This window comes from Anas acuta, chromosome 2 (assembly GCF_963932015.1).
Source record: "Anas acuta chromosome 2, bAnaAcu1.1, whole genome shotgun sequence".
Lineage (NCBI taxonomy): Eukaryota > Metazoa > Chordata > Aves > Anseriformes > Anatidae > Anas > Anas acuta.
Window position 1 is genome coordinate 134,750 of NC_088980.1, and position 121,896 is coordinate 256,645.

Consider the following 121,896-nt stretch of genomic DNA (forward strand, 5'->3'; position numbering starts at 1 on the left):
CGTCACCGGGCATGAGCTCCCCTCGGCCGCCTGCAGTACCCCTTTTCCACCAGCAGGTGGCGGCAGAGGGGCGCCCTCGGGCATCACCGGGCATGAGCTCCCCTCGGCCGCCTGCAGTACCCCTTTTCCACCAGCAGGTGGTGACAGAGGCGCGCCCTCGGGCGGCACCGGGCATGAGCTCCCCTCGGCCGCCTGCAGTACCCCTTTTCCACCAGCAGGTGGCGGCAGAGGGGCGCCCTCGGGTGTCACCGGGCATGAGCTCCCCCCGGCCGCCTGCAGTACCCCTTTTCCACCAGCAGGAGGCGGCCTAACCCTAACCCTAACCTAACCCGGACCCCAACTCCAACCCCAACCCTAACCCTAATGGCGTCCCCACGGCAACCGCACCCCGCACACTTGGTTCCCCCCTCATTTTAGTTCCCCCCGGTGCGCCCCGCAAAAGTGTCCCCCCAGAACCCGCACCCCGCACACTTGGTTCCCCCCTCCTTTTGGTTCCCCCTGGTGCGCCCCGCAAATTTGTCCCCCCGGAACCCGAACCCCGCACACTTGGTTCCCCCCTCATTTTGGTTCCCCCCCCGCTGCGCCCCGCAAATGTGTCCCCCCGGAACCCGAACCCCGCACACTTGGTTCCCCCCTCACTTTGGTTCCCCCCCCCGGTACGCCTGGCAAGTGTGTCCCCCCGGAACCCGCACCCCGCACACTTGGTTCCCCCCTCATTTTGGTTCCCCCCCCCCTTGGGTCCCCCCAAGCCCCATGGACCCCCCCCCCTTGGTGCCCCACCCCCCGTCCTACCCGTGCCCTCAGCAGCCGCTCGCGCTCCGCCAGCGCCTCCCGCACCCGACGCTGCATCTCGGCCAGGTGGAGGCAGGCGCTGGGGGGGGGGAATAAATTGGGGGGGGTCTGGGGGCGCATATAGGGGGCGGAGGGGACTGGTTCTCACCTGTAGAACTCGGCGTCGAGCCCCCCCGGGGGCAGCTGCAGGGCCAGGATGCCTGGGGGGGTGCGGGGTGGACATGTTAGCACCGGGCATGAGCTCCCCTCGGCCGCCTGCAGTACCCCTTTTCCACCAGCAGGTGGCGGCAGAGGGGCGCCCTCGGGCGTCACCGGGCATGAGCTCTTCTCTGCCGCCTGCAGTACCGCTTTTCCACCAGCAGGTGGCGGCAGAGGGGCGCCCTCGGGCGTCACCGGGCATGAGCTCCCCTCGGCCGCCTACAGTACTCGTTTTCCACCAGCAGGTGGCGGCAGAGGGGCGCCCTCGGGCGGCAACAGGCATGAGCTCCCCTCGGCCGCCTGCAGTACCCCTTTTCCACCAGCAGGTGGCGGCAGAGGGGCGCCCTCGGGCGTCACCGGGCATGAGCTCCCCTCGGCCGCCTGCAGTACCCCTTTTCCACCAGCAGGTGGTGGCAGAGGGGCGCCCTCGGGCGGCACTGGGCATGAGCTCCCCTCGGCCGCCTGCAGTACTCGTTTTCCACCAGCAGGTGGCGGCAGAGGGGCGCCCTCGGGCGTCACCGGGCATGAGCTCCCCTCGGCCGCCTGCAGTACCCCTTTTCCACCAGCAGGTGGCGGCAGAGGGGCGCCCTCGGGCATCACCGGGCATGAGCTCCCCTCGGCCGCCTGCAGTACTTCTTTTCCACCAGCAGGTGGTGACAGAGGGGCGCCCTCGGGCGGCACCGGGCATGAGCTCCCCTCGGCCGCCTGCAGTACCCCTTTTCCACCAGCAGGTGGCGGCAGAGGGGCGCCCTCGGGCGTCACCGGGCATGAGCTCCCCTCGGCCGCCTGCAGTACCCCTTTTCCACCAGCAGGTGGCGGCAGAGGGGCGCCCTCGGGTGTCACCGGGCATGAGCTCCCCCCGGCCGCCTGCAGTACCCCTTTTCCACCAGCAGGAGGCGGCCTAACCCTAACCCTAACCTAACCCGGACCCCAACTCCAACCCCAACCCTAACCCTAATGGCGTCCCCACGGCAACCGCACCCCGCACACTTGGTTCCCCCCTCATTTTAGTTCCCCCCGGTGCGCCCCGCAAAAGTGTCCCCCCAGAACCCGCACCCCGCACACTTGGTTCCCCCCTCCTTTTGGTTCCCCCTGGTGCGCCCCGCAAATTTGTCCCCCCGGAACCCGAACCCCGCACACTTGGTTCCCCCCTCATTTTGGTTCCCCCCCCGCTGCGCCCCGCAAATGTGTCCCCCCGGAACCCGAACCCCGCACACTTGGTTCCCCCCTCACTTTGGTTCCCCCCCCCCGGTACGCCTGGCAAGTGTGTCCCCCCGGAACCCGCACCCCGCACACTTGGTTCCCCCCTCATTTTGGTTCCCCCCCCCCTTGGGTCCCCCCAAGCCCCATGGACCCCCCCCCCTTGGTGCCCCACCCCCCGTCCTACCCGTGCCCGCAGCAGCCGCTCGCGCTCCGCCAGCGCCTCCCGCACCCGACGCTGCATCTCGGCCAGGTGGAGGCAGGCGCTGGGGGGGGGGAATAAATTGGGGGGGGTCTGGGGGCGCATATAGGGGGCGGAGGGGACTGGTTCTCACCTGTAGAACTCGGCGTCGAGCCCCCCCGGGGGCAGCTGCAGGGCCAGGATGCCTGGGGGGGTGCGGGGTGGACATGTTAGCACCGGGCATGAGCTCCCCTCGGCCGCCTGCAATACCCCTTTTCCACCAGCAGCTGGCGGCAGAGGGGCGCCCTCGGGCGTCACCGGGCATGAGCTCCCCTCGGCCGCCTGCAGTACCCCTTTTCCACCAGCAGGTGGCGGCAGAGGGGCGCCCTCGGGCGTCACCGGGCATGAGCTCCCCTCGGCCGCCTGCAGTACCCCTTTTCCACCAGCAGGTGGCGGCAGAGGGGCGCCCTCGGGCGTCACCGGGCATGAGCTCCCCTCGGCCGCCTGCAGTACCCCTTTTCCACCAGCAGGTGGCGGCAGAGGGGCTCCCTCGGGCGTCACCGGGCATGAGCTCTTCCCTGCCGCCTGCAGTACCGCTTTTCCACCAGCAGGTGGCGGCAGAGGGGCGCCCTCGGGCGTCACCGGGCATGAGCTCCCCTCGGCCGCCTGCAGTACCCCTTTTCCACCAGCAGGTGGCGGCAGAGGGGCGCCCTCGGGCGTCACCGGGCATGAGCTCCCCTCGGCCGCCTACAGTACTCGTTTTCCACCAGCAGGTGGCGGCAGAGGGGCGCCCTCGGGCGGCAACAGGCATGAGCTCCCCTCGGCCGCCTGCAGTACTCGTTTTCCACCAGCAGGTGGCGGCAGAGGGGCGCCCTCGGGCGTCACCGGGCATGAGCTCCCCTCGGCCGCCTGCAGTACCCCTTTTCCACCAGCAGGTGGCGGCAGAGGGGCGCCCTCGGGCGTCACCGGGCATGAGCTCCCCTCGGCCGCCTGCAGTACCCCTTTTCCACCAGCAGGTGGCGGCAGAGGGGCGCCCTCGGGCGTCACCGGGCATGAGCTCCCCTCGGCCGCCTGCAGTACCCCTTTTCCACCAGCAGGTGGCGGCAGAGTAGCGCCCTCGGGCGTCACCGGGCATGAGCTCCCCTCGGCCGCCTGCAGTACTCGTTTTCCACCAGCAGGTGGCGGCAGAGGGGCGCCCTCGGGCGGCACCGGGCATGAGCTCCCCTCGGCCGCCTGCAGTACCGCTTTTCCACCAGCAGGTGGCGGCAGAGGGGCGCCCTCGGGCGTCACCGGGCATGAGCTCCCCTCGGCCGCCTGCAGTACCCCTTTTCCACCAGCAGGTGGCGGCAGAGGGGCGCCCTCGGGCGGCACCGGGCATGAGCTCCCCTCGGCCGCCTGCAGTACTCGTTTTCCACCAGCAGGTGGCGGCAGAGGGGCGCCCTCGGGCGGCACCAGGCATGAGCTCCCCTCGGCCGCCTGCAGTACCCCTTTTCCACCAGCAGCTGGCGGCAGAGGGGCGCCCTCGGGCGTCACCGGGCATGAGCTCCCCTCGGCCGCCTGCAGTACCCCTTTTCCACCAGCAGGTGGCGGCAGAGTGGCGCCCTCGGGCGTCACCGGGCATGAGCTCCCCTCGGCCGCCTGCAGTACCCCTTTTCCACCAGCAGGTGGCGGCAGAGTAGCGCCCTCGGGCGTCACCGGGCATGAGCTCCCCTCGGCCGCCTGCAGTACCCCTTTTCCACCAGCAGGTGGCGGCAGAGGGGCGCCCTCGGGCATCACCGGGCATGAGCTCCCCTCGGCCGCCTGCAGTACCCCTTTTCCACCAGCAGGTGGTGACAGAGGCGCGCCCTCGGGCGGCACCGGGCATGAGCTCCCCTCGGCCGCCTGCAGTACCCCTTTTCCACCAGCAGGTGGCGGCAGAGGGGCGCCCTCGGGCGTCACCGGGCATGAGCTCCCCTCGGCCGCCTGCAGTACCCCTTTTCCACCAGCAGGTGGCGGCAGAGGGGCGCCCTCGGGCGTCACCGGGAATGAGCTCCCCTCGGCCGCCTGCAGTACCCCTTTTCCACCAGCAGCTGGCGGCAGAGGGGCGCCCTCGGGCGTCACCGGGCATGCGCTCCCCTCGGCCGCCTGCAGTACCCCTTTTCCACCAGCAGCTGGCGGCAGAGGGGCGCCCTCGGGCGGCACCGGGCATGAGCTCCCCCCGGCCGCCTGCAGTACCCCTTTTCCACCAGCAGGAGGCGGCCTAACCCTAACCCTAACCTAACCCGGACCCCAACTCCAACCCCAACCCTAACCCTAATGGCGTCCCCACGGCAACCGCACCCCGCACACTTGGTTCCCCCCTCATTTTAGTTCCCCCCGGTGCGCCCCGCAAAAGTGTCCCCCCAGAACCCGCACCCCGCACACTTGGTTCCCCCCTCCTTTTGGTTCCCCCTGGTGCGCCCCGCAAATTTGTCCCCCCGGAACCCGAACCCCGCACACTTGGTTCCCCCCTCATTTTGGTTCCCCCCCCCGCTGCGCCCCGCAAATGTGTCCCCCCGGAACCCGAACCCCGCACACTTGGTTCCCCCCTCACTTTGGTTCCCCCCCCGGTACGCCTGGCAAGTGTGTCCCCCCGGAACCCGCACCCCGCACACTTGGTTCCCCCCTCATTTTGGTTCCCCCCCCCCCTTGGGTCCCCCCAAGCCCCATGGACCCCCCCCCCTTGGTGCCCCACCCCCCGTCCTACCCGTGCCCGCAGCAGCCGCTCGCGCTCCGCCAGCGCCTCCCGCACCCGACGCTGCATCTCGGCCAGGTGGAGGCAGGCGCTGGGGGGGGGGGGAATAAATTGGGGGGGGTCTGGGGGCGCATATAGGGGGCGGAGGGGACTGGTTCTCACCTGTAGAACTCGGCGTCGAGCCCCCCCGGGGGCAGCTGCAGGGCCAGGATGCCTGGGGGGGTGCGGGGTGGACATGTTAGCACCGGGCATGAGCTCCCCTCGGCCGCCTGCAGTACCCCTTTTCCACCAGCAGGTGGCGGCAGAGGGGCGCCCTCGGGCGGCACCGGGCATGAGCTCCCCTCGGCCGCCTGCAGTACCCCTTTTCCACCAGCAGGTGGCGGCAGAGGGGCGCCCTCGGGCGTCACCGGGCATGAGCTCCCGTCGGCCGCCTGCAGTACCCCTTTTCCACCAGCAGGTGGCGGCAGAGGGGCTCCCTCGGGCGTCACCGGGCATGAGCTCTTCCCTGCCGCCTGCAGTACCGCTTTTCCACCAGCAGGTGGCGGCAGAGGGGCGCCCTCGGGCGTCACCGGGCATGAGCTCCCCTCGGCCGCCTGCAGTACCCCTTTTCCACCAGCAGGTGGCGGCAGAGGGGCGCCCTCGGGCGTCACCGGGCATGAGCTCCCCTCGGCCGCCTACAGTACTCGTTTTCCACCAGCAGGTGGCGGCAGAGGGGCGCCCTCGGGCGGCAACAGGCATGAGCTCCCCTCGGCCGCCTGCAGTACTCGTTTTCCACCAGCAGGTGGCGGCAGAGGGGCGCCCTCGGGCGTCACCGGGCATGAGCTCCCCTCGGCCGCCTGCAGTACCCCTTTTCCACCAGCAGGTGGCGGCAGAGGGGCGCCCTCGGGCGTCACCGGGCATGAGCTCCCCTCGGCCGCCTGCAGTACCCCTTTTCCACCAGCAGGTGGCGGCAGAGGGGCGCCCTCGGGCGTCACCGGGCATGAGCTCCCCTCGGCCGCCTGCAGTACCCCTTTTCCACCAGCAGGTGGCGGCAGAGTAGCGCCCTCGGGCGTCACCGGGCATGAGCTCCCCTCGGCCGCCTGCAGTACTCGTTTTCCACCAGCAGGTGGCGGCAGAGGGGCGCCCTCGGGCGGCACCGGGCATGAGCTCCCCTCGGCCGCCTGCAGTACCGCTTTTCCACCAGCAGGTGGCGGCAGAGGGGCGCCCTCGGGCGTCACCGGGCATGAGCTCCCCTCGGCCGCCTGCAGTACCCCTTTTCCACCAGCAGGTGGCGGCAGAGGGGCGCCCTCGGGCGGCACCGGGCATGAGCTCCCCTCGGCCGCCTGCAGTACTCGTTTTCCACCAGCAGGTGGCGGCAGAGGGGCGCCCTCGGGCGGCACCAGGCATGAGCTCCCCTCGGCCGCCTGCAGTACCCCTTTTCCACCAGCAGCTGGCGGCAGAGGGGCGCCCTCGGGCGTCACCGGGCATGAGCTCCCCTCGGCCGCCTGCAGTACCCCTTTTCCACCAGCAGGTGGCGGCAGAGGGGCGCCCTCGGGCGTCACCGGGCATGAGCTCCCCTCGGCCGCCTGCAGTACCCCTTTTCCACCAGCAGGTGGCGGCAGAGTAGCGCCCTCGGGCGTCACCGGGCATGAGCTCCCCTCGGCCGCCTGCAGTACTCGTTTTCCACCAGCAGGTGGCGGCAGAGGGGCGCCCTCGGGCGGCACCGGGCATGAGCTCCCCTCGGCCGCCTGCAGTACCGCTTTTCCACCAGCAGGTGGCGGCAGAGGGGCGCCCTCGGGCGTCACCGGGCATGAGCTCCCCTCGGCCGCCTGCAGTACCCCTTTTCCACCAGCAGGTGGCGGCAGAGGGGCGCCCTCGGGCATCACCGGGCATGAGCTCCCCTCGGCCGCCTGCAGTACCCCTTTTCCACCAGCAGGTGGTGACAGAGGCGCGCCCTCGGGCGGCACCGGGCATGAGCTCCCCTCGGCCGCCTGCAGTACCCCTTTTCCACCAGCAGGTGGCGGCAGAGGGGCGCCCTCGGGCGTCACCGGGCATGAGCTCCCCTCGGCCGCCTGCAGTACCCCTTTTCCACCAGCAGGTGGCGGCAGAGGGGCGCCCTCGGGCGTCACCGGGAATGAGCTCCCCTCGGCCGCCTGCAGTACCCCTTTTCCACCAGCAGCTGGCGGCAGAGGGGCGCCCTCGGGCGTCACCGGGCATGCGCTCCCCTCGGCCGCCTGCAGTACCCCTTTTCCACCAGCAGCTGGCGGCAGAGGGGCGCCCTCGGGCGGCACCGGGCATGAGCTCCCCTCGGCCGCCTGCAGTACCCCTTTTCCACCAGCAGGTGGCGGCAGAGGGGTGCCCTCGGGCGTCACCGGGCATGAGCTCCCCTCGGCCGCCTGCAGTACCCCTTTTCCACCAGCAGGTGGCGGCAGAGGGGCGCCCTTGGGCGTCACCGGGCATGAGCTCCCCTCGGCCGCCTGCAGTACTCGTTTTCCACCAGCAGGTTGCGGCAGAGGGGCGCCCTCGGGTGTCACCGGGCATGAGCTCCCCCCGGCCGCCTGCAGTACCCCTTTTCCACCAGCAGGAGGCGGCCTAACCCTAACCCTAACCTAACCCGGACCCCAACTCCAACCCCAACCCTAACCCTAATGGCGTCCCCACGGCAACCGCACCCCGCACACTTGGTTCCCCCCTCATTTTAGTTCCCCCCGGTGCGCCCCGCAAAAGTGTCCCCCCAGAACCCGCACCCCGCACACTTGGTTCCCCCCTCCTTTTGGTTCCCCCTGGTGCGCCCCGCAAATTTGTCCCCCCGGAACCCGAACCCCGCACACTTGGTTCCCCCCTCATTTTGGTTCCCCCCCCCGCTGTGCCCCGCAAATGTGTCCCCCCGGAACCCGAACCCCGCACACTTGGTTCCCCCCTCACTTTGGTTCCCCCCCGGTACGCCTGGCAAGTGTGTCCCCCCGGAACCCGCACCCCGCACACTTGGTTCCCCCCTCATTTTGGTTCCCCCCCGCCTTGGGTCCCCCCAAGCCCCATGGACCCCCCCCCCTTGGTGCCCCACCCCCCGTCCTACCCGTGCCCGCAGCAGCCGCTCGCGCTCCGCCAGCGCCTCCCGCACCCGACGCTGCATCTCGGCCAGGTGGAGGCAGGCGCTGGGGGGGGGGGAATAAATTGGGGGGGGTCTGGGGGCGCATATAGGGGGCGGAGGGGACTGGTTCTCACCTGTAGAACTCGGCGTCGAGCCCCCCCGGGGGCAGCTGCAGGGCCAGGATGCCTGGGGGGGTGCGGGGTGGACATGTTAGCACCGGGCATGAGCTCCCCTCGTCCGCCTCCAGTACCCCTTTTCCACCAGCAGGTGGCGGCAGAGGGGCGCCCTCGGGCGTCACCGGGCATGAGCTCCCCTCGGCCGCCTGCAGTACCCCTTTTCCACCAGCAGGTGGCGGCAGAGGGGCGCCCTCGGGCGTCACCGGGCATGAGCTCCCGTCGGCCGCCTGCAGTACCCCTTTTCCACCAGCAGGTGGCGGCAGAGGGGCTCCCTCGGGCGTCACCGGGCATGAGCTCTTCCCTGCCGCCTGCAGTACCGCTTTTCCACCAGCAGGTGGCGGCAGAGGGGCGCCCTCGGGCGTCACCGGGCATGAGCTCCCCTCGGCCGCCTGCAGTACCCCTTTTCCACCAGCAGGTGGCGGCAGAGGGGCGCCCTCGGGCGTCACCGGGCATGAGCTCCCCTCGGCCGCCTACAGTACTCGTTTTCCACCAGCAGGTGGCGGCAGAGGGGCGCCCTCGGGCGGCAACAGGCATGAGCTCCCCTCGGCCGCCTGCAGTACTCGTTTTCCACCAGCAGGTGGCGGCAGAGGGGCGCCCTCGGGCGTCACCGGGCATGAGCTCCCCTCGGCCGCCTGCAGTACCCCTTTTCCACCAGCAGGTGGCGGCAGAGTAGCGCCCTCGGGCGTCACCGGGCATGAGCTCCCCTCGGCCGCCTGCAGTACTCGTTTTCCACCAGCAGGTGGCGGCAGAGGGGCGCCCTCGGGCGGCACCGGGCATGAGCTCCCCTCGGCCGCCTGCAGTACCGCTTTTCCACCAGCAGGTGGCGGCAGAGGGGCGCCCTCGGGCGTCACCGGGCATGAGCTCCCCTCGGCCGCCTGCAGTACCCCTTTTCCACCAGCAGGTGGCGGCAGAGGGGCGCCCTCGGGCGGCACCGGGCATGAGCTCCCCTCGGCCGCCTGCAGTACTCGTTTTCCACCAGCAGGTGGCGGCAGAGGGGCGCCCTCGGGCGGCACCGGGCATGAGCTCCCCTCGGCCGCCTGCAGTACCCCTTTTCCACCAGCAGCTGGCGGCAGAGGGGCGCCCTCGGGCGTCACCGGGCATGAGCTCCCCTCGGCCGCCTGCAGTACCCCTTTTCCACCAGCAGGTGGCGGCAGAGTGGCGCCCTCGGGCGTCACCGGGCATGAGCTCCCCTCGGCCGCCTGCAGTACCCCTTTTCCACCAGCAGGTGGCGGCAGAGGGGCGCCCTCGGGCGTCACCGGGCATGAGCTCCCCTCGGCCGCCTGCAGTACCCCTTTTCCACCAGCAGGTGGCGGCAGAGGGGCGCCCTCGGGCATCACCGGGCATGAGCTCCCCTCGGCCGCCTGCAGTACCCCTTTTCCACCAGCAGGTGGTGACAGAGGCGCGCCCTCGGGCGGCACCGGGCATGAGCTCCCCTCGGCCGCCTGCAGTACCCCTTTTCCACCAGCAGGTGGCGGCAGAGGGGCGCCCTCGGGCGTCACCGGGCATGAGCTCCCCTCGGCCGCCTGCAGTACCCCTTTTCCACCAGCAGGTGGCGGCAGAGGGGCGCCCTCGGGCGTCACCGGGCATGAGCTCCCCTCGGCCGCCTGCAGTACCCCTTTTCCACCAGCAGCTGGCGGCAGAGGGGCGCCCTCGGGCGTCACCGGGCATGCGCTCCCCTCGGCCGCCTGCAGTACCCCTTTTCCACCAGCAGCTGGCGGCAGAGGGGCGCCCTCGGGCGTCACCGGGCATGAGCTCCCCTCGGCCGCCTGCAGTACCCCTTTTCCACCAGCAGGTGGCGGCAGAGGGGTGCCCTCGGGCGTCACCGGGCATGAGCTCCCCTCGGCCGATTGCAGTACCCCTTTTCCACCAGCAGGTGGCGGCAGAGGGGCGCCCTCGGGCGGCACCGGGCATGAGCTCCCCTCGGCCGCCTGCAGTACTCGTTTTCCACCAGCAGGTGGCGGCAGAGGGGCGCCCTCGGGTGTCACCGGGCATGAGCTCCCCCCGGCCGCCTGCAGTACCCCTTTTCCACCAGCAGGAGGCGGCCTAACCCTAACCCTAACCTAACCCGGACCCCAACTCCAACCCCAACCCTAACCCTAATGGCGTCCCCACGGCAACCGCACCCCACACACTTGGTTCCCCCCTCATTTTAGTTCCCCCCGGTGCGCCCCGCAAAAGTGTCCCCCCAGAACCCGCACCCCGCACACTTGGTTCCCCCCTCCTTTTGGTTCCCCCTGGTGCGCCCCGCAAATTTGTCCCCCCGGAACCCGAACCCCGCACACTTGGTTCCCCCCTCATTTTGGTTCCCCCCCCCGCTGCGCCCCGCAAATGTGTCCCCCCGGAACCCGAACCCCGCACACTTGGTTCCCCCCTCACTTTGGTTCCCCCCCCGGTACGCCTGGCAAGTGTGTCCCCCCGGAACCCGCACCCCGCACACTTGGTTCCCCCCTCATTTTGGTTCCCCCCCCCCTTGGGTCCCCCCAAGCCCCATGGACCCCCCCCCCTTGGTGCCCCACCCCCCGTCCTACCCGTGCCCGCAGCAGCCGCTCGCGCTCCGCCAGCGCCTCCCGCACCCGACGCTGCATCTCGGCCAGGTGGAGGCAGGCGCTGGGGGGGGGGGAATAAATTGGGGGGGGTCTGGGGGCGCATATAGGGGGCGGAGGGGACTGGTTCTCACCTGTAGAACTCGGCGTCGAGCCCCCCCGGGGGCAGCTGCAGGGCCAGGATGCCTGGGGGGGTGCGGGGTGGACATGTTAGCACCGGGCAAGAGCTCCCCTCGGCCGCCTGCAGTACCCCTTTTCCACCAGCAGGTGGCGGCAGAGGGGCGCCCTCGGGCGTCACCGGGCATGAGCTCCCCTCGGCCGCCTGCAGTACCCCTTTTCCACCAGCAGGTGGCGGCAGAGGGGCGCCCTCGGGCGTCACCGGGCATGAGCTCCCCTCGGCCGCCTGCAGTACCCCTTTTCCACCAGCAGGTGGCGGCAGAGGGGCGCCCTCGGGCGTCACCGGGCATGAGCTCCCCTCGGCCGCCTGCAATACCCCTTTTCCACCAGCAGCTGGCGGCAGAGGGGCGCCCTCGGGCGTCACCGGGCATGAGCTCCACTCGGCCGCCTGCAGTACCCCTTTTCCACCAGCAGGTGGCGGCAGAGGGGCGCCCTCGGGCGTCACCGGGCATGAGCTCCCCTCGGCCGCCTGCAGTACTCGTTTTCCACCAGCAGGTGGCGGCAGAGGGGCGCCCTCGGGCGTCACCGGGCATGAGCTCTTCTCTGCCGCCTGCAGTACCGCTTTTCCACCAGCAGGTGGCGGCAGAGGGGCGCCCTCGGGCGTCACCGGGCATGAGCTCCCCTCGGCCGCCTGCAGTACTTCTTTTCCACCAGCAGGTGGTGACAGAGGGGCGCCCTCGGGCGGCACCGGGCATGAGCTCCCCTCGGCCGCCTGCAGTACCCCTTTTCCACCAGCAGCTGGCGGCAGAGGGGCGCCCTCGGGCGTCACCGGGCATGAGCTCCCCTCGGCCGCCTGCAGTACCCCTTTTCCACCAGCAGGTGGCGGCAGAGGGGCGCCCTCGGGCGTCACCGGGCATGAGCTCCCCTCGGCCGCCTGCAGTACTCGTTTTCCACCAGCAGGTGGCGGCAGAGGGGCGCCCTCGGGTGTCACCGGGCATGAGCTCCCCCCGGCCGCCTGCAGTACCCCTTTTCCACCAGCAGGAGGCGGCCTAACCCTAACCCTAACCTAACCCGGACCCCAACTCCAACCCCAACCCTAACCCTAATGGCGTCCCCACGGCAACCGCACCCCGCACACTTGGTTCCCCCCTCATTTTAGTTCCCCCCGGTGCGCCCCGCAAAAGTGTCCCCCCAGAACCCGCACCCCGCACACTTGGTTCCCCCCTCCTTTTGGTTCCCCCTGGTGCGCCCCGCAAATTTGTCCCCCCGGAACCCGAACCCCGCACACTTGGTTCCCCCCTCATTTTGGTTCCCCCCCCGCTGCGCCCCGCAAATGTGTCCCCCCGGAACCCGAACCCCGCACACTTGGTTCCCCCCTCACTTTGGTTCCCCCCCCCCGGTACGCCTGGCAAGTGTGTCCCCCCGGAACCCGCACCCCGCACACTTGGTTCCCCCCTCATTTTGGTTCCCCCCCCCCTTGGGTCCCCCCAAGCCCCATGGACCCCCCCCCCTTGGTGCCCCACCCCCCGTCCTACCCATGCCCGCAGCAGACGCTCGCGCTCCGCCAGCGCCTCCCGCACCCGACGCTGCATCTCGGCCAGGTGGAGGCAGGCGCTGGGGGGGGGGAATAAATTGGGGGGGTTCTGGGGGCGCATATAGGGGGCGGAGGGGACTGGTTCTCACCTGTAGAACTCGGCGTCGAGCCCCCCCGGGGGCAGCTGCAGGGCCAGGATGCCTGGGGGGGTGCGGGGTGGACATATTAGCACCGGGCATGAGCTCCCCTCGGCCGCCTGCAATACCCCTTTTCCACCAGCAGCTGGCGGCAGAGGGGCGCCCTCGGGCGTCACCGGGCATGAGCTCCCCTCGGCCGCCTGCAGTACCCCTTTTCCACCAGCAGGTGGCGGCAGAGGGGCGCCCTCGGGCGTCACCGGGCATGAGCTCCCCTCGGCCGCCTGCAGTACCCCTTTTCCACCAGCAGGTGGCGGCAGAGGGGCGCCCTCGGGCGTCACCGGGCATGAGCTCCCGTCGGCCGCCTGCAGTACTCGTTTTCCACCAGCAGGTGGCGGCAGAAGGGCTCCCTCGGGCGTCACCGGGCATGAGCTCTTCCCTGCCGCCTGCAGTACCGCTTTTCCACCAGCAGGTGGCAACAGAGGGGCGCCCTCGGGCGTCACCGGGCATGAGCTCCCCTCGGCCGCCTGCAGTACCCCTTTTCCACCAGCAGGTGGCGGCAGAGGGGCGCCCTCGGGCGTCACCGGGCATGAGCTCCCCTCGGCCGCCTACAGTACTCGTTTTCCACCAGCAGGTGGCGGCAGAGGGGCGCCCTCGGGCGGCAACAGGCATGAGCTCCCCTCGGCCGCCTGCAGTACTCGTTTTCCACCAGCAGGTGGCGGCAGAGGGGCGCCCTCGGGCGTCACCGGGCATGAGCTCCCCTCGGCCGCCTGCAGTACCCCTTTTCCACCAGCAGGTGGCGGCAGAGGGGCGCCCTCGGGCGTCACCGGGCATGAGCTCCCCTCGGCCGCCTGCAGTACTCGTTTTCCACCAGCAGGTGGCGGCAGAGGGGCGCCCTCGGGCGGCAACAGGCATGAGCTCCCCTCGGCCGCCTGCAGTACCCCTTTTCCACCAGCAGCTGGCGGCAGAGGGGCGCCCTCGGGCGTCACCGGGCATGAGCTCCCCTCGGCCGCCTGCAGTACCCCTTTTCCACCAGCAGGTGGCGGCAGAGTGGCGCCCTCGGGCGTCACCGGGCATGAGCTCCCCTCGGCCGCCTGCAGTACCCCTTTTCCACCAGCAGGTGGCGGCAGAGTAGCGCCCTCGGGCGTCACCGAGCATGAGCTCCCCTCGGCCGCCTGCAGTACCCCTTTTCCACCAGCAGGTGGCGGCAGAGGGGCGCCCTCGGGCATCACCGGGCATGAGCTCCCCTCGGCCGCCTGCAGTACCCCTTTTCCACCAGCAGGTGGTGACAGAGGCGCGCCCTCGGGCGGCACCGGGCATGAGCTCCCCTCGGCCGCCTGCAGTACCCCTTTTCCACCAGCAGGTGGCGGCAGAGGGGCGCCCTCGGGCGTCACCGGGCATGAGCTCCCCTCGGCCGCCTGCAGTACCCCTTTTCCACCAGCAGGTGGCGGCAGAGGGGCGCCCTCGGGCGTCACCGGGAATGAGCTCCCCTCGGCCGCCTGCAGTACCCCTTTTCCACCAGCAGCTGGCGGCAGAGGGGCGCCCTCGGGCGTCACCGGGCATGCGCTCCCCTCGGCCGCCTGCAGTACCCCTTTTCCACCAGCAGCTGGCGGCAGAGGGGCGCCCTCGGGCGGCACCGGGCATGAGCTCCCCTCGGCCGCCTGCAGTACCCCTTTTCCACCAGCAGGTGGCGGCAGAGGGGTGCCCTCGGGCGTCACCGGGCATGAGCTCCCCTCGGCCGCCTGCAGTACCCCTTTTCCACCAGCAGGTGGCGGCAGAGGGGCGCCCTCGGGCGGCACCGGGCATGAGCTCCCCTCGGCCGCCTGCAGTACTCGTTTTCCACCAGCAGGTGGCGGCAGAGGGGCGCCCTCGGGTGTCACCGGGCATGAGCTCCCCCCGGCCGCCTGCAGTACCCCTTTTCCACCAGCAGGAGGCGGCCTAACCCTAACCCTAACCTAACCCGGACCCCAACTCCAACCCCAACCCTAACCCTAATGGCGTCCCCACGGCAACCGCACCCCGCACACTTGGTTCCCCCCTCATTTTAGTTCCCCCCGGTGCGCCCCGCAAAAGTGTCCCCCCAGAACCCGCACCCCGCACACTTGGTTCCCCCCTCCTTTTGGTTCCCCCTGGTGCGCCCCGCAAATTTGTCCCCCGGAACCCGAACCCCGCACACTTGGTTCCCCCCTCATTTTGGTTCCCCCCCCCGCTGCGCCCCGCAAATGTGTCCCCCCGGAACCCGAACCCTGCACACTTGGTTCCCCCCTCACTTTGGTTCCCCCCCCGGTACGCCTGGCAAGTGTGTCCCCCCGGAACCCGCACCCCGCACACTTGGTTCCCCCCTCATTTTGGTTCCCCCCCCCCTTGGGTCCCCCCAAGCCCCATGGACCCCCCCCCCTTGGTGCCCCACCCCCCGTCCTACCCGTGCCCGCAGCAGCCGCTCGCGCTCCGCCAGCGCCTCCCGCACCCGACGCTGCATCTCGGCCAGGTGGAGGCAGGCGCTGGGGGGGGGGAATAAATTGGGGGGGGTCTGGGGGCGCATATAGGGGGCGGAGGGGACTGGTTCTCACCTGTAGAACTCGGCGTCGAGCCCCCCCGGGGGCAGCTGCAGGGCCAGGATGCCTGGGGGGGTGCGGGGTGGACATGTTAGCACCGGGCATGAGCTCCCCTCGGCCGCCTGCAGTACCCCTTTTCCACCAGCAGGTGGCGGCAGAGGGGCGCCCTCGGGCGTCACCGGGCATGAGCTCCCCTCGGCCGCCTGCAGTACCCCTTTTCCACCAGCAGGTGGCGGCAGAGGGGCGCCCTCGGGCGTCACCGGGCATGAGCTCTTCTCTGCCGCCTGCAGTACCGCTTTTCCACCAGCAGGTGGCGGCAGAGGGGCGCCCTCGGGCGTCACCGGGCATGAGCTCCCCTCGGCCGCCTGCAGTACTTCTTTTCCACCAGCAGGTGGTGACAGAGGGGCGCCCTCGGGCGGCACCGGGCATGAGCTCCCCTCGGCCGCCTGCAGTACCCCTTTTCCACCAGCAGCTGGCGGCAGAGGGGCGCCCTCGGGCGTCACCGGGCATGAGCTCCCCTCGGCCGCCTGCAGTACCCCTTTTCCACCAGCAGGTGGCGGCAGAGGGGCGCCCTCGGGCGTCACCGGGCATGAGCTCCCCTCGGCCGCCTGCAGTACTCGTTTTCCACCAGCAGGTGGCGGCAGAGGGGCGCCCTCGGGTGTCACCGGGCATGAGCTCCCCCCGGCCGCCTGCAGTACCCCTTTTCCACCAGCAGGAGGCGGCCTAACCCTAACCCTAACCTAACCCGGACCCCAACTCCAACCCCAACCCTAACCCTAATGGCGTCCCCACGGCAACCGCACCCCGCACACTTGGTTCCCCCCTCATTTTAGTTCCCCCCGGTGCGCCCCGCAAAAGTGTCCCCCCAGAACCCGCACCCCGCACACTTGGTTCCCCCCTCCTTTTGGTTCCCCCTGGTGCGCCCCCGCAAATTTGTCCCCCCGGAACCCGAACCCCGCACACTTGGTTCCCCCCTCATTTTGGTTCCCCCCCCGCTGCGCCCCGCAAATGTGTCCCCCCGGAACCCGAACCCCGCACACTTGGTTCCCCCCTCACTTTGGTTCCCCCCCCCCGGTACGCCTGGCAAGTGTGTCCCCCCGGAACCCGCACCCCGCACACTTGGTTCCCCCCTCATTTTGGTTCCCCCCCCCCTTGGGTCCCCCCAAGCCCCATGGACCCCCCCCCCTTGGTGCCCCACCCCCCGTCCTACCCATGCCCGCAGCAGACGCTCGCGCTCCGCCAGCGCCTCCCGCACCCGACGCTGCATCTCGGCCAGGTGGAGGCAGGCGCTGGGGGGGGGGAATAAATTGGGGGGGGTCTGGGGGCGCATATAGGGGGCGGAGGGGACTGGTTCTCACCTGTAGAACTCGGCGTCGAGCCCCCCCGGGGGCAGCTGCAGGGCCAGGATGCCTGGGGGGGTGCGGGGTGGACATATTAGCACCGGGCATGAGCTCCCCTCGGCCGCCTGCAATACCCCTTTTCCACCAGCAGCTGGCGGCAGAGGGGCGCCCTCGGGCGTCACCGGGCATGAGCTCCCCTCGGCCGCCTGCAGTACCCCTTTTCCACCAGCAGGTGGCGGCAGAGGGGCGCCCTCGGGCGTCACCGGGCATGAGCTCCCCTCGGCCGCCTGCAGTACCCCTTTTCCACCAGCAGGTGGCGGCAGAGGGGCGCCCTCGGGCGTCACCGGGCATGAGCTCCCGTCGGCCGCCTGCAGTACCCCTTTTCCACCAGCAGGTGGCGGCAGAGGGGCTCCCTCGGGCGTCACCGGGCATGAGCTCTTCCCTGCCGCCTGCAGTACCGCTTTTCCACCAGCAGGTGGCAACAGAGGGGCGCCCTCGGGCGTCACCGGGCATGAGCTCCCCTCGGCCGCCTGCAGTACCCCTTTTCCACCAGCAGGTGGCGGCAGAGGGGCGCCCTCGGGCGTCACCGGGCATGAGCTCCCCTCGGCCGCCTACAGTACTCGTTTTCCACCAGCAGGTGGCGGCAGAGGGGCGCCCTCGGGCGGCAACAGGCATGAGCTCCCCTCGGCCGCCTGCAGTACTCGTTTTCCACCAGCAGGTGGCGGCAGAGGGGCGCCCTCGGGCGTCACCGGGCATGAGCTCCCCTCGGCCGCCTGCAGTACCCCTTTTCCACCAGCAGGTGGCGGCAGAGGGGCGCCCTCGGGCGTCACCGGGCATGAGCTCCCCTCGGCCGCCTGCAGTACCCCTTTTCCACCAGCAGGTGGCGGCAGAGGGGCGCCCTCGGGCGTCACCGGGCATGAGCTCCCCTCGGCCGCCTGCAGTACCCCTTTTCCACCAGCAGGTGGCGGCAGAGTAGCGCCCTCGGGCGTCACCGGGCATGAGCTCCCCTCGGCCGCCTGCAGTACTCGTTTTCCACCAGCAGGTGGCGGCAGAGGGGCGCCCTCGGGCGGCACCGGGCATGAGCTCCCCTCGGCCGCCTGCAGTACCCCTTTTCCACCAGCAGGTGGCGGCAGAGGGGCGCCCTCGGGCGGCACCGGGCATGAGCTCCCCTCGGCCGCCTGCAGTACTCGTTTTCCACCAGCAGGTGGCGGCAGAGGGGCGCCCTCGGGCGGCAACAGGCATGAGCTCCCCTCGGCCGCCTGCAGTACCCCTTTTCCACCAGCAGCTGGCGGCAGAGGGGCGCCCTCGGGCGTCACCGGGCATGAGCTCCCCTCGGCCGCCTGCAGTACCCCTTTTCCACCAGCAGGTGGCGGCAGAGTGGCGCCCTCGGGCGTCACCGGGCATGAGCTCCCCTCGGCCGCCTGCAGTACCCCTTTTCCACCAGCAGGTGGCGGCAGAGTAGCGCCCTCGGGCGTCACCGGGCATGAGCTCCCCTCGGCCGCCTGCAGTACCCCTTTTCCACCAGCAGGTGGCGGCAGAGGGGCGCCCTCGGGCATCACCGGGCATGAGCTCCCCTCGGCCGCCTGCAGTACCCCTTTTCCACCAGCAGGTGGTGACAGAGGCGCGCCCTCGGGAGGCACCGGGCATGAGCTCCCCTCGGCCGCCTGCAGTACCCCTTTTCCACCAGCAGGTGGCGGCAGAGGGGCGCCCTCGGGCGTCACCGGGAATGAGCTCCCCTCGGCCGCCTGCAGTACCCCTTTTCCACCAGCAGGTTGTTACAGAGGGGCGCCCTCGGGCGTCACCGGGCATGAGCTCCCCTCGGCCGCCTGCAGTACCCCTTTTCCACCAGCAGGTGGCGGCAGAGGGGCGCCCTCGGGCGTCACCGGGAATGAGCTCCCCTCGGCCGCCTGCAGTACCCCTTTTCCACCAGCAGCTGGCGGCAGAGGGGCGCCCTCGGGCGTCACCGGGCATGCGCTCCCCTCGGCCGCCTGCAGTACCCCTTTTCCACCAGCAGCTGGCGGCAGAGGGGCGCCCTCGGGCGGCACCGGGCATGAGCTCCCCTCGGCCGCCTGCAGTACCCCTTTTCCACCAGCAGGTGGCGGCAGAGGGGTGCCCTCGGGCGTCACCGGGCATGAGCTCCCCTCGGCCGCCTGCAGTACCCCTTTTCCACCAGCAGGTGGCGGCAGAGGGGCGCCCTCGGGCGGCACCGGGCATGAGCTCCCCTCGGCCGCCTGCAGTACTCGTTTTCCACCAGCAGGTGGCGGCAGAGGGGCGCCCTCGGGTGTCACCGGGCATGAGCTCCCCCCGGCCGCCTGCAGTACCCCTTTTCCACCAGCAGGAGGCGGCCTAACCCTAACCCTAACCTAACCCGGACCCCAACTCCAACCCCAACCCTAACCCTAATGGCGTCCCCACGGCAACCGCACCCCGCACACTTGGTTCCCCCCTCATTTTAGTTCCCCCCGGTGCGCCCCGCAAAAGTGTCCCCCCAGAACCCGCACCCCGCACACTTGGTTCCCCCCTCCTTTTGGTTCCCCCTGGTGCGCCCCGCAAATTTGTCCCCCCGGAACCCGAACCCCGCACACTTGGTTCCCCCCTCATTTTGGTTCCCCCCCCCGCTGCGCCCCGCAAATGTGTCCCCCCGGAACCCGAACCCCGCACACTTGGTTCCCCCCTCACTTTGGTTCCCCCCCCCGGTACGCCTGGCAAGTGTGTCCCCCCGGAACCCGCACCCCGCACACTTGGTTCCCCCCTCATTTTGGTCCCCCCCCCCCTTGGGTCCCCCCAAGCCCCATGGACCCCCCCCCCTTGGTGCCCCACCCCCCGTCCTACCCGTGCCCGCAGCAGCCGCTCGCGCTCCGCCAGCGCCTCCCGCACCCGACGCTGCATCTCGGCCAGGTGGAGGCAGGCGCTGGGGGGGGGGAATAAATTGGGGGGGGTCTGGGGGCGCATATAGGGGGCGGAGGGGACTGGTTCTCACCTGTAGAACTCGGCGTCGAGCCCCCCCGGGGGCAGCTGCAGGGCCAGGATGCCTGGGGGGGTGCGGGGTGGACATGTTAGCACCGGGCATGAGCTCCCCTCGGCCGCCTGCAGTACCCCTTTTCCACCAGCAGGTGGCGGCAGAGGGGCGCCCTCGGGCGTCACCGGGCATGAGCTCCCCCCGGCCGCCTGCAGTACCCCTTTTCCACCAGCAGGTGGCGGCAGAGGGGCGCCCTCGGGCGGCACCGGGCATGAGCTCCCCTCGGCCGCCTGCAGTACTCGTTTTCCACCAGCAGGTGGCGGCAGAGGGGCGCCCTCGGGTGTCACCGGGCATGAGCTCCCCCCGGCCGCCTGCAGTACCCCTTTTCCACCAGCAGGAGGCGGCCTAACCCTAACCCTAACCTAACCCGGACCCCAACTCCAACCCCAACCCTAACCCTAATGGCGTCCCCACGGCAACCGCACCCCGCACACTTGGTTCCCCCCTCATTTTAGTTCCCCCCGGTGCGCCCCGCAAAAGTGTCCCCCCAGAACCCGCACCCCGCACACTTGGTTCCCCCCTCCTTTTGGTTCCCCCTGGTGCGCCCCGCAAATTTGTCCCCCCGGAACCCGAACCCCGCACACTTGGTTCCCCCCTCATTTTGGTTCCCCCCCCCCGCTGCGCCCCGCAAATGTGTCCCCCCGGAACCCGAACCCCGCACACTTGGTTCCCCCCTCACTTTGGTTCCCCCCCCGGTACGCCTGGCAAGTGTGTCCCCCCGGAACCCGCACCCCGCACACTTGGTTCCCCCCTCATTTTGGTTCCCCCCCCCCTTGGGTCCCCCCAAGCCCCATGGACCCCCCCCCCTTGGTGCCCCACCCCCCGTCCTACCCGTGCCCGCAGCAGCCGCTCGCGCTCCGCCAGCGCCTCCCGCACCCGACGCTGCATCTCGGCCAGGTGGAGGCAGGCGCTGGGGGGGGGGAATAAATTGGGGGGGGTCTGGGGGCGCATATAGGGGGCGGAGGGGACTGGTTCTCACCTGTAGAACTCGGCGTCGAGCCCCCCCGGGGGCAGCTGCAGGGCCAGGATGCCTGGGGGGGTGCGGGGTGGACATGTTAGCACCGGGCATGAGCTCCCCTCGGCCGCCTGCAGTACCCCTTTTCCACCAGCAGGTGGCGGCAGAGGGGCGCCCTCGGGCGTCACCGGGCATGAGCTCCCCTCGGCCGCCTGCAGTACCCCTTTTCCACCAGCAGGTGGCGGCAGAGGGGCGCCCTCGGGCGTCACCGGGCATGAGCTCCCCTCGGCCGCCTGCAATACCCCTTTTCCACCAGCAGCTGGCGGCAGAGGGGCGCCCTCGGGCGTCACCGGGCATGAGCTCCACTCGGCCGCCTGCAGTACCCCTTTTCCACCAGCAGGTGGCGGCAGAGGGGCGCCCTCGGGCGTCACCGGGCATGAGCTCCCCTCGGCCGCCTGCAGAACCCCTTTTCCACCAGCAGGTGGCGGCAGAGGGGCGCCCTCGGGCGTCACCGGGCATGAGCTCCCCTCGGCCGCCTGCAGTACTCGTTTTCCACCAGCAGGTGGCGGCAGAGGGGCGCCCTCGGGCGTCACCGGGCATGAGCTCTTCTCTGCCGCCTGCAGTACCGCTTTTCCACCAGCAGGTGGCGGCAGAGGGGCGCCCTCGGGCGTCACCGGGCATGAGCTCCCCTCGGCCGCCTGCAGTACTTCTTTTCCACCAGCAGGTGGTGACAGAGGGGCGCCCTCGGGCGGCACCGGGCATGAGCTCCCCTCGGCCGCCTGCAGTACCCCTTTTCCACCAGCAGCTGGCGGCAGAGGGGCGCCCTCGGGCATCACCGGGCATGAGCTCCCCTCGGCCGCCTGCAGTACCCCTTTTCCACCAGCAGGTGGCGGCAGAGGGGCGCCCTCGGGCGGCACCGGGCATGAGCTCCCCTCGGCCGCCTGCAGTACTCGTTTTCCACCAGCAGGTGGCGGCAGAGGGGCGCCCTCGGGTGTCACCGGGCATGAGCTCCCCCCGGCCGCCTGCAGTACCCCTTTTCCACCAGCAGGAGGCGGCCTAACCCTAACCCTAACCTAACCCGGACCCCAACTCCAACCCCAACCCTAACCCTAATGGCGTCCCCACGGCAACCGCACCCCGCACACTTGGTTCCCCCCTCATTTTAGTTCCCCCCGGTGCGCCCCGCAAAAGTGTCCCCCCAGAACCCGCACCCCGCACACTTGGTTCCCCCCTCCTTTTGGTTCCCCCTGGTGCGCCCCGCAAATTTGTCCCCCCGGAACCCGAACCCCGCACACTTGGTTCCCCCCTCATTTTGGTTCCCCCCCCGCTGCGCCCCGCAAATGTGTCCCCCCGGAACCCGAACCCCGCACACTTGGTTCCCCCCTCACTTTGGTTCCCCCCCCCCGGTACGCCTGGCAAGTGTGTCCCCCCGGAACCCGCACCCCGCACACTTGGTTCCCCCCTCATTTTGGTTCCCCCCCCCCTTGGGTCCCCCCAAGCCCCATGGACCCCCCCCCCTTGGTGCCCCACCCCCCGTCCTACCCATGCCCGCAGCAGACGCTCGCGCTCCGCCAGCGCCTCCCGCACCCGACGCTGCATCTCGGCCAGGTGGAGGCAGGCGCTGGGGGGGGGGAATAAATTGGGGGGGGTCTGGGGGCGCATATAGGGGGCGGAGGGGACTGGTTCTCACCTGTAGAACTCGGCGTCGAGCCCCCCCGGGGGCAGCTGCAGGGCCAGGATGCCTGGGGGGGTGCGGGGTGGACATATTAGCACCGGGCATGAGCTCCCCTCGGCCGCCTGCAATACCCCTTTTCCACCAGCAGCTGGCGGCAGAGGGGCGCCCTCGGGCGTCACCGGGCATGAGCTCCCCTCGGCCGCCTGCAGTACCCCTTTTCCACCAGCAGGTGGCGGCAGAGGGGCGCCCTCGGGCGTCACCGGGCATGAGCTCCCCTCGGCCGCCTGCAGTACCCCTTTTCCACCAGCAGGTGGCGGCAGAGGGGCGCCCTCGGGCGTCACCGGGCATGAGCTCCCGTCGGCCGCCTGCAGTACTCGTTTTCCACCAGCAGGTGGCGGCAGAGGGGCTCCCTCGGGCGTCACCGGGCATGAGCTCTTCCCTGCCGCCTGCAGTACCGCTTTTCCACCAGCAGGTGGCAACAGAGGGGCGCCCTCGGGCGTCACCGGGCATGAGCTCCCCTCGGCCGCCTGCAGTACCCCTTTTCCACCAGCAGGTGGCGGCAGAGGGGCGCCCTCGGGCGTCACCGGGCATGAGCTCCCCTCGGCCGCCTGCAGTACTCGTTTTCCACCAGCAGGTGGCGGCAGAGGGGCGCCCTCGGGCGTCACCGGGCATGAGCTCCCCTCGGCCGCCTGCAGTACCCCTTTTCCACCAGCAGGTGGCGGCAGAGGGGCGCCCTCGGGCGGCAACAGGCATGAGCTCCCCTCGGCCGCCTGCAGTACCCCTTTTCCACCAGCAGCTGGCGGCAGAGGGGCGCCCTCGGGCGTCACCGGGCATGAGCTCCCCTCGGCCGCCTGCAGTACCCCTTTTCCACCAGCAGGTGGCGGCAGAGTGGCGCCCTCGGGCGTCACCGGGCATGAGCTCCCCTCGGCCGCCTGCAGTACCCCTTTTCCACCAGCAGGTGGCGGCAGAGTAGCGCCCTCGGGCGTCACCGGGCATGAGCTCCCCTCGGCCGCCTGCAGTACCCCCTTTTCCACCAGCAGGTGGCGGCAGAGGGGCGCCCTCGGGCATCACCGGGCATGAGCTCCCCTCGGCCGCCTGCAGTACCCCTTTTCCACCAGCAGGTGGTGACAGAGGCGCGCCCTCGGGCGGCACCGGGCATGAGCTCCCCTCGGCCGCCTGCAGTACCCCTTTTCCACCAGCAGGTGGCGGCAGAGGGGCGCCCTCGGGCGTCACCGGGCATGAGCTCCCCTCGGCCGCCTGCAGTACCCCTTTTCCACCAGCAGGTGGCGGCAGAGGGGCGCCCTCGGGCGTCACCGGGAATGAGCTCCCCTCGGCCGCCTGCAGTACCCCTTTTCCACCAGCAGCTGGCGGCAGAGGGGCGCCCTCGGGCGTCACCGGGCATGCGCTCCCCTCGGCCGCCTGCAGTACCCCTTTTCCACCAGCAGGTGGCGGCAGAGGGGTGCCCTCGGGCGTCACCGGGCATGAGCTCCCCTCGGCCGCCTGCAGTACCCCTTTTCCACCAGCAGGTGGCGGCAGAGGGGCGCCCTCGGGCGTCACCGGGCATGAGCTCCCCTCGGCCGCCTGCAGTACTCGTTTTCCACCAGCAGGTGGCGGCAGAGGGGCGCCCTCGGGTGTCACCGGGCATGAGCTCCCCCCGGCCGCCTGCAGTACCCCTTTTCCACCAGCAGGAGGCGGCCTAACCCTAACCCTAACCTAACCCGGACCCCAACTCCAACCCCAACCCTAACCCTAATGGCGTCCCCACGGCAACCGCACCCCGCACACTTGGTTCCCCCCTCATTTTAGTTCCCCCCGGTGCGCCCCGCAAAAGTGTCCCCCCAGAACCCGCACCCCGCACACTTGGTTCCCCCCTCCTTTTGGTTCCCCCTGGTGCGCCCCGCAAATTTGTCCCCCCGGAACCCGAACCCCGCACACTTGGTTCCCCCCTCATTTTGGTTCCCCCCCCCGCTGCGCCCCGCAAATGTGTCCCCCCGGAACCCGAACCCCGCACACTTGGTTCCCCCCTCACTTTGGTTCCCCCCCCGGTACGCCTGGCAAGTGTGTCCCCCCGGAACCCGTACCCCGCACACTTGGTTCCCCCCTCATTTTGGTTCCCCCCCCCCTTGGGTCCCCCCAAGCCCCATGGACCCCCCCCCCTTGGTGCCCCACCCCCCGTCCTACCCGTGCCCGCAGCAGCCGCTCGCGCTCCGCCAGCGCCTCCCGCACCCGACGCTGCATCTCGGCCAGGTGGAGGCAGGCGCTGGGGGGGGGGAATAAATTGGGGGGGGTCTGGGGGCGCATATAGGGGGCGGAGGGGACTGGTTCTCACCTGTAGAACTCGGCGTCGAGCCCCCCCGGGGGCAGCTGCAGGGCCAGGATGCCTGGGGGGGTGCGGGGTGGACATGTTAGCACCAGGCATGAGCTCCCCTCGGCCGCCTGCAGTACCCCTTTTCCACCAGCAGGTGGCGGCAGAGGGGCGCCCTCGGGCGGCACCGGGCATGAGCTCCCCTCGGCCGCCTGCAGTACCCCTTTTCCACCAGCAGGTGGCGGCAGAGGGGCGCCCTCGGGCGGCACCGGGCATGAGCTCCCCTCGGCCGCCTGCAGTACCCGTTTTCCAACAGCAGGTGGCGGCAGAGGGGCGCCCTCGGGCGTCACCGGGCATGAGCTCCCCTCGGCCGCCTGCAGTACCCGTTTTTCCACCAGCAGGTTGCGGCAGAGGGGCGCCCTCGGGCGGCACCGGACATGAGCTCCCCTCGGCCGCCTGCAGTACTCGTTTTCCACCAGCAGGAGGCGGCCTAACCCTAACCCTAACCTAACCCGGACCCCAACTCCAACCCCAACCCTAACCCTAATGGCGTCCCCACGGCAACCGCACCCCGCACACTTGGTTCCCCCCTCATTTTAGTTCCCCCCGGTGCGCCCCGCAAAAGTGTCCCCCCAGAACCCGCACCCCGCACACTTGGTTCCCCCCTCCTTTTGGTTCCCCCTGGTGCGCCCCGCAAATTTGTCCCCCCGGAACCCGAACCCCGCACACTTGGTTCCCCCCTCATTTTGGTTCCCCCCCCGCTGCGCCCCGCAAATGTGTCCCCCCGGAACCCGAACCCCGCACACTTGGTTCCCCCCTCACTTTGGTTCCCCCCCCCCGGTACGCCTGGCAAGTGTGTCCCCCCGGAACCCGCACCCCGCACACTTGGTTCCCCCCTCATTTTGGTTCCCCCCCCCCTTGGGTCCCCCCAAGCCCCATGGACCCCCCCCCCTTGGTGCCCCACCCCCCGTCCTACCCATGCCCGCAGCAGACGCTCGCGCTCCGCCAGCGCCTCCCGCACCCGACGCTGCATCTCGGCCAGGTGGAGGCAGGCGCTGGGGGGGGGGAATAAATTGGGGGGGGTCTGGGGGCGCATATAGGGGGCGGAGGGGACTGGTTCTCACCTGTAGAACTCGGCGTCGAGCCCCCCCGGGGGCAGCTGCAGGGCCAGGATGCCTGGGGGGGTGCGGGGTGGACATATTAGCACCGGGCATGAGCTCCCCTCGGCCGCCTGCAATACCCCTTTTCCACCAGCAGCTGGCGGCAGAGGGGCGCCCTCGGGCGTCACCGGGCATGAGCTCCCCTCGGCCGCCTGCAGTACCCCTTTTCCACCAGCAGGTGGCGGCAGAGGGGCGCCCTCGGGCGTCACCGGGCATGAGCTCCCCTCGGCCGCCTGCAGTACCCCTTTTCCACCAGCAGGTGGCGGCAGAGGGGCGCCCTCGGGCGTCACCGGGCATGAGCTCCCGTCGGCCGCCTGCAGTACTCGTTTTCCACCAGCAGGTGGCGGCAGAGGGGCTCCCTCGGGCGTCACCGGGCATGAGCTCTTCCCTGCCGCCTGCAGTACCGCTTTTCCACCAGCAGGTGGCAACAGAGGGGCGCCCTCGGGCGTCACCGGGCATGAGCTCCCCTCGGCCGCCTGCAGTACCCCTTTTCCACCAGCAGGTGGCGGCAGAGGGGCGCCCTCGGGCGTCACCGGGCATGAGCTCCCCTCGGCCGCCTGCAGTACTCGTTTTCCACCAGCAGGTGGCGGCAGAGGGGCGCCCTCGGGCGTCACCGGGCATGAGCTCCCCTCGGCCGCCTGCAGTACCCCTTTTCCACCAGCAGGTGGCGGCAGAGGGGCGCCCTCGGGCGGCAACAGGCATGAGCTCCCCTCGGCCGCCTGCAGTACCCCTTTTCCACCAGCAGCTGGCGGCAGAGGGGCGCCCTCGGGCGTCACCGGGCATGAGCTCCCCTCGGCCGCCTGCAGTACCCCTTTTCCACCAGCAGGTGGCGGCAGAGTGGCGCCCTCGGGCGTCACCGGGCATGAGCTCCCCTCGGCCGCCTGCAGTACCCCTTTTCCACCAGCAGGTGGCGGCAGAGTAGCGCCCTCGGGCGTCACCGGGCATGAGCTCCCCTCGGCCGCCTGCAGTACCCCTTTTCCACCAGCAGGTGGCGGCAGAGGGGCGCCCTCGGGCATCACCGGGCATGAGCTCCCCTCGGCCGCCTGCAGTACCCCTTTTCCACCAGCAGGTGGTGACAGAGGGGCGCCCTCGGGCGGCACCGGGCATGAGCTCCCCTCGGCCGCCTGCAGTACCCCTTTTCCACCAGCAGGTGGCGGCAGAGGGGCGCCCTCGGGCGTCACCGGGCATGAGCTCCCCTCGGCCGCCTGCAGTACCCCTTTTCCACCAGCAGGTGGCGGCAGAGGGGCGCCCTCGGGCGTCACCGGGAATGAGCTCCCCTCGGCCGCCTGCAGTACCCCTTTTCCACCAGCAGCTGGCGGCAGAGGGGCGCCCTCGGGCGTCACCGGGCATGCGCTCCCCTCGGCCGCCTGCAGTACCCCTTTTCCACCAGCAGCTGGCGGCAGAGGGGCGCCCTCGGGCGGCACCGGGCATGAGCTCCCCTCGGCCGCCTGCAGTACCCCTTTTCCACCAGCAGGTGGCGGCAGAGGGGTGCCCTCGGGCGTCACCGGGCATGAGCTCCCCTCGGCCGCCTGCAGTACCCCTTTTCCACCAGCAGGTGGCGGCAGAGGGGCGCCCTCGGGCGGCACCGGGCATGAGCTCCCCTCGGCCGCCTGCAGTACTCGTTTTCCACCAGCAGGTGGCGGCAGAGGGGCGCCCTCGAGTGTCACCGGGCATGAGCTCCCCCCGGCCGCCTGCAGTACCCCTTTTCCACCAGCAGGAGGCGGCCTAACCCTAACCCTAACCTAACCCGGACCCCAACTCCAACCCCAACCCTAACCCTAATGGCGTCCCCACGGCAACCGCACCCCGCACACTTGGTTCCCCCCTCATTTTAGTTCCCCCCGGTGCGCCCCGCAAAAGTGTCCCCCCAGAACCCGCACCCCGCACACTTGGTTCCCCCCTCCTTTTGGTTCCCCCTGGTGCGCCCCGCAAATTTGTCCCCCCGGAACCCGAACCCCGCACACTTGGTTCCCCCCTCATTTTGGTTCCCCCCCCCGCTGCGCCCCGCAAATGTGTCCCCCCGGAACCCGAACCCCGCACACTTGGTTCCCCCCTCACTTTGGTTCCCCCCCCGGTACGCCTGGCAAGTGTGTCCCCCCGGAACCCGCACCCCGCACACTTGGTTCCCCCCTCATTTTGGTTCCCCCCCCCCTTGGGTCCCCCCAAGCCCCATGGACCCCCCCCCCTTGGTGCCCCACCCCCCGTCCTACCCGTGCCCGCAGCAGCCGCTCGCGCTCCGCCAGCGCCTCCCGCACCCGACGCTGCATCTCGGCCAGGTGGAGGCAGGCGCTGGGGGGGGGGAATAAATTGGGGGGGGTCTGGGGGCGCATATAGGGGGCGGAGGGGACTGGTTCTCACCTGTAGAACTCGGCGTCGAGCCCCCCCGGGGGCAGCTGCAGGGCCAGGATGCCTGGGGGGGTGCGGGGTGGACATGTTAGCACCGGGCATGAGCTCCCCTCGGCCGCCTGCAGTACCCCTTTTCCACCAGCAGGTGGCGGCAGAGGGGCGCCCTCGGGCGGCACCGGGCATGAGCTCCCCTCGGCCGCCTGCAGTACCCCTTTTCCACCAGCAGGTGGCGGCAGAGGGGCGCCCTCGGGCGGCACCGGGCATGAGCTCCCCTCGGCCGCCTGCAGTACCCGTTTTCCAACAGCAGGTGGCGGCAGAGGGGCGCCCTCGGGCGTCACCGGGCATGAGCTCCCCTCGGCCGCCTGCAGTACCCGTTTTTCCACCAGCAGGTTGCGGCAGAGGGGCGCCCTCGGGCGGCACCGGACATGAGCTCCCCTCGGCCGCCTGCAGTACTCGTTTTCCACCAGCAGGTGGCGGCAGAGGGGCGCCCTCGGGCGTCACCGGGCATGAGCTCCCCTCGGCCGCCTGCAGTACTCGTTTTCCACCAGCAGGTGGCGGCAGAGGGGCGCCCTCGGGCGTCACCGGGCATGAGCTCCCCTCGGCCGCCTGCAGTATCCCTTTTCCACCAGCAGGTGGCGGCAGAGGGGCGCCCTCGGGCGTCACCGGGCATGAGCTCCCCTCGGCCGCCTGCAGTACTCGTTTTCCACCAGCAGGTGGCGGCAGAGGGGCGCCCTCGGGCGTCACCGGGCATGAGCTCCCCTCGGCCGCCTGCAGTACCCCTTTTCCACCAGCAGGTGGCGGCAGAGGGGCGCCCTCGGGCGTCACCGGGCATGAGCTCCACACGGCCGCCTGCAGTACTCGTTTTCCACCAGCAGGTGGCGGCAGAGGGGCGCCCTCGGGCGGCACCGGGCATGAGCTCCCCTCGGCCGCCTGCAGTACCCCTTTTCCACCAGCAGGTGGCGGCAGAGGGGCGCCCTCGGGCGTCACCGGGCATGAGCTCCCCTCGGCCGCCTGCAGTACCCCTTTTCCACCAGCAGCTGGCGGCAGAGGGGCGCCCTCGGGCGGCACCGGGCATGAGCTCCCCTCGGCCGCCTGCAGTACCCCTTTTCCACCAGCAGGTGGCGGCAGAGGGGCGCCCTCGGGCGGCACCGGGCATGAGCTCCCCTCGGCCGCCTGCAGTACCCCTTTTCCACCAGCAGGTGGCGGCAGAGGGGCGCCCTCGGGCGGCACCGGGCATGAGCTCCCCTCGGCCGCCTGCAGTACCCCTTTTCCACCAGCAGGTGGCGGCAGAGGGGCGCCCTCGGGCGTCACCGGGCATGAGCCCCCCTCGGCCGCCTGCAGTACCCCTTTTCCACCAGCAGGTGACGGCAGAGGGGCGCCCTCGGGCGTCACCGGGCATGAGCTCCCCTCGGCCGCCTGCAGTACCCCTTTTCCACCAGCAGGTGGAGGCAGAGGGGCGCCCTCGGGCGTCACCGGGCATGAGCTCCCCTCGGCCGCCTGCAGTACTCGTTTTCCACCAGCAGGTGGCGGCAGAGGGGCGCCCTCGGGCGTCACCGGGCATGAGCTCCCCTCGGCCGCCTGCAGTACTCGTTTTCCACCAGCAGGTGGCGGCAGAGGGGCGCCCTCGGGCGTCACCGGGCATGAGCTCCCCTCGGCCGCCTGCAGTACCCCTTTTCCACCAGCAGGTGGCGGCAGAGGGGCGCCCTCGGGCGTCACCGGGCATGAGCTCCCCTCGGCCGCCTGCAGTACCCCTTTTCCACCAGCAGGTGGCGGCAGAGGGGCGCCCTCGGGCGTCACCGGGCATGAGCTCCCCTCGGCCGCCTGCAGTACCCCTTTTCCACCAGCAGGTGGCGGCAGAGGGGCGCCCTCGGGCGTCACCGGGCATGAGCTCCCCCCGGCCGCCTGCAGTACCCCTTTTCCACCAGCAGGGGGCGGCCTAATACTAACCCTAACCTAACCCGAACCCCAACTCCAACCCCAACCTTAACCCTAATGGCGTCCCCCCGGCAACCGCACCCCGCACACTTGGTTCCCCCCTCATTTTGGTTCCCTCCCCGGTGCGCCCCGCAAATGTGTCCCCCCGGAACCCGAACCCCGCACACTTGGTTCCTCCCTCATTTTGGTTCCCCCCCCCCTTGGGGTCCCCCCAAGCCCCATGGACCCCCCCCCCTTGGTGCCCCACCCCCCGTCCTACCCGTGCCCGCAGCAGCCGCTCGCGCTCCGCCAGCGCCTCCCGCACCCGACGCTGCATCTCGGCCAGGTGGAGGCAGGCGCTGGGGGGGGGGAATAAATTGGGGGGGGGCTGGGGGCGCATATAGGGGGCGGAGGGGACTGGTTCTCACCTGTAGAACTCGGCGTCGAGCCCCCCCGGGAGCACCAGCAGGGCCAGGATGCCTGGGGGGGTGCGGGGGGGACATGTTAGCACCGGGCATGAGCTCCCCTCGGCCGCCTGCAGTACCCCTTTTCCACCAGCAGGTGGCGGCAGAGGGGCGCCCTCGGGCGTCGCCGGGCATGAGCTCCCCTCGGCCATCTACAATACTCGTTTTACACCAGCAGGTGGCGGCAGAGGGGCGCCCTCGGGCGTCACCGGGCATGAGCTCCCCTCGGCCATCTGCAATACTCGTTTTCCACCAGCAGGTGGCGGCAGAGGGGCGCCCTCGGGCGTCACCGGGCATGAGCTCCCCTCGGCCGCCTGCAGTACCCCTTTTCCACCAGCAGGTGGCGGCAGAGGGGCGCCCTCGGGCGTCACCGGGCATGAGCTCCCCTCGGCCGCCTGCAGTACCCCTTTTCCACCAGCAGGTGGCGGCAGAGGGGCGCCCTCGGGCGTCACCGGGCATGAGCTCCCCTCGGCCGCCTGCAGTACCCCTTTTCCACCAGCAGGTGGCGGCAGAGGGGCGCCCTCGGGCGTCACCGGGCATGAGCTCCCCTCGGCCGCCTGCAGTACCCCTTTTCCACCAGCAGGTGGCGGCAGAGGGGCACCCTCGGGCGTCACCGGGCATGAGCTCCCCTCGGCCGCCTGCAGTACCCCTTTTCCACCAGCAGGTGGCGGCAGAGGGGCGCTCTCGGGCGTCACCGGGCATGAGCTTTCCTCGGCCGCCTGCAGTACCCCTTTTCCACCAGCAGGTGGCGGCAGAGGGGCGCCCTCGTGCGTCTCCGGGCATGAGCTCCCCTCGGCCGCCTGCAGTACCCCTTTTCCACCAGCAGGTGGCGGCAGAGGGGCGCCCTCGGGCGTCACCGGGCATGAGCTCCCCTCGGCCGCCTGCAGTACCACTTTTCCACCAGCTGGTGGAGGCAGAGGGGCGCCCTCGGGCGTCACCGGGCATGAGCTCCTCTCGGCCGCCTGCAGTACCCCTTTTCCACCAGCAGGTGGCGGCAGAGGGGCGACCTCGGGCGTCACCGGGCATGAGCTCCCCTCGGCCGCCTGCAGTATCCCTTTTCCACCAGCAGGTGGCGGCAGAGGGGCGCCCTCGGGCGGCACCGGGCATGAGCTCCCCTCGGCCGCCTGCAGGACCCCTTTTCCACAAGCAGGTGGCGGCAGAGGGGCGCCCTCGGGCGTCACCGGGCATAAGCCCCCCTCGGCCGCCTGCAGTACCCCTTTTCCACCAGCAGGTGGCGGCAGAGGGGCGCCCTCGGGCGTCACCGGGCATGAGCTCCCCTCGGCCGCCTGCAGTACCCCTTTTCCACCAGCAGGTGGCGGCAGAGGGGCGCTCTCGGGCGTCACCGGGCATGAGCTCCCCTCGGCCGCCTGCAGTACCCCTTTTCCACGAGCAGATGGCGGCAGAGGGGCGCCCTCGGGCGTCACCGGGCATGAGCTCCCCTCGGCCGCCTGCAGTACCCCTTTTCCACCAGCAGGTGGCGGCAGAGGGGCGCCCTCGGGCGTCAGCGGGCATGAGCTCCCCTCGGCCGCCTGCAGTATCCCTTTTCCACCAGCAGGTGGCGGCAGAGGGGCGCCCTCGGGCGTCACCGGGCATGAGCTCCCCTCGGCCGCCTGCAGTACTCGTTTTCCACCAGCAGGTGGCGGCAGAGGGGCGCCCTCGGGCGTCACCGGGCATGAGCTCCCCTCGGCCGCCTGCAGTACCCCTTTTCCACCAGCAGGTGGCGGCAGAGGGGCGCCCTCGGGCGTCACCGGGCATGAGCTCCCCTCGGCCGCCTGCAGTACTCGTTTTCCACCAGCAGGTGGCGGCAGAGGGGCGCCCTCGGGCGTCACCGGGCATGAGCTCCCCTCGGCCGCCTGCAGTACCCCTTTTCCACCAGCAGGTGGCGGCAGAGGGGCGCCCTCGGGCATCAGCGGGCATGAGCTCCCCTCGGCCGCCTGCAGTATCCCTTTTCCACCAGCAGGTGGCGGCAGAGGGGCGCCCTCGGGCGTCACCGGGCATGAGCTCCCCTCGGCCGCCTGCAGTACTCGTTTTCCACCAGCAGGTGGCGGCAGAGGGGCGCCCTCGGGCGTCACCGGGCATGAGCTCCCCTCGGCCGCCTGCAGTACCCCTTTTCCACCAGCAGGTGGCGGCAGAGGGGCGCCCTCGGGCGTCACCGGGCATGAGCTCCCCTCGGCCGCCTGCAGTACCCCTTTTCCACCAGCAGGTGGCGGCAGAGGGGCGCCCTCGGGCGTCACCGGGCATGAGCTCCCCTCGGCCGCCTGCAGTACTCGTTTTCCACCAGCAGGTGGCGGCAGAGGGGCGCCCTCGGGCGTCACCGGGCATGAGCTCCCCTCGGCCGCCTGCAGTACCACTTTTCCACCAGCAGGTGGAGGCAGAGGGGCGCCCTCGGGCGTCACCGGGCATGAGCTCCCCTCGGCCGCCTGCAGTACCCCTTTTCCACCAGCAGGTGGCGGCAGAGGGGCGACCTCGGGCGTCACCGGGCATGAGCTCCCCTCGGCCGCCTGCAGTACCCCTTTTCCACCAGCAGGTGGCGGCAGAGGGGCGCCCTCGGGCGGCACCGGGCATGAGCTCCCCTCGGCCGCCTGCAGTACCCCTTTTCCACCAGCAGGTGGCGGCAGAGGGGCGCCCTCGGGCGTCACCGGGCATGAGCTCCCCTTGGCCGCCTGCAGTACCCCTTTTCCACCAGCAGGGGGCGGCCTAACCCTAACCCTAACCTAACCCGAACCCCAACTCCAACCCCAACCCTAACCCTAATGGCGTCCCCCCGGCAACCGCACCCCGCACACTTGGTTCCCCCCTCATTTTGGTTCCCCCCCCGGTGCGCCCCGCAAATTTGTCCCCCCGGAACACGAACCCCGCACACTTGGTTCCCCCCTCATTTTGGTTCCCCTGGTGCGCCCCGCAAATTTGTCCCCCCGGAACACGAACCCCGCACACTTGGTTCCCCCCTCATTTTGGTTCCCCCCCGGTGCGCCCCGCAAATGTGTCCCACCGGAACCCGAACCCCGCACACTTGGTTCCCCCCTCACTTTGGTTCCCCCCCCCGGTGCGCCTGGCAAGTGTGTCCCCCCGGAACCCGCACCCCGCACACTTGGTTCCCCCCTCATTTTGGTTCCCCCCCCGCTTGGGGTCCCCCCAAGCCCCATGGACCCCCCCCCCTTGGTGCCCCACCCCCCGTCCTACCCGTGCCCGCAGCAGCCGCTCGCGCTCCGCCAGCGCCTCCCGCACCCGACGCTGCATCTCGGCCAGGTGGAGGCAGGCGCTGGGGGGGGGGAATAAATTGGGGGGGGGCTGGGGGCGCATTTAGGGGGCGGAGGGGACTGGTTCTCACCTGTAGAACTCGGCGTCGAGCCCCCCCGGGAGCACCAGCAGGGCCAGGATGCCTGGGGGGGTGCGGGGGGGACATGTTAGCACCGGGCATGAGCTCCCCTCGGCCGCCTGCAGTACCCCTTTTCCACCAGCAGGTGGCGGCAGAGGGGCGCCCTCGGGCGTCACCGGGCATGAGCTCCCCTCGGCCGCCTGCAGTACCCCTTTTCCACCAGCAGGTGGCGGCAGAGGGGCGCCCTCGGGCGTCACCTGGCATGAGCTCCCCTCGGCCGCCTGCAGTACCCCTTTTCCACCAGCAGGTGGCGGCAGAGGGGCGCCCTCGGGCGTCACCGGGCATGAGCTCCCCTCGGCCGCCTGCAGTACCCCTTTTCCACCAGCAGGTGGCGGCAGAGGGGCGCCCTCGGGCGTCACCGGGCATGAGCTCCCCTCGGCCGCCTGCAGTACCCCTTTTCCACCAGCAGGTGGCGGCAGAGGGGCGCCCTCGGGCGTCACCGTGCCTGAGCTCCCCTCGGCCGCCTGCAGTACCCCTTTTCCACCAGCAGGTGGCGGCAGAGGGGCACCCTCGGGCGTCACCGGGCATGAGCTCCCCTCGGCCGCCTGCAGTACCCCTTTTCCACCAGCAGGTGGCGGCAGAGGGGCGCTCTCGGGCGTCACCGGGCATGAGCTTTCCTCGGCCGCCTGCAGTACCCCTTTTCCACCAGCAGGTGGCGGCAGAGGGGCGCCCTCGGGCGTCACCGGGCATGAGCTCCCCTCGGCCGCCTGCAGTACCCCTTTTCCACCAGCAGGTGGCGGCAGAGGGGCGCCCTCGGGCGTCACCGGGCATGAGCTCCCCTCGGCCGCCTGCAGTACCCCTTTTCCACCAGCAGGTGGCGGCAGAGGGTCGACCTCGGGCGTCACCGGGCATGAGCTCCCCTCGGCCGTCTGCAGTACCCCTTTTCCACCAGGAGGTGGCGGCAGAGGGGCGCCTTCGTGCGTCACCGGGCATGAGCTGCCCTCGGCCGCCTGCAGTACCCCTTGTCCACCAGCAGGTGGCGGCAGAGGGGCGCCCTCGGGTGTCAGCGGGCATGAGCTCCCCTCGGCCGCCTGCAGTACGCGTTTTCCACCAGCAGGTGGCGGCAGAGGGGCGCCCTCGGGCGTCACCGGGCATGAGCTCCCCTCGGCCGCCTGCAGTACTCGTTTTCCACCATCAGGTGGCGGCAGAGGGGCGCCCTCGGGCGTCACCGGGCATGAGCTCCCCTCGGCCGCCTGCAGTACTCGTTTTCCACCAGCAGGTGGCGGCAGAGGGGCGCCCTCGGGCGTCACCGGGCATGAGCTCCCCTCGGCCGCCTGCAGTACTCGTTTTCCACCATCAGGTGGCGGCAGAGGGGCGCCCTCGGGCGTCACCGGGCATGAGCTCCCCTCGGCCGCCTGCAGTACGCGTTTTCCACCAGCAGGTGGCGGCAGAGGGGCGCCCTCGGGCGTCGCCGGGCATGAGCTCCCCTCGGCCGCCTGCAGTACTCGTTTTCCACCAGCAGGTGGCGGCAGAGGGGCGCCCTCGGGCGTCACCGGGCATGAGCTCCCCTCGGCCGCCTGCAGTACTCGTTTTCCACCAGCAGGTGGCGGCAGAGGGGCGCCCTCGGGCGTCACCGGGCATGAGCTCCCCTCGGCCGCCTGCAGTACCCCTTTTCCACCAGCAGGTGGCGGCAGAGGGGCGCCCTCGGGCGTCACCGGGCATGAGCTCCCCTCGGCCGCCTGCAGTACTCGTTTTCCACCAGCAGGTGGCGGCAGAGGGGCGCCCTCGGGCGGCACCGGGCATGAGCTCCCCTCGGCCGCCTGCAGTACCCCTTTTCCACCAGCAGGGGGCGGCCTAACGCTAACCCTAACCCCCCTAAGTCCCTGCCCTAACCCTAACCCTAATGACCCTAACCCTAACGACCCTAACCCTAACCCTAACGCCCTAGCCCTAACCCTAACCCTAGCCCCCCAACCCCCCTAGCTCCCCAACCCCTCACCCTCCAACCCCCCTAACCCCTGTCCACCCAACACCAAAAAAAAAAAAACTTACGCCCAACAGATCTAACGGCAGATTTAACCCTAACGACCCCAACCCCGATCTAACCCCAACCCCCAACCTCTAACCCTAACCACTAACAGTAACCCTAACCCTAGTTCCCAAGAACTACATTTCCCGGTATGCTCTGGGCACCAAACATGGCCTCCCGGAAGCCCAGTGCCGGAAAACTACGCCTACCAGCATTCCCCAGGCAGCTGGCTTGACCAATCACAGGCCGAGTGTTCCAGAAATACATTTACCAGCACTCACTGGAACCCAAGCACTTACTGCCCTTTCAAAATAGACTCAAGCCCTAACACTAAAAAACTTCAAAACCCCTACAGGCCTAATCCAAACTGTTTACCACACTAAACCCCTGAAGTCCTATGCCTAAAAGCCCTTAGGACACTTAGGACGCTCAAAATCCAAACCCAAAACAATAGGATTCTCAAAGCCCTAAACAACAAGATTAGGACGCTTAAAGCCGTAACCCCAAAATTAAGATGCTCAAAACACAAAGCCAACCCAAAACACTAGGATGCTCAAAACCCTTACTCAAAACATCAGGATGCGCAAAACTCTAACCCAAAAATTCAGATGCTTAACACCCAAAGCCCTAACACAAAACATTAGGACGCCCAACACCGTAACCCAAAAAATTAGGACGCTCGAAACTCTAACCCTGGAGAACCTAACCTGAAAAAAAAAAAAAAAAGGATCTTAACACACTAACCCTAAATAACTGACCAAAAATAAAACCCTAGGACCCTAACCCTAAAAAACATAGCGACACTCCATCCCAAAAAGAACTCTAAAACCCTAACACGCTAACCCTGAAACCCTTAAAACCCTGTTAAAACTCCAACCCAGTTATACACCAGTTACCTCCCTTAAAGGATATAGAGGAGCTCTCTCAGATACGGCAGTCCTACTTCTCATGAATGCATCCTTTAGGTGAGGAGGGGGAGAAGTAAAGCAAAGAACAACTCACGGGTTGAGATAAGGATAATTTAATTAAATGGAAATAATTATAATAATTAAATAAAGACTACCATGAACTAAACAATTTAACTAAGGGGAAATAAAAAGGGAAAGGGGAAAAGGGAAAATAAAAAGAAGGGACGAAAACAAACAAACAAAATAAATGACAGCTATATGGAAGTGCAGAGGAAAGAAATTGCTCTCTACTTCCCACAAATGAGCGATGATTGACCACGTCCTTGATGCAAGGCCTCAACGCACGCAGCCGGTGTTCGAGAGGAGGACCGACGTCTTCTCAACGAGAGCCCACCCCTCCCCTCTTCTTCCTGTTTCCACCTTTTATTGCTGAGTGTGACATCCCATGGTATGGAATATCCCTTGGATTGGTTTAGGTCAGCTGCCCTAGTGATGTTTCTCTCCTCGCTTTTTGCCCATCCCCTAGGAGGGTTAGAGAAAGGCCCAATGCTGTGCCACTGCTGCTCAGCAGTAGACGCAACACTGGTGTGATAACACTGCTGCTCCAGCTACAACTGCAGAGTACGGCACTGTATGGGCTGCTGCTGGGAAAGTTAACATTCCAGCCAGACCCAGCACACCACCAGAGGTGGATTGTTACGATATGGAGATGGTAGGTTATCCAACGGCTCCCGTTTATTATCTTTTTATTTTTCCTGTTCTTCTTCTTCTTCAAAATTTCTTACCTGCTTTTAGTGTAAATATTAAGGCTGTAAAAGGACATGAAGTCCTCCTGATCCATAATCCTGCATCATCACTTTCTTCCCGGCAGAAAGGTTCCTTCGAATTAACATGTGTATTTAAGGCCTGACAAATACCGGTCTTAAAAGCTCCTTTGGCCATTCTATCACACAATACTGGACCCTTTTTTTATTTACTTTTTACGTTTCTGGGGCCTCTCTCGTTCCAGTTTCTAATCGTTATTCCTAATGGACTTTCTGGTGGTATGTCTGGTAATTTGCTCCCTTTCTTCTGGTCCCTGGTCTTCGGTTTTGTCTCACCCATCTAGGAATGTTACTCTGGCAATTCCCACAGCCCTTGGTTACCTTAATAAGAGTGTCTTAAAGAGGATTTAAGATCTATCACCCACCCACAAATCCTTTGGGAATCCCTTCGGTCCTTCACCGGCCAAGTCCCTCGCGGGAGATTGGAACCGTGGTACAGAAGACCTCCACAATCGCTTCGGAACTAAATTCCGTCTCAGTCACACTCTTACACACACAGGCAACCAAAACCCATCCAACAGAACAGTATACGCTTTAAACACTTACGACTCCGTTGTCTTCATTCAGATCTTCACACGCAGAATTACGGGCAAAATATACTGCTGCAGCCAGCAAGGGAGCTGAAAAAAAATCAAAACCTTAGCTTACCTGTATTCAGGTTCGAGATGCCATTAGTCCCGACCAGACTCGAACAGCAACCACCAAATGCTGGGGCACCTCTCCTACATCAAATAAGATTCCAAGAACCAAAGCCCTCCTGGACAAGCCCCCTGGTGTCATACATGACTGGGTCCCAAACTGGATTGCAATTAAATTTTACAGTTAAATAAATAGAGGTAAACGAGAAGTTGCTCGCAAACAGATATACTGTGCCAGATGTCCTTCAGCAAGTGCCCAGAGGCAGACCGGATGTCTTTGCCAACACAGTCCCATCAATGTATTAGTACACCCATGCACTGCCACGTTACCTGTCATCACTAACTGCCAGGCAGGACAGCTCCAGACCAAACACATACACACACAGGCACGCCACAAACACTACAAACAAAACACACAACACAAGGCACAAGAAAAAGTGACCCCCAGGGGAAAGCCCTACGGCAACAGCAAGTCAGAACAGGTGCTCTGCACCAGACCCCAGGAGAGACTCAAATGTCACGACACGCGACTGGAAGCAACTGCCAGAACTGGGATGATGGAGGCCTAAAAAGCCTGCCTTCAAGACAAGAGACCAGAAGGATGGGGACTGAAAACCCCCTAAGAAGACACTTAGGAAATCAATTCCCAAGCAAGAGCTCCTGATGCGGCCCAGACGACTTCTGCAAGAGTGAGGATGGAAACAGACGTGATCTCAAACCGAATACGATGCACAAGACCTGAAACAGATCTGCACTTCAAGCAGCGACTGCAAGACAAGAAGTTCTCGGATCAGAGCCATGATGACAAAACAAGCATTGAGGCCCTTCAGCACAGCTACCAAGTCGCCTGTCTGGTCAGTCCAGAGTCAAAAGTCATGAGGATATCAAGACCCAAGAAGCACAGAACAGACGCTGCAGAAGCAACACTACAGGACAGACCAACAGAAGGAAACTGTCCTGCCTGGCGCACGCACTCACACTACAAAATAATCCCGCTGCTCCTATTAGCCTGGTGACCCAGCCACAAGCACCCTGAACCACCCTCACAGTGGCACCAAGTCTATTCAGCCAGCACGCTCCATGCTGCTCTGGCTCCCAGCTCCCATTAGCCACCCCAGATATGCAAATACCAGGTGCCCTCCAACTTAGCTCTCAGGTTGCTGCATGGTAAAGTCCCTCCGCCTCAAGAAATGCACAGGCACCAATTGTCATCTTGGTCAATTGCCAGGCTCATCATCAGCTGCAAAAACAGAGTACCAGCATTCACTAGGACGCCAGCCCCATTGCTCACCTTCTCCACAATGCTGACTACTGCTGATGCAACATACGATTGTGCTCACGTGTTCCTCTCCGAGTCCAAGGTCCAACAGTGAAACCAGTATCATCCACACCACCTGGGAAAACAAAGGGATTAAATGTTCGTTGCATTCACAAGTCAGCCAATGGTGTTGGTTTTTTTTTCTTATTGTTTTTTTTTTTGTCTGTGTGTGTTTCCTGTTTTTTTGTTTTTTTTTTAAATGTTTTAGCTAAACAACATGCAGAGAGCAGACAAGAGACCTGGGGTGTTTCTAGAAGCAACAATCCCCATGCTTTTGCTGCAGCTTTTAATATTGAAAGGACAGCACAACCATTCAAGTAACTGGAACTTTTTCAAATGGAATTAAGTCAAACAGGTTCATCATCACTTGCAAAAACAGAGAACCAGCATTCACTAGCATGCCAGCCCTGATACCCACCTCTTGGGCAACGCTCACTACTACTGATGCAACATACAGTTGTGCAATACCTCTCTGTTCAAAACTCCTTTACCTAACCTGCTCAGTAGCTCCACATGACAAATGGGCCCGGGGGGCGCCGCGCCGAAATGGGGCCGGGCAGCCTTATTCTGCAGAGAAGAAGGAGGTGACCCTGCTCACTCTCTAGGCACTACTGCACTTATGTGGTCAAGGAACCCTACCCCACGGTTTCCCCAAAACAACGTACCTTTTCTTTTTCTTAGTATCTTTTATTTACGTAGAAAGAAAAATCTAGGAGCAGAAGTGATTACATGCCAAAAAAAAAAAAAAACAATTCCATTCCACTCACAGGAAAAATCACTTACTTCAGTAGGATATCTGAGAACCAAGTGGCTATGCTGGTGGGTCAAAACACACTACAGGACACTGGGGCCAGGCCCTCCGCTGCACCCACTTAAAACCCATCCCTGCACTCACCAAGGTGTAACCCCAACACAAAACAAACAGACGCAGCATTTCAGCTTCAACAGCTTTGGGAACTGCTGGAAAGCAAGCTTCATCCTCAGAGAGGCGTGCTCAGGCTACACAGGACAGGGCTTTGGGCACCACTTTGCTTACCAAAGAAGACCGCAATCAGCACCTGCTTCGTTCCAATTCTCAAGAACTAACATCACAGCCCACGTTGCCTGGGACACCTGATAAACAGAAGAGAAAGCAGCCATACCCTTTTCAAGCCATCCCTGCACGTGTCGCTCCTTGATCATCTGCAACCTCTTCTCCAATCCTCAACCGCTTCTGTGGAGAGCCTGCCATGGCACCTGCAAAGCAAGACCCTTCGCACTCACCTCGTGCTACTCGGCAGTTCTGCTCCAATCCAGCTCACAACCAGCCCGCCCTTCTCGTGCTGCTCTTCAGAGTGCAGCTTGGCCCCACTCAGCCTGTGCGAGACACCTGCAAAACAGAAAGAAAAGCACAGGCTGAAGCAGCATCCAAAGCCACAGCACAGCTGGGACAGTTACTCTCATCTGCTCCCTTACCTCGGCCCCCTCACCTGCCCTCGAGGAAGATGCTTCCATCTGCTCTCTTAGGCCAGCTACAACACCTCGGAAATATAAAATAAACAGGATTTTTACTGTATTTTGTGCAGTTAACTAACTGCAGTGACAACTGCACCCCTAAAGTACCTTCTACATCTGCTCATCGCTCACCTTGCCAAAAGCAGCTCCAGTCGTCAAGTCCCGTGTTGTACACTGTGTTTCACCTTAAACAAATGAAAACAGCCACAAGAGAATCAATCATTCAGCTGCCACCATTAGCACCCATCCCTCCACAACACAAAGGGACCCAATTAACGATATTATCGTTTCAAAACAGCAGCCCCCTTGCCTCAGCACCTCAGAAGTAGATCAAGACAGGCACCGAGCTGCCTACCGACTGATGAACAGTTCCAGAAGGAGCTCTTTCCTGTGGGCAGTTCCTACTACGGTATACACTCTACTGGGGACAGGAAAGAAATAAAAATAAAAAATTCAAAACCCCAAATCTGTAAGCTTTCAAGATTCAACAGTACACCATTCAAGCACTATGCAAACAGCTGCTCGCAAGCAGCTCAACTCTGCCAAATCCACATCTGCCAACATCCAGAGATGACTGTGCCAGCTGTCCTTCAGTATGCGCCCAGAGGCAGATGTCTACGCCAAAACAGTCCCATCAATGTATTAGTACACCCATGCAATGCCACGTTAGCTATTATCACTAACTGCCAGGCAGGACAGCTCCAGACCAAACACATACACACACAGGCACGCCACAAACACTACAAACAAAACACACAACACTAGGCGCAAGAAAAAGTGACCCCCAAAAGGAAAGCCCTATGGCAACAGCAAGTCAGAACAGGTGCTCTGCACCAGACCCTACCAGAGACTCCAATGTCACGACACGCGACTGGAAGCAGCTTCCAGAACTGGGATGATGGAGGCCTAAAAAGCCTGCCTTCAAGACAAGAGACCAGAAGGATGGGGACTGAAAACCCCCTAAGACAACTCTCAGGAAATCAATTCCCAAGCAAGAGCTCCTGATGCGGCCCAGACGACTTCTGCAACGGTGAGGATGGAAACAGACGTGATCTCAAACCGAATACGATGCACAAGACCTGAAACAGATCTGCACTTCAAGCAGCGACTGCAAGACAAGAAGTGCTCGGATCAGAGCCATGATGACAAAACAAGCATTGAGGCCCATCAGCACAGCTACCAAGTCGCCTGTCTGGTCAGTCCAGAGTCAAAAGTCATGAGGATATCAAGACCCAAGAAGCACAGAACAGACGCTGCAGAAGCAACACTACAGGACAGACCAACAGAAGGAAACTGTCCTGCCTGGCGCACGCACTCACGCTACAAAATAATCCCGCTGCTTCTATTAGCCTGGTGACCCAGCCACAAGCAGCCTGAACCACCCTCACAGGGGCACCAAGTCTATTCAGCCAGCACGCTCCATGCTGCTCTGGCTCCCAGCTCCCATTAGCCACCCCAGATATGCAAATACCAGGTGCCCCACAACTTAGCTCTCAGGTTGCTGCATGGTAAAGTCCCTCCGCCTCAAGAAATGCACAGGCACCGATTGTCATCTTAGTCAATTGCCAGGCTCATCATCAGCTGCAAAAACAGAGTACCAGCATTCACTAGCACGCCGGCCATGATGCCCACCTGCTCCACAATGCTGACTACCGCTGATGCAACATACGGTTCTGCTCACCTCTTCCTCTCCGAATCCAAGCTCCAACAGTGCAGCCATTATCATCCACACCACCTGGGAAAACAAAGGGATTAAATGATCATTGCGTTCAGAAGTGACCCAATGGTGTTTTTTTTTTCTTATTGTTTTTTGTGTGTTTCCTGTTTCTTTTTTTTTTTTTCAAATCTGCTTTTGCTCAACAGCATGCAGACTGCAGACAAGAAAACTGGGGTGTTTCTAGAAGCAATAATCCCCATGCTTTTGCTGCAGCTTTTAACATTGAAAGGACAACACGACCCAGCAAGTAACTGGAACTTCTTCAAATGGAATTAGCACAAACTTTTATTTGCATTGAAAGAAAAATCTAGGAGCAGAACAGATTATATGCCAACAAAATCAATTCCATTCCACCCCCGGGAAAAAAATCACATACTCTCATCCCCTCCTGTCCCTCAGCCGCTTGCCTGCCCCACGTGGCAGATGCTTCCATTTGTTCTCTTCACCCACTTACAGCACCTCTAAAAGGCAAACTGGAATTTTACTCTACTGGATGTAGGAAAATAACTGCAGTGACAACCGCACCCCAAAAACAACAGTTACCTCTGCTCATCACGTACCAGAGTCACTGCAGAGGCAGCTGGTTGACACATCCTGCACTGCACACTGCATTGCAGCCTGAACAAAGGAGAAAGGCAGGAAGAAGATAAACATTCAGCTGCCAGCAGTAGCACCCATCCCTCAAAAACATAAGCGACCCCAGCTTTACTTTTATCCTTGCAAAACAGCAGGCCACTTGCCTCTGGACCTGCAAATTAGGTCCAAGCTTGAAAGGAGCGGCCAGCATCACCCACGCCACCTGGGAACATAAAAGGACAAAATGACCACTGTGCTTGCAAGCACCCACCTGCTACACTGCTCCTCTATCCCAAACAGTCTCACCCCGGACCCTCTGAGGGAAACACCTGAGCGTCTTCCCTTCGCTTCAGATAAGGGATGACCAGGCTGACACCACTCACCTTCCCTCAGAGCTTCCTGACATGATGATTTCCCTTCCCTCTCCACAACTGAACCAAGCACCTGCAGAGACAAGGGAAACGCACACTCTGAGGCACCTCACAGCCACAGCGTACCTGCTGCAAGACCTCTCTCTTCCCAGCTCCGGTACTTCAGCTGCTCACCAGCTCTGAGATTCTTCACTCACAGCACCACAGCAAACTCTGCCCAGGCCACACAACACACACTACACAAGCTACATTGCTTAAGACATATGAGCTGGAATGTTCCTACCCAACAATCAGTCGCATCACACAGGAAGGATGCCGCACACTCCTAGAAACCAAACCTACCAGTCCTGAGCAGCTCCCCGCTTCCTCCTGCCAACCACGCTCAGCACACACACTATTCACCCCTCAAAAAAAACAAGAAGTTAGAACATACACATACACACACAAAAAAAAGAAACAACCGAGCTCCACAAATGCCAAAAAGACATGCGCACACAGCAGCCCCGGCAGGGGTAATCACAGACTTACCCCTTGCAGATAAAAAAGGTGACTCTGATACAACCCTGCTCAGTCTCTTGGTAATGCTGCATCTACGCTGTCAAGCCACATGTAGCCGGTAATCAAGCTGGTTTTAGTCCTCTGCAGAATAAAACGAGTGGGTTTATACATCTAGAGATTAAAGTGCAGCTCAAAAACAGCGGAGTACCCCACCATCCTAGAAAACAATAAGCCACAAACCTCTACTAAACATCCCTCTATTAAGCGAATTCCAAGCACTTAAAAATTCTAGAAATCTATAAACTCCAGCCTGCCTAGAGAACCCTGCAACTGACTAAAGGAAAAACAAAGCACTTACCCCAAGGAGCAGCCCAGGCAGAAGGAGCTCTCTGATAGCATGCCTGGGGCTCATATACCATTCGGCCCCGCCCAGCACCCAAACCCAATCACCTGGAAAAGGGGAGGGGCAAAGCACAAGGAAGTAGAAAGAAAGGAGCAGCAGCTGTTTTTTATTTTTTTATTATTATTATTTTATTTTATTTTAAGATCTGCTTTACCTGAAAACCATGCAGAGAGCAGACAGGTGACCTGTGGTGTTTCTAGAAGCAACAATCCCCATGCTTTTGCTGCAGTTTTTAACATTGAAAGGACGACACGACCAGGCCAGTAACTGGAACTTTTTCAAATGGAATTACGTCAAACAGGTTCATCATCACTTGCAAAAACAGAGAACCAGAACTCACAAGCATGCCAGCCCTGACACCCACCTCCTCCACAACGCTTACTACTACTGATGCAACATGCTACTGTGCAATACCTCTCTGTTCCCAGCTTCTTTACCTCATCTGCTCACTACATTTACCTGAGAAATGGGCCCGGGCAGCGCCGCGCCGAAAGGGGCCCGGGCGGACTTATTCTGCAGAGAAGAAGAACGTGAGCCTGCTCACTCTCTAGGCACTGCTGCACTTATGTGGTCAAGGAACCATACCCCACGGTTTCCCAAAAACAATGTACCTCGCAACCCCTCATAAACGTACTTCTACTATGTAAATTCAAGGACAAAGTCTAAAAGGCTGCAAGGTCTACCACTCGACAGACAGAAAACACACAGGCAAAAGCACCACAAATATAACAAGCTGTCCCTAAACTTGAAACAGACTACCCCTTACATGCCCACTGCTGCCATTTTCAGACACATGCTCACACAGGGAGCTTCCATGATACACTTCTCCTAAACCCTGCTCCATCACTTTGCCACCAAGGTTTTGACTATGATAATATTTGACATACAGGCAAAGAATCACAGAAAGCCCCGTAATTCTGCAAAAATCAGAAGGGAACCAGAACCACAAAGCAAACACACAAAGTAACATCACCATACTATCCGTAAAAATGCCATAACAACTACTCACCTGAGGAAGAGCTACGTGCAATACAAGCACCTACTAATAGATTGCTTTACAATGACAGATCCTACCAGTTGCCACCTCAAAAAGACATGCGTACCGGTTTCTACTAGGAAACGCATCAGTCCATAGACTCTGACCCACCTAAAGAACCCTGCAACCAACTGAAATACAACCAAACGCTTACCCAAAAGTGCGGCCCAGGCAGAAGGAGCTCTCTGATGGCACACCTGCAACTCAGTTACCACTAGGTCCCACCTGGACCCTGAAGCCAATCACCTGGGAAAGTGCAGGGGGAAAGCACATGAAAGTAGAAAGAGGAGGAGCAGCAGCTGTGGTTTATTTGCTTTTATAAGGCTTAGCTCAACAGCATGCAGAGTGCAGACAGGAGAACTGGGGTGTTTCTAGAAACAAAAATCCCCATGCTTTTGCTGCAGCTTTGAATATTGAAAGGACAATACATCCAAGTAAGCAACCGATTTCTTTTTCCATCTGGAATTACCTCGATCTTTCATTTACACAGAAAGAACAATCTAGGAGCAGAACTGATTACACGCCAAAAAATAATTCAATTTCATTCCACTCACAAGAAAAAATCACTTCAGTAGGATATCTGAGAACCAAAAGGCTATGCTGGTGGGTCAAAACACACTACAGAACACTGGGGCCAGGCCCTCCTCTGCACCCACTTAAAACCCATCCCTGCACTCACCAAGGTGCAACCCCAACACAAAAAAACAGACGCAGCATTTCAGCTTCAACACAGTTTTGGGAACTACTGGAAAGCAAGCTTCATACTCAGAGAGGCATGCTCACGTTACACAGGACGGGGCTTCGGGCAGCTCTTTGCCTACCAAAGAAGACCATTATCAGCACCTGCTTTGTTCCAGTTCTCAGAAACTAACATCACAGCCCACGTTGCCTGGGACACCTGATAAACAGAAGAGAAAGCAGCCATACCCTTTTCAAGCCATCCCTGCACGTGTCGCTCCTTGATGAGCTGCAACCTCTTCTCAAATCCTCAGCCTCTTCTGTGGAGAGCCTGCCATGGCACCTGCAAAGCAAGATGGATACCCTTCGCACTCACCTCATGCTACTCGGCAGTTCTGCTCCAATCCAGCTCACAACCAGCCCGCCCTTCTCGTGCTGCTCTTCAGAGTGCAGCTTGGCCCCACTCAGCCTGTGTGAGACAAAAGTGAAACAAAAAGAAAAGCACAGGCTGAAGCAGCATCCAAAGCCACAGCACAGCTGGGACAGTTACTCTCATCTGCTCCCTTACATCTGCCCCCTCACCTCCCCTCGAGGCGTATGCTTCCATCTGCTCTCTTAGGCCAGCTACAATACCCCTGAAATATAAACAGGATTTTTACTGTATTTTGTGCAGTTAACTAACTGCAGTGACAACTGCACCCCTAAAGTACCTGCTACATCTGTTCATCGCTCACCTTGCGAAAAGCAGCTCCGGTCAAGTCCCGTGTTGTACACTGTGTTTCACCTTAAACAAATGAAAACAGTCACAAGATAGTCATTCACCTGCCAGCATTAGCACCCATCCCTCAACAACACAAAGGGACCCCATTTACAATATTATCATTTCAAAACAGAAGCCCCCATACCTCAGCACCTCAGAAGTAGATCAAGCCAGTCACCGAGCTGCCTACCGAGTGCTGAACAGTTCCAGAAGGAGCTCTTTCCGTGAAAGGTTCCTCCAAAGGTTTACACTCTACTGGGGACAGAATAGTAATAAAAAATAAAAGTTTCAAAACCCCATATCTGTAAGCTTTCAAGATTCAACAGACCTCCTCAAGCACACTGTTCAAGCACTATACAAACAGCTGCTCACAAGCAGATATACTCTCCCAAATCCACATCTGCCAACTACCAGAGATGACTGTGCCAGCTGCCCCTCAGTACGTGCCCAGAGGCAGACCGGATGTCTTTGCCAACACAGTCCCATCAATGTATTAGTACACCCATGCACTGCCACATTAATCACTAACTGCCAGGCAGGACAGCTCCAGACCAAACACATACACACACAGGCACGCCACAAACACTACAAACAAAACACACAACGCAAGGCACAAGAAAAAGTGACCCCCAAAAGGAAAGCCCTATGGCAACAGCAAGTCAGAACAGGTGCTCTGCACCAGACCCCAGGAGAGACTCAAATGTCACGACACGCGACTGGAAGCAACTGCCAGAACTGGGATGATGGAGGCCTAAAAAGCCTGCCTTCAAGACAAGAGACCGGAAGGATGGGGAGTGAAAACCCCCTAAGAAGACACTTAGGAAATCAATTCCCAAGCAAGAGCTCCTGATGCGGCCCAGACGACTTCTGCAAGAGTGAGGATGGAAACAGACGTGATCTCAAACCGAATACGATGCACAAGACCTGAAACAGATCTGCACTTTAAGCAGCAACTGCAAGACAAAAAGTGCTCGGATCAGAGCCATGATGACAAAACAAGCATTGAGGCCCTTCAGCACAGCTACCAAGTCGCCTGTCTAGTCAGTCCTGTGTAAAAAGTTAGGAGAATATCAAGACCCAAGGAGACCATAATTCACAACACGCAATGGAGAAGCAACACTACAGGACAGACAAACTGAAGGAAACTGTCCTGCCTGGCACACGCACTCATGCTACAAAATAATCCCGCTGCTTCTATTAGCCTGGTGACCCAGCCACAAGCACCCAGAATGTGACCCAGCCTGAACCACCCTCACAGTGGCACCAAGTCTATTCAGCCAGCTGCCTCCATGCTGCTCTGGCTCCCAGCTCCCATTAGCCACCCCAGATATGCAAATACCAGGTGCCCCACAACTTAGCTCTCAGGTTGTTGGATGGTAAAGTCCCTCCGCCTCAAGAAATGCACAGGCACCGATTGCCATCTTAGTCAATTGCCAGGCTCATCATCAGCTGCAAAAACAGAGTAACAGCATTCACTAGCACGCCGGCCATGATGCCCACCTGCTCCACAATGCTGACTACTGCTGATGCAACATACGGTTCTGCTCACCTCTTCCTCTCCAAATCCAAGCTCCAACAGTGCAGCCAGTATCATCCACACCACCTGGGAAAACAAAGGGATCAAATGATCGTTGCGTTCAGAAGTGACCCAATGGTGGTTTGTTTTTTTTATTATTGTTTTTTTGTGTGTGTTTCATGTTTTTTTTTTCGTTTTTTTTTGAAATCTGCTTTTGCTCAACTGCACGCAGACTGCAGACAAGAAAATTGGGGGTTTATCTAGAAGCAACAATCCCCATGCTTTTGCTGCAGCTTTTAACATTGAAAGGACAACACAACCCAGCAAGTAACTGGAACTTTTTCAAATGGAATTAACTTAAAATTTTATTTACACTGAAAGAAAAATCTAGGAGCAGAACAGATTACACACCAACAAAATCAATTCCATTCCACCCCCGGGAAAAAAATCACATACTCTCATCCCCTCCTGTACCTCAGCCGCTTCCCTGCCCCCCATGGCAGATGCTTCCATCTGTTCTCTTCACCCACTTTTAGAACCTCTAAAAGGCAAACTGGAATTTTACTCTATTGGATGTAGGAAAATAACTGCAGTGACAATCGCGCCCGAAAAACAACAGTTACCTCTGCTCATCACGCACCAGAGTCACTGCAGAGGCAGCTTGGGTCGAGAGGTCCTGCACTGCACACTGCATTTCACCCTGAACAAAAGAAAAACACAGGCAGAAGATAAACAATCAGCTGCCAGCAATAGCACCCAACCCTCAAAAACATAAGCGACCCCAGCTTTACTTTTATCCTTTCAAAACAGCAGGCCACTTTCCTCTGTACTTGCAAATTAGGTCCAAGCTTGAAAGGAGCGGCCAGCATCATCCACAACACCTGGGAACACAAAAGGATACAATGACAACTGTGCTTGCAAGAACCCGCCTGCCACACTGCTCCTCTATCCCAATCAGCCTCACCTCGGAACCTCACAGGGAAACACCTGAGCGTCTTCGCTTCAGATAAGGGATGACCAGGCTGACACCACTCACCTTCCCTCAGAGCTTCCTGACATGACGATTTCCCTTCCCTCTCCACAACTGAACCAAGCACCTGCAGAGACAAGGGAAAAGCACACTCTGAGGCACCTCACAGCCACAGCGTACCTGCTGCAAGACCTCTCTCTTCCCAGCTCCGGTACTTCAGCTGCTCACCAGCTCTAACTCAGATTCTACACTCACAGCGCCACAGCAAACTCTGCGCAGGCCACACAACACACCACTACACAAGCTACATTGCTTAAGACATATGAGCTGGAACGTTCCCACCCAACAATCAGTCGCATCGCACAGGAAGGATGCTGCACACTCCTAGAAACCAAACCTACCAGTCCTGAGCAGCTCCCCACATCCACCTGGCAACCACGCTCAGCACACACACTATTCACCCCTCAAAAAAAAAAATAAACTTAGAACATGCACATACACACAAAAAAAACAACTGAGCTCCACAAATGCCAAAAAGACATGCACACACAGCAGCCCCGGCAGGGGTAATCACAGACTTACCCCTTGCAGATGAAAAGGTGACTCTGATACAACCCTGCTCAGTCTCTTGGCAATGCTGCATCTACGCTGTCAAGCCACATGTAGCATGTAATCAAGCTGCTGAAACTCTCCAGGAGACTAAAACAAGTGTTTTTATACGTGTAGAGATTAAAATATGGTGCAAAAACAGGAGCATATGTGACCATCCCAAAAAACAGTGAGACAGCAGCCTCTACTAAATATCCCTCTATTTCAAGCACTTAGAAATCTAGAATTCCAAGCACTTAGAAATACAGAACTCCACAAACTGCAGCCTGCCTAGAGAACCTTGCAACTGACTGAAGGAAACACAAAGCACTGACCCCAAAGAGCAGCCCAGGCAGAAGGAGCTCTGATGTCGCGCCTGGGGCTCATATACCTTTTGTCCCCGCCCAGCACCCAAACCAAATCACCTGGGGAAGATGAGGGACAAAGCACAAGAGAGCAGGAAGGGAGCAAGAGAAGCAAGTGTTTTTTTTTTTTCTTTCTTTTTTAAAATCAGCTTTATCTCAAAAGCATGCAAAGAGCAGGCAAGATATCTGCAGTGATTCTAGAAGCAAAAATCCCCTTTTACTTTCTCTGCAGATATCAATATTGAACTGAAAATATCACCAAGCTAGTAACTGAAACTTTTTGAACTGGAATTAGTTTAAACAGACTCACCCCCATCTGTAAACACAGAGAGCCAGCATTCATCAGAATGCCAGCCCTAATAACCACCTCCTGCACAACGTTCACTACTACTAAGGCAACATATCATTGTGCAATACCTCTCTGTTCCCAGCTCCTTTACCTCACCTGCTCTGTAGCTCCACAGGACAAATGGGCCCGGGCGGCGCCGCGCCGAAAGGGGCCCGGGCGGCGCCGCGCCGAAAGGGGCCCGGGCGGACTTATTCTGCAGAGAGGAAGAAGGTGAGCCTGCTCACTCTCCAGGCACTACTGCACTTATGCGGTCAAGAGACATTACCCCACTGTTTCCCAAAAACAACTACCTGGAAACACCTAATAAACATACTTCTAATATGTCAATTCAAGGACATCAAGACTAAAAGGCTGCAAGGTCTAAACACTCGACAGACAGAAAACACACAGGCAAAAGCTCCAGAAATATAACAAACTGTCCCTAAACTTGAAACAGACTACCCCTTACGTGCCCACTGCTGCCATTTTCAGATACACGCTCACACAGGCAGCCTCCATCATACATTTCTCCTAAACCCTGCTGCATCACTTTGACAGCGAGGTTATGACTTTGATAAGATTTGACATAGATTTAAAGGCTCACAGAAAGCCCCGTAATTCTGCAAAAATCAGAAGGGACCCAGAACCACAGAGCAAACACACAAAGTAACATCACCATACTATCCGTAAAACTGCCATAACAACTACTCACCTGAGGAAGAGCTGCGTGCAATACAGGCGCCTACTACTAGATTCCTTTACTATGACAGATCCTACCAGTTTTCACCTCAAAAAGATAGGAGTACCGGTTTCGACTTCAAAATGCATCAGTCCATAGAATCTGACCCACCTAAAGAACCCTCCAAAAGACTGAAGGAAAAACAAAGCACTTATCCAAAAGTGCAGCCCAGGCAGAAGGAGCTCTCTGATGGCATACCTGCAACTCAGTTACCATTAGGTCCCACCTGGAACCTGAAGCCGATCACCTGGGAAAGTGCAGGGGGAAAGCATAAAAAAGCAGAAAGAGGAGCAGCAGCAGCTGTGGTTTTATTAACTTCCTTATAAGGCTTAGCTCAACAGCATGCAGAGTGCAGACAGGAGAACTGGGGTGTTTCTAGAAACAAAAATCCCCATGCTTTTGCTGCAGCTTTGAATACTGAAAGGACAATACTACCACGCAAGTAAATGAAGCTTTTTCAGCCGGATTTAGCGCAGACTTGTATTTACGCAGGAAGAAAACTCTAGGAGCAGAACAGATTATGCGCCAAAGAAGAATTCAATTCCATTCCACTCACAGGAAAAATCACTTACTTCAGTAGGCTATCTGAAAACCAAAAGGCTATGCTCACGGGTCAAAACACACTACAGGACACTGGGGCCAGGCCCTCCACTGCACCAAATTAAAACCCATCCCTACACTCACCAAGGTACGAGCCCAACCCAAACACAGAAACAGCATTTCAGCCTCAACACAGTTTTCAGAACTGCTGGAAATCAAGCTTCATACTCAGCGAGGCGTGCTCAGGCTACACAAGACAGGGCTTTGGGCACCTCCTTGCCTACCAAAGAAGACAGCCATCAGCACCCGCTTTGTTCCGATTCTGAAGACTAACATCACAGCCCACGTTGCCTGGGACACCTGATAAACAGAAGAGAAAGCGGCCATACCGTTTTCAAGCCATCCCTGCACGTGTCGCTCCTTGATCATCTGCAACCTCTTCTCAAATCCTCAACCGCTTCTGTGGAGAGCCTGCCATGGCACCTGCAAAGCAAGACCCTTCGCACTCACCTCATGCTACTTGGCAGTTCTGCTCCAATCCAGCTCACAACCAGCCCGCCCTTCTCGTGCTGCTCTTCAGAGTGCAGCTTGGCCCCACTCAGCCTGTGCGAGACACCTGCAAAAGACAAACAAAAGCATAGGCTGAAGCAGCATCCAAAGCCACAGCACAGCTGGGACAGTTACTCTCATCTGCTCCCTTACCTCGGCGCCCTCACCTGCCCTCGAGGAAGATGCTTCCATCTGCTCTCTTAGGCCAGCTACAACACCCCTGAAATATAAACAGGATTTTTACTGTATTTTGTGCAGTTAACTAACTGCAATAACAGCTGCACCCCTGAAGTACCTGCTGCATCTGTCCATCGCTCACCTTGCCAAAAGCAGCTCCGGTCAAGTCCCGTGTTGTACACTGTGTTTCACCTTAAACAAATGAAAACAGTCACAAGATAATCATTCAGCTGCCAGCATTAGCACCCATCGCTCAACAACACAAAGGGACCCCATTTACAATATTATCATTTCAAAACAGAAGCCCCCATACCTCAGCACCTCAGAAGTAGATCAAGCCAGTCACCGAGCTGCCTACCGAGTGCTGAACAGTTCCAGAAGGAGCTCTTTCCTGTGACAGGTTCCTCCAAAGGTTTACACTCTACTGGGGACAGCATAGAAATAAAAATAAAAGTTTCAAAACCCCATATCTGTAAGCTTTCAAGATTCGACAGACCTCCTCAAGCACACCGTTCCAGTGCTATGCGAGCAGCTGCTCGCAAGCAGCTCAAATCTCCCACGCCCAACATCTGCCAAACACCACAGAGATGACTGTGCCAGCTGCCCTTCAGTACGTGCCCAGAGGCAGACCGGATGTCTTCGCCAAAACAGTCCAGACAATGTATTAGTACACCCATGCAATGCCATGTTAGCTGTCATCACTAACTGCCAGGCAGCACAGCTCCAGACCAAACACATACACACACAGGCACACCACAAACACTACAAACAAAACACACAACACATGGCGCAAGAAAAAGCGACCCCCAAAAGGAAAGCCCTATGGCAACAGCAAGTCAGATACAGGTGCTCTGCACCAGACCCTACCAGAGACTCAAATGTCACGACACGCGACTGGAAGCAGCTTCCAGAACTGGGATGATGGAGGCCTAAAAAGCCTGCCTTCAAGACAAGAGACCGGAAGGATGGGGAGTGAAAACCCCCTAAGAACACACTTAGGAATTCGATTCCCAAGCAAGAGCTCCTGATGCGGCCCAGATGACTTCTGCAAGAGTGAGGATGGAAACAGACGCGATCTCAAACCGAATATGATGCACAAGACCTGAAACAGATCTGCAGTTCAAGCAGCGACTGCAAGACAAGAAGTGCTCGAATCAGAATCACGATGACAAAACAAGCATGGAGGCCCTTCAGCACCGCTACCAAGTCCCCTGTCTAGTCAGTCCGGTGTAAAAAGTTAGGAGGATATCAAGACCTGAGAAGCACAGAACAGACGTTGTAGAAGCAACACTACAAGACAGACGAACAGAAGGAAACTGTCCTGCCTGGCGCACGCACTCACGCTACAAAATAATCCTGCCTCTTCTATTAGCCTGGTGACCCAGCCACAAGCACCCTGAACGTGACCCAGCCTCAACCACCCTCACAGTGGCACCAAGTATATTCAGCCAGCAGGCACCACGCTGCTCTGGCTCCCAGCTCCCATTAGCCACCCCAGATATGCAAATACCAGGCGCCCCCCAACTTAGCTCTCAGGCTGCTGCATGGTAAAGTTCCTCCGCCTCAAGAAATGCACAGGCACCGTTTGTCATCTTAGTCAACTGAAGGCTCATCATCAGCTGCAAAAACAGAGAAAGAGCATTCACTAGCACGCCAGCCCCATTGCTCACCTTCTCCACAATGCTGACTACTGCTGATGCAACGTACGATTGTGCTCACGTGTTCCTCTCCGAGTCCAAGCTCCAACAGTGCAGCCAGTATCATCCACACCACCTGGGACAACAAAGGGATTAAATGATAGTTGCATTCAGAACAAATAACCCAATCATGGTTTCTTGTTGTTGTTGTTTGTGTGTGTGTTTCTTGTATTTTTTTTTTTTTTTTTTTAAATCTGCTTTAGCTCAACAGCATGCAGAATGCAAACGAGAACTGGGGAGTACCTAGAAGAAACAATCCCCATGCTTTTGCGGCAGCTTTGAATATTAAAAGGACAATACGACCCAGCAAGTAACTGGAACTTTCTTAACTGGAATTAGCTCATACTTTTATTTGCACTGAAAGAAAAATCTAGGAGCAGAACAGATTATACACCAACAAAATTAATTCCATTCCATCCCCAGAAAAAAATCACATACTCTCATCCCCTCCTGTACCTCAGCCGCTTGCCTGCCCCACGTGGCACATGCTTCCATCTCTTCTCCTTACCCACTTATAGCACCTCTAAAAGGCAAACTGGAGTTTTACTCTATTGGACATAGGAAAATAACTGCAGTGACAACCACACCCCAAAAACAACAGTTACCTCTGCTCATCACGCACCAGAGTCACTGCAGAGGCAGCTCGGGTCGAGACGTCCTGCACTGCGCACTGCATTTCAACCTGAACAAAGGAAAGACACGGGCAGAAGATAAACATTCAGCTGCCAGTAGTAGTAGCACCCATCCCTCAACAACATAAGCGACCCCAGCTTTACTTTTACCCTTTCAAAACAGCACTCCACTTGCCTCTGGACCTGCAAATTAGGTCCAAGCTTGAAAGGAGCGGCCACCATCATCCACAACACCTGGGAACACAAAAGGACAAAACGACACTGTGCTTGCAAGCACCCACCTGCCACGCTGCTCCTCTATCCCAAACAGTCTCACCTCAGACCCTCACAGGGAAACACCTGAGCGTCTTCACTTCGCTTCGGATAAGGCATGACCAGGCTGGCAACACTCACCTTCCCTCAGAGCTCCATCACACGAGGATATCCCTTCCCTGTCCACGACTGCACACAAAGCACCTGCAGAGACAAGGGAAAAGCACACTCTGAGGCACCTCACAGCCACAGCGTACCTGCTGCAAGACCTCTCTCTTCCCAGCTCCGGTACTTCAGCTGCTCACCACCTCTAACTCAGATTCTTCACTCACAGCACCACAGCAAAATCTGCCCAGGCCACACAACACACACTACACAGGCTACATTGCCTAAGACACACAAGCTGGAACGTTCCCACCCAACAATCAGTCGCATCACACAGGAAGGCTGCCGTACTCTCCGAGAAACCAAACCTACCAGCCCTGAGGAGCTCCCCACCTCCTCCTGCCAACCACACTCAGCAAACACACTATTTACTGCTCAGAAAAACAGAAAGTTAAAACATACACACACAAAAAACAACTGAGCTCCACAAATGCCAAAAAGACATGCACACACAGCAGCCTCGGCAGGGGTAATCAAACTTACCCTTTGCAGATGAAAGAGGTGACTCTGATACAACCCTGCTCAGTCTCTTGGCAATGCTGCATCTACCCTGCCAAGCCACATGTAGCATGAAATGCAGCTGGTTTTAGTCCTCTGGAAAATTACAGAAGTAGGTCTATGCATCTAGAGAATAAATTTAGCTCAAAAACAGAAGAGCAACCCACCATCCCAAAAAACAGTGAGCCAGAAACCTCTATTAAACATCCCTCTCCTAAGTGAATTCCAAGCACTTAAAAATTCTAGAAATCTATAAACTCCAGCCTGCCTAGAGAACCCTGCAACTGACTGAAGGAAAAACAAAGCACTTACCCCAAGGAGCAGCCCAGGCAGAAGGAGCTCTCTGATAGCATGCCTGGGGCTCATATACCATTCGGCCCCGCCCAGCACCCAAACCCAATCACCTGGAAAAGGGGAGGGGCAAAGCACAAGGAAGTAGAAAGAAAGGAGCAGCAGCAGCAGCTGGTTTTTATTTTTTTTTCATTACTATTTTATTTTATTTTAAGATCTGCTTTACTTGAAAAACATGCAGAGAGCAGACAGGTGACCTGTGGTGTTTCTAGAAGCAACAATCCCCATGCTTTTGCTGCAGTTTTTAACATTGAAAGGACGACACGACCAGGCCAGTAACTGGAACTTTTTCAAATAGAATTAGCTCAAACAGGTTCATCATCACTTGCAAAAACAGAGAACTAGCATTCACTAGCACGCCAGCCCTGACACCCACCTCTTAGGCAACGCTCACTACTACTCATGCAACATACAGTTGTGCAATACCTCTCTGTTCAAAACTCCTTTACCTCAGCTGCTCAGTAGCTCCACAGGACAAATGGGCCCGGGCGGCGCCGCGCCGAAAGGGGCCCGGGCGGCGCCGCGCCGAAAGGGGCCCGGGCGGCGCCGCGCCGAAAGGGGCCCGGGCGGCGCCGCGCCGAAAGGGGCCCGGGCGGCGCCGCGCCGAAAGGGGCCCGGGCGGACTTATTCTGCAGAGAGGAAGAAGGTGAGCCTGCTCACTCTCCAGGCACTACTGCACTTATGCGGTCAAGAGACATTACCCCACTGTTTCCCAAAAACAACTACCTGGAAACACCTAATAAACATACTTCTAATATGTCAATTCAAGGACATCAAGACTAAAAGGCTGCAAGGTCTAAACACTCGACAGACAGAAAACACACAGGCAAAAGCTCCAGAAATATAACAAACTGTCCCTAAACTTGAAACAGACTACCCCTTACGTGCCCACTGCTGCCATTTTCAGATACACGCTCACACAGGCAGCCTCCATCATACATTTCTCCTAAACCCTGCTGCATCACTTTGACAGCGAGGTTATGACTTTGATAAGATTTGACATAGATTTAAAGGCTCACAGAAAGCCCCGTAATTCTGCAAAAATCAGAAGGGACCCAGAACCACAGAGCAAACACACAAAGTAACATCACCATACTATCCGTAAAACTGCCATAACAACTACTCACCTGAGGAAGAGCTGCGTGCAATACAGGCGCCTACTACTAGATTCCTTTACTATGACAGATCCTACCAGTTTTCACCTCAAAAAGATAGGAGTACCGGTTTCGACTTCAAAATGCATCAGTCCATAGAATCTGACCCACCTAAAGAACCCTCCAAAAGACTGAAGGAAAAACAAAGCACTTATCCAAAAGTGCAGCCCAGGCAGAAGGAGCTCTCTGATGGCATACCTTCAACTCAGTTACCATTAGGTCCCACCTGGAACCTGAAGCCGATCACCTGGGAAAGTGCAGGGGGAAAGCATAAAAAAGCAGAAAGAGGAGCAGCAGCAGCTGTGGTTTTATTAACTTCCTTATAAGGCTTAGCTCAACAGCATGCAGAGTGCAGACAGGAGAACTGGGGTGTTTCTAGAAACAAAAATCCCCGTGCTTTTGCTGCAGCTTTGAATACTGAAAGGACAATACTACCACGCAAGTAAATGAAGCTTTTTCAGCCGGATTTAGCGCAGACTTGTATTTACGCAGGAAGAAAACTCTAGGAGCAGAACAGATTATGCGCCAAAGAAGAATTCAATTCCATTCCACTCACAGGAAAAATCACTTACTTCAGTAGGCTATCTGAAAACCAAAAGGCTATGCTCACGGGTCAAAACACACTACAGGACACTGGGGCCAGGCCCTCCACTGCACCAAATTAAAACCCATCCCTACACTCACCAAGGTACGAGCCCAACCCAAACACAGAAACAGCATTTCAGCCTCAACACAGTTTTCAGAACTGCTGGAAATCAAGCTTCATACTCAGCGAGGCGTGCTCAGGCTACACAAGACAGGGCTTTGGGCACCTCCTTGCCTACCAAAGAAGACAGCCATCAGCACCCGCTTTGTTCCGATTCTGAAGACTAACATCACAGCCCACGTTGCCTGGGACACCTGATAAACAGAAGAGAAAGCGGCCATACCGTTTTCAAGCCATCCCTGCACGTGTCGCTCCTTGATCATCCGCAACCTCTTCTCAAATCCTCAACCGCTTCTGTGGAGAGCCTGCCATGGCACCTGCAAAGCAAGACCCTTCGCACTCACCTCATGCTACTTGGCAGTTCTGCTCCAATCCAGCTCACAACCAGCCCGCCCTTCTCGTGCTGCTCTTCAGAGTGCAGCTTGGCCCCACTCAGCCTGTGCGAGACACCTGCAAAAGACAAACAAAAGCATAGGCTGAAGCAGCATCCAAAGCCACAGCACAGCTGGGACAGTTACTCTCATCTGCTCCCTTACCTCGGCGCCCTCACCTGCCCTCGAGGAAGATGCTTCCATCTGCTCTCTTAGGCCAGCTACAACACCCCTGAAATATAAACAGGATTTTTACTGTATTTTGTGCAGTTAACTAACTGCAATAACAGCTGCACCCCTGAAGTACCTGCTGCATCTGTCCATCGCTCACCTTGCCAAAAGCAGCTCCGGTCAAGTCCCGTGTTGTACACTGTGTTTCACCTTAAACAAATGAAAACAGTCACAAGATAATCATTCAGCTGCCAGCATTAGCACCCATCGCTCAACAACACAAAGGGACCCCATTTACAATATTATCATTTCAAAACAGAAGCCCCCATACCTCAGCACCTCAGAAGTAGATCAAGCCAGTCACCGAGCTGCCTACCGAGTGCTGAACAGTTCCAGAAGGAGCTCTTTCCTGTGACAGGTTCCTCCAAAGGTTTACACTCTACTGGGGACAGCATAGAAATAAAAATAAAAGTTTCAAAACCCCATATCTGTAAGCTTTCAAGATTCGACAGACCTCCTCAAGCACACCGTTCCAGTGCTATGCGAGCAGCTGCTCGCAAGCAGCTCAAATCTCCCACGCCCAACATCTGCCAAACACCACAGAGATGACTGTGCCAGCTGCCCTTCAGTACGTGCCCAGAGGCAGACCGGATGTCTTCGCCAAAACAGTCCAGACAATGTATTAGTACACCCATGCAATGCCATGTTAGCTGTCATCACTAACTGCCAGGCAGCACAGCTCCAGACCAAACACATACACACACAGGCACACCACAAACACTACAAACAAAACACACAACACATGGCGCAAGAAAAGGTGACCCCCAAAAGGAAAGCCCTATGGCAACAGCAAGTCAGATACAGGTGCTCTGCACCAGACCCTACCAGAGACTCAAATGTCACGACACGCGACTGGAAGCAGCTTCCAGAACTGGGATGATGGAGGCCTAAAAAGCCTGCCTTCAAGACAAGAGACCGGAAGGATGGGGAGTGAAAACCCCCTAAGAACACACTTAGGAATTCGATTCCCAAGCAAGAGCTCCTGATGCGGCCCAGATGACTTCTGCAAGAGTGAGGATGGAAACAGACGCGATCTCAAACCGAATATGATGCACAAGACCTGAAACAGATCTGCAGTTCAAGCAGCGACTGCAAGACAAGAAGTGCTCGAATCAGAATCACGATGACAAAACAAGCATGGAGGCCCTTCAGCACCGCTACCAAGTCCCCTGTCTAGTCAGTCCGGTGTAAAAAGTTAGGAGGATATCAAGACCTGAGAAGCACAGAACAGACGTTGTAGAAGCAACACTACAAGACAGACGAACAGAAGGAAACTGTCCTGCCTGGCGCACGCACTCACGCTACAAAATAATCCCGCTGCTCCTATTAGCCTGGTGACCCAGCCACAAGCAGCCTGAACGTGACTCAGCCTCAACCACCCTCACAGTGGCACCAAGTATATTCAGCCAGCAGGCACCACGCTGCTCTGGCTCACAGCTCCCATTAGCCACCCCAGATATGCAAATACCAGGTGCCCCCCAACTTAGCTCTCAGGTTGCTGCATGGTAAAGTCCCTCTGCCTCAAGAAATACACAGGCACCGATTGTCATCTTAGTCAACTGAAGGCTCATCATCAGCTGCAAAAACAGAGTACCAGCATTCACTAGCACGCCGGCCACGATGCCCACCTTCTCCACGATGCTGACTACTGCTGATGCAACATACGATTGTGCTCACGTGTTCCTCTCCGAATCCAAGCTCCAACAGTGCAGCCAGTATCATCCACACCACCTGGGAAAACAAAGGGATTAAATGTTCGTTGCATTCACAACAAGTCTACCAATGGTGTTTTATTTTGTTCTTCATTTGTGTGTGTGTGTGTTTGTTTTTTTTTGTTTACCTGTTTGTTTTTTTTGGGGGGATCTGCTTTAGCTCAACAGAATGCAGAGTGCAGATGAGACCTGAGGTGTTTCTAAAAGCAACAATCCCCATGCTTTCGCTGAAGCTTTGAATATTAAAAGGACAATACAACCCAGCAAGTAACTGAAACTTTCTTAACTGGAATTAGCTCAAATTTTATTATTTTTTTTAAACTTAGAAAGAAAAATCCAAGAGCAGAACAGATTATACACCAACAAAATCAATTCCATTCCATCCCCAGAAAAAAATCACATACTCTCATCCCCTCCTGTACCTCAGCCGCTTGCCTGCCCCACGTGGCACATGCTTCCATCTCTTCTCCTTACCCACTTATAGCACCTCTAAAAGGCAAACTGGAGTTTTACTCTATTGGATGTAGGAAAATAACTGCAGTGACAACCACACCCCAAAAACAACAGTTACCTCTGCTCATCACACACCAGAGTCACTGCAGAGGCAGCTTGGGTCGAGACGTCCTGCACTGCGCACTGCACGCTGCATTTCAGCCTGAACAAGGGAAAGACACAGGCAGAAGATAAACATTCAGCTGCCAGCAGTAGTAGCACCCATCCCTCAACAACATAAGCAACCCCAGCTTTACTTTTATCCTTTCAAAACAGCACTCCACTTGCCTCTGGACCTGCAAATTAGGTCCAAGCTTGAAAGGAGCGGCCAGCATCACCCACGCCACCTGGGAACACAAAAGGATACAATGACCGCGGTGCTTGCAAGCACCCACCTGCCACACTGCTCCTCTATCCCAATCAGCCTCACCTCGGACCCTCACAGGGAAACACCTGAGCGTCTTCCCTTTGCTTCGGATAAGGCATGACCAGGCTGACACCACTCACCTTCCCTCAGAGCTTCCTGACATGAAGATTTCCCTTCCCTCTCCACAACTGCACAAAGCACCTGCAGAGACAAGAGAAATGCACACTCTGAGGCACCTCACAGCCACAGCGTACCTGCTGCAAGACCTCTCTCTTCCCAGCTCCGGTACTTCAGCTGCTCACCAGCTCTGAGATTGTTCACTCACAACACCACAGCAAGCTGCACCCGGGCCACACAACACACACTACACAAGCTACATTGCTTAAGACATATGAGCTGGAACGTTCCCACCCAACAATCAGTCGCATCACACAGGAAGGATGCCGCACACTCCTAGAAACCAAACCTACCAGTCCTGAGCAGCTCCCCACCTCCTCCTGCCAACCACGCTCAGCACACACACTATTTACTGCTCAGAAAAACAGAAAGTTAAAACATACACACAAAAAAAAACAACCGAGCTCCACAAATGCCAAAAAGACATGCACACACAGCAGCCTCGGCAGGGGTAGTCGCAGACTTACCCTTTGCAGATGAAAGAGGTGACTCTGATACAACCCTGCTCAGCGTCTTGGTAACGCCGCATCTACGCTGCCAAGCCATATGTAGCATTCAATCAAGCTGGTTTTAGTCCTCTGGAGAGTTACACAAGTGGGTTTATACATCTAGAGATTAAAACATAGCTCAAAAACAGAAGAGTATCCCACCATCCCAAAAAAAACAGTGAGCCAGCAGCCCCTACTAAACATCCCGCTACTGAGTGAATTCCAAGCACTTAAAATCCAGAAATCCATAGGCTCCAGTCTGCCTAGAGAACCCTGCAACTGACTGAAGGAAAACCAAAGCACTTACCCCAAAGAGCAGCCCAAGCACAAGGAGCTCTCTGATAGCATGCCTGGGGCTCATATAGCATTCAGCCCCGCCCAGCACCCAAACCCAATCACCTGGGAAAGGGGAGGGGCAAAGCACAAGAAAGTAGGAAGAGAGCAAAAGAAGCAGCTGTGTTTTTTTTTTTTCCTTTGTTTTTTAAAATCTGGTTTATCTCAAAAACATTCCAAGAGCAGACAAGAGACCTGTGGTGTTTCTAGAAGCAAAACTCCCCTTTTGCTTTTGCTGCAGCTTTTAATGTTGAACTGATAATGTCACCAAGCAAGTAACTGAAACTTCTTCAACTGGAATTAGTTTACACACGCTCACCGTCATCTGCAAACACAGAGAACCAGCATTCACTAGCCCTAACCCTAACCCCAACCCTCACCCTAAGCTCTAACCCTAGCCCCAGCCCTAGTCCCCGAGAACTGCATTTCCCGGTGTGCTCTGGGCACCCAACATGGCCTCCCGGAAGTCCGGAGTCCCAGAACTACATTTCCCGGTATGCTCTGGGCACCCAACATGGCCTCCCGGAAGTTCGGAGTCCCAGAACTACATTTCCCGGTATGCTCTGGGCACCCAACATGGCCTCCCGGAAGTCCGGAGTCCCAGAACTACAGTTCCCGGCATGCTCTGGGCACTCAACGCAGCCTACCGGAAAGCCTTGTGCCGGAAAACTACACCTACCAGCATTCCCTGGGCAGCCGGCACGGCCAATCAGAGGCCGAGTTGTCGAGAACTCCATTTAACAGCACTCCCTGTAACCCTAGCCCTTACCGCCCTTACACAAAAAAGCCGCAAGCCCTAACCCTAAAAATCCTCGAAACCCCTACAGACCTAACCCAAACTATCCACCACACTAAACCCCTGAAGTCCTATGCCTAAAAGCCCTAACCCAAACACTTAAGACGCTCAAATCCCACACCCACAAAATTAAGATGCTCAAATCCCAAACCCCAAAAAAATAGGACGCTCAAATCCCAAACCCCCTTCCGAAAAAGAAAATAAGAAAAATAAATCAAACAAAACAAAAACAACAAAAGGGGTAGACCTGGTGGCATCTGCCCTATAACCCTGCAAAAATCATGAGGGACATAGAACAACAAAGCAAACACACAAAATAACATTGACATCCTATCCATAAAAGTGCTATAACAATTAATCACCTCCAAAGAGCTTCATGCAATAAATGCACGCACTACTAGATTGGTTTCCTCGAAAATATCGTACAAGACTCTGACCCACGAAAAGAACCCTGCATGTAGCTAACAGAAGAATAAACAAAGCACCGACCCCAAAGAGCAGCCCACGCAGAAGGAGCTCTCTGATAGAACGCCTAGGGATCGTATAACATTTGGCCCCGCCCAGCACCCAAACCCAATCACCTGGGAAAGAGGAGGGGGCAAAGCACAAGAAAGAGAGCAGGAGCAGCAGCTGTGTTCTTTTATTTATTTTTTTATTTATTTGTCACCTATCCCTAGTTTACAGCATGCGGAGTGCAGACAAAAGAACTGCGGTGTTTCTAGAAGCAAAATTTACCCTATTTTTGCCTCAGCTTTGAACATAGAAAGGACAATACAACCAAGAAAGTAAATGAAATATTTTCAACGGGAATTAGCACGAACCTTTCATTTACATATGAAGAAAAATCTAGGAGCGTAGGAAATTACACATCAAAAAAAAAAAAGACGTAATAAGCACCGCGCGTGCACGGCCCCTGGCCGCCTGCAGTACTCGTTTTCCACCAGCAGGTGGCGGCAGAGGGGCGCCCTCGGGCGTCACCGGGCATGAGCTCCCCTCGGCCGCCTGCAGTACCCGTTTTTCCACCAGCAGGGGGCGGCCTAACCCTAACCTAACCCAACCCGAACCCCAACTCCAACTCCAACCCTAACCCTAATGGCGTCCCCCCAGAACCCGCACCCCGCACACTTGGTTCCCCCCTCCTTTTGGTTCCCCCCCTGGTGCGCCCCGCAAATTTGTCCCCCCGGAACCTGAACCCCGCACACTTGGTTCCCCCCTCATTTTGGTTCCCCCCCGGTGCGCCCCGCAAATGTGTCCCCCCGGAACCCGCACCCCGCACACTTGGTTCCCCCCTCACTTTGGTTCCCCCCCCCGCCTTGGGTTCCCCCCAAGCCCCATGGACCCCCCCCCCCCTTGGTGTCCCACCCCCCGTCCTACCCGTGCCCGCAGCAGCCGCTCGCGCTCCGCCAGTGCCTCCCGCACCCGACGCTGCATGTCGGCCAGGTGGAGGCAGGCGCTGGGGGGGGGAATAAATTGGGGGGGGGAATAAATTGGGGGGGGTCTGGGGGCGCATTTAGGGGGCGGAGGGGACTGGTTCTCACCTGTAGAACTCGGCGTCGAGCACCCCCGGGGGCAGCTGCAGGGCCAGGATGCCTGGGGGGGTGCGGGGGGGGACATGTCAGCACCCCCCAGACCGAAACCCCAAAACCGCTGCCGTTGACCCAAAATCGCCGCCGGTGACACCGGTAGGGCCACCGGGCGCCCCGCGGGCCACTGGGAGCGGAAGACGGGCATGAAGCTGCTGGTGGACGGCGGCCACGCTAAAATGCTAGGTCAGCCGCGGGTTGGGGCTCTGGGGGGGGCACCCCATAGGGTCACAACCCCTCCAAAACCCCCCGGCCCCATAGAGACCCCCCCCCAGCCACACAGATCCCACCCCAAACCCTGTAGGTGCTCCCCCAAACCCTACAGGCACCTTCTCCAGATGTTCCCCACAACCTCCCAGCCCCACAAGTACCCCCCCCTTGGCCCCATACAGCCCCCCCACGGCCCCATATGGCCCCCCCACCTTGCAGGCCGCCCGCCCGTGGTCGTAGTACACCTCCTCTATGGCCTGGAAGTAGATGACGCCCTTCAGCTTCGTCTCCTCCTTGTCTGGGGGGGGGGGGGGGCAGAGATAGGGGGGTCACCCCATGGAACCACCTAACCCCCGACCACCCAACCCTGACCCCCCAACCCCCCAACCCTAACGGATCTAACCCTAACCCCCCAACCCCTGACCCCCCAACCCTATCCCCCTAACCCTAACAGATATAACCCCCACCTTAACCCCCGACCCCCTTACCCCCCAACCCCCACCCGGCATGCTCTGGGCACCAAACATGGCCTCCCGGAAGCCCAGTGCCAGAAAACTACGCCTACCAGCATTCCCCAGGCAGCTGGCTTGACCAATCACAGGCCGAGTGTTCCAGAAATACATTTACCAGCACTCACTGGAACCCAAGCACTTACTGCCCTTTCAAAATAGACTCAAGCCCTAACACTAAAAAACTTCGAAACCCCTACAGGCCTAATCCAAACTGTTTACCACACTAAACCCCTGAAGTCCTATGCCTAAAAGCCCTTAGGACACTTAGGACGCTCAAAACCCAAACCCAAAACAATAGGATTCTCAAAGCCCTAAACAACAAGATTAGGACGCTTAAAGCCGTAACCCCAAAATTAAGATGCTCAAAACACAAAGCCAACCCAAAACACTAGGATGCTCAAAACCCTTACTCAAAACATCAGGACGCGCAAAACTCTAACCCAAAAATTCAGATGCTTAACACCCAAAGCCCTAACACAAAACATTAGGACGCTCAACACCGTAACCCAAAAAATTAGGACGCTCGAAACTCTAACCCTGGAGAACCTAACCTGAAAAAAAAAAAAAAAAGGATCTTAACACACTAACCCTAAATAACTGACCAAAAATAAAACCCTAGGACCCTAACCCTAAAAAACATAGCGACACTCCATCCCAAAAAGAACTCTAAAACCCTAACACGCTAACCCTGAAACCCTTAAAACCCTGTTAAAACTCCAACCCAGTTATACACCAGTTACCTCCCTTAAAGGATATAGAGGAGCTCTCTCAGATACGGCAGTCCTACTTCTCATGAATGCATCCTTTAGGTGAGGAGGGGGAGAAGTAAAGCAAAGAACAACTCACGGGTTGAGATAAGGATAATTTAATTAAATGGAAATAATTATAATAATTAAATAAAGACTACCATGAACTAAACAATTTAACTAAGGGGAAATAAAAAGGGAAAGGGGAAAAGGGAAAATAAAAAGAAGGGACGAAAACAAACAAACAAAATAAATGACAGCTATATGGAAGTGCAGAGGAAAGAAATTGCTCTCTACTTCCCACAAATGAGCGATGATTGACCACGTCCTTGATGCAAGGCCTCAACGCACGCAGCCGGTGTTCGAGAGGAGGACCGACGTCTTCTCAACGAGAGCCCACCCCTCCCCTCTTCTTCCTGTTTCCACCTTTTATTGCTGAGTGTGACATCCCATGGTATGGAATATCCCTTGGATTGGTTTAGGTCAGCTGCCCTAGTGATGTTTCTCTCCTCGCTTTTTGCCCATCCCCTAGGAGGGTTAGAGAAAGGCCCAATGCTGTGCCACTGCTGCTCAGCAGTAGACGCAACACTGGTGTGATAACACTGGTGTGATAACACTGCTGTTCCAGCTACAACTGCAGAGTACGGCACTGTATGGGCTGCTGCTGGGAAAGTTAACATTCCAGCCAGACCCAGCACACCACCAGAGGTGGATTGTTACGATATGGAGATGGTAGGTTATCCAACGGCTCCCGTTTATTATCTTTTTATTTTTCCTGTTCTTCTTCTTCTTCAAAATTTCTTACCTGCTTTTAGTGTAAATATTAAGGCTGTAAAAGGACATGAAGTCCTCCTGATCCATAATCCTGCATCATCACTTTCTTCCCGGCAGAAAGGTTCCTTCGAATTAACATGTGTATTTAAGGCCTGACAAATACAGTCTTCAAAGGATCCAAAAACGGGCCGAAAGACATGCGGTCTTAAAGGCTCCTTTGGCCATTCTATCACACAAGACTGAACCATTTTTTATTTACTTTTTACGTTACTGGGGCCTCTCTCGTTCCAGTTTCTAATCGTTATTCCTAATGGACTTTCTGGTGGTATGTCTGGTAATTCGCTCCCTTTCTTCTGGTCCCTGGTCTTCGGTTTTGTCTCACCCATCTAGGAATGTTACTCTGGCAATTCCCACAGCCCTTGGTTACCTTAATAAGAGTGTCTTAAAGAGGATTTAAGATCTATCACCCACCCACAAATCCTTTGGGAATCCCTTCGGTCCTTCACCGGCCAAGTCCCTCGCGGGAGATTGGAACCGTGGTACAGAAGACCTCCACAATCGCTTCGGAACTAAATTCCGTCTCAGTCACACTCTTACACACACAGGCAACCAAAACCCATCCAACAGAACAGTATACGCTTTAAACACTTACGACTCCGTTGTCTTCATTCAGATCTTCACACGCAGAATTACGGGCAAAATATACTGCTGCAGCCAGCAAGGGAGCTGAAAAAAAATCAAAACCTTAGCTTACCTGTATTCAGGTTCGAGATGCCATTAGTCCCGACCAGACTCGAACAGCAACCACCAAATGCTGGGGCACCTCTCCTACATCAAATAAGATTCCAAGAACCAAAGCCCTCCTGGACAAGCCCCCTGGTGTCATACATGACTGGGTCCCAAACTGGATTGCAATTAAATTTTACAGTTTTTTAAATAAATAGAGGTAAACGAGAAGTTGCTCGCAAACAGATATACTGTGCCAGATGTCCTTCAGCAAGTGCCCAGAGGCAGACCGGATGTCTTTGCCAACACAGTCCCATCAATGTATTAGTACACCCATGCACTGCCACGTTAACTGCCATCACTAACTGCCAGGCAGGACAGCTCCGGACCAAACACGTACACACACAGGCACGCCACAAACACTACAAACAAAACACACAACACAAGGCACAAGAAAAAGTGACCCCCAAAAAGAAAGCCCTACAGCAACAGCAAGTCAGAACAGGTGCTCTGCACCAGACCCTACGAGAGACTAAAATGTCACGACACGTGACTGGAAGCAACTGCCAGAACTGGGATGATGGAGGCCTAAAAAGCCTGCCTTCAAGACAAGAGACCAGAAGGATGGGGACTGAAAACCCCCTAAGACAACTCTCAGGAAATCAATTCCCAAGCAAGAACTCCTGATGCGGCCCAGATGACTTCTGCAAGAGTGAGGATGGAAACAGACGCGATCTCAAACCGAGTATGATACACAAGACCTGAAACAGATCTGTATTTCAAGCAGCGACTGCAAGACAAGAAGTGCTCGGATCAGAGTCATGATGACAAAACAAGCATTGAGGCCCTTCAGCACAGCTACCGAGTCGCCTGCCTGGTCAGTCCAGTGTCAAAAGCCAGGAGGATATCAAGACCCGAGAAGCACAGAACAGACACTGCAGAAGCAACACTACAGGACAGACAAACTGAAGGAAACCGTCCTGCCTGGCACACGCACTCACGCTACAAAATAATCCCGCTGCTCCTATTAGCCTGGTGACCCAGCCACAAGCAGCCTGAACGTGACTCAGCCTCAACCACCCTCACAGTGGCACCAAGTATATTCAGCCAGCAGGCACCACGCTGCTCTGGCTCACAGCTCCCATTAGCCACCCCAGATATGCAAATACCAGGTGCCCCCCAACTTAGCTCTCAGGTTGCTGCATGGTAAAGTCCCTCTGCCTCAAGAAATACACAGGCACCGATTGTCATCTTAGTCAACTGAAGGCTCATCATCAGCTGCAAAAACAGAGTACCAGCATTCACTAGCACGCCGGCCACGATGCCCACCTTCTCCACGATGCTGACTACTGCTGATGCAACATACGATTGTGCTCACGTGTTCCTCTCCGAATCCAAGCTCCAACAGTGCAGCCAGTATCATCCACACCACCTGGGAAAACAAAGGGATTAAATGTTCATTGCATTCACAACAAGTCTACCAATGGTGTTTTATTTTGTTCTTCATTTGTGTGTGTGTGTGTTTGTTTTTTTTTGTTTACCTGTTTGTTTTTTTTGGGGGGATCTGCTTTAGCTCAACAGAATGCAGAGTGCAGATGAGACCTGAGGTGTTTCTAAAAGCAACAATCCCCATGCTTTCGCTGAAGCTTTGAATATTAAAAGGACAATACAACCCAGCAAGTAACTGAAACTTTCTTAACTGGAATTAGCTCAAATTTTATTATTTTTTTTAAACTTAGAAAGAAAAATCCAAGAGCAGAACAGATTATACACCAACAAAATCAATTCCATTCCATCCCCAGAAAAAAATCACATACTCTCATCCCCTCCTGTACCTCAGCCGCTTGCCTGCCCCACGTGGCACATGCTTCCATCTCTTCTCCTTACCCACTTATAGCACCTCTAAAAGGCAAACTGGAGTTTTACTCTATTGGATGTAGGAAAATAACTGCAGTGACAACCACACCCCAAAAACAACAGTTACCTCTGCTCATCACACACCAGAGTCACTGCAGAGGCAGCTTGGGTCGAGACGTCCTGCACTGCGCACTGCACGCTGCATTTCAGCCTGAACAAGGGAAAGACACAGGCAGAAGATAAACATTCAGCTGCCAGCAGTAGTAGCACCCATCCCTCAACAACATAAGCAACCCCATCTTTACTTTTATCCTTTCAAAACAGCACTCCACTTGCCTCTGGACCTGCAAATTAGGTCCAAGCTTGAAAGGAGCGGCCAGCATCACCCACGCCACCTGGGAACACAAAAGGATACAATGACCGCGGTGCTTGCAAGCACCCACCTGCCACACTGCTCCTCTATCCCAATCAGCCTCACCTCGGACCCTCACAGGGAAACACCTGAGCGTCTTCCCTTTGCTTCGGATAAGGCATGACCAGGCTGACACCACTCACCTTCCCTCAGAGCTTCCTGACATGAAGATTTCCCTTCCCTCTCCACAACTGCACAAAGCACCTGCAGAGACAAGAGAAATGCACACTCTGAGGCACCTCACAGCCACAGCGTACCTGCTGCAAGACCTCTCTCTTCCCAGCTCCGGTACTTCAGCTGCTCACCAGCTCTGAGATTGTTCACTCACAACACCACAGCAAGCTGCACCCGGGCCACACAACACACACTACACAAGCTACATTGCTTAAGACATATGAGCTGGAACGTTCCCACCCAACAATCAGTCGCATCACACAGGAAGGATGCCGCACACTCCTAGAAACCAAACCTACCAGTCCTGAGCAGCTCCCCACCTCCTCCTGCCAACCACGCTCAGCACACACACTATTTACTGCTCAGAAAAACAGAAAGTTAAAACATACACACAAAAAAAAACAACCGAGCTCCACAAATGCCAAAAAGACATGCACACACAGCAGCCTCGGCAGGGGTAGTCGCAGACTTACCCTTTGCAGATGAAAGAGGTGACTCTGATACAACCCTGCTCAGCGTCTTGGTAACGCCGCATCTACGCTGCCAAGCCATATGTAGCATTCAATCAAGCTGGTTTTAGTCCTCTGGAGAGTTACACAAGTGGGTTTATACATCTAGAGATTAAAACATAGCTCAAAAACAGAAGAGTATCCCACCATCCCAAAAAAAACAGTGAGCCAGCAGCCCCTACTAAACATCCCGCTACTGAGTGAATTCCAAGCACTTAAAATCCAGAAATCCATAGGCTCCAGTCTGCCTAGAGAACCCTGCAACTGACTGAAGGAAAACCAAAGCACTTACCCCAAAGAGCAGCCCAAGCACAAGGAGCTCTCTGATAGCATGCCTGGGGCTCATATAGCATTCAGCCCCGCCCAGCACCCAAACCCAATCACCTGGGAAAGGGGAGGGGCAAAGCACAAGAAAGTAGGAAGAGAGCAAAAGAAGCAGCTGTGTTTTTTTTTTTTCCTTTGTTTTTTAAAATCTGGTTTATCTCAAAAACATTCCAAGAGCAGACAAGAGACCTGTGGTGTTTCTAGAAGCAAAACTCCCCTTTTGCTTTTGCTGCAGCTTTTAATGTTGAACTGATAATGTCACCAAGCAAGTAACTGAAACTTCTTCAACTGGAATTAGTTTACACACGCTCACCGTCATCTGCAAACACAGAGAACCAGCATTCACTAGCCCTAACCCTAACCCCAACCCTCACCCTAAGCTCTAACCCTAGCCCCAGCCCTAGTCCCCGAGAACTGCATTTCCCGGTGTGCTCTGGGCACCCAACATGGCCTCCCGGAAGTCCGGAGTCCCAGAACTACATTTCCCGGTATGCTCTGGGCACCCAACATGGCCTCCCGGAAGTTCGGAGTCCCAGAACTACATTTCCCGGTATGCTCTGGGCACCCAACATGGCCTCCCGGAAGTCCGGAGTCCCAGAACTACATTTCCCGGCATGCTCTGGGCACTCAACGCAGCCTACCGGAAGCCTTGTGCCGGAAAACTACACCTACCAGCATTCCCTGGGCAGCCGGCACGGCCGATCAGAGGCCGAGTTGTCGAGAACTCCATTTAACAGCACTCCCTGGAACCCTAGCCCTTACCGCCCTTACACAAAAAAGCCGCAAGCCCTAACCCTAAAAATCCTCGAAACCCCTACAGACCTAACCCAAACTATCCACCACACTAAACCCCTGAAGTCCTATGCCTAAAAGCCCTAACCCAAACACTTAAGACGCTCAAATCCCACACCCACAAAATTAAGATGCTCAAATCCCAAACCCCAAAAAATAGGACGCTCAAATCCCAAACCCCCTTCCGAAAAAGAAAATAAGAAAAATAAATCAAACAAAACAAAAACAACAAAAGGGGTAGACCTGGTGGCATCTGCCCTATAACCCTGCAAAAATCATGAGGGACATAGAACAACAAAGCAAACACACAAAATAACATTGACATCCTATCCATAAAAGTGCTATAACAATTAATCACCTCCAAAGAGCTTCATGCAATAAATGCACGTACTACTAGATTGGTTTCCTCTAAAATATCGTACAAGACTCTGACCCACGAAAAGAACCCTGCATGTAGCTAACAGAAGAATAAACAAAGCACCGACCCCAAAGAGCAGCCCACGCAGAAGGAGCTCTCTGATAGAACGCCTAGGGCTCGTATAACATTTGGCCCCGCCCAGCACCCAAACCCAATCACCTGGGAAAGAGGAGGGGGCAAAGCACAAGAAAGAGAGCAGGAGCAGCAGCTGTGTTCATTTATTTATTTTTTTATTTATTTGTCACCTATCCCTAGTTTACAGCATGCGGAGTGCAGACAAAAGAACTGCGGTGTTTCTAGAAGCAAAATTTACCCTATTTTCGCCTCAGCTTTAAACACAGAAAGGACAATACAACAAAGAAAGTAAATGAAATATTTTCAACGGGAATTGGCTCAAACCTTTAATTTACATATGAAGAAAAATCAAGGAGCATAGGAAATCACACATCAAAAAAAGAGACGTAATAAGCAACGCGCATGCGCGGCTGCCGGCTGCCTGCAGTACCCCTTTCTGAACAGCAGGTGGCGGCAGAGGGCGCCCGCGGGCGACACCGCGCATGCGCAGCCACCGGCCGCCTGCAGTACCCGTTTCCCACCAGCAGTTGGCGGCAGAGAACGTCCGCGGGCGCCACCGCGCATGGGCGGCCGCCGGCCGCCTGCAGTACTCTTTTTCCACCAACAGGTGGCGGCAGAGTGCGCCCGCGGGCGCCACCGCGCGTGCGCGGCCCCCGGCCGCCTGCAGTAGCCGTTTCCGAACAGCAGGTGGCGGCAGAGGGCGCCGGCGGGCGACACCGCGCATGCGCGGCCACCGGCCGCCTGCAGTACCCCTTTTCCACCAGTAGGGGGCGGCAGAGGGCGCCGGCGGGCGACACCGCGCATGCGCGGCCCCCGGCCGCCTGCAGTAGCCGTTTCCGAACAGCAGGTGGCGGCAGAGGGCGCCGGCGGGCGACACCGCGCATGCGCGGCCACCGGCCGCCTGCAGTACCCCTTTTCCACCAGTAGGGGGCGGCAGAGGGCGCCCGCGGGCGCCACCGCGCATGCGCGGCCGCCGGCTGCCTGCAGTACCCCTTCCCGAACAGCAGGTGGCGGCAAAGGGCGCCCGCGGGGAACACTGCGTATACGCGCCCCCCGGCCGCCTGCAGTACTCGTTTCCCACCAGCAGGTGGCGGCAGTGGGCGCATGCTCATGCGTGGTGTTCGGCCGCCTGCAGTATTTACTTCTCACCAGCAGGTGGCGTTCCACCCTGAGGTTAAATACCTGCAGTATCGGCTGAGAACACAAGAAACCCTTTACTGTGGCTTATTTCAGTGGATGCAGCATTCCATGTTTATGTATGGTACCAAGAACTGGTCTTGAATCAGGTCCTCCGTAGATGGGCATCCTTGAGTTCTTTATTTGCCTGGATTTTCCCCATTGAGCGTGGACCAAATTGAGTTCAGCCCCTCCTTGTGCCACAGAACTTGAAAAAAATGTCCAAATTGTCTATAACAGGTGTATTTTCTATGAAAGTATTAATACACTACCTCCCCTTGTCCCTCTTCCTTGGTATTGTACAATAATATTTTCACTGGTCATGAATAATGGCATCTTTAGGAGTTTTACTATTACTGGACAGTTATTTTTGATTTGAGAAAAATAAAAAACACACACCGTGCACCATGTCACCAGGTAATTCCATTTAATAGTCTCTGCATTACCAATATTTAAAAAGAAAATTCACTAGGGGAAGTTCACAAGTCTGCAGCTATTACCAATAAAGACGGTGTAAGTAAACTTCTCAATATTGCTTTTGGTATTTCACGAGAAAAAAAACCATTGCGGCTATGTTTTCTCATCTGTAAGGTTTTGTGGGGGGTAGACAGAAAAGCAATCCAAAATTCTGAGCATGATGCCTGAGAATCACGGTTTACAGTTACTCAATGTCTTCCGGTCTCACAGGATGAGGAAGAGGTATAATAGATTTCTTCTCCGTATCTCTGGAAAGAGCTTTTCTCATATCTGTAGCAAGAGGAAAAAGATGTTGTTGTAACAAGAGTTGTTGCACAAAGCCATACTAAGCGAATTCCCTATTACAGTTTGACTGAAAGTTATCTCTTTCAATCAAGCTGATTTTGGCAGCAATGTTAACAATTCAAATCATTAGTGCGGCACAAAATTCAGCTGAATGTCAAGAAAATGGCAGGCTAAAAGGGCAAACATGACTTAAGTCATCTGCAACAACTGTAGTTGTCTGTCCACAGCCTTTGTATTTTGTATGTTACTTTAATCTGAAAAGATGAATGGATGAACAGAAAAGATACACAGCAAGCCCAAAGAAGCTTTTGTGGAGGACGCTTACAGGAAAAAATACCTTGCAATAACAAGCACCTAGTACTCCTGTTTTGTTAACACAGTACTTGAAATTTCCATGTCCTTTATCCTTTAAATTGAAAAGGCCACCCAATTCTCTGTCACTGTGGACCATTAGCCTCTGTAAGATTTTAATTGGCTGAGAAAAACAATTCCTCAAGTCCGTATAATCAAGGGACAACAAAACAAAAGCGGGGGGGGAGGGGGGGAAAAGGAGGGAAGAGAAAGGAAGAAGGAAAGCACAGCCATTCCTCTTCCCAGTTGCATCAGGAAGAAGTCCAGGCACCTGCCAGGAGCATTCTTTCCATTAGATAAGTAACCGAATGTTATTTATCCTTACTCACAGAATAACATGTCTTTGTACTGGATAGCTTACTATTTTATTTTACCGTGGATACAATGCAACGTGCAAACCACAAGGTTGATTTTTTTAACAGATATTAATCCTCAGCAGGAAAAGCTATCTAAAGGAAGAAGTAAAATCCCATTAAACAACAACCACCTTAACTTTTTCCCTATACACAAAACACAGGGACAACCCTGGGACACACAAGAGGATCTTTCCATTCAACGTGGGGGTAGAACAAGTACTTACCATAAGCATCCTCGTCAGGCTCTCCATTGCTAGCAGAATAGTACTCTAACACTGTCCGGTACACACTGTAGCCCAGTTGCTTATACATGTTTACCGCAACCTGATTTGATACTCTCACAAAGAGATCAACAAAAAATCCACCCTTTCTTTTAAAAAATAAACAAAACACAGTAAGAACGAGCAGGTGAATATATTTCCAATTAAAAACCCACAACATGTAACCAAGAACAGGTCTGATGAGGCAATACACTAATCAGGTATGTTTCACGCTGTAATAACAGATGCATTCCTTTTAGCACAGGACAAGCCCAGTACTGGCAGAAGTTATTTTTTTTGGTCACATGAACAATCTTCTACACCATCCAGTACACTCAGAATTATTAACAAAAAAAACAGGGCCAGCCAAATACCCACAGAAGCCTCATTTTCATAAATAAATAAATAAATATATACATAAAATATTATATGAATATAAATATATATGTGTGTGTGTATATATATATGTGTGTGTATATATATATATATAAATAATTATTTTAATTATAATCAGTATTTTAGATGCATTTACATTGCACTAGCTTAGGGACTGCCCCCTTCAAAATGAACAGGGGAAGAAAAATCAGTCTCACAATTCAGTTGCCTAACAGGAGACAGCCCTCAGTATGCTAGTTCTTCAAAGAATCAAGCAATTTGGGGATTCAACCAACCACAACAGGGTTGCTCTACTGGCACGAGCTAGGGACATTTCCCTAATGTGTTTATTTTCTGCAGGTACAAGTAAGCTTATTTTCCATCTCATGCTGGCTCAGTTACTGTCTGCAGCACTACATTTGCGTAATATTGCGTCCAAGGGAACCCGCACAAAGCCCACAGCTGCTAAACAAGCATGTTGGGGGCACTGTGGAAAACACTGTTGGTAGGAAAAGAACTTCACAAAATTTCAAGAAAAGGATACTTTATACTGTGTCTTTGCTGAAATTTAGACTACTTCTCATTCATCATGGCAAGTGAGCTTTCACAGAAAGACATCAAGACATTTTAAAATGCCGAGCAAAGTTTTTAGCTCTTGTTCTCTAATTACAGGGAATTTCAGTCAGTTGGGGGCGCTATTTAATAGAGAAGTCCGGGAGTCTGGGTATGTTTCATGTAAAACAAATACCTAAACCAGGGACAAAAGTCTACAGAAAGAACACTTTACAAGATCAGCTTAAAGAGAAGGGTAATACTCACTTTTCTGAGATTTCTTCCAATAGTTCCATCAACTTGGCAGCCAAACCCAGCCGTCGAAATTCTGGTGCAACCGAGAGAGCAGTAACATGTCCGTGCCATTCTTCCCTGGCCACAGAGCCTTCTGCTTTACCCATTACTGCGGACAGACAGAGTATCAGCACAGCAGCACCTCTGGGACAACGCACCCCAGGTGTACATCGTTACAGAGGAGTATATGAACACATGCTGCAACAACTGTGGCAAAAAGCTGAACAAGGCATGTCTGTATTATCGCTCTATGACTTAGCAACTCTGTACGGTTACAGGTCAAATATCAGAGCTTCAGAGAAAGGCAGGCAAGGCCCCTGAAGGTCACATTTCCATCTGGATTCCAAGCTCTACTGGAAAGACCCCCAGATGCTAGTTCCTGATTTCACCAACTGCACGCTAACAGAACCTATTCTGACACCCAACTTCACCTACCGCAGACAATGCAGATGGTTCTCATCAGTTCTGCTTCATTGCATCAGACATCATTTTGCTCGTTTTACACTCGTCTCTTGACTAGCATTAAAAAAGTTAAATCATTTTTCAAAACTTGTTTTTTGAGGAGCGCCTTCTAAATAAAAGCCTTAAGCAATTCTCACGAGTCTTTAAACGAGCAGAATTCGGGGTCTGAGTAGAATAATGGAAGAACAGAGGGCTACAAGCCAAAAAACTAGTTCATCACCCGAGCAACTAAAGGAAATTTCTGGTCGCTTTGAGGGGGTAGAACTTGGGCGGCTTTGCTGATCTGGCAAAAGACAGCTTAGACCCTGAAAACACGTTACATGTAGCCAAAAGAGGTGGGTTTTTCTGTTTGTTTGTTATTTTGGGGGGAGGGGGAAGAGTCGGGTGGGGAGCGGGGGTGTCTTTGGAGCTTGTTTCTACATAGCACCACACAAGCGTTAGATTGTGAACAACCCTCCAAACCTCCTGTCGCACGCAGTACTTCAGAAACACCCGTCACTCACAGCACCAACGCTTTAGGCTTCAACACGTAGAACGGGCCATTTCCCCAGTCTCTGCAAAGGCCTCCCGGGATGCCGGGGCAGCGATAACGAGGAGGGCGAACCGGCAGACAGCCCGAGTAGCGGGTACTGCTGGCGAACGCCACCGCGGCAAGGCAAAGCAAGGCAAGGCAAGGCTCGGCTCGGCTCCCCGGCCCAGGGCTGCCTCTCGGCGGGCGAAGGGAAGCCCGCGCCCGGAGCTCAGCGCCGCTCGCAGCGCGCCCGCCCCGCGGCCCGAGAGCAGCCGGAGCCCCCGCCGAGCGCTGCGGCCCCGGAGCGGCGGGGCCGGGGCCGGGGCCGGGGCCGGGGCCGGGTCCGGGGCACTCACTGTAACCCATCAGCTCCCCGCCGGGCGCCTCCGCCACGATGAAGTACTCGGGCCAGTGCGCCAGGTACTGCAGGTAGAAGGGGATCCCGTACTGCGGCCGCCAGTTAAGGAGCACAGCCACAGCGGCGCGGCGCCCCCCGAGGCCTCCCGCCAGGCGGCCGGCGGCAGCGGAAGGATACGGTCTCCGTCAGCGGGTCCAGGTTGCTGCGGGGAAGGAGAGGGAGAGACGCTCAGCGTGGGCCCGGCCGGGCTGCGGGGCCGGGGCCGGGGCCGGGCTGCGGGGCCGGCCCGGGGGGGTGGGGGGGTGCCACTCACATGTTGTTGAAGCGGAACAGGTCGTCGCAGGTGAAGGCGCGGAGCGACGTCATGGCGCTGCTGGGCCGCCGCCACCGCTACCGGCACTGCCCCGGCAATGCTCCCGCCGCCCGGGGCCTCTTCCTTCCGGCGCGGAGGAGGAGCAGCTCCGTCGACCCCGCCCCGCGGCCCGGCCCCGCCCTGCAGCCGCCCGCCCGGGCCGGGGCCGCGCCGCCGGGGGCCGTGCGGCAGGTTCAAGGCTCGCGGGGGGCGCCGCAGCCGCCGCCTCGCCAAGGAACCCGTGCGGGCCCCCTCTGCTTTCCCCCGGCTCCCCCACGGCACCTCCGTGTCCTTCCTCCGGGCGCTCTGGGGCTCTGCGGGACATCGGACCCGCAGCACCCTGCCCTCTGAACCGCACCAGTGCTTAAAGCTGCGGCTGCTTGAATTGCTCACCTGCCAGGAGTGCCGTTTGTTATACGGAAGGACGGAAGAAAAAAAAAAAATACCCTTCCAGTCACCCCGTTACTAGGAAACCGACACCCATGCTTGCGCCTCCGCGTGCACCGAGTGGGTAGTCCTTTGGGTTGTACAATTGCTGTAGTTGCTGTATAATGCTGTATGTTGTCTGCAGTTGCCGTGTGTCGACTCAAGGGCGTTACAGGAAGAGTCGCTCAGATTCATGAAGAATGACAGCACGCGCACAGACGTGTGGGGCTTTCCTCGCATACGGGGCTCACCGTGCCTGCGTGCACTCACCCGCCCACCCCAACTTTCGTCGAGTCCTCCCCCAGCCTCAGCACACAGGCAGCTGTGGGATGACGAGATGCACCGCCGGGCGCATATATTGGGCACCACCAGTCAACACCACTTGGATCAAACAGCACTTCCTTTCGCTCTGTCGTGCGCTTCGTTCGTCCCCGGCTGCTCCCCTCGCGGAGGATACGGGACCGCGGATCAGAACGCCGCACTCGCTTCGCGGCGATGCTGCGTCTCGCTCACCCAGCACAATCACGCCGTCACGCAAAGAGGCCCCCTGCACTCCTCGCTCATACCACAAGAAAATATCACTTAAAACAACAACCAAACGTGTTCGTAAGTCACTTCACAACAGCACTTTGTCTCAAACACACGCACTTACGCCAATGCTTTCAACGTGACATACCCAGACACCTACAAATAAGACACGCAATTACTACCACTCCAGTTAACATCCCCCCAGCAGCTGCTGCTATTACCCGGGTAACCTTGTCACAATTTCGAGAGGCCCGCTCACCCTTCTCCTGCTTCTGATGCGGTCATTAGCAGGTCCGTCCTGGCTCCCAAAACTGGGACGCAGCGGTAACCTCGCATTTGCTCCGTCTACTCCCAAGATCTCTAGCGGCCACTCGATCGGCCAGCGACCACCCCCCCCGACATCTCTGTCGGTCAGCCTGTAGCGTACCCTCCTCCCATACAGGGACTCTGCTGCACGCCAGACGTCTCTGCGCGACTTACCAGCCGCCCCGGCCACCCGTACGACTTACGGGCCCTTCCTGTACTGTAAAGCTTACCGTTTGTCCGCGGCCTCAGGAGGGCTTTGTCTGCTCCCGCGGTGAGCGGCTCAGAGCGGAGGCTCCCCCGAGGAAAATGCTCGGGGTGCACCTAGGGGCGTCCGCTCCGCAGCCGATCCCGCAGCCGAGCGAGCAGAACGTCTCTCCTGGCTGGCTCGCCAAACTGACTTGCGGCAGAGTCCACAATCAGTAAGGCTGCAAAAGTAGGTCTGTTTATTCAGCGCTGGGCAGCACGGGGGGGTAGTCCCGCCAAAGTCGTGTGCAGCGGACGCGGCAATTTGCCGCGGTTCTACGCAGCAAAGAGTTTCATTTGCACGAAGTTTCACAGTGCGCCTACACGTATTCACAGCCCGTCCCCGCCTCACGTTAAAAGCAGCTCGAGAAGTCATTTCCACAAGCACCCCCCCACCCGCGCTCGCGCAGTGTCTCCCGGTGGTGGTCGTCGGGGGTCATGGGGATGAATGTTGGTGGCTCTTCCTCGTCCCAGCTAGCTGCCCTCTTGTCTTTGCGGAGTCGGTTGCTCCTTGGCTCCTGTCCACGCGCAGGACCGGTTTCTGCCAGTTTCTTAAGACAGGCTCCCACTCTTATGAAGAGACTGACCTCGGCAAGGGGCCCGAGGCTTCTTGCTTTAGTTATTTTGCACAAGGCAGCATAGTCGGCAGAGACAGCAGGGAGCATCCTAGTTGCATGCTGCCAGCGCTCTCTCTCTACCCGATCAGATTGTCCTAACTCCCTCTCTCGCCAGCCCCAGCGGCAAGCCCAAGAAAACCTTCCGAACCACGCTGCCCCCGCCGCGCCCCGGCCGCTTCCCCGGTGCAAAGGGGCGGCAGGCGCTGGCGGGAGCGCGAGGGGGCAGAGAGCCGTTCCGGCCCGCGGAAGGGGCAGCGAGGCGGGAAGCGAGCGCACGCGCTGGGCCGCGCCGTGCCCTCCGCCGAGCCGGGAAGCCTGCGGCGGCCGGGCGGCAGCTGCTCGGGGGCCACTGCCCCGTCCCCCGCCGCGGAAGCGCCGCGCGTCCTCCCGCCCCCCAGCGTCCAGCTCTGTCTTTGCACTCGCACAGCAACCTCCCGAGGGAGGTGCACCGTTCCCGGAGGTACTGCAATACCGGGACGATGCGCGGAGCGGAGGGAGCAAGCTCCGGATCCAACTCCCGAGCCCAAAAATCCGTTTAATATAAAGTCCTCTCATCGAGGACGTATCAGATATTAAACTGATAAGAACAGATACTACACTTGATCTTAGCCAAAAGGCCGAGAAGCGATGCCCGCCCGCCCGGCCCCGCGCCGCCCGCTCCCGCGCCCACCACCCCGACCTCACGGCCACTGCTCCACCGCCCGCCCCCGCCCTCCCGGGCCTCAACCCGCCGCCCTCGCCCGCCCTCGCCCGCGCTCCGCTCGCAGCCGCGACCCCCAAGCGCCCCGCCGCCGCGGCGCCGGGGCCTCCCAGCGGCCCGTTCGGGCCCCCAAGCGCCCGATTGGCTGGGCCCCGACACGAATTTGCATGCCCCGCCCCGCCCCGCGCCTCGCCGGCCGCGTGCCCCGCCCACGAAGCCTCTGCGCCCGCCCTTCGCTCCGCGCTCATTGGCGCGGCTCCGCCTCCTCCTCGCATTCGCCCCGCCCCTTCCCTTCGCCCGGCCTCCCGCCCCCTCCCCTCCCCTCCCCTCCCCTCCGGCGGGATCTGCACGCCCCGCCCATCTCCGCGGAGCCGAACCGGCTCCCGTGAAGCTGGCAAGCGCCGTGTGCTTGGGGTGCTGGAAGCAGCCACTGCACGGCTGGAAACGTAGCTTTCCACCCGGAACGCCATCCTGGGCTTTGAAAGGCAAGTCTTGTGAGGGGAGGAAAAAAAGAAAGAAAAAAAAAACTCAATAACTTGCTCAGACAGGGTCTTCTGCAAAGCTGTTTTCTTCACGATTGCAGCGGCGGGGGTCCTGCAAGCGGGAGCAACCCGCAAAAGCATATCGTAACCTTATATTATAACCCTCTTAACCGAGGCTTGATTCCTCCCGTTTCCTCCCTGGCTGAGTGCAACAGGTTCACGAGCTACTCAACACTTGTGACTGTATCGCACAGATCCAGTTTTACTTGACCAACCGTTAATTTCTCCTTCCGCCCCATCTTCTCTTGTGACCACAGGGCCCACGATCTTTTGCTTCTAGTGATTTTGCACTGCTTGCCCTGCTTCTCTTACCCGTCCTCCTTATTTTGGGACACTGGGACCTTCCCCTTATCTGCTTAACGTACTCTCCACTGCTGGGCTGCTGTCGTGCCTGCACAAGCACTTCTGGATACGCGAGCTTAGTGGAATTTTCCACTGCAAAAACACGTTCTACTGCAAAAACGCGACATTTTCTCACAGTCCCACGTCAACATGGCACACCAGAAATAATTGCATCAGACAGTGGGATTCATTTCCACAATGACCTCATAAACACCTGGACCAAAGAGCATGGCATTGAACGGGTATACCACATCCCTTCTCCTGCACCAGCGTCCAGGGAAAATAAATAAATAAATAAATAAACAAACAGCAACAGACTGACAAAGAGTACGCTAAAAGCAATGGGTGCTGAGCCATTCAACCGTTGGGATGCTGTTGTCGACGGAAGGAAGACACAGACGCTCAATATGAGTGATCAGTGAACTTCGATTTATTGGATAGCTCAGCTGTTTTTTATATGATTCAATATAATTAGCTCATACATATTGCAAAAGCTAAGCTCACTATTGGTTAGTGCAACTTTCCCTATCTTATCAGCTAGCTCCTCATTCCCTCAACCGTTATCCCGTCTTAGGCACTTTCCCATCCACACACTGACACAATGCCTTTGTCCCTTGATTGGCTTCCCGCCATCTGCCAGACTCATATGAGCTGCGTTCGATACTTTTTTAGCTCGCGACCTCCAAGTTGCTCAACATTCACATGACCTACTTCACTTAACCATTCCTCCACAGGATGCTGTACTGGGTCTGGCTGGGATGGAGATAACTTTCCCTGCGGCAGCCCACAGGGTGCTGTGCTCTGCACTTGTAGCTAGAATGGCACTGGTATCACACCAGAGTTGTGTCTACTGCTGAGCAATACTGGCACAGGGTCAGGATTCCCTCAACCCCCCGCCCCCCGCCCAGAGCCAGCAGGCCTGGGGGTGGGCGAGAGGGGAGGAAGGAACATCAGCAGGGCAGCTGACGTAAAGCAACCGAAGGGATATTCCATACCGTATGGCGTCACACTCGGCAATAAAAGTGGAAGAAGAGGGGAGGGGTGGGCTCTCGTGAGGAGAACATCTGTCCTCCCGAACATCGGCTATGTGCATTGAGGCCCTGCTTCAAGGACGTGGTCGAGCATCGCTCACTGGGGGGAAGTAGAGAGTAATTTATTTCCTCTGCACTTCCACACAGCCTTTACTTTTGTTTTCCTTTTTTTTCCCCCCCCTTTCCCTTTAGGGAAATTATTTAATAACAATTTTCCCTTAATGTTTTTTTTTCCTTTAATTAAATTATCCTTATCTCAACCCATGAGTTGTTCCTTTCCTTTTCTTCTTCCCCTCCTCTTCTGAGGAAGGGGAGTGAGAGGGCAGTTGCGGTGGAGTTCATCAACTGCCTAGAAAGGTAAAGCCACCACAGATCACAGAATCACAGAATTGTAGGGCTTGGAAGGGACCTCGAAATATCGTCGGGTCCAACCCCCCTGCCAAAGCAGGTTCCTTAGAGCAGGCTGCCCAGGTAGGATGCACATGTAGCAACAGCCACCTGGTTAGTCTGCCAATCGAGCTAGCCCTGCCCAATGGAAACTCCTACACACGGAGAAAGGGATAAAGTCCTTGCAGGGCATATTAAAAAAAAATAAATAAATAAAAATAAAAAAAAGCCATACTGGTGAAGACGGTCTGACTTATGCCTGCCTCAGGCTAAGGCAAAGGCAAAGCCGTCCATGGGGCTGCTTTTGCTCAAGGATGTGGGTGCACTCGGCAGCTGATGCAGAAGTATGGGGCAGTCTGAAAACCCTCAAGGGCATCTGGGGTGAGAACAGGCAGTCCTTTGGGTTGTACAATTGCTGTAGTTGCTGTATAATGCTGTATGTCGTCTGCCTGAGTTGCCATGTGTCGACTCAAGGGCGTTACAGGAAGAGTCGCTCAGATTCATGAAGAATCACAGAATCACAGAATTTCTAGGTTGGAAGAGACCTCAAGATCATCGAGTCCAACCTCTAACCTAACACTAACAGTCCCCACTAAACCATATCCCTAAGCTCTACATCTAAACGTCTTTTGAAGACTTCCAGGGATGGTGACTCCACCACCTCCCTGGGCAGCCCGTTCCAGTGCCTAACAACCCTTTCAGTAAAGAAATTCTTCCTAACATCTAACCTAAAACTCCCCTGGCGCAACTTTAGCCCATTCCCCCTCGTCCTGTCACCAGGCACATGGGAGAACAGGCCAACCCCCACCTCACTACAGCCTCCTTTAAGGTATCTGTAGAGAGCGATAAGGTCGCCCCTGAGCCTCCTCTTCTCCAGGCTGAACAAGCCCAGCTCCCTCAGCCGCTCCTCGTAGGACTTGTTCTCCAGACCCCTCACCAGCTTCATTGCCCTTCTTTGGACCCGCTCAAGCACCTCGATGTCCTTCTTGTAGCGAGGGGTCCAAAACTGAACACAGTACTCGAGGTGCGGCCTCACCAGAGCCGAGTACAGGGGGACGATCACCTCCCTAGCCCTGCTGGTCACACTGTTTCTGATACAAGCCAGGATGCCGTTGGCCTTCTTGGCCACCTGAGCACACTGCTGGCTCATATTCAGCCGACTGTCCACCATCACTCCCAGGTCCTTCTCTGCCTGGCAGCTCTCCAACCACTCATCTCCCAGCCCGTAGCTCTGCCTGAGGTTATTGCACCCCAGGTGCAGGACCCGGCACTTGGCCTTGTTAAACTTCATGCAGTTGACCTCAGCCCATCGGCGCAGCCTATCCAGATCCTCCTGCAGAGCCTTCCTACCCTCGAGCAGATCGACACACGCACCTAACTTGGTGTCATCTGCGAACTTACTGAGGGTGCACTCAATGCCCTCGTCCAGATCATTGATGAAGATGTTAAAGAGGACCGGCCCCAGCACCGAGCCCTGGGGGACGCCACTAGTGACTGGCCTCCAACTGGACTTGACTCCTTTTACCACAACTCTTTGGGCCCGGCTATCCAGCCAGTTTCTAACCCAACGAAGCGTGAGTCAGTCCAAGCCATGAGCAGCCAGTTTCTTGAGGAGAATGCTGTGGGAGACAGTGTCAAAAGCCTTGCTGAAGTCAAGGTAGACCACATCCACAGCCTTTCCCTCGTCCACCCAGCGCGTCACTTTGTCGTAGAAGGAGATCAGGTTCGTCAAGCAGGATCTGCCTTCCATAAACCCATGCTGACTGGGCCTGATCGCCTGCTTGCCCTGCAAGTGCCTCATGATGACTCCCAAGAGGATCTGCTCCATGAGCTTCCCTGGTACTGAGGTCAAACTGACAGGCCTGTATTTCCCCGGGTCTGCCCTCCGGCCCTTCTTGTAGATGGGCGTCACATTCGCTAGCCGCCAGTCAGCTGGGACCTCCCCCGTTAGCCAGGACTGCTGATAAATGATGGATAGGGGCTTGGCCAGCTCCTCTGCCGGTTCTCTCAGTACCCTTGGGTGGATCCCATCCGGCCCCATCGACTTGTGCACATCCAAGTGCCGTAGCAGGTCACCAACCAGTTCTTCGTGGATGGTGAGGGCCACATCCTGCTCCCCATCCCCTTCCACCAGCTCAGGGTACTGGGTATCCAGAGAACAACCGGTATTGCCGCTAAAGACTGAGGCAAAGAAGGCATTGAGCACCTCCGCCTTTTCCTGAAGAATGACAGCACGCGCACAGACGTGCGGGGCTTTCCTCGCATACGGGGCTCACCGTGCCTGCGCGCGCCCACCCGCCCACCCCAACTTTCGGCGAGTCCTCCCCCAGCCAGCCTCAGCACACAGGCAGCCCTGCTGCCCAGGACTTCCACGATCCCAGGAACTCCCGCTTGCACGCACCTTCTTCCTTGCCACGGTCCCAGCAACGCTCAGTAGCCTCACCGTGCTCCAAGGTTTCTCTAAAGACCTTTCCGGACCCAGCTTGGCTGCCCCAAGCAGCAGAGGGGCTGCAAGGCAGACAAACTGCAACTACAGCCCCCTCACCGCCTTCCTCCTCCACCAGCCCCACAGCTGCCACCCTCACCCAGGTGCAGCCCTTTTATGAGGAGGGGCTGCCCAGATCACCACCCTCATTAGCCGCACCTGGGGCTCCAGTGACTGGGGCTCCAGTGACAGGTTTTTACTCTCTTTTCCTAATCTTCTTCCCAAATGTCCCAATTCTCTGGGATTCAACTCTTCTGTCCACGTACAAACGTTACTATTTCAGATTATTGATGAGCCCCGTTCCAATCAGAACTCCACAGGGCTTTGGGAAGACACCTGAAGCACTCAGCCCTCCGTCTTCTAGACAAACAAAACCACCTTTTCCACAAAATTTACATTTCAGCAGGGCCGAATTTCAAGCCGAGTGCCAATTTTTCTCATGCACTTTGTTAGTAAGCTCGCACAAAACAAGGAATCACTCCTACGTATCCATCAATACGGGGGCTTGAAAAGGTATTGAGGCCTAAATAAATTCGCTCTCCCCCTTCTTACCAAATTCCCAAGGGCTCAAGGCCAAACCACCACAGAAGCGACTCTCTCCGTTCTGCCACTTTGATAATCATAGAATCATAGAATATCCTGAGTTGGAAGGGACCCTTAAGGATCATCAAGTCCAACTCTTGACACCGCACAGGTCTACCCAAAAGTTCAGACCATGTGACTAAGTGCACAGTCCAATCTCTTCTTAAATTCAGTCAGGCTCGGTGCAGTGACCACTTCCCTGGGGAGCCTGTTCCAGTGTGCAACCACCCTCTCTGTGAAGAACCCCCTCCTGATGTCAAGCCTAAATTTCCCCTGCCTCAGCTTAACCCCGTTCCCGCGGGTCCTGTCGCTGGTGTTAATGGAGAAAAGGTCTCCTGCCTCTCGACACCCCCTTACGAGGAAGTTGTAGACTGCGATGAGGTCTCCCCTCAGCCTCCTCTTCTCCAGGCTGAACAGGCCCAGTGCCCTCAGCCGTTCCTCGTACGTCTTCCCCTCCAGGCCTTTCACCATCTTCGTAGCCCTCCTCTGGACACTCTCCAACAGTTTCATGTCCTTTTTATACTGTGGTGCCCAGAACTCCACACAGTACTCGAGGTGAGGCCTCACCAGCGCAGAGTAGAGCGGGACAATCACCTCCCTCGACCTACTAGCGATGCTGTGCTTGATGCACCCCAGGACACGGTTGGCCCTCCTGGCTGCCAGGGCACACTGCTGGCTCATATTCAACTTGCTGTCTACCACGACCCCCAGATCCCTCTCTTCTAGGCTGCTCTCCAGCGTCTCATTGCCCAGTCTGTACGTGCAGCCAGGGTTGCCCCGTCCCAGGTGCAGGACCTGGCACTTGCTCTTATTGAACTTCATGCGGTTGGCGATCGCCCAGCTCTCCAACCTATCCAGATCCCTCTGCAAGGCCTTTCCACCCTCATTCGAGTCCACAACTCCTCCAAGTTTGGTGTCATCAGCAAACTTGCTCAAAATACCTTCTATTCCTACATCCAGATCGTTTATAAAAATATTGAAAAGTACCGGCCCTAAAATGGAGCCTTGAGGGACCCCACTGGTGACCGCCCGCCAGCCTGACGCAGCCCCATTCACCATAACCCTTTGGGCCCTGCCCGTTAGCCAATTGCTCACCCATCGTATGATGTTTTTATTTAGCTGTATGGTGGACATTTTGTCCAGTAGGATCCTATGGGAAACCGTGTCAAAAGCCTTGCTGAAGTCCAAAAAAATCACATCAGCTGGTTTCCCTTGGTCCACCATACGGGTGATCTTATCATAAAAGGAAATCAGGTTAGTTAGGCAGGACCTACCCTTCACAAACCCATGCTGGCTGGGACCAATGACTGCTTTGTCCCCCAGGTGCGCCTCAATAAGTTCGAGAACCATCTTCTCCATGATTTTACCAGGCACTGACGTGAGACTGACAGGCCTGTAATTGCTAGGGTCTTCTTTCTGACCCTTCTTGAAAATCGGCACAACATTTGCCAGCTTCCAGTCTACTGGGACCTCTCCAGATTCCCAGGATCGTTGAAAAATAATTGAGAGAGGTTCCGCGATGACGTCCGCCAGCTCTTTCAGCACCCGGGGATGAATCTCATCCGGACCCATGGACTTGTAGGGATCCAGGTGGAGTAGCAAATCCCGCACATGTTCAGGGTCGGTTGGGAGTTTGTCATCCCCACTGTCCCGGTCCTCCAGCTCAGGGCACCCTGGGTCCCGAAGCCCATCATCGGCATTGAAGACAGAGGCAAAGAAGGCGTTAAGCATCTCTGCTTTGCCTATGTCATTGTCTGTGAGGAGACCTTCCCTATCAAGGAGCGGCCCTATGTATTCTTTAGTTCTCCTTTTTCCATTCACATATCTAAAAAAACCCTTTTTATTTTCTCTCACAGACACAGCCAGCTTCAACTCTAGGTGTGCTTTAGCCACACGAATTTTCTCCCTACAAACACGAACAGCATCCCTGTATTCTTTCCAGGACACCTGGCCCTCCTTCCAGTAGCGAAACACTCTCTGTTTCCGCCTAATCTCCATAAGAATGTTCCTGGTCAGCCACGCCGGCCTCCTGCCCCGCCTGCCTGACTTGCGATATTTAGGAATTGCCTGATCTTGTGCTTCTAGGAGGCATCGCTTAAAGAATGACCAGCACTGGTGGACATCGAGGCCTTCAAGAGCAGTTTCCCAGGGGACCTTGCTGACTAGTTCCCTGAGCAGCCTGAAGTCCGCTTTCCCCATATCTAGGGATGAGGTTTTGGTGGCACTTTTCCTTCTGTCACCGTAAATTTTGAACTCAACCACTTCATGGTCGCTATGACCGAGGCGGCCACCAATCACCACATCTCCCACCAGACCCTCTCTGTTTTCTAGCAACAGGTCTAGGAGGGCACCTTTCCTAGTTGGCTCCGTTAGCACCTGCACCAAGAAGTTATCATCTAGGTGCTTCATGAACCTCCTGGACTTGCTCGTGTCAGCCGTGTGGCACTCCCAGTTAACGTCTGGCAAGTTGAAGTCCCCCATAAGGACAAGGGGAGTTAATCTCGAGGCCTCTCTTAGTTCTGTAAAGAATAATTTATCGGCGCTATCGTCCTGGCCAGGCGGTCTGTAATAGACTCCCACAACGACATCCCCTTTATTCGTTCGTCCCTTGATCCTTACCCAGAGGCTCTCAACTTTGCCATCGCCGACCTGAAGTTCCACACAGTCCAGCCCCTGCTTCACATACATCGCCACCCCACCACCTCGCCGACCCTGCCTGTCCCTCCTGAAGAGCCTGTAACCATCTATCGCAACACCCCAGTCACAGGACTCATCCCACCAGGTTTCGCTTATGCCGATGATGTCGTAGTTGCGGGACTGGGCCAGGACTTCTAGCTCATCCATTTTATTCCTCATACTGCGTGCGTTCGTGTAGAATCAGTCAGCCCCTCTCCCCCGATACCTGGGAAACCGACCAAACACCACAGCAAATATATCCAAACTTCTACACTGTCACTTAGATAACGCCGCCACCTTCCTCCTTGTCACACTCCAAACATTTAAGAACAAAAATGGGATTACGAGATGCACCGCCGGGCGCATATATTGGGCACCACCAGTCAGCACTTGGATAAAACAGCACTTCCTTTTGGTCTGTCGTGCGCTTCGTTCGTCCCCGGCCGCTCCCCTCACGGAGGATACGGGACTGCGGATCGGAACGCCGCACTCGCTTCGCGGCGATGCTGCGTCTCGCTCACCCAGCACAATCACGCCGTCACGCAAAGAGGCCCCCTGCACTCCTCGCTCATACCACAAGAAAATATCACTTAAAACAACAATCAAACGTGTTCGTAAGTCACTTCACAACAGCACTTTGTCTCAAACACACACACGCCAATGCTTTCAACGTGACATACCCAGACACCTACAAATAAGACACGCAATGATTACCACTCCAGTTGACATCCCTCCAGCAGCTGCTGCTATTACCCGGGTAACCTTGTCACAATTTCGAGAGGCCCGCTTACCCTTCTCCTGCTTCTTATGCGGTCATTAGCAGGTCCGTCCTGGCTCCCAAAACTGGGACGCAGCGGTAACCTCGCATTTGCTCCGTCTACTCCCAAGATCTCTAGCGGCCGCTCTATCGGCCAGCGACCCCCTCCCCCCCGACATCTCTTATCAGTCAGCCTGTAGCGTACCCTCCTCCCATACAGGGACTCTGCTGCCCGCCAGACGTCTCTGCGCGACTTACCAGCCGCCCCGGCCACCCGTACGACTTACGGGCCCTTCCTGTACTGTAAAGCTTACCGTTTGTCCGCGGCCTCAGGAGGTCTTTGTCTGCTCCCGCGGTGAGCGGCTCAGAGCGGAGGCTCCCCCGAGGAAAATGCTCGGGGTGCACCTAGGGGCGTCCGCTCCGCAGCCGAGCGAGTGGAACGTCTCTCCCGGCCGGCTCGCCAAACTGACTTGCGGCAGAGTCCACAGTCAGTAAGGCTGCAAAAGTAGGTCTGTTTATTCAGCGCTGGGCAGCACGGGGGGGTAGTCCCGCCAAAGTCGTGTGCAGCGGACGCGGCAATTTGCCGCGGTTCTACGCAGCAAAGAGTTTCATTTGCACAAAGTTTCACAGCGCGCCTACACGCATTCGCAGCCCGTCCCCGCCTGACGTTAAAAGCAGTTCGAGAAGTCATTTCCACAAGCACCCCCCCACCCGCGCTCGCGCAGTGTCTCCCGGTGGCGGTCGTCGGGGGTCATGGGGATGAAGGTTGGTGGCTCTTCCTTGTCCCCGCTAGCTGCCCTCTTGTCTTTGCGCAGAGTCGGTTGCTCCTTGGCTCCTGTCCATGCGCAGGACCGGTTTCTGCCCGTTTCTTAAGACAGGCTCCCACTCTTACGAAGAGAGTGACCTCGGCAAGGGGCCCGAGGCTTCTTGCTTTAGTTATTTTGCACAAGGCAGCATAGTCGGCAGAGACAGCAGGGAGCATCCTAGTTGCATGCTGCCAGCGCTCTCTACCCGATCAGATTCTCCTAACGCCCTCTCTCGCCAGCCCCAGCGGCAAGCCCAAGAAAACCTTCCGAACCACGCTGTCCCCGCCGCGCCCCGGCCGCTTCCCCGGTGCAAAGGGGCGGCAGGCGCTGGCGGGAGCGCGAGGGGGCAGAGAGCCGTTCCGGCCCGCGGAAGGGGCAGCGAGGCGGGAAGCGAGCGCACGCGCTGGGCCGCGCCGTGCCCTCCGCGGAGCCGGGAAGCCTGCGGCGGCCGGGCGGCAGCTGCTCGGGGGCCACTGCCCCGTCCCCCGCCGCGGAAGCGCCGCGCGTCCTCCCGCCCCCCAGCGTCCAGCTCTGTCTTTGCACTCGCACAGCAACCTCCCGAGGGAGGTGCACCGTTCCCGGAGGTACTGCAATACCGGGACGATGCGCGGAGCGGAGGGAGCAAGCTCCGGATCCAACTCCCGAGCCCAAAAATCCGTTTAATATAAAGTCCTCTCATCGAGGACGTATCAGATATTAAACTGATAAGAACAGATACTACACTTGATCTTAGCCAAAAGGCCGAGAAGCGATGCCCGCCCGCCCGGCCCCGCGCCGCCCGCTCCCGCGCCCACCACCCCGACCTCACGGACACTGCTCCACCGCCCGCCCCCGCCCTCCCGGGCCTCAACCCGCCGCCCTCGCCCGCCCTCGCCCGCGCTCCGCTCGCAGCCGCGACCCCCAAGCGCCCCGCCGCCGCGGCGCCGGGGCCTCCCAGCGGCCCGTTCGGGCCCCCAAGCGCCCGATTGGCTGGGCCCCGACACGAATTTGCATGCCCCGCCCCGCCCCGCGCCTCGCCGGCCGCGTGCCCCGCCCACGAAGCCTCTGCGCCCGCCCTTCGCTCCGCGCTCATTGGCGCGGCTCCGCCTCCTCCTCGCATTCGCCCCGCCCCTTCCCTTCGCCCGGCCTCCCGCCCCCTCCCCTCCCCTCCCCTCCCCTCCGGCGGGATCTGCACGCCCCGCCCATCTCCGCGGAGCCGAACCGGCTCCCGTGAAGCTGGCAAGCGCCGTGTGCTTGGGGTGCTGGAAGCAGCCACTGCACGGCTGGAAACGTAGCTTTCCACCCGGAACGCCATCCTGGGCTTTGAAAGGCAAGTCTTGTGAGGGGAGGAAAAAAAGAAAGAAAAAAAAAACTCAATAACTTGCTCAGACAGGGTCTTCTGCAAAGCTGTTTTCTTCACGATTGCAGCGGCGGGGGTCCTGCAAGCGGGAGCAACCCGCAAAAGCATATCGTAACCTTATATTATAACCCTCTTAACCGAGGCTTGATTCCTCCCGTTTCCTCCCTGGCTGAGTGCAACAGGTTCACGAGCTACTCAACACTTGTGACTGTATCGCACAGATCCAGTTTTACTTGACCAACCATTAATTTCTCCTTCCGCCCCATCTTCTCTTGTGACCACAGGGCCCACGATCTTTTGCTTCTAGTGATTTTGCACTGCTTGCCCTGCTTCTCTTACCCGTCCTCCTTATTTTGGGACACTGGGACCTTCCCCTTATCTGCTTAACGTACTCTCCACTGCTGGGCTGCTGTCGTGCCTGCACAAGCACTTCTGGATACGCGAGCTTAGTGGAATTTTCCACTGCAAAAACACGTTCTACTGCAAAAACGCGACATTTTCTCACAGTCCCACGTCAACATGGCACACCAGAAATAATTGCATCAGACAGTGGGATTCATTTCCACAATGACCTCATAAACACCTGGACCAAAGAGCATGGCATTGAACGGGTATACCACATCCCTTCTCCTGCACCAGCGTCCAGGGAAAATAAATAAATAAATAAATAAACAAACAGCAACAGACTGACAAAGAGTACGCTAAAAGCAATGGGTGCTGAGCCATTCAACCGTTGGGATGCTGTTGTCGACGGAAGGAAGACACAGACGCTCAATATGAGTGATCAGTGAACTTCGATTTATTGGATAGCTCAGCTGTTTTTTATATGATTCAATATAATTAGCTCATACATATTGCAAAAGCTAAGCTCACTATTGGTTAGTGCAACTTTCCCTATCTTATCAGCTAGCTCCTCATTCCCTCAACCGTTATCCCGTCTTAGGCACTTTCCCATCCACACACTGACACAATGCCTTTGTCCCTTGATTGGCTTCCCGCCATCTGCCAGACTCATATGAGCTGCGTTCGATACTTTTTTAGCTCGCGACCTCCAAGTTGCTCAACATTCACATGACCTACTTCACTTAACCATTCCTCCACAGGATGCTGTACTGGGTCTGGCTGGGATGGAGATAACTTTCCCTGCGGCAGCCCACAGGGTGCTGTGCTCTGCACTTGTAGCTAGAATGGCACTGGTATCACACCAGAGTTGTGTCTACTGCTGAGCAATACTGGCACAGGGTCAGGATTCCCTCAACCCCCCGCCCCCCGCCCAGAGCCAGCAGGCCTGGGGGTGGGCGAGAGGGGAGGAAGGAACATCAGCAGGGCAGCTGACGTAAAGCAACCGAAGGGATATTCCATACCGTATGGCGTCACACTCGGCAATAAAAGTGGAAGAAGAGGGGAGGGGTGGGCTCTCGTGAGGAGAACATCTGTCCTCCCGAACATCGGCTATGTGCATTGAGGCCCTGCTTCAAGGACGTGGTCGAGCATCGCTCACTGGGGGGAAGTAGAGAGTAATTTATTTCCTCTGCACTTCCACACAGCCTTTACTTTTGTTTTCCTTTTTTTTCCCCCCCCTTTCCCTTTAGGGAAATTATTTAATAACAATTTTCCCTTAATGTTTTTTTTTCCTTTAATTAAATTATCCTTATCTCAACCCATGAGTTGTTCCTTTCCTTTTCTTCTTCCCCTCCTCTTCTGAGGAAGGGGAGTGAGAGGGCAGTTGCGGTGGAGTTCATCAACTGCCTAGAAAGGTAAAGCCACCACAGATCACAGAATCACAGAATTGTAGGGCTTGGAAGGGACCTCGAAATATCGTCGGGTCCAACCCCCCTGCCAAAGCAGGTTCCTTAGAGCAGGCTGCCCAGGTAGGATGCACATGTAGCAACAGCCACCTGGTTAGTCTGCCAATCGAGCTAGCCCTGCCCAATGGAAACTCCTACACACGGAGAAAGGGATAAAGTCCTTGCAGGGCATATTAAAAAAAAATAAATAAATAAAAATAAAAAAAAGCCATACTGGTGAAGACGGTCTGACTTATGCCTGCCTCAGGCTAAGGCAAAGGCAAAGCCGTCCATGGGGCTGCTTTTGCTCAAGGATGTGGGTGCACTCGGCAGCTGATGCAGAAGTATGGGGCAGTCTGAAAACCCTCAAGGGCATCTGGGGTGAGAACAGGCAGTCCTTTGGGTTGTACAATTGCTGTAGTTGCTGTATAATGCTGTATGTCGTCTGCCTGAGTTGCCATGTGTCGACTCAAGGGCGTTACAGGAAGAGTCGCTCAGATTCATGAAGAATCACAGAATCACAGAATTTCTAGGTTGGAAGAGACCTCAAGATCATCGAGTCCAACCTCTAACCTAACACTAACAGTCCCCACTAAACCATATCCCTAAGCTCTACATCTAAACGTCTTTTGAAGACTTCCAGGGATGGTGACTCCACCACCTCCCTGGGCAGCCCGTTCCAGTGCCTAACAACCCTTTCAGTAAAGAAATTCTTCCTAACATCTAACCTAAAACTCCCCTGGCGCAACTTTAGCCCATTCCCCCTCGTCCTGTCACCAGGCACATGGGAGAACAGGCCAACCCCCACCTCACTACAGCCTCCTTTAAGGTATCTGTAGAGAGCGATAAGGTCGCCCCTGAGCCTCCTCTTCTCCAGGCTGAACAAGCCCAGCTCCCTCAGCCGCTCCTCGTAGGACTTGTTCTCCAGACCCCTCACCAGCTTCATTGCCCTTCTTTGGACCCGCTCAAGCACCTCGATGTCCTTCTTGTAGCGAGGGGTCCAAAACTGAACACAGTACTCGAGGTGCGGCCTCACCAGAGCCGAGTACAGGGGGACGATCACCTCCCTAGCCCTGCTGGTCACACTGTTTCTGATACAAGCCAGGATGCCGTTGGCCTTCTTGGCCACCTGAGCACACTGCTGGCTCATATTCAGCCGACTGTCCACCATCACTCCCAGGTCCTTCTCTGCCTGGCAGCTCTCCAACCACTCATCTCCCAGCCCGTAGCTCTGCCTGAGGTTATTGCACCCCAGGTGCAGGACCCGGCACTTGGCCTTGTTAAACTTCATGCAGTTGACCTCAGCCCATCGGCGCAGCCTATCCAGATCCTCCTGCAGAGCCTTCCTACCCTCGAGCAGATCGACACACGCACCTAACTTGGTGTCATCTGCGAACTTACTGAGGGTGCACTCAATGCCCTCGTCCAGATCATTGATGAAGATGTTAAAGAGGACCGGCCCCAGCACCGAGCCCTGGGGGACGCCACTAGTGACTGGCCTCCAACTGGACTTGACTCCTTTTACCACAACTCTTTGGGCCCGGCTATCCAGCCAGTTTCTAACCCAACGAAGCGTGAGCCAGTCCAAGCCATGAGCAGCCAGTTTCTTGAGGAGAATGCTGTGGGAGACAGTGTCAAAAGCCTTGCTGAAGTCAAGGTAGACCACATCCACAGCCTTTCCCTCGTCCACCCAGCGCGTCACTTTGTCGTAGAAGGAGATCAGGTTCGTCAAGCAGGATCTGCCTTCCATAAACCCATGCTGACTGGGCCTGATCGCCTGCTTGCCCTGCAAGTGCCTCATGATGACTCCCAAGAGGATCTGCTCCATGAGCTTCCCTGGTACTGAGGTCAAACTGACAGGCCTGTATTTCCCCGGGTCTGCCCTCCGGCCCTTCTTGTAGATGGGCGTCACATTCGCTAGCCGCCAGTCAGCTGGGACCTCCCCCGTTAGCCAGGACTGCTGATAAATGATGGATAGGGGCTTGGCCAGCTCCTCTGTCGGTTCTCTCAGTACCCTTGGGTGGATCCCATCCGGCCCCATCGACTTGTGCACATCCAAGTGCCGTAGCAGGTCACCAACCAGTTCTTCGTGGATGGTGAGGGCCACATCCTGCTCCCCATCCCCTTCCACCAGCTCAGGGTACTGGGTATCCAGAGAACAACCGGTATTGCCGCTAAAGACTGAGGCAAAGAAGGCATTGAGCACCTCCGCCTTTTCCTGAAGAATGACAGCACGCGCACAGACGTGCGGGGCTTTCCTCACATACGGGGCTCACCGTGCCTGCGCGCGCCCACCCGCCCACCCCAACTTTCGGCGAGTCCTCCCCCAGCCAGCCTCAGCACACAGGCAGCCCTGCTGCCCAGGACTTCCACGATCCCAGGAACTCCCGCTTGCACGCACCTTCTTCCTTGCCACGGTCCCAGCAACGCTCAGTAGCCTCACCGTGCTCCAAGGTTTCTCTAAAGACCTTTCCGGACCCAGCTTGGCTGCCCCAAGCAGCAGAGGGGCTGCAAGGCAGACAAACTGCAACTACAGCCCCCTCACCGCCTTCCTCCTCCACCAGCCCCACAGCTGCCACCCTCACCCAGGTGCAGCCCTTTTATGAGGAGGGGCTGCCCAGATCACCACCCTCATTAGCCGCACCTGGGGCTCCAGTGACTGGGGCTCCAGTGACAGGTTTTTACTCTCTTTTCCTAATCTTCTTCCCAAATGTCCCAATTCTCTGGGATTCAACTCTTCTGTCCACGTACAAACGTTACTATTTCAGATTATTGATGAGCCCCGTTCCAATCAGAACTCCACAGGGCTTTGGGAAGACACCTGAAGCACTCAGCCCTCCGTCTTCTAGACAAACAAAACCACCTTTTCCACAAAATTTACATTTCAGCAGGGCCGAATTTCAAGCCGAGTGCCAATTTTTCTCATGCACTTTGTTAGTAAGCTCGCACAAAACAAGGAATCACTCCTACGTATCCATCAATACGGGGGCTTGAAAAGGTATTGAGGCCTAAATAAATTCGCTCTCCCCCTTCTTACCAAATTCCCAAGGGCTCAAGGCCAAACCACCACAGAAGCGACTCTCTCCGTTCTGCCACTTTGATAATCATAGAATCATAGAATATCCTGAGTTGGAAGGGACCCTTAAGGATCATCAAGTCCAACTCTTGACACCGCACAGGTCTACCCAAAAGTTCAGACCATGTGACTAAGTGCACAGTCCAATCTCTTCTTAAATTCAGTCAGGCTCGGTGCAGTGACCACTTCCCTGGGGAGCCTGTTCCAGTGTGCAACCACCCTCTCTGTGAAGAACCCCCTCCTGATGTCAAGCCTAAATTTCCCCTGCCTCAGCTTAACCCCGTTCCCGCGGGTCCTGTCGCTGGTGTTAATGGAGAAAAGGTCTCCTGCCTCTCGACACCCCCTTACGAGGAAGTTGTAGACTGCGATGAGGTCTCCCCTCAGCCTCCTCTTCTCCAGGCTGAACAGGCCCAGTGCCCTCAGCCGTTCCTCGTACGTCTTCCCCTCCAGGCCTTTCACCATCTTCGTAGCCCTCCTCTGGACACTCTCCAACAGTTTCATGTCCTTTTTATACTGTGGTGCCCAGAACTCCACACAGTACTCGAGGTGAGGCCTCACCAGCGCAGAGTAGAGCGGGACAATCACCTCCCTCGACCTACTAGCGATGCTGTGCTTGATGCACCCCAGGACACGGTTGGCCCTCCTGGCTGCCAGGGCACACTGCTGGCTCATATTCAACTTGCTGTCTACCACGACCCCCAGATCCCTCTCTTCTAGGCTGCTCTCCAGCGTCTCATTGCCCAGTCTGTACGTGCAGCCAGGGTTGCCCCGTCCCAGGTGCAGGACCTGGCACTTGCTCTTATTGAACTTCATGCGGTTGGTGATCGCCCAGCTCTCCAACCTATCCAGATCCCTCTGCAAGGCCTTTCCACCCTCATTCGAGTCCACAACTCCTCCAAGTTTGGTGTCATCAGCAAACTTGCTCAAAATACCTTCTATTCCTACATCCAGATCGTTTATAAAAATATTGAAAAGTACCGGCCCTAAAATGGAGCCTTGAGGGACCCCACTGGTGACCGCCCGCCAGCCTGACGCAGCCCCATTCACCATAACCCTTTGGGCCCTGCCCGTTAGCCAATTGCTCACCCATCGTATGATGTTTTTATTTAGCTGTATGGTGGACATTTTGTCCAGTAGGATCCTATGGGAAACCGTGTCAAAAGCCTTGCTGAAGTCCAAAAAAATCACATCAGCTGGTTTCCCTTGGTCCACCATACGGGTGATCTTATCATAAAAGGAAATCAGGTTAGTTAGGCAGGACCTACCCTTCACAAACCCATGCTGGCTGGGACCAATGACTGCTTTGTCCCCCAGGTGCGCCTCAATAAGTTCGAGAACCATCTTCTCCATGATTTTACCAGGCACTGACGTGAGACTGACAGGCCTGTAATTGCTAGGGTCTTCTTTCTGACCCTTCTTGAAAATCGGCACAACATTTGCCAGCTTCCAGTCTACTGGGACCTCTCCAGATTCCCAGGATCGTTGAAAAATAATTGAGAGAGGTTCCGCGATGACGTCCGCCAGCTCTTTCAGCACCCGGGGATGAATCCCATCCGGACCCATGGACTTGTAGGGATCCAGGTGGAGTAGCAAATCCCGCACATGTTCAGGGTCGGTTGGGAGTTTGTCATCCCCACTGTCCCGGTCCTCCAGCTCAGGGCACCCTGGGTCCCGAAGCCCATCATCGGCATTGAAGACAGAGGCAAAGAAGGCGTTAAGCATCTCTGCTTTGCCTATGTCATTGTCTGTGAGGAGACCTTCCCTATCAAGGAGCGGCCCTATGTATTCTTTAGTTCTCCTTTTTCCATTCACATATCTAAAAAAACCCTTTTTATTTTCTCTCACAGACACAGCCAGCTTCAACTCTAGGTGTGCTTTAGCCACACGAATTTTCTCCCTACAAACACGAACAGCATCCCTGTATTCTTTCCAGGACACCTGGCCCTCCTTCCAGTAGCGAAACACTCTCTGTTTCCGCCTAATCTCCATAAGAATGTTCCTGGTCAGCCACGCCGGCCTCCTGCCCCGCCTGCCTGACTTGCGATATTTAGGAATTGCCTGATCTTGTGCTTCTAGGAGGCATCGCTTAAAGAATGACCAGCACTGGTGGACATCGAGGCCTTCAAGAGCAGTTTCCCAGGGGACCTTGCTGACTAGTTCCCTGAGCAGCCTGAAGTCCGCTTTCCCCATATCTAGGGATGAGGTTTTGGTGGCACTTTTCCTTCTGTCACCGTAAATTTTGAACTCAACCACTTCATGGTCGCTATGACCGAGGCGGCCACCAATCACCACATCTCCCACCAGACCCTCTCTGTTTTCTAGCAACAGGTCTAGGAGGGCACCTTTCCTAGTTGGCTCCGTTAGCACCTGCACCAAGAAGTTATCATCTAGGTGCTTCATGAACCTCCTGGACTTGCTCGTGTCAGCCGTGTGGCACTCCCAGTTAACGTCTGGCAAGTTGAAGTCCCCCATAAGGACAAGGGGAGTTAATCTCGAGGCCTCTCTTAGTTCTGTAAAGAATAATTTATCGGCGCTATCGTCCTGGCCAGGCGGTCTGTAATAGACTCCCACAACGACATCCCCTTTATTCGTTCGTCCCTTGATCCTTACCCAGAGGCTCTCAACTTTGCCATCGCCGACCTGAAGTTCCACACAGTCCAGCCCCTGCTTCACATACATTGCCACCCCACCACCTCGCCGACCCTGCCTGTCCCTCCTGAAGAGCCTGTAACCATCTATCGCAACACCCCAGTCACAGGACTCATCCCACCAGGTTTCGCTTATGCCGATGATGTCGTAGTTGCGGGACTGGGCCAGGACTTCTAGCTCATCCATTTTATTCCTCATACTGCGTGCGTTCGTGTAGAATCAGTCAGCCCCTCTCCCCCGATACCTGGGAAACCGACCAAACACCACAGCAAATATATCCAAACTTCTACACTGTCACTTAGATAACGCCGCCACCTTCCTCCTTGTCACACTCCAAACATTTAAGAACAAAAATGGGATTACGAGATGCACCGCCGGGCGCATATATTGGGCACCACCAGTCAGCACTTGGATAAAACAGCACTTCCTTTTGGTCTGTCGTGCGCTTCGTTCGTCCCCGGCCGCTCCCCTCACGGAGGATACGGGACTGCGGATCGGAACGCCGCACTCGCTTCGCGGCGATGCTGCGTCTCGCTCACCCAGCACAATCACGCCGTCACGCAAAGAGGCCCCCTGCACTCCTCGCTCATACCACAAGAAAATATCACTTAAAACAACAATCAAACGTGTTCGTAAGTCACTTCACAACAGCACTTTGTCTCAAACACACACACGCCAATGCTTTCAACGTGACATACCCAGACACCTACAAATAAGACACGCAATGATTACCACTCCAGTTGACATCCCTCCAGCAGCTGCTGCTATTACCCGGGTAACCTTGTCACAATTTCGAGAGGCCCGCTTACCCTTCTCCTGCTTCTTATGCGGTCATTAGCAGGTCCGTCCTGGCTCCCAAAACTGGGACGCAGCGGTAACCTCGCATTTGCTCCGTCTACTCCCAAGATCTCTAGCGGCCGCTCGATCGGCCATCGACCACCCCCCCGACATCTCTATCGGTCAGCCTGTAGCGTACCCTCCTCCCATACGGGGACTCTGCTGCACGCCAGACGTCTCTGCGCGACTTACCAGCCGCCCCGGCCACCCGTACGACTTACGGGCCCTTCCTGTACTGTAAAGCTTACCGTTTGTCCGCGGCCTCAGGAGGTCTTTGTCTGCTCCCGCGGTGAGCGGCTCAGAGTGGAGGCTCCCCCGAGGAAAATGCTCGGGGTGCACTTAGGGGCGTCCGCTCCGCAGCCGAGCGAGTGGAACGTCTCTCCCGGCCGGCTCGCCAAACTGACTTGCGGCAGAGTCCACAGTCAGTAAGGCTGCAAAAGTAGGTCTGTTTATTCAGCGCTGGGCAGCACGGGGGGGTAGTCCCGCCAAAGTCGTGTGCAGCGGACGCGGCAATTTGCCGCGGTTCTACGCAGCAAAGAGTTTCATTTGCACAAAGTTTCACAGCGCGCCTACACGCATTCGCAGCCCGTCCCCGCCTGACGTTAAAAGCAGTTCGAGAAGTCATTTCCACAAGCACCCCCCCACCCGCGCTCGCGCAGTGTCTCCCGGTGGCGGTCGTCGGGGGTCATGGGGATGAAGGTTGGTGGCTCTTCCTTGTCCCCGCTAGCTGCCCTCTTGTCTTTGCGCAGAGTCGGTTGCTCCTTGGCTCCTGTCCATGCGCAGGACCGGTTTCTGCCCGTTTCTTAAGACAGGCTCCCACTCTTACGAAGAGAGTGACCTCGGCAAGGGGCCCGAGGCTTCTTGCTTTAGTTATTTTGCACAAGGCAGCATAGTCGGCAGAGACAGCAGGGAGCATCCTAGTTGCATGCTGCCAGCGCTCTCTACCCGATCAGATTCTCCTAACGCCCTCTCTCGCCAGCCCCAGCGGCAAGCCCAAGAAAACCTTCCGAACCACGCTGTCCCCGCCGCGCCCCGGCCGCTTCCCCGGTGCAAAGGGGCGGCAGGCGCTGGCGGGAGCGCGAGGGGGCAGAGAGCCGTTCCGGCCCGCGGAAGGGGCAGCGAGGCGGGAAGCGAGCGCACGCGCTGGGCCGCGCCGTGCCCTCCGCGGAGCCGGGAAGCCTGCGGCGGCCGGGCGGCAGCTGCTCGGGGGCCACTGCCCCGTCCCCCGCCGCGGAAGCGCCGCGCGTCCTCCCGCCCCCCAGCGTCCAGCTCTGTCTTTGCACTCGCACAGCAACCTCCCGAGGGAGGTGCACCGTTCCCGGAGGTACTGCAATACCGGGACGATGCGCGGAGCGGAGGGAGCAAGCTCCGGATCCAACTCCCGAGCCCAAAAATCCGTTTAATATAAAGTCCTCTCATCGAGGACGTATCAGATATTAAACTGATAAGAACAGATACTACACTTGATCTTAGCCAAAAGGCCGAGAAGCGATGCCCGCCCGCCCGGCCCCGCGCCGCCCGCTCCCGCGCCCACCACCCCGACCTCACGGACACTGCTCCACCGCCCGCCCCCGCCCTCCCGGGCCTCAACCCGCCGCCCTCGCCCGCCCTCGCCCGCGCTCCGCTCGCAGCCGCGACCCCCAAGCGCCCCGCCGCCGCGGCGCCGGGGCCTCCCAGCGGCCCGTTCGGGCCCCCAAGCGCCCGATTGGCTGGGCCCCGACACGAATTTGCATGCCCCGCCCCGCCCCGCGCCTCGCCGGCCGCGTGCCCCGCCCACGAAGCCTCTGCGCCCGCCCTTCGCTCCGCGCTCATTGGCGCGGCTCCGCCTCCTCCTCGCATTCGCCCCGCCCCTTCCCTTCGCCCGGCCTCCCGCCCCCTCCCCTCCCCTCCCCTCCCCTTCGCCCGGCCTCCCCTCCCCTCCCCTCCCCTCCCCTCCCCTCCCCTCCCCTCCGGCGGGATCTGCACGCCCCGCCCATCTCCGCGGAGCCGAACCGGCTCCCGTGAAGCTGGCAAGCGCCGTGTGCTTGGGGTGCTGGAAGCAGCCACTGCACGGCTGGAAACGTGGCTTTCCACCCGGAACGCCATCCTGGGCTTTGAAAGGCAAGTCTTGTGAGGGGAGGAAAAAAAGAAAGAAAAAAAAAAACTCAATAACTTGCTCAGACAGGGTCTTCTGCAAAGCTGTTTTCTTCACGATTGCAGCGGCGGGGGTCCTGCAAGCGGGAGCAACCCGCAAAAGCATATCGTAACCTTATATTATAACCCTCTTAACCGAGGCTTGATTCCTCCCGTTTCCTCCCTGGCTGAGTGCAACAGGTTCACGAGCTACTCAACACTTGTGACTGTATCGCACAGATCCAGTTTTACTTGACCAACCGTTAATTTCTCCTTCCGCCCCATCTTCTCTTGTGACCACAGGGCCCACGATCTTTTGCTTCTAGTGATTTTGCACTGCTTGCCCTGCTTCTCTTACCCGTCCTCCTTATTTTGGGACACTGGGACCTTCCCCTTATCTGCTTAACGTACTCTCCACTGTTGGGCTGCTGTCGTGCCTGCACAAGCACTTCTGGATACGCGAGCTTAGTGGAATTTTCCACTGCAAAAACACGTTCTACTGCAAAAACGCGACATTTTCTCACAGTCCCACGTCAACATGGCACACCAGAAATAATTGCATCAGACAGTGGGATTCATTTCCACAATGACCTCATAAACACCTGGACCAAAGAGCATGGCATTGAACGGGTATACCACATCCCTTCTCCTGCACCAGCGTCCAGGGAAAATAAATAAATAAATAAATAAACAAACAGCAACAGACTGACAAAGAGTACGCTAAAAGCAATGGGTGCTGAGCCATTCAACCGTTGGGATGCTGTTGTCGACGGAAGGAAGACACAGACGCTCAATATGAGTGATCAGTGAACTTCGATTTATTGGATAGCTCAGCTGTTTTTTATATGATTCAATATAATTAGCTCATACATATTGCAAAAGCTAAGCTCACTATTGGTTAGTGCAACTTTCCCTATCTTATCAGCTAGCTCCTCATTCCCTCAACCGTTATCCCATCTTAGGCACTTTCCCATCCACACACTGACACAATGCCTTTGTCCCTTGATTGGCTTCCCGCCATCTGCCAGACTCATATGAGCTGCGTTCGATACTTTTTTAGCTCGCGACCTCCAAGTTGCTCAACATTCACATGACCTACTTCACTTAACCATTCCTCCACAGGATGCTGTACTGGGTCTGGCTGGGATGGAGATAACTTTCCCTGCGGCAGCCCACAGGGTGCTGTGCTCTGCACTTGTAGCTAGAATGGCACTGGTATCACACCAGAGTTGTGTCTACTGCTGAGCAATACTGGCACAGGGTCAGGATTCCCTCAACCCCCCGCCCCCCGCCCAGAGCCAGCAGGCCTGGGGGTGGGCGAGAGGGGAGGAAGGAACATCAGCAGGGCAGCTGACGTAAAGCAACCGAAGGGATATTCCATACCGTATGGCGTCACACTCGGCAATAAAAGTGGAAGAAGAGGGGAGGGGTGGGCTCTCGTGAGGAGAACATCTGTCCTCCCGAACATCGGCTATGTGCATTGAGGCCCTGCTTCAAGGACGTGGTCGAGCATCGCTCACTGGGGGGAAGTAGAGAGTAATTTATTTCCTCTGCACTTCCACACAGCCTTTACTTTTGTTTTCCTTTTTTTTCCCCCCCCTTTCCCTTTAGGGAAATTATTTAATAACAATTTTCCCTTAATGTTTTTTTTTCCTTTAATTAAATTATCCTTATCTCAACCCATGAGTTGTTCCTTTCCTTTTCTTCTTCCCCTCCTCTTCTGAGGAAGGGGAGTGAGAGGGCAGTTGCGGTGGAGTTCATCAACTGCCTAGAAAGGTAAAGCCACCACAGATCACAGAATCACAGAATTGTAGGGCTTGGAAGGGACCTCGAAATATCGTCGGGTCCAACCCCCCTGCCAAAGCAGGTTCCTTAGAGCAGGCTGCCCAGGTAGGATGCACATGTAGCAACAGCCACCTGGTTAGTCTGCCAATCGAGCTAGCCCTGCCCAATGGAAACTCCTACACACGGAGAAAGGGATAAAGTCCTTGCAGGGCATATTAAAAAAAAATAAATAAATAAAAATAAAAAAAAGCCATACTGGTGAAGACGGTCTGACTTATGCCTGCCTCAGGCTAAGGCAAAGGCAAAGCCGTCCATGGGGCTGCTTTTGCTCAAGGATGTGGGTGCACTCGGCAGCTGATGCAGAAGTATGGGGCAGTCTGAAAACCCTCAAGGGCATCTGGGGTGAGAACAGGCAGTCCTTTGGGTTGTACAATTGCTGTAGTTGCTGTATAATGCTGTATGTCGTCTGCCTGAGTTGCCATGTGTCGACTCAAGGGCGTTACAGGAAGAGTCGCTCAGATTCATGAAGAATCACAGAATCACAGAATTTCTAGGTTGGAAGAGACCTCAAGATCATCGAGTCCAACCTCTAACCTAACACTAACAGTCCCCACTAAACCATATCCCTAAGCTCTACATCTAAACGTCTTTTGAAGACTTCCAGGGATGGTGACTCCACCACCTCCCTGGGCAGCCCGTTCCAGTGCCTAACAACCCTTTCAGTAAAGAAATTCTTCCTAACATCTAACCTAAAACTCCCCTGGCGCAACTTTAGCCCATTCCCCCTCGTCCTGTCACCAGGCACATGGGAGAACAGGCCAACCCCCACCTCACTACAGCCTCCTTTAAGGTATCTGTAGAGAGCGATAAGGTCGCCCCTGAGCCTCCTCTTCTCCAGGCTGAACAAGCCCAGCTCCCTCAGCCGCTCCTCGTAGGACTTGTTCTCCAGACCCCTCACCAGCTTCATTGCCCTTCTTTGGACCCGCTCAAGCACCTCGATGTCCTTCTTGTAGCGAGGGGTCCAAAACTGAACACAGTACTCGAGGTGCGGCCTCACCAGAGCCGAGTACAGGGGGACGATCACCTCCCTAGCCCTGCTGGTCACACTGTTTCTGATACAAGCCAGGATGCCGTTGGCCTTCTTGGCCACCTGAGCACACTGCTGGCTCATATTCAGCCGACTGTCCACCATCACTCCCAGGTCCTTCTCTGCCTGGCAGCTCTCCAACCACTCATCTCCCAGCCCGTAGCTCTGCCTGAGGTTATTGCACCCCAGGTGCAGGACCCGGCACTTGGCCTTGTTAAACTTCATGCAGTTGACCTCAGCCCATCGGCGCAGCCTATCCAGATCCTCCTGCAGAGCCTTCCTACCCTCGAGCAGATCGACACACGCACCTAACTTGGTGTCATCTGCGAACTTACTGAGGGTGCACTCAATGCCCTCGTCCAGATCATTGATGAAGATGTTAAAGAGGACCGGCCCCAGCACCGAGCCCTGGGGGACGCCACTAGTGACTGGCCTCCAACTGGACTTGACTCCTTTTACCACAACTCTTTGGGCCCGGCTATCCAGCCAGTTTCTAACCCAACGAAGCGTGAGCCAGTCCAAGCCATGAGCAGCCAGTTTCTTGAGGAGAATGCTGTGGGAGACAGTGTCAAAAGCCTTGCTGAAGTCAAGGTAGACCACATCCACAGCCTTTCCCTCGTCCACCCAGCGCGTCACTTTGTCGTAGAAGGAGATCAGGTTCGTCAAGCAGGATCTGCCTTCCATAAACCCATGCTGACTGGGCCTGATCGCCTGCTTGCCCTGCAAGTGCCTCATGATGACTCCCAAGAGGATCTGCTCCATGAGCTTCCCTGGTACTGAGGTCAAACTGACAGGCCTGTATTTCCCCGGGTCTGCCCTCCGGCCCTTCTTGTAGATGGGCGTCACATTCGCTAGCCGCCAGTCAGCTGGGACCTCCCCCGTTAGCCAGGACTGCTGATAAATGATGGATAGGGGCTTGGCCAGCTCCTCTGCCGGTTCTCTCAGTACCCTTGGGTGGATCCCATCCGGCCCCATCGACTTGTGCACATCCAAGTGCCGTAGCAGGTCACCAACCAGTTCTTCGTGGATGGTGAGGGCCACATCCTGCTCCCCATCCCCTTCCACCAGCTCAGGGTACTGGGTATCCAGAGAACAACCGGTATTGCCGCTAAAGACTGAGGCAAAGAAGGCATTGAGCACCTCCGCCTTTTCCTGAAGAATGACAGCACGCGCACAGACGTGCGGGGCTTTCCTCGCATACGGGGCTCACCGTGCCTGCGCGCGCCCACCCGCCCACCCCAACTTTCGGCGAGTCCTCCCCCAGCCAGCCTCAGCACACAGGCAGCCCTGCTGCCCAGGACTTCCACGATCCCAGGAACTCCCGCTTGCACGCACCTTCTTCCTTGCCACGGTCCCAGCAACGCTCAGTAGCCTCACCGTGCTCCAAGGTTTCTCTAAAGACCTTTCCGGACCCAGCTTGGCTGCCCCAAGCAGCAGAGGGGCTGCAAGGCAGACAAACTGCAACTACAGCCCCCTCACCGCCTTCCTCCTCCACCAGCCCCACAGCTGCCACCCTCACCCAGGTGCAGCCCTTTTATGAGGAGGGGCTGCCCAGATCACCACCCTCATTAGCCGCACCTGGGGCTCCAGTGACTGGGGCTCCAGTGACAGGTTTTTACTCTCTTTTCCTAATCTTCTTCCCAAATGTCCCAATTCTCTGGGATTCAACTCTTCTGTCCACGTACAAACGTTACTATTTCAGATTATTGATGAGCCCCGTTCCAATCAGAACTCCACAGGGCTTTGGGAAGACACCTGAAGCACTCAGCCCTCCGTCTTCTAGACAAACAAAACCACCTTTTCCACAAAATTTACATTTCAGCAGGGCCGAATTTCAAGCCGAGTGCCAATTTTTCTCATGCACTTTGTTAGTAAGCTCGCACAAAACAAGGAATCACTCCTACGTATCCATCAATACGGGGGCTTGAAAAGGTATTGAGGCCTAAATAAATTCGCTCTCCCCCTTCTTACCAAATTCCCAAGGGCTCAAGGCCAAACCACCACAGAAGCGACTCTCTCCGTTCTGCCACTTTGATAATCATAGAATCATAGAATATCCTGAGTTGGAAGGGACCCTTAAGGATCATCAAGTCCAACTCTTGACACCGCACAGGTCTACCCAAAAGTTCAGACCATGTGACTAAGTGCACAGTCCAATCTCTTCTTAAATTCAGTCAGGCTCGGTGCAGTGACCACTTCCCTGGGGAGCCTGTTCCAGTGTGCAACCACCCTCTCTGTGAAGAACCCCCTCCTGATGTCAAGCCTAAATTTCCCCTGCCTCAGCTTAACCCCGTTCCCGCGGGTCCTGTCGCTGGTGTTAATGGAGAAAAGGTCTCCTGCCTCTCGACACCCCCTTACGAGGAAGTTGTAGACTGCGATGAGGTCTCCCCTCAGCCTCCTCTTCTCCAGGCTGAACAGGCCCAGTGCCCTCAGCCGTTCCTCGTACGTCTTCCCCTCCAGGCCTTTCACCATCTTCGTAGCCCTCCTCTGGACACTCTCCAACAGTTTCATGTCCTTTTTATACTGTGGTGCCCAGAACTCCACACAGTACTCGAGGTGAGGCCTCACCAGCGCAGAGTAGAGCGGGACAATCACCTCCCTCGACCTACTAGCGATGCTGTGCTTGATGCACCCCAGGACACGGTTGGCCCTCCTGGCTGCCAGGGCACACTGCTGGCTCATATTCAACTTGCTGTCTACCACGACCCCCAGATCCCTCTCTTCTAGGCTGCTCTCCAGCGTCTCATTGCCCAGTCTGTACGTGCAGCCAGGGTTGCCCCGTCCCAGGTGCAGGACCTGGCACTTGCTCTTATTGAACTTCATGCGGTTGGTGATCGCCCAGCTCTCCAACCTATCCAGATCCCTCTGCAAGGCCTTTCCACCCTCATTCGAGTCCACAACTCCTCCAAGTTTGGTGTCATCAGCAAACTTGCTCAAAATACCTTCTATTCCTACATCCAGATCGTTTATAAAAATATTGAAAAGTACCGGCCCTAAAATGGAGCCTTGAGGGACCCCACTGGTGACCGCCCGCCAGCCTGACGCAGCCCCATTCACCATAACCCTTTGGGCCCTGCCCGTTAGCCAATTGCTCACCCATCGTATGATGTTTTTATTTAGCTGTATGGTGGACATTTTGTCCAGTAGGATCCTATGGGAAACCGTGTCAAAAGCCTTGCTGAAGTCCAAAAAAATCACATCAGCTGGTTTCCCTTGGTCCACCATACGGGTGATCTTATCATAAAAGGAAATCAGGTTAGTTAGGCAGGACCTACCCTTCACAAACCCATGCTGGCTGGGACCAATGACTGCTTTGTCCCCCAGGTGCGCCTCAATAAGTTCGAGAACCATCTTCTCCATGATTTTACCAGGCACTGACGTGAGACTGACAGGCCTGTAATTGCTAGGGTCTTCTTTCTGACCCTTCTTGAAAATCGGCACAACATTTGCCAGCTTCCAGTCTACTGGGACCTCTCCAGATTCCCAGGATCGTTGAAAAATAATTGAGAGAGGTTCCGCGATGACGTCCGCCAGCTCTTTCAGCACCCGGGGATGAATCCCATCCGGACCCATGGACTTGTAGGGATCCAGGTGGAGTAGCAAATCCCGCACATGTTCAGGGTCGGTTGGGAGTTTGTCATCCCCACTGTCCCGGTCCTCCAGCTCAGGGCACCCTGGGTCCCGAAGCCCATCATCGGCATTGAAGACAGAGGCAAAGAAGGCGTTAAGCATCTCTGCTTTGCCTATGTCATTGTCTGTGAGGAGACCTTCCCTATCAAGGAGCGGCCCTATGTATTCTTTAGTTCTCCTTTTTCCATTCACATATCTAAAAAAACCCTTTTTATTTTCTCTCACAGACACAGCCAGCTTCAACTCTAGGTGTGCTTTAGCCACACGAATTTTCTCCCTACAAACACGAACAGCATCCCTGTATTCTTTCCAGGACACCTGGCCCTCCTTCCAGTAGCGAAACACTCTCTGTTTCCGCCTAATCTCCATAAGAATGTTCCTGGTCAGCCACGCCGGCCTCCTGCCCCGCCTGCCTGACTTGCGATATTTAGGAATTGCCTGATCTTGTGCTTCTAGGAGGCATCGCTTAAAGAATGACCAGCACTGGTGGACATCGAGGCCTTCAAGAGCAGTTTCCCAGGGGACCTTGCTGACTAGTTCCCTGAGCAGCCTGAAGTCCGCTTTCCCCATATCTAGGGATGAGGTTTTGGTGGCACTTTTCCTTCTGTCACCGTAAATTTTGAACTCAACCACTTCATGGTCGCTATGACCGAGGCGGCCACCAATCACCACATCTCCCACCAGACCCTCTCTGTTTTCTAGCAACAGGTCTAGGAGGGCACCTTTCCTAGTTGGCTCCGTTAGCACCTGCACCAAGAAGTTATCATCTAGGTGCTTCATGAACCTCCTGGACTTGCTCGTGTCAGCCGTGTGGCACTCCCAGTTAACGTCTGGCAAGTTGAAGTCCCCCATAAGGACAAGGGGAGTTAATCTCGAGGCCTCTCTTAGTTCTGTAAAGAATAATTTATCGGCGCTATCGTCCTGGCCAGGCGGTCTGTAATAGACTCCCACAACGACATCCCCTTTATTCGTTCGTCCCTTGATCCTTACCCAGAGGCTCTCAACTTTGCCATCGCCGACCTGAAGTTCCACACAGTCCAGCCCCTGCTTCACATACATTGCCACCCCACCACCTCGCCGACCCTGCCTGTCCCTCCTGAAGAGCCTGTAACCATCTATCGCAACACCCCAGTCACAGGACTCATCCCACCAGGTTTCGCTTATGCCGATGATGTCGTAGTTGCGGGACTGGGCCAGGACTTCTAGCTCATCCATTTTATTCCTCATACTGCGTGCGTTCGTGTAGAATCAGTCAGCCCCTCTCCCCCGATACCTGGGAAACCGACCAAACACCACAGCAAATATATCCAAACTTCTACACTGTCACTTAGATAACGCCGCCACCTTCCTCCTTGTCACACTCCAAACATTTAAGAACAAAAATGGGATTACGAGATGCACCGCCGGGCGCATATATTGGGCACCACCAGTCAGCACTTGGATAAAACAGCACTTCCTTTTGGTCTGTCGTGCGCTTCGTTCGTCCCCGGCCGCTCCCCTCACGGAGGATACGGGACTGCGGATCGGAACGCCGCACTCGCTTCGCGGCGATGCTGCGTCTCGCTCACCCAGCACAATCACGCCGTCACGCAAAGAGGCCCCCTGCACTCCTCGCTCATACCACAAGAAAATATCACTTAAAACAACAATCAAACGTGTTCGTAAGTCACTTCACAACAGCACTTTGTCTCAAACACACACACGCCAATGCTTTCAACGTGACATACCCAGACACCTACAAATAAGACACGCAATGATTACCACTCCAGTTGACATCCCTCCAGCAGCTGCTGCTATTACCCGGGTAACCTTGTCACAATTTCGAGAGGCCCGCTTACCCTTCTCCTGCTTCTTATGCGGTCATTAGCAGGTCCGTCCTGGCTCCCAAAACTGGGACGCAGCGGTAACCTCGCATTTGCTCCGTCTACTCCCAAGATCTCTAGCGGCCGCTCTATCGGCCAGCGACCCCCTCCCCCCCGACATCTCTTATCAGTCAGCCTGTAGCGTACCCTCCTCCCATACAGGGACTCTGCTGCCCGCCAGACGTCTCTGCGCGACTTACCAGCCGCCCCGGCCACCCGTACGACTTACGGGCCCTTCCTGTACTGTAAAGCTTACCGTTTGTCCGCGGCCTCAGGAGGGCTTTGTCTGCTCCCGCGGTGAGCGGCTCAGAGCGGAGGCTCCCCCGAGGAAAATGCTCGGGGTGCACCTAGGGGCGTCCGCTCCGCAGCCGAGCGAGTGGAACGTCTCTCCCGGCCGGCTCGCCAAACTGACTTGCGGCAGAGTCCACAGTCAGTAAGGCTGCAAAAGTAGGTCTGTTTATTCAGCGCTGGGCAGCACGGGGGGGTAGTCCCGCCAAAGTCGTGTGCAGCGGACGCGGCAATTTGCCGCGGTTCTACGCAGCAAAGAGTTTCATTTGCACAAAGTTTCACAGCGCGCCTACACGCATTCGCAGCCCGTCCCCGCCTGACGTTAAAAGCAGTTCGAGAAGTCATTTCCACAAGCACCCCCCCACCCGCGCTCGCGCAGTGTCTCCCGGTGGCGGTCGTCGGGGGTCATGGGGATGAAGGTTGGTGGCTCTTCCTTGTCCCCGCTAGCTGCCCTCTTGTCTTTGCGCAGAGTCGGTTGCTCCTTGGCTCCTGTCCATGCGCAGGACCGGTTTCTGCCCGTTTCTTAAGACAGGCTCCCACTCTTACGAAGAGAGTGACCTCGGCAAGGGGCCCGAGGCTTCTTGCTTTAGTTATTTTGCACAAGGCAGCATAGTCGGCAGAGACAGCAGGGAGCATCCTAGTTGCATGCTGCCAGCGCTCTCTACCCGATCAGATTCTCCTAACGCCCTCTCTCGCCAGCCCCAGCGGCAAGCCCAAGAAAACCTTCCGAACCACGCTGTCCCCGCCGCGCCCCGGCCGCTTCCCCGGTGCAAAGGGGCGGCAGGCGCTGGCGGGAGCGCGAGGGGGCAGAGAGCCGTTCCGGCCCGCGGAAGGGGCAGCGAGGCGGGAAGCGAGCGCACGCGCTGGGCCGCGCCGTGCCCTCCGCGGAGCCGGGAAGCCTGCGGCGGCCGGGCGGCAGCTGCTCGGGGGCCACTGCCCCGTCCCCCGCCGCGGAAGCGCCGCGCGTCCTCCCGCCCCCCAGCGTCCAGCTCTGTCTTTGCACTCGCACAGCAACCTCCCGAGGGAGGTGCACCGTTCCCGGAGGTACTGCAATACCGGGACGATGCGCGGAGCGGAGGGAGCAAGCTCCGGATCCAACTCCCGAGCCCAAAAATCCGTTTAATATAAAGTCCTCTCATCGAGGACGTATCAGATATTAAACTGATAAGAACAGATACTACACTTGATCTTAGCCAAAAGGCCGAGAAGCGATGCCCGCCCGCCCGGCCCCGCGCCGCCCGCTCCCGCGCCCACCACCCCGACCTCACGGACACTGCTCCACCGCCCGCCCCCGCCCTCCCGGGCCTCAACCCGCCGCCCTCGCCCGCCCTCGCCCGCGCTCCGCTCGCAGCCGCGACCCCCAAGCGCCCCGCCGCCGCGGCGCCGGGGCCTCCCAGCGGCCCGTTCGGGCCCCCAAGCGCCCGATTGGCTGGGCCCCGACACGAATTTGCATGCCCCGCCCCGCCCCGCGCCTCGCCGGCCGCGTGCCCCGCCCACGAAGCCTCTGCGCCCGCCCTTCGCTCCGCGCTCATTGGCGCGGCTCCGCCTCCTCCTCGCATTCGCCCCGCCCCTTCCCTTCGCCCGGCCTCCCGCCCCCTCCCCTCCCCTCCCCTCCCCTTCGCCCGGCCTCCCCTCCCCTCCCCTCCCCTCCCCTCCCCTCCCCTCCCCTCCGGCGGGATCTGCACGCCCCGCCCATCTCCGCGGAGCCGAACCGGCTCCCGTGAAGCTGGCAAGCGCCGTGTGCTTGGGGTGCTGGAAGCAGCCGCTGCACGGCTGGAAACGTAGCTTTCCACCCGGAACGCCATCCTGGGCTTTGAAAGGCAAGTCTTGTGAGGGGAGGAAAAAAAGAAAGAAAAAAAAAAACTCAATAACTTGCTCAGACAGGGTCTTCTGCAAAGCTGTTTTCTTCACGATTGCAGCGGCGGGGGTCCTGCAAGCGGGAGCAACCCGCAAAAGCATATCGTAACCTTATATTATAACCCTCTTAACCGAGGCTTGATTCCTCCCGTTTCCTCCCTGGCTGAGTGCAACAGGTTCACGAGCTACTCAGCACTTGTGACTGTATCGCACAGATCCAGTTTTACTTGACCAACCGTTAATTTCTCCTTCCGCCCCATCTTCTCTTGTGACCACAGGGCCCACGATCTTTTGCTTCTAGTGATTTTGCACTGCTTGCCCTGCTTCTCTTACCCGTCCTCCTTATTTTGGGACACTGGGACCTTCCCCTTACCTGCTTAACGTCCTCTCCACTGCTGGGCTGCTGTCGTGCCTGCACAAGCACTTCTGGATACGCGAGCTTAGTGGAATTTTCCACTGCAAAAACACGTTCTACTGCAAAAACGCGACATTTTCTCGCAGTCCCATGTCAACACGGCACACCAGAAATAATGGAATCAGACAGTGGGATTCATTTCCACAATGACCTCATAAACACCTGGACCAAAGAGCATGGCATTGAACGGGTATACCACATCCCTTCTCCTGCACCAGCGTCCAGGGAAAATAAACAAACAAACAGCAACAGACTGACAAAGAGTACGCTAAAAGCAATGGGTGCTGAGCCATTCAACCGCTGGGATGCTGTACTGGGTCTGGCTGGGATGGAGATAACTTTCCCTGCGGCAGCCCACACGGTGCTGTGCTCTGCACTTGTAGCTAGAACGGCACTGGTATCACACCAGAGCTGTGTCTACTGCTGAGCAATACTGGCACAGGGTCAGGATTCCCTCAACCCCCCGCCCAGAGCCAGCAGGCCTGGGGGTGGGCGAGAGGGGAGGAAGGAACATCAGCAGGGCAGCTGACGTAAAGCAACCGAAGGGATATTCCATACCGTATAGCGTCACACTCGGCAATCAAAGTGGAAGAAGAGGGGAGGGGTGGGCTCTCGTGGGGAGAACATCTGTCCTCCCGAACATCGGCTATGTGCATTGAGGCCCTGCTTCAAGGACGTGGTCAAGCATCGCTCACTGGGGGGAAGTAGAGAGTAATTTCTTTCCTCTGCACTTCCACACACCCTTTACTTTTGTTTTCCTTTTTTTTTTTTTCCCCCCCTTTCCCTTTAGGGAAATTATTTAATAACAATTTTCCCTTAATATTTTTTTTCCTTTAATTAAATTATCCTTATCTCAACCCACGAGTTGTTCCTTTCCTTTTCTTCTTCCCCTCCTCTTCTGAGGAAGGGGAGTGAGAGAGTAGTTGCGGTGGAGTTCATCAACTGCCTAGAAAGGTAAAGCCACCACAGATCACAGAATTGTAGGGCTTGGAAGGGACCTCGAAATATCATCGGGTCCAACCCCCCTGCCAAAGCAGGTTCCTTAGAGCAGGCTGCCCAGGTAGGATGCACATGTAGCAACAGCCACCTGGTTAGTCTGCCCATCGAGCTAGCCCTGCCCAATGGAAACTCCTACACACGGAGAAAGGGATAAAGTCCTTGCAGGGCATAATAATAATAATAACAACAACAACAACAACAACAATAATTTAAAAAAAAAAGCCATACTGGTGAAGACGGTCTGACTTATGCCTGCCTCAGGCTAAGGCAAAGGCAAAGCCGTCCATGGGGCTGCTTTTGCTCAAGGACGTGGGTGCACTCGGCAGCTTATGCAGAAGTATGGGGCAGTCTGAAAACTCTCAAGGGCATCTGGGGGGAGAACAGGCAGTCCTTTGGGTTGTACAATTGCTGTAGTTGCTGTATAATGCTGTATGTCGTCTGCCTGAGTTGCCATGTGTCGACTCAAGGGCGTTACAGGAAGAGTCGCTCAGATTCATGAAGAATGACAGCACGCGCACAGACGTGCGGGGCTTTCCTCGCATACGGGGCTCACCGTGCCTGCGCGCGCCCACCCGCCCACCCCAACTTTCGGCGAGTCCTCCCCCAGCCAGCCTCAGCACACAGGCAGCCCTGCTGCCCAGGACTTCCACGATCCCAGGAACTCCCGCTTGCACGCACCTTCTTCCTTGCCACGGTCCCAGCAACGCTCAGTAGCCTCACCGTGCTCCAAGGTTTCTCTAAAGACCTTTCCGGACCCAGCTTGGCTGCCCCAAGCAGCAGAGGGGCTGCAAGGCAGACAAACTGCAACTACAGCCCCCTCATCGCCTTCCTCCTCCACCAGCCCCACAGCTGCCACCCTCAACCAGGTGCAGCCCTTTTATGAGGAGGGGCTGCCCAGATCACCACCCTCATTAGCCGCACCTGGGGCTCCAGTGACAGGTTTTTACTCTCTTTTCCTAATCTTCTTCCCAAACGTCCCAGTTCTCTCTGGGATTCAACTCTTCTGTCCACGTACAAACGTTACTATTTCAGATTATTGATGAGCCCCGTTCCAATCAGAAATCCACAGGACTTCGGGAAGACACCTGAAGCACTCAGCCCTCCGTCTTCTAGACAAACAAAACCACCTTTTCCACAAAATTTACATTTCAGCAGGGCCGAATTTCGAGCCGAGTGCCAATTTTTCTCATGCACTTTGTTAGTAAGCTCGCACAAAACAAGGAATCACTCCTACGTATCCATCAATACGGGGGCTTGAAAAGGTATTGAGGCCTAAATAAATTCGCTCTCCCCCTTCTTACCAAATTCCCAAGGGCTCAAGGCCAAACCACCACAGAAGCGACTCTCTCCGTTCTGCCAATTTGATAATCATAGAATCATAGAATATCCTGAGTTGGAAGGGACCCTTAAGGATCATCAAGTCCAACTCTTGACACCGCACAGGTCTACCCAAAAGTTCAGACCATGTGACTAAGTGCACAGTCCAATCTCTTCTTAAATTCTGACAGGCTCGGGGCAGTGACCACTTCCCGGGGGAGCCTGTTCCAGTGTGCAACCACCCTCTCTGTGAAGAACCCCCTCCTGATGTCAAGCCTAAATTTCCCCTGCCTCAGCTTAACCCCGTTCCCGTGGGTCCTGTCGCTGGTGTTAATGGAGAAAAGGTCTCCTGCCTCTCAACACCCCCTTACGAGGAAGTTGTAGACTGCGATGAGGTCTCTCCTCAGCCTCCTCTTCTCCAGGCTGAACAGGCTCAGTGCCCTCAGCCGTTCCTCGTACGTCTTCCCCTCCAGGCCTTTCACCATCTTCGTAGCCCTCCTCTGAACACTCTCCAACAGTTTCATGTCCTTTTTATACTGTGGTGCCCAGAACTGCACACAGTACTCGAGGTGAGGCCTCACCAGCGCAGAGTAGAGTGGGACAATCACCTCCCTCGACCTACTAGCGATGCCGTGCTTGATGCACCCCAGGACACGGTTGGCCCTCCTGGCTGCCAGGGCACACTGCCGGCTCATATTCAACTTGCTGTCTACCACGACCCCCAGATCCCTCTCTTCTAGGCTGCTCTCCAGCGTCTCATCGCCCAGTCTGTACGTGCAGCCAGGGTTGCCCCGTCCCAGGTGCAGGACCTGGCACTTGCTCTTATTGAACTTCATGCGGTTGGCGATCGCCCAGCTCTCCAACCTATCCAGATCCCTCTGCAAGGCCTTTCCACCCTCATTCGAGTCCACAACTCCTCCAAGTTTGGTGTCATCAGCAAACTTGCTCAAAATACCTTCTATTCCTACATCCAGATCGTTTATAAAAATATTGAAAAGTACCGGCCCTAAAATGGAGCCTTGAGGGACCCCACTGGTGACCGCCCGTCAGCCTGACGCAGCGCCATTCACCATAACCCTTTGGGCCCTGCCCGTTAGCCAATTGCTCACCCATCGTATGATGTTTTTATTTAGCTGTATGGTGGACATTTTGTCCAGTAGGATCCTATGGGAAACCGTGTCAAAAGCCTTGCTGAAGTCCAAAAAAATCACATCAGCTGGTTTCCCTTGGTCCACCATACGGGTGATCTTATCATAAAAGGAAATCAGGTTAGTTAGGCAGGACCTACCCTTCACAAACCCATGCTGGCTGGGACCAATGACTGCTTTGTCCCCCAGGTGCGCCTCAATAAGTTTGAGAACCATCTTCTCCATGATTTTACCAGGCACTGACGTGAGACTGACAGGCCTGTAATTGCTAGGGTCTTCTTTCTGACCCTTCTTGAAAATCGGCACAACATTTGCCAGCTTCCAGTCTACCGGGACCTCTCCAGATTCCCAGGATCGTTGAAAAATAATTGAGAGAGGTTCCGCGGTGACGTCCGCCAGCTCTTTCAGCACCTGGGGATGAATCCCATCCGGACCCATGGACTTGTAGGGATCCAGGTGGAGTAGCAAATCCCGCACACGTTCAGGGTCGGTTGGGAGTTTGTCATCCCCACCGTCCCGGTCCTCCAGCTCAGGGCACCCTGGGTCCCGAAGCCCATCATCGGCATTGAAGACAGAGGCAAAGAAGGCGTTAAGCGTCTCTGCTTTGCCTATGTCATTGTCTGTGAGGAGACCTTCCCTATCAAGGAGCGGCCCTATGTATTCTTTAGTTCTCCTTTTTCCATTCACATATCTAAAAAGAACCTTTTTATTTTCTCTCACAGACACAGCCAGCTTCAACTCTAGGTGTGCTTTAGCCACACGAATTTTCTCCCTACAAACACGAACAGCATCCCTGTATTCTTTCCAGGACACCTGGCCCTCCTTCCAGTAGCGAAACACTCTCTGTTTCCGCCTAATCTCCATTAGAACGTTCCTGGTCAGCCACGCCGGCCTCCTGCCCCGCCTGCCTGACTTGTGATATTTAGGAATTGGCTGATCTTGTGCTTCTAGGAGGCATCGCTTAAAGAATGACCAGCACTGGTGGACATCGAGGCCTTCAAGAGCAGTTTCCCAGGGGACCTTGCTGACTAGTTCCCTGAGCAGCCTGAAGTCCGCTTTCCCCATATCTAGGGATGAGGTTTTGGTGGCACTTTTCCTTCTGTCACCGTAAATTTTGAACTCAACCACTTCATGGTCGCTATGACCGAGGCGGCCACCAATCACCACATCTCCCACCAGACCCTCTCTGTTTTCTAGCAACAGGTCTAGGAGGGCACCTTTCCTAGTTGGCTCCGTTAGCACCTGCACCAAGAAGTTATCATCTAGGTGCTTCATGAACCTCCTGGACTTGCTCGTGTCAGCCGTGTGGCACTCCCAGTTAACGTCTGGCAGGTTGAAGTCCCCCATAAGGACAAGGGGAGTTAATCTCGAGGCCTCTCTTAGTTCTGTAAAGAATAATTTATCGGCGCTATCGTCCTGGCCAGGCGGTCTGTAATAGACTCCCACAACGACATCCCCTTTATTCGTTCGTCCCTTGATCCTTACCCAGAGGCTCTCAACTTTGCCATCGCCGACCTGAAGTTCCACACAGTCCAGCCCCTGCTTCACATACATCGCCACCCCACCACCTCGCCGACCCTGCCTGTCCCTCCTGAAGAGCCTGTAACCATCTATCGCAACACCCCAGTCACAGGACTCATCCCACCAGGTTTCGCTTATGCCGATGATGTCGTAGTTGCGGGACTGGGCCAGTACTTCTAGCTCACCCATTTTATTCCTAATACTGCATGCGTTCGTGTAGAATCGGTCAGCCCCTCTCCCCCGATACCTGGGAAACTGACCAAACACCACAGCAAATATATCCAAACTTCTACACTGTCACTTAGATAACGCCGCCACCTTCCTCCTTGTCACACTCCAAACATTTCAGAACAAAAATGGGATTACGAGATGCACCGCCGGGCGCATATATTGGGCACAACCAGTCAGCACTTGGATCAAACAGCACTTCCTTTTGGTCTGTCGTGCGCTTCGTCCATCCCCGGCCGCTCCCCTCCCGGAGGATACGGGACCGCGGATCGGAACGCCGCACTCGCTTCGCGGCGATGCTGCGTCTCGCTCACCCAGCACAATCACGCCGTCACGCAAAGACGCCCCCTGCACTCCTCGCTCATACCACAAGAATATATCACTTAAAACAACAATCAAACGTGTTCGTAAGTCACTTCACAACAGCACTTTGTCTCAAACACACACACTTACGCCAACGCTTTCAACGTGACATACCCAGACACCTACAAATAAGACACGCAATGATTACCACTCCAGTTAACATCCCCCCAGCAGCTGCTGCTATTACCCGGGTAACCTTGTCACAATTTCGAGAGGCCCGCTTACCCTTCTCCTGCTTCTGATGCGGTCATTAGCAGGTCCGTCCTGGCTCCCAAAACTGGGACGCAGCGGTAACCTCGCATTTGCTCCGTCTACTCCCAAGATCTCTAGCGGCCGCTCTATCGGCCAGCAACCACCCCCCCCGACATCTCTATCGGTCAGCCTGTAGCGTACCCTCCTCCCATACGGGGACTCTGCTGAACGCCAGACGTCTCTGCGCGACTTACCAGCCGCCCCGGCCACCTGTACGACTTACGGGCCCTTCCTGTACTGTAAAGCTTACTGTTTGTCCGCGGCCTCAGGAGGTCTTTGTCTGCTCCCGCGGTGAGCGGCTCATAGCGGAGGCTCCCCCGAGGAAAATGCTCGGGGTGCACCTAGGGGCGTCCGCTCCGCAGCCCATCCCGCAGCCGAGCGAGCGGAACGTCTCTCCCGGCCGGCTCGCCAAACTGACTTGCGGCAAACAGAGTCCACAATCAGCAAGACTGCAAAAGTAGGTCTGTTTAGTCAGCGCTGGGCAGCACGGGGGGGTAGTCCCGCCAAAGTCGTGTGCACTGGACGCGGCGATTTGCCGCGGTTCTACGCAGCAAAGAGTTTCATTTGCACGAAGTTTCACAGTGCGCCTACACGTATTCGCAGCCCGTCCCCGCCTCACGTTAAAAGTAGTTCGAGAAGTCATTTCCACAAGCACCCCCCTGTTATAAGTTGCCCCCTTAATTAATTTTCAGAGAGCATTGCATTAATAATAGAAAGGAATTTACTGAGTAAGCAACAGCAAGCAAAACAGCGCTGAGCGGCCGGGGAGTCTCGGCTCCACCAACGGCGCGCACCTCACCCCCACCAGTGTCCCTTTTTATATCTTGGTAATTCCAGGATTACGCAGCACATCCTGGTATATTCTGCGACTGCGCGCACTGTTGCTAGGGGGTCGTCTCTGTCCCTCTGGTGGTCGTGAAGATGAAGGCCGTAGTCTTCCTCGGCGTTGTGGTTCAACTTCTTTTTTTATTTGCTCATGTTGGCCCAGCATGAGACAGGAAGGCAGGATGTTGATACACTAGGTTAGCAACTTATCAGGAGATGGTTACATGAGCTTTACAGCAGGGTCTTTAAACAAAAGAGGCAACTGAGATGCAGAAGGAGAGAAGGGGGGGGGTCTCTTTTTTGTTACATTAAGCAAAAGAATTTTCATAGTGTCTAGGCAAGCATTATACAGCTCCTTACTTCAGCAGGGAGTTTTCACAACTCCCGATCCTCAAACAGAACTCCTTGTTTTTACAAAAGACAATGAACAAACATTTATTGTGTATTACACCCCCCACCCGCGCTCGCGCAGTGTCTCCCGGTGGCGGTCGTCGGGGGTCATGGGGATGAAGGTTGGTGGCTCTTCCTTGTCCCCGCTAGCTGCCCTCTTGTCTTTGCGCAGAGTCGGTTGCTCCTTGGCTCCTGTCCATGCCCAGGACCGGTTTCTGCCAGTTTCTTAAGACAGGCTCCCACTGTTACGAAGAGACTGACCTCGGTAAGGGGCCCGAGGCTTCTTGCTTTAGTTATTTTGCACAAGGCAGCATAGTCGGCAGAGACAGCAGGGAGCATCCTAGTTGCATGCTGCCAGCGCTCTCTCTCTACCCGATCAGATTCTCCTAACTCCGTCTCTCGCCAGCCCCAGCGGCAAGCCCAAGAAAACCTTCCGAACCACGCTGCCCCCGCCGCGCCTCGGCCGCTTCCCCGGTGCAAAGGGGCGGCAGGCGCTGGCGGGGGGGCAGAGAGCCGTTCCGGCCCGCGGAAGGGGCAGCGAGGCGGGAAGCGAGCGCACGCGCTGGGCCGCGCCGTGCCCTCCGCCGAGCCGGGAAGCCTGCGGCGGCCGGGCGGCAGCTGCTCCTCGGAGGCCGCTGCCCCGTCCCGCGCCTCGGAAGCGCCGCGCGTTCCCCCGCCCCCCAGCGTCCAGCTCTGTCTTTGCACTCGCACAGCAACCTCCCGAGGGAGGTGCACCGTTCCCGGAGGTACTGCAATACCGGGACGATGCGCGGAGCGGAGGGAGCAAGCTCCGGATCCAACTCCCGAGCCCAAAAATCCGTTTAATATAAAGTCCTCTCATCGAGGACGTATCAGATATTAAACTGATAAGAACAGATACTACACTTGATCTTAGCCAAAAGGCCGAGAAGCGATGCCCGACGCCCCCACCCCGCGCCGCCCGCTCCCGCGCCCACCACCCCGACCTCACGGACACTGCTCCACCGCCCGCCCCCGCCCTCCCGGGCCTCAACCCGCCGCCCTCGCCCGCCCTCGCCCGCGCTCCGCTCGCAGCCGCGACCCCCAAGCGCCCCGCCGCCGCGGCCTCCCAGCGGCCCGTTCGGGCCCCCAAGCGCCCGATTGGCTGGGCCCCGACACGAATTTGCATGCCCCGCCCATCTCCGCGGAGCCGCGCCGCTAGCTGCCGCCTCATTGGCCGGGGCCCCAGGCCGCCCGCCCCGGCGGCCCCGAGCAGCGCCGCGGGAGCTGCGCGCGGCCGGCCGGGGAGCTCTGGCCGGGAGTCACGGCGCTGCCTCCGGCGGGGGTCCTCCGCCCTTCCGTTCAGCGCCTGCGGACGCCTCCGGAGCGAGGCACGGGGCCGCGGGGCGGAGCGGAGCCGCCGCACGAGGAGGGGCCGCGAGCTCTGGGCGGAGAGGAGACGCTGTGTGTGCTCCGGGAGCTGGGAGGAGGCGCGACCGGGACAGCGACCCGAGCTGCCCGCAAAGGGCCGTCCGGAGCGCACGCCGTCACGCGGAGCACCGGCCGGGAAGGACGGCCGGGGGGCGGCTGCTGCTCAGGAAGCGGCTGGGCCATCGGACACGCGTGTGGGGAGCACCTGCAGCGTGCGGCGGGAGCTCGGTGCCTGCG

The 121,896-nt window shown here is 57.6% G+C and overlaps 1 protein-coding gene, 6 long non-coding RNA genes and 5 other non-coding genes across 16 annotated transcripts in view; all 12 read right to left on the bottom strand.

The window, feature by feature from the left end:
- The window catches only part of LOC137851913 (uncharacterized), a 108,400-nt gene extending 65,098 nt beyond the window's left edge, over positions 1–43,302 (bottom strand). For both annotated transcript variants that reach the window (XR_011093567.1, XR_011093568.1), the window contains exon 1: positions 43,199–43,302. This is a non-coding gene — a long non-coding RNA (uncharacterized lncRNA). The remainder of the gene's footprint in view (positions 1–43,198) is intronic.
- Positions 1–50,837, bottom strand: part of LOC137851914 (uncharacterized) — a 161,077-nt gene extending 110,240 nt beyond the window's left edge. The window contains exon 1 of the long non-coding RNA XR_011093569.1: positions 50,029–50,837. This is a non-coding gene — a long non-coding RNA (uncharacterized lncRNA). The remainder of the gene's footprint in view (positions 1–50,028) is intronic.
- On the bottom strand, positions 36,745–40,648 carry LOC137851912 (uncharacterized). The gene is made up of 3 exons (XR_011093566.1): positions 40,464–40,648; positions 38,018–39,503; positions 36,745–37,169 (listed from the first exon to the last, which is right to left on the bottom strand). It is a non-coding gene; the product is annotated as an uncharacterized lncRNA (long non-coding RNA).
- A 9,936-nt stretch (positions 50,838–60,773) lies between the features above and the next one.
- LOC137851915 (uncharacterized) lies at positions 60,774–61,625 on the bottom strand. 2 transcript variants are annotated; one of them, XR_011093571.1, is made up of 3 exons: positions 61,501–61,625; positions 61,251–61,340; positions 60,774–61,156 (listed from the first exon to the last, which is right to left on the bottom strand). It is a non-coding gene; the product is annotated as an uncharacterized lncRNA (long non-coding RNA). The 2 variants fall into 2 exon arrangements; XR_011093570.1 differs by having other exon boundaries at positions 61,251–61,625.
- Positions 61,626–66,308: 4,683 nt separating this feature from the next.
- LOC137851916 (uncharacterized) lies at positions 66,309–69,050 on the bottom strand. The gene is made up of 2 exons (XR_011093572.1): positions 67,632–69,050; positions 66,309–66,733 (listed from the first exon to the last, which is right to left on the bottom strand). It is a non-coding gene; the product is annotated as an uncharacterized lncRNA (long non-coding RNA).
- Positions 69,051–69,390: 340 nt separating this feature from the next.
- LOC137851630 (uncharacterized) lies at positions 69,391–70,242 on the bottom strand. Its single transcript, XR_011093305.1, has 2 exons — positions 69,868–70,242; positions 69,391–69,773 (listed from the first exon to the last, which is right to left on the bottom strand). It is a non-coding gene; the product is annotated as an uncharacterized lncRNA (long non-coding RNA).
- Positions 70,243–73,852: 3,610 nt separating this feature from the next.
- Positions 73,853–78,197, bottom strand: LOC137851917 (N-alpha-acetyltransferase 20). 3 transcript variants are annotated; one of them, XM_068673007.1, is made up of 6 exons: positions 78,037–78,197; positions 77,901–77,925; positions 77,722–77,812; positions 76,366–76,501; positions 75,136–75,281; positions 73,853–74,189 (listed from the first exon to the last, which is right to left on the bottom strand). In XM_068673007.1, exons 1-6 carry the CDS (start codon positions 78,087–78,089, stop codon positions 74,104–74,106), a joined length of 537 nt encoding a protein of 178 aa, XP_068529108.1. In that variant the 5' UTR covers positions 78,090–78,197; the 3' UTR covers positions 73,853–74,103. The 3 variants fall into 3 exon arrangements, with proteins under 3 accessions (XP_068529108.1, XP_068529111.1, XP_068529109.1); XM_068673010.1 differs by lacking the exon at positions 73,853–74,189 and adding an exon at positions 74,422–74,458 and having other exon boundaries at positions 78,037–78,196; XM_068673008.1 differs by lacking the exon at positions 73,853–74,189 and adding an exon at positions 74,973–75,004 and having other exon boundaries at positions 78,037–78,196.
- A 2,436-nt stretch (positions 78,198–80,633) lies between these two features.
- LOC137852829 (U2 spliceosomal RNA) lies at positions 80,634–80,824 on the bottom strand. The gene has a single exon (XR_011094058.1). It is a non-coding gene; the product is annotated as a U2 spliceosomal RNA (small nuclear RNA).
- A 10,241-nt stretch (positions 80,825–91,065) lies between these two features.
- On the bottom strand, positions 91,066–91,256 carry LOC137852830 (U2 spliceosomal RNA). The gene has a single exon (XR_011094059.1). It is a non-coding gene; the product is annotated as a U2 spliceosomal RNA (small nuclear RNA).
- Positions 91,257–101,493: 10,237 nt separating this feature from the next.
- On the bottom strand, positions 101,494–101,684 carry LOC137852831 (U2 spliceosomal RNA). Its single transcript, XR_011094060.1, has one exon. It is a non-coding gene; the product is annotated as a U2 spliceosomal RNA (small nuclear RNA).
- A 10,293-nt stretch (positions 101,685–111,977) lies between these two features.
- Positions 111,978–112,168, bottom strand: LOC137852832 (U2 spliceosomal RNA). Its single transcript, XR_011094061.1, has one exon. It is a non-coding gene; the product is annotated as a U2 spliceosomal RNA (small nuclear RNA).
- Positions 112,169–120,994: 8,826 nt separating this feature from the next.
- On the bottom strand, positions 120,995–121,185 carry LOC137852833 (U2 spliceosomal RNA). Its single transcript, XR_011094062.1, has one exon. It is a non-coding gene; the product is annotated as a U2 spliceosomal RNA (small nuclear RNA).
- Between the last annotated feature and the right edge of the window lie 711 nt (positions 121,186–121,896).

Bases quoted from the DNA above. Each gene is read 5' to 3' on its own strand.
- LOC137851917 (XM_068673007.1), bottom strand. From the start codon at position 78,089: ATGACGTCGCTCCGCGCCTTCACCTGCGACGACCTGTTCCGCTTCAAC. The intron at 76,502-77,721 runs GTGAGTGCCCCG...GTCTGTCCGCAG, and splicing joins CGGGGAGCTGATGGGTTACA to TAATGGGTAAAGCAGAAGGC. The intron at 74,190-75,135 runs GTAAGTACTTGT...CTCTTGCTACAG, and splicing joins GCCTGACGAGGATGCTTATG to ATATGAGAAAAGCTCTTTCC.